Genomic DNA, 144,179 nt, shown 5'->3' with positions numbered 1-144,179 from the left:
CTACCCGCGGCGGCTGTGCGCGAGTCCGGGTGATCCACATATAAATAGAGCTCATTTACGCCGCAGAGTCAGACACAAGCCGCAGTCAGCAAGATAGACGCAGCGAGATCCACCATTCACACATTGCGAGATGAAGTCCCACACCGCTGCCCTGGTGGCTCTGTTGTTCCTGTGCGTGGCATCCATCGCAGCTGATGCGAGATGCCCCAGCAATGAGGGCGTCTTCAGTGACTGCGCCTACAGCACATGCACACCCCTCCAGTGCGCCGCCCAAGGCCTTGAGTGCTGCCCCAAGCCCTGTGGTGGTACCTGGTGTGTCCGAGGCGAGTACAACTGTTGCTTGTATTTGAGCGAGTTATGGCGGCACAGCGGATGCGTGGATCTATTTGGCGCGACGTGTGTTGCCACACTTAATCGCCCAGTCTGCAACGTCGAAAAGCTTACGCCGCATATTAAGTTACACTCCGAGATGATAAGTTTGGCGAGCTGCAACTGAAACATGATCACGAATGCGAGTACACACGCAGCTGTTCTTTGTCACCAGCTACTCCTGTTTCACTGCAACAAACTGTGGGATCTACACTACGCGAGGCTTCACTGAGATGGTTGATTGATTGATTGATTCATCCGTTTCTTGCTTCATTTATTGTTTGATCGACATTCACTCATTCATTGTGTTTAACGTGCTAAAGCACCATCGGGCTATGAGGGACGCTATAGTGAAGTGGTTCAGGTTAATTTCATCACCTGAGCTTTATTACTGTGCACTTAAATCTAAGTACAAGAGTGCTTTCGCATTTCGTCCCCGTCAAAATGTGACCGCCACAGCCGACAAAAAAAAGAAGGATCCTGAGACCTCATGCTGACCGGCGGAGAGCATATAGCCACAAAACCACCACGGCGGGTGGCGTTCAGTTAGAAAAACAATTATGAGGCTTTACGCGCTATAACGATGGTATGATTGTGAGGCCCACTGTAGTGGGGACTCCAGAATAATTTTCACTACACGACATTATTTAACGTGCGCCCAACGCTAGGTACACGGGTGTTTTTCGATTTCTCCGCCATCAACCATACGCCCTCGGGTTTGCAGCTCAATGCCAATGCCACTGCGCCACCGCAGCGGGTATTAAGTGTGATCTACAGTGCCATTGTGATGCACATGCTGAGAGGAGCGAAGAAAAAAATTTGGCAGTCTCTTTAGCATACGCCAAAGAGAGTGAAGGCGAAGTCCTTGCTTGAGAGATATCCATTAAATTACTAGTTAATCTCATTCGTGTGTCGTTATTACTTATTACTTGTTTCCTGCAAAGAAAGGTGGTGCGTTCGAGTGCCTTAACTAATTTTGTGCCTTTTTTGGCATGATTCGCCGCATCCATGTGGCAGCGTTGTGGAGGATGCGATGTAGCATCGATGTAACATCGATGTGGAAGAAGCGACGTGGAAGAGGGCCATGAACGCGCAAGCATTGGCACGAGCCCTCCGATTTTCTGTACTTCACAACGCGACCTTCGAACATAGAGATATGAAGCTTTCTCTTTAAGAATGAGGCACTGGCAGCATCAAGTAACAGTGGAGTTGTATAGATTGTCTTCCGCGCCACTCATTTCCATGTTCCTGTGTAAGAGGAAAGTCGATAAGCGAAAGAAAGCTTGAAAAGTTACGTTTTTATTCGTAGATTTCTGCTTTAAAAATTTGCTTTTTTCGGGAATCTCCCCGCTAGGAGGTTCCTGAAAGGACGGTATCTTATATCTAGGGCTTGGGTTGCATTTTGAAGCTTCCTGCGTTGTAGCTCTACTTGAAACCTAATTTGATATGCTTTACTTTGTGTTGCAGGTGTGTTTTAGGTTACATTGACGTAGCGACACTCCAGACGTGGCCTGCAGCCCTGACTTGCGCCATCTGGCTGTTTACCATTTACCCCCATCCCTAAATTGTCACAGCAGGGTGGAATAAACGGATGTCACAATATGCTGGTTTTCGCAGTTCCTTCGTTATTCTGGGTCCTTAATTTAGTTTCATTCTTTTTCCGTAAGTACCAGTTAAAAGGTAAATTATAGCACGTGAGTATGTGAGTGTGAAAAGGGAAAATGAGGCATCGAACCAAACGTACCTAAGTGCTAAGAGGGAAACCCATACGGGTTCCTCGAAAGAAAAGCTTCACAGTTGGAGAAAAATTCGTCCTGGTCCGGGGACTCGATGCCGAGACCACCGCCTTTCCGGAGCAACCGCACGACCTTCTATGCTAACCAGGCGGCTAGCATACACCAGGCGAAGTCGAATTTCTCAACAAATCAGAAGCAAAGGCAGGCGTTTTACGTAATCGTTCTGCGGAAACCTGCAAGGTAGAGAGGAGTAATTAATTCTCTCCACCTTGCGGGTTTCCGCAGAACTATACGTGAAACGTGGGTGTCTTTTTGTGTGGTGCAAATGTAAGAAGTAGCACCTCACTGCTAACTTGTTTGATTTTTTTAACGTTCACGCACACTTATGCGTCTGGCCAATGAAGCACATTGCTCAATACGTGAGATAGGTTCACAATGTGATGAAGGCTTGAAGGCGGCGCACGTGGGGTGCACGCGGCGAAAGTGAGACATACGTTCGCGACAATGTTCAAGCAAAGCTGCACGTCTCGCTGTCATGCTTGCGCGCGATGGCGAGGTGCAGCCGTGCATGAGGCACTGCTAGTGAGCGAAAGGTAGGCTCGACGGATTCGAAGCGTATTCCTGACGGTGCTCTTTAATACAGTCCCACAGTTTCGTTCGTCTTCGTCTCAGCTGGGGAACCGGAAACATGGACATCTTATTTATTGTACAACACTCGTAATAAAATAAATCAAGGTGCACCATTCTGCGTTAGATTTGAATTTCATATTTCTTGTGTCACGTTTTGACAAACGCAAAACCGTGGCAAATATGAAGCTGCACTAGCTCACTATTTGCTCCGTGGAACTGAAAAGGATAACAGACTTGCCAGACGACTTGGCGCACACTGTATTAGGCAGATACCAGAGTACATGATGCCAATTAATACATGTGCACAAGCTCCGGCCCAGCAGCTGCTGTAGCTACCCTTTCATTGTGGCAGAAACTTGTCCGGGAGAACATGCAGGAAAAGAACACAGGGACAAGGAAAAACATGGTTGAAAACTGCACAAGCTTAGCTTACTTTTGTAGTTATCTTAGGTGGCTTCTGAACATCTCTTCCTTTTGTTTATTTTGTACTTCTCAAAAAGAATTTGGTGTTTTCCCACGTTTGCAAAATACTAGAATCATGTTCTGCTGACGCTTGCGTGAAATCGAAAGGAAGACATTTCTTCTGCACACAACACTCAAGGCTACGGTTGGTGGGTCCTGCCTCGGATCACTCTCCTGGCCACCACGCGATGGGGGTAGTGAGTTCGATAACCGACCTCGTCGGCTGCCCTACACGAGCGTTAATGCACTTCGAGTGCGAATGTTGAAAAAGTAATCGAGCTCCCCCTCCTGTGAGATAACCTTCAGAGTAGGTTTGTGGCTGTTGGACCGAAAGCCTCATCGATTATTTTTAATTCATGCCATCCACATTCCATTGTTTCTTAATGTTGCCCGGAAAAAGCGCTCGTGAAACCAGATCTATTTTTCAAAGCTTATCTTAGTAAAGTAGTATTGCCTACAGCCAAGAATATATGAGGCAAACAGTAATACCATGACGTTGATAGGTGGCTGTCTTCATACGACCGCGTGGGTGCGCATAACAAATGGGATGGCGCAGCTAAACTGACTAACGTATCGTGAGTCACTAATGTCTGGTTCCGGAATCATCAATCGAACTTTTTCACCTGGACAGCATTTACGAATTGTTTCAAAGAAGTCTTCGGTCGCCCTGCTGTGCGTAAGCTTCGCGCGGAACAACGTTTGCGTGCTGGCATTTAGCCAAAAGGCTGGAAACTTCACAAGCTATATTGAAGACGTAGTGTGCCTCTGCCGGCGAATTAGTCCGGCTATGCCCGACACGGAAAAGACAAAGAATGTCATGAAGGGCATAGAGGATGACGCATTCCAAATGCTTTTGGCGAAAAATCCGCAAACGGTTTACGAGGTCATTACGCTGTGCCAGTGCTACGACGAGCTCCGCACGGAACGCCTCACTACGCACCGAGCTGCCGCGCCGGACGACACGGCTTTGGCCTTAACCGTTAGTTCCAGTGATGCTGCCGTCCACTCCCCTTTCCTCGACCGAACCAAAGAATTCGTTCGCAAGGAAATCGCGCACCAACAGTCGCTGCTGCCTGCTATCGAGTCGTCTGAGTCCCCTTTGTCCCCGGAGCTCCGATGGGTCATACATGAACAAGTCAGCGAACCTGTCGCTAATCGGCCACCTCCAGTGCCGCTTGAGCTCACGTACACTGCCGTCGTCGCCAGTCCAAGACCTCCGCTTGAAGTTGCCCACTACACTCGCACAAGCGGATTCTATGCCTCGCCTGCAGCAGCTGCGAACCGCTTGCCCTGAAGCGGCTTCACAGCCCTACGCCCGACTCAGCGTTGTGCACCCCCAACCTAGGCCCCCTGTTCACCATCCATGGCGTACTCAAGACAACAGGCCGATCTGCTTCGCGTGTGGGTTTGCTGACCACGTAGCACGGTTCTGCCGCCGGCAGGGACGGTATCCTCCCGATACTGCGAGACTACAAGGGAACGCTCCCGACTCCCAGTCCCGCTACGCCCCACCAGTTCTGCACTTCGCTCCCTTCTCTCCTGTCCCCGAAAGCTTCAATACTGATCGGTCTCCATTTCCTCGCCAACGTTCCTTGTCTCCCATTGTCTGTCGCTCTCCAGCTGTGGAGCAAAACTAAACAGCCCAGTCCCGGAGACAAGAACTGCGATGTCTTCGAAGTGCTCAAGGCCTCGCTTATTCCTTGCGAACGCCAGTGAAGTTCATACCTAAGGTATCGCCGTTCACGCGCTTGTCGACACGGGCGCCGCAGTGTCCGTGATTGCCGACCAGCTTCGCCGTACGCTGCGAAAAGGCGAGACGCCGTTTTCTGCCATTTCGCTACGTACAGCAAGCTCTGAGCCAATTGAGCATGTAGGAACATGCACCGTCCATGTCGCCATACAAGACAGTTTATGCCACATTGTGTTTGTTGTTTTTCTGCGCTGATCCCATGCCATTATTCTAGGATGGGACTTCCTCTCATCTCACCACGCAGTTATTGATTGTGCCAGTGCAGCACTTGCGCTTACCCCATTTTGCAGAAGCCTTTCTGAAGATTTGCCTCTATCTTCTGCTCGAGTGTACATCGCTGCTGATACTGATGTCCCTCCCTTCTCTTCCGACCTTGTGCCAGTTTCCTGTGCTGCTTTCTACGCTTAGGCAGTTCTTTTGACGCCGTGTAAACTTGCTGCAAGCCGTCATCCCTTCTTGCTTCCCGTCATCCCTTCCGCCTTCCTTCCCTTTCGCCAGGGCTCCAGCGCACTTTACGTTTCAAATCCGTTTTCATGTCCATCAAGCTTGCATCATGGTGAGTCCGTCGGTTTTTCAGACGAATTGTACACGAGCTCTAACTACGATGTACCTGATGACTCGAATTCTCTTCAAGTTGCCGCCATGGCTCTTCCTGTCTCTGCGTCTGAGCCTGCATGTGACAGAACGTTTGCTCGGTATATTGATCCCAACCTCATTCCGAATAAGCGCGCGCAGATTGTCGACCTCCTTAACCTATTTCGAACTTTTTTCGACTTTCAACAACAATGTTTACGACGTCCCACCACAGTCGTTCACCATATCGACACCCGAAGCCATGCGTCTCTGCGCCAACGTCCATACCATGTGCTCGGGACGGAGCGCCATGTCACCTATGAGCGCGTAGGCGACATGCTCCAACGTGGCGTGATACAGCCATCACACAATCCCTGAGTCTCTCCGGTGGTGCTGGTCAAAAATAAAGATGGGATAATTTATTTTTGTATGGACTATCGAAGACTCGACAAGATAACCCGAAAGATGTCTATCCTCTTCCCCGTATCGACGATACACTGCACTGCCTCCTAGGCTCTGAATTTTTTTTCGTTCTTATACTTACAATCTGGTTATTGGAAAGTCCCGGCAGCTGAGGCAGATCGCTCGAAAGCGGCATTCGTTACGCCGGGCAGCTTATATAAATTTACCGTGATGCCCTTTGGCCGGTGCAACGCGCTTGCTACGTTTAGAAGAACGATGGACAACATCCTTCGGGGCCTCAAATTGCAGACGTGAACTTTGTTATCACGATGACATTAGCATCTTTTCCGCGCACTTCTTTTCTCAACTCCTCCGACTCAAACGCGTGCCCACTTGGCTCGCCTATGCTTGACTCCAGCTCAACTTAAAGAAGTGTTGCTTCTCCGCCCGGGGGCTAGTCATCCTTGGCCGCGTTGTTTCGAAAGGTGGTGTGCTCCCACATCCAAGCAAACTCCAAGCTGCGGCCGAATTCCCACGACCAAAGACTGTAAAAGAACTTCGCAGCTTTATCTGATTATGCTCATACTTTCGCCGTTTCACCCGCAATTTCGCCACCATAATAATGCCTTTGAAGCAGCTACTCTTGGGTAACTACGACTTCTCGGCCTGGCCTGAAGTTTGTGATGCCGCATTCATGACGCTGGGTAGTCTTCTAAGCTCAGCCGCTATCATCTGACATTTTGATTCAAGCTCACCGACAGAAATTCACATGGATGCCAGTGGAGTCGGCATTGGCGCTGTGCTTGCACAATGAAAGACTGGTTTCGATGAGTACGTCCTTGCCTTCGCTAGCCGCGCACTCACGAAAGCGGAAGCAAACTATTCCGTTAAAGAAAAAGAATGCTTGGCTATCATTTGGGATATAAATAAATTTCGTCCTTACCTCTACGGCCTCCCATTAGACGTCATAACTGAGCACGATGCACTCTGCTGGCTGTCGTCCTTGTAAGATCATTCAGGTCGCCTCGCTCGATGGGCTCTCCGCCTCCAAACATACGATATTCGAGTGTTGTACCGCTCTGGCCGTAAACATTCAGACGCGGGTGTCTTGTCTCGCTCCCCAGTGTCAGGCCAGCCCAATTACCAGAAAGTACGAATGTGCGAGTCCTCCCTCACGGCCACGGACATGCTCTCGGAGCAGCAGAAAGATCAATGGATTGTTTCTAGGCTGGCTTTTCTGTCAGGCCCATCAACACCTTTTCCTGGCCATGCATTACGTCGCAAAGTGCACCACTTCGCCGTCTGTGACGGGCTCCTATACCGGGGTAACTACCGCTAAGACGGTCGCAAAAGGTTACTCGTGATTCCTCGGTATTTACGTTAGGACATATGTGCAGCGTTTCACGATGACTCACAATGCGCACGTGCAGAAGTACTAAAAACATACGCGCGCCTGCGACTCCGTTATTACTGGCGTGGGATGTACCGATTCGTCCACGAAAAGTCCGCTCCTGCCTCGCTTGCCAACACAACAAGAATACCCTTCGTCCCTCAGCTGCTCCACTGTAACCATATCCTTGCCCAGGAAGTGCCTTTGACCCCGTCGGATTTGATCCTTACGGGCCCCTTCCGAGTACTTCAGGCGGCAACCGCTGGATGATTGTGGCGATAGACCATCTTACGCGCTACTCGGTATGTTCGCGTCCGCCCAACGCATCTGCGCGTGATGTTGCCTCGTTACTTCTGCGTAACATCATACTTCCTCATGGAGCCCCCAGAGAACTACTGGGCGACAGAGGCCACGTCTTTCTCTCTGACGTTATAGAAGGCCTACTCAAGGAGTGACACGTAATTCCCCGTACCAATACTGCACACCACCCGCAAACTAATGGGATGACTGAGCGCTTTAACCACCTTCTTGTTGACATGTTAGCCTTGTACGTCGCATCTGACCAGACCAATTGAGACCGCGTTCTACCCTTAGTTACGTACGCTAGCTTATAATATCGCCACACAGACCACTACGGTATCTTCCGCGGTCTTTCCTCTTTACGGACTCGAGCCTTCCTACACAATGAATACCATCTTCCCGTATCGCCCCGACACAACGGAGGCTACTACATTCTCCGGAGCTGATGTACTCGCGCAAGAGTGCCGAAAGCTTTCCCGCCCATTTCCTTAGAAACATCAGCAGCCGTAGAAGCACCTTCGGGATATTTCCGCCTCTCCTGCATCCTATGCCCCTTACTCACTAGTCTGGTTTTGGGTTCGCGCTACCAGCCCTGGAGTTTCATTCAGACTCGCATCTAAGTACCAGGGCCTCTACCTTGTAGTCAGTCAAACGTCTCCTGTGAACTGTTTGGTAGAACCCCTTAAGCCGCCGTTGAATAAACACCGTCGAGGGCGCGAAATCGTGCACCTTCAGCCGCTAAAGCCGTACTTCAATCCGTCTATGCTATCCTGTGCATAGGTTGCCGGTATGGCGCCTCTTCTTCAGGGAGATCATTGTGCTGGAGAAGAACGAACAGCATGCACTGCTTTGAGAAAAAGATGACGATAACGAGATGTTCGAATCCTTGTGCCTGTGTTGCCTCAGGTGTGACTTTTCACTGCGGTGCACTGCTCTATGAGTGTTTCATCAATTTAACTAGAACACCTCTTGATAAGATATGTGTATGTGTGTGTGTTTCGCAATACACCTGCCTTGCAATAATGCAGTCAGGAGGACGTACTGCTATAAAGAAGCATAAATAATGCACCACAGTCAACACGCGTAGCCCAGTTGCCCATTGAAGGTGGCGGAAGAATAAAGACAAGAAATATTACAGCTGTTAAGAAAGAAATTATTAACTGGGAAGAAGTGGAGTCCTGTGGCTAGAGCTGGTCGAGCGAGCATCGTGTTCCTTTGTGTCCTTTGTGAGAATTCGCAGGCGCGCCAAGATAACATTTTTACTTAATGTTAGACAACCGCTTCAGTTTAAGTGAATGGTCTCGTTCAAATGGCATTGCCTGATTTTGTGGCATTCCTACTTTATAACGTTGGCAACCTTCCATGAAACCAACTGAAAGTTACAAAAACAAATTACATTTTTTCATTCGGGTGCGTTTTTTCCTTTCTGCCTTCTGTGCAGGAATTTTTTTTACACACCTTTATACTTTTACACACACACGTTTTACACACGTTGAGGCGATCTCCTCAAAGGGAGGCTTAATTCTTGTGCTGAGTTCCCATTACTCTTTCCATATCGAAAATTGCGCCGGCAAGCTCAGCGGAAAAAAAATTGTATAAATGGAAGAAAATGGGACCCTATAACGTAAAGCTCTTTCGATGTGTTTGATTGTAAGCTCTCGACGTCAAATTTACGTAACCGTCGGCGCAAGCATCGGGTGGTGGCCCGCTGCGTTGTTTGAACAGGCCTATGAAACGCTCTGCTTGTTTACAGGAGCTCACTCTTGTTTGCTTTCGAAGTGAGAAGCATTGCTTAGCTTAATGAGATTTTCATATCTAATTGGATAACAAGAGACGAGGAGCCCACTAAAGTGGAGAATGTTCCAGTGGGGCTGGGCTGGCTGAGTGAAAGAAGGTAACCGGTCTACCAGGGTAGTGCCGGCGTCGGCGATTGGCCCTCTTCTCCTTTCTTAGCTTTCAGTGGCTGCTAAAAATCGTAGCGCCGTACAATGAAATAATGAAAATGCTGCTAAAGCGAATCTTCAGCGAAGGAAAGTTAGCAGAGTGATGTAGTACACGTGCTGAAAGGGCTCGACAACACTTTGCTGGCACGTAAAAATTTTTTGTCATACCCAAATAAATCCCTCCTTCTTTCAGATCCGAGTAGCCAGTGCCAGAGCAATGGACAGAGCATGTCTCCGGCTATTCGAAAAAAAAAAATAGTTTTGATCAGCATATTAATGCAACTCCACTGCGTTTACGTCACTTTCAAGTGGTAAGTCTTCGCGGTTTTGTGACACCATGAGTCAAGAAGGCGAACAGGGCGCCGGTTATCCAGCAGGTACCACATGCATTACATGGCCCGCACAGCTCCAGTTTTTCCTCTGAATGCCAAATAGAATACCGCCTACACCCGATTTCTCTATAATTCTCAGCGCTGCACGTCTTTCTGTCTTTTAACGTTAAGGCTAACATTCTTAATTGAATTCTTGGGCTTTACGTGGCAAAAGCACGATGCGATTATGAGGGATGCCAAACTGATGGAATTCCGGCTTAAGTTTGACTACCTGGAAGTCTTTAATGTACACCCGATGCACGGTGCACGGCTGCTTTTGCGTTTCAGCGCTATCGAAATGCGGCTGCCACGGCCATAACATTTTTCGTCCCATCGGCCCACTTGGCGGTCCTTAATTTCTTCTCAAGCTTCTTTATTAAGCTCCATCTCGCTGCTGTGTGCGTTAATACCACCAGAATGCAATGACTGTAAACCTTGATTCAATTACAAATGCTCTCTGGTGTTGGATTTGTGCGATGAACAGAACCTTAGTGTAGTTAACATGGAGAATAAGTGTCATAGACAGGTTACATGGAAATGCTGAAACAGGCAGTAATGTATACGCCTTGGTCTCAGGAATGGCCTATGAACGGTTTGAGCAAATGTTCATAGACGAGCATGGTAAAGACAGCCTGGGCAGCGATCATGAACATTTTACCTTAAAGTTTCGGAGAGATAGTAATGCAAAACATGAAGCATTAGCATTAAAATTTCTAAAAATGAATGAAAAACAAATAACAGAAACTGCAAGAAACATAGAGAAAAAAATTGTGGCGTTTACAACAGTCTGGGAATATAAGGAACTGTTATACGTTATGCAGCAGGAGATAAGAGAGACCTGGTAAAACATGATTTAATGGGAAAGCAGATCAATGCTTCTTTTATTTCTAGCGTGTCTTGCTCATTTAGCCAGCTTCTTTGGCTTGACATTCTCTTGACGAGGCGTGTGAGTTGTGAAAGGGTGCACTCTAGCCTCGTTAGGCTGGTAGCTCCCGATCCGTCCTTGTGGATGTGAAGCCCAAGTATTCGTATAGTGTCGATTTGCGGGATCAGCCGCATCACATACGGCACGCGGTACCTGGCTTTACAGAACGCTGGAATAGAAAAGCTCAAAATAATGGATAAGGAAATCAATCATAGTCGCCCTACGAATACCCCCCCTCCCCATGGCCACAACTACACGTCTCCTTACGATGGGCGTCCACAACACGTGGCAAGAGCTCGCCGAAGCGCACAAATACAGCCAACTGGAACGACGCAATCTCACGCCCACCGGCAGAGCAGTACTCCGAAACCTGAACGTACGTCGCAGACACGTACAAGAAAGAGTATATCCCACAGGGCGTTCGAGAGTGAATTTGCATGGCACGTGTCCCGCGCAGCATGCATTCCATATACTCCAACGGTAGAAGACAAGCTAGAGCCTTTCTTTTACTTGTTTTACCAAGGACTACTCGTCTCCAAGGCCAACAGTGTAGCCCAAGCGAGAGGGTTTCTTGTCTAAGAAGCCTTCCCACCTTAGGGTGATACCGGGGCTCGCTCGGGACACTTTCGAATAATAAACGTTTCTTTCTCTCTCTATGATTGGAAAGCGTAAACCGCCTGAGTGGTAGAAAAGAAAAGTAAGCTATAGAAGAGCGTAAGCAGAGGTCTAGTGATCATTTAGAAGCCAAAAAGCTCGTGTTACGCGGAGAAGTGCTGCTTAGATGAAAAAAAAAATACCGTGAAAAGGTTGCCGGTGAGCTCACGCAAGCAAAAATTTGGTGCACAAGTGAACCTTGGGCGCATTACATTTGCAGAAGAGACAAAGGTGCACCGAAGAGATTCTGGAACCACGAAAGAGCACACGGAGCTCCAACTAAGAACTTGCAAACGGCTTTAAGGAATGAAGAGGGTGACACCTACGAGAGAGACGATGCGCTGTGATACATCGCAGACGTTATTAATCCTAACTCCGGCACGAAAGAAAAGGTACTTCAGACTCAAAACAGATGAGACAGACACAACAGAGAAGCCCGAGAGATCAATGTTTAGCATATAAAGCTTTTATTGGAAAAAGCAAAAGAAAATGTCCGGAATAACACGGCAGTAGGACTGGATGAAATCCCAATACAGCTAACATAAAACCTTGGTACAGAAAGCAAGGTGCGCTGCAGGGACCATAGGATGGTAAGAGCTCAAATCAGCCTAGACATTAGGAAGAAACGGAAGAAAGTGGTACTTAAGAAGCGGATGAATTAGTTAGAGGTAAGAGGGAAAATAGGAGAATTGCGGATCAAGCACTCAAGAACTCAGGAAGAGGACCTTAGTGTTGAAGATATGAACGACAATCTAATGGGCATCATTAAGGTATGTGCAATAGAAGTCGGTGGTAATCCGTTAGACAGGATTTCCGTAAGCTATCGCAGGAGACGAAATATCTGATCAAGAAACGCCAATGTATGAAAGCCTCTAACCCTACAGCTAGAATAAAACTGGCAGAATTTTCCAAGTTAATCAACAAGCGTAAGACAGCTGACATAAGGAACCATAATATGGATAGAATTGAGCGTGCTCTGAGGAACGGAGGAAGCCTAAAAGCAGTGAAGAAGAAACTAGGAATAGGTAAGAATCAGATGTATGCGTTAAGAGACAAAGCCGGCAATATCATTGCTAATACGGATGAGATAGTTGAAGTGGCTGAGGAGTTCTATAGAGATTTGTACAGTACCAGTGACACCGACGACGATAATGGAAGAGAGAATAGTCTAGAGGAATTTGAAATTCTACAAGTAACGCCGGAAGAACTAAAGAAAGCCTTGGGAGCTATGCAAAGGGGGAAGGCCGCTGGGGAGGATCAGGTAACAACAGATTTGTTGAAGGATGGTGGGCAGATTGCTCTAAAAAACTGGCCACCCTGTATACGCAATGCCTCACGACTTCGAGTGTACCGGAATCTTGGAACAACGCTAACACAATCCTAATCCATAAGAAAGGGGAATCCAAATACTTAAAAAATTATAGACAGATCAGCTTACTGTCTGTTGCCTACAAAGTATTTACTAAGGTAATCGCAAATAGAATCAGGAACACCTTAGACTTCTGTCAATCAAAGGACCAGGGAGGATTCCGTAAAGGCTACTCAACTATAGACCGCATTCACACTATGAATCAGGTGATAGAGAAATGTGCGGAATATAACCAACGCTTACATATAGCTTTCATTGATTACGAGAAAGCGTTTGATTCTGTCAAAACCTCAGCAGTCATAGAGGCATTACGGAATCAGGCTGTAGACGAGCCGTATGTAAAAATACTGAAAGAAATCTATAGCGACTCCACAGCCACCGTAGTCCTCCATAAAGAAAGCAACAAAATCCCAATAAAGAAAGGCGTCAGACAGGGAGACACGATCTCTCCAATGCTAATCACAGCGTGTTTACAGGAGGTATTGAGAGACCTGGATTGAGAAGAATAGGGGATAAAAGTTAATGGAGAATACCTTAGTAACTTGCGATTCGCTGATGATATTTCCATGCTTGGTAACTCAGGAGACCAATTGCAATGCATGCTCACTGACCTGGAGAATCAAAGCCGAAGAGTGGGTCTAAAAATTAATCTGCAGAAAACTAAAGTAATGTTTAACAGTCTCGGAAGAGAACAGCAATTTACAATAGGTAGCGAGGCACTAGAAGTGGTGAAAGAATACATCTACTTAGGACAGGTAGTGACGGCGGATCCGGATAATGAGACGGAAATAATCAGAAGAATAAGAGTGGGCTGGGGTGCGTTTGGCAGGCATTCTCAGACCATGAACAGCAGGTTGCCATTATCCCTCAAGAGAAAAGTGTGTAACAGCTATGTTTTGACAGTGCTCACTTACGGGGCAGAAACCTCGAGGCTTACGAAAAGGGTTCTACTTAAATTGAGGACGACGCAACGAGCTATGGAAAGAATGATAGGTGCAACATTAAGGGATAAGATAAGAGCAGATTGGGTGAAGGAAAAAACGCGAGTAAATGACATCTTAGTTGAAAGAAAAAAAAAGAAAAAAAAGAGAAATGGGCATGGGCCGGACATGCAATGAGGAGGGGACTGGATTCCAAGGGAACGGAAGCGTAGCAGTGGGCGGCAGAAAGTTAGGTGGGCGGATGAGATTAAGAAGTTTGCAGGGACAACATGGCCACACTTAGTACATGAACGGGGTAGTTGGAGAAGTATGGGAGATGCCTTTGCCCTGCAGTGGGCGCAACTAGGATGATGATGATGATGATGATGATGATGATGATGGCAGAAAGCAAGGCACTTGAACAATGCAGTAGAGGAAATGATTAGAACGAAGAAAATTTAGGTGGGATGGTGTGAAAGCAAGAAGAACCTCATCTGGAAAGGCAAAGGTGGTAAGGATAGGACGACCTCCTACAGGTAAGTTACAGTACCGTCGGTGATATTAATAATAGCAATGACAACCATAAAATTGGAACTGTAGGAGTAAGCGAAAAAAATGATGTACTGGGGGAACTGCAAAATGGGTTCAGGCCAGGTAGAAGCTTCGAGGTAATATCTTTGTACTAACTGAATGCATAGAGGTTTCAGTATGTCAGAATAGACTATTATCAATAGCATTTCTAGATGTTTAAGGAGCCTATGGCAACGTAGAGAGGGAACTGCTATGGGATATCTTTTAAAGCACGAAGGCATAGAGGACGATTTCTTCGAGCAGCTGACGGACATGTATAGAGACAACCAAGTACAAGTTGTACGGGAAGGTCGAAAAGTAATGAAGTGGTGGGAATTCACGAGGAACTGAAGCAAGGATGTCCTCTGTCTCCGTTGTTGTTCACGCTTCATGTTAAGGCTATAGAAAGGCTACTGGAATACAGCAACTTAGGGTTTAATTTATCCTACAGCCGTAATGGACAAGTGGTGCAAGAGAAGCTCCATGGAATGATGTATGAGGATGATCTAGTGCTACTAGCGGACAATGAGATTTACAGAAGCTTGCGTCTATTTGTAGCAACGCAACGGCAAATCTGGGTCTCAAGGTGAGCACACAAGAAATTGGGAATTATCGTCTTTATTGAAGAGACATGTAAGTATGTGGAGTCATTTCAACTGGAAATCATACCCATAGATACCTCGGCAAATACATAAACAAGAAAGACTTAAGCGCTCACCAAGAGAGTCTGAAAATAAGGGGTAAGTGGAGTGCTACAACAACGAAACACAGAGCACTGTGAGGCCACGGTGAGTACGAGGTGCTGCGTGGAATCTAGAAAGGAGTAATGGTGCCAGCGCTACCTTTCTCAAATATCGTTCTATGCTTAAATTTGGATAGCTTGTCGTGGTTGGAAGCTAACCATAGATCGGTAGGTCGATTGGGTTTGAGTGCTCATGGCACAACCACAAATGAGGCAGTGCAGAGGTGCGAGTTGGGCCTCTCTTGAAGCTAGAGAAGCACAGAGCAAGTTAGATTTAAAGAAAGTCTCAGGAACATGGATGAAAATAAATGTGCAGCTAAAGTGCGCATGTATCTGTACTTTAAAAGTATGGACACAGAATGGAGGAATAGGTTAAGAAAGTTGGCAACCAAGTACAGTGTAACTGAAGCTGTAAATAGGCAACCAGGAGTCATTAGAAAGAAAGTGAGAGAAACAGAGAGAGTGAGTTAATTGGTTGCATAGAATGAGAACAAGTAGGATCATGGAAAGTTACGGGAACGAGAAGAAAGAAATCAGAAGGGAAAAGTCGTAGGATAGCACACCGGGCAGTATCTGGCTATTTGAGACTCTAGTAGGTTTTCTAAGGACAAAAGCACACCGGAGCGAATATTCTGAAGTAAATGAGACATGTATATGTTATAGGAAAAATCCGGAGACTACTCCGCACAGCATAATGGAATACGAAGGGATTCTCCTTGGGAGAACCGTACGTGGCCTACGCTTTTCAGAAGTGCTTGAATTTAAAGTGGAGAGAAGCGTCAACAGATCAGCCGTCGAGATAAGCAAGCGACGGTTAGAGTATTGGAGAGCAAAAGCAGGGGAAAGATTGATACTCCCGGATCTCTTACAGTTATAGTGAGCCATGCAACGTACATTTTGAAGAAAAAAGAAAGAAAACATCAACTAAATATATGCAAAATACTAGATAAAATATATGTAGTATACCTGAATAAATCAAGGAGGCTAGGTGACAATTTGCCCCCGTGCCGTTACAAAGGGGATTCCATTACATTACCATCATCAAGCCTGAAAAGCGTGGACACAGAATCGAGGAACAGGTCAAGAAATTCAGCAACCAAGTACAAGGCATCTGAAAGTGCGAATGGACAACCGGGTTTCGAAAGTGAAAGAATAAGGCAGCGAATTTGATGCAAGCATTGGACAGGAAAAAATACATGGAGATCTAGGAGAATGGGAAGAAATTGGAAGAAAAAATCTGCACAATAACACAAACGGTGATGCCTACCTATTTGTGGCTTAAACTGGTTGTTTAAATACAAAACATACTGGAGCAAATATTCGCTATGAGATGAGGCATGCAGATGCTGCAGAAAAAATCTGGAAACCACTATGCACTTCCAAATGGAATTAGAATGGATTCACGCTGTGGAACCCGTATTTAAGATACACCTTCCATAAGCGCTTGCATTTGAAGTGAACGGAAGCATCAGCCAGTCAGTAGTAGAATAAGCAATAGACGTTGAGAATATTGGTGTAAAAAAAAAAAACGTGGGAGGAATTAATACGAAAGGATGCTTTACATGCATAGGTAGCCGTACAAGGCATATAGGAAAGTGCTGAGGAAGAAAAAGTATGCAGAAACTCCACTGGAATTGTCTAAGTATACGTAAGCATACTCCAAATTTCAGTTGGACCAAGCGAAATTTCAAGTTTGCCCAATTCGAAATGTCAAGTTCGCCCAACCACACATTTCAGTTGGCCGAATCTCAAATTTCAAGTCGAGGCAAAAGCAACAATCAAGTTGGCCTACCTCCAGATATAGCTTGGACAACGCCTAATGTTCAAGTTGCCCCCCTCCGAAATTTCAATTGGCCCACCCCTACTACGGGATTCCCCATGAATGTTCTATGGAGTCCTTTGTATCCCTATGGGTATCCTCTCTGATCGTTCTTTTTCGATTGTTCCTGGTCGCTTATTAAGCTACCAACCATCTACGTTGACACTACTATAACAATTAAATGTCTTCGCAAATAGGGCATTTTTGTGCAGATACTAGGCATTACACTTTTCACGTGATGAACAGATTGTGCTGAGGTAACGCTATTGAAAAAAAGGTTAAGGAGATGTATATAAAAATACTAGGATTAAAAAAAACTGCCGACGATTACGATACTCCTTAATGCGAAATTGGAGCGCAGCTGTGTGCGCGTGTTTTCATTTCGCGATATACTGGCTGGCGTGGAGAGTCTGTCTCGTGCGGGACACTGCAAACAGTGGGGAGTGCGGCGCGACTGCCTCGCTAATCGGTACATCCTGAGAGGAACCGCGTGGGTGACTGCGTGGCCACGATCCACAGCAGGCGCTGAAGACAACCTGCGCTCATGCAGCGCTTTGTTTCAATACATACGACGCACGCCACCCTGGCGCCATCCCGTAGCTATCGTCGCCGCAAAGTCCCTCGTTCACGGCACTGCGCTTTTCTTTTCGCGCTTTCGCCATGCCTTCCTCCTCCGCGTTTCTCCTCGTCCTCTCTTCGCTCTCGCCGCTTTTTTCATTCCCTGTTGCGTTCCGCGTTCGCTCTCATTCTCGCTGGGCTCGTTCACTCGGTTACGAGGCATGACGCCTGCGCTCGCCGCACTAACGGACACCTAAGATCTGCGCTCTAAAACGTGTATAGTATGCCTCATTAAACCAATCAGGCTAGGTGGCTTTCTGTCAGGCCCTGTTTCAAAGGGCCTGACAGAAGATGCCTTACGCGGTCTGCAGTAGTTAAATGCAATAACAAGAAAAATTCTAGTGATATGTATATGTGAGCTGAAGTGGTTTCAATGTTGTTTGCATAACCTACAATTCCATCACGAAAATACTAACATAGCACAATAATTAGAAGCAGTAAGTGCGTTATGTTACTCCCCGAATTAATTATTGATTGACATCGCCATGCATCTATCAGTAAGAACATTTAGGCGCAGAAACGGGAAAATCAAGAAGGGCGCAGAAACATACGCATGCTTCAGATATGCTGGTATAAAGTAAGAAACACCAGTTAAACTTTATTGCTTCAGTAGTACGATGAACCACGCGAATAAGAATGTTCTAACGAGACTTGGTAGCCTGAACAGCTAGGCTTTGCACTAGCAGCCCCAGTGCACGAAAGGAAACGCGTTTCTGCACACTACGAACATATGTGTGCACTATTTAGACACACGCACACACGAAAATGGGGCTAGCGTGGCGACGGAAAAGTCAGCTAGCGCACACACATCCAACACTGCGCACTCGATTAATCTCAAAACGAAGATGAATGATGCCAATTGCGGACGAAGCCTCTAATACGCGTCGGCCGAGCTATCGCGATATCTCGACGTAAAATTTTCGCCTCATTCGGTAGTTCCTTTTTGTTTGTTTGCACTTCTTTTCTCCCCGCTTCACCACCTCTCTCGACCTAAAGCGTGCGCCGAAAACCATGGAGGGACGAAAAAGTTAAGAGGCAGCATCGCGCTACGCGATTACCCTGGCGATCAGAAAATGGAATAGCCTGACCATCTCCATTATTAGTAGCACACCTGGGGTCCGTTTAAGTGGTTTGCTAGCCTCGCAATTTTACAACGGTGTTGAGTTGTTGCCTTTGTTGTCAATAAGTGAAGTGTCAATGTCATTTTGGCTGTGAAATTTAATTGCGTAGATCTTGTTGTATACCTTGCAGCCGTGAATTGGGCGACCTTTGGTTGTTTAATCTTTTATTATTCGTCTTGTACTGAATCCCTGTCTCTTTTTTCCCTCCTAGTGTAATCCCTACGAGGATTGACAGCATGTATAAATAAAATATAGAACATAAATAAAGTCACGCCTATCGGCGTAACACGCAATCGCACGTCAAAGTACGCGGTTGGTTTCAGTGTATCCGCTGTGCAGGCAAAGCCAGGGCCGTGCAGCCGAACAAGCGCGCACCGAGTGAAACCTACTGGCATACTTACTAGGAACGAAACCTCTCAGCAAATCTAGATTCCTGCTTTGTGATTTCGACGCAAGGGGTCACGTGTTGGGCTACCACTGAGCATATGGACTGGCTTCGCGGTGCGCTCGCTTGGGAAGGCTCGCTGCGTGACGTAATGCTCTCTCCTAACTTTTAGAGCACAGATCTTAGGCGCCCGTTCCTGCGTTGAGCGTCGACGGCGTTGTACCTCGTAACGGAGCGAACGCGGAGCCCAGCGTTACATGAACGGAAGAGCGCGCGAGGGAGAAAGTGAAGGAGGAGCAGAGAAGAGACGGCCTGCGGCAAAAAACATTACCTTGGTTTGGTGCAGCTTCGTGGAATTTGCATATTTGAAAACTTTGGCTCAAGTTACATGAAGTACTCTTTATTACAAAAGCGGAGTATGACAAGTTACGCGTATACCTGCGCTATCATCCTAAATAGAGGTCTTCATTCACATATACGGGTAAAAGTGACAGGGCAGTATTTTGACAATCAACTGCAACTGATGTATACCGGCCTGGTGCCCAGTAAATGTGACCTACTATTTTGAGCAGATTCCCTCATAGCGTGCTAACGGACGATGACACAGACACAATTTGCATAGTTCTGGTGTCGCAAGCATTTCCCTCGAGGTGCAAAGCCAACTTGTTCATGTCGACCTTAATATTTAAGCAAATATTTTCTAGATTTGCAGTTGCTGCAGTGGCAGTTCAGACAGAAAAAAAACTGCTCGGGAATTAACTCGGGGCAGATTGACAAAACCGATCGGTAAAAATCCAGAGCCGTCCCCAATGGGGTCTTTCATACGCGCTGTGCGGCGTTCGGACGCCAAATCTTGCTAGCAAGTGCACAATGCGTTCTCAGTGAAGAAATGCTGCCGCAGTGCGCTTCTGAAGATTATCCTAGCACGTTCACTTCGAAGCATCAAAAAAAAAATGGTGGCTTCTTTTCCGGAACCGTCTGAAAATCACGGATTCGCTCATTGCTGTCTTTGCGGTGTCGCGACAAGACGCTCTAAGGATTATAAGTCATTTCAGCCAACGGGCTGAAATGACTGAAATAACGGTGAAAGTGACGCGTACACGTCACTTTCACGCGGTCAGTTTTTGCGGTTTTGCGACGTCGCGTGACAGGCAGGTGAAGTGTGTGCAGCCAGAAAACTTGTGACCAATAGCCGAGGGCTAATAGCGAAAAGGGGTTGAATCACAAATACCAATTTTCTTTTGTTCGGTCAACTCATGCATAATCAGCATGTACGCGTCATATCAGATGGGGAGCTATCACGGTTTTCGTGACGTCGCGTAACAGACAGGTGAAGTGGGGGGTGGTCCAAGAACGTTTTGGACCAATCGCTTTGGGTGGATTGCAGAATTGGAATAGAAAAGTTTGGAATAGTTTTACGTCATAGCACCCAGTGTTGCAGAACCAGTAAGTGCCCGTGAACGCAGAACCAGTGAGTGCCAGCACGATGTCCGCCGTTACGCTATAAATTGAGCAATTATTGAAGAATGCTCTAAGTAAATCATGAGGTCTCTTCACCTTTATTTTATTTACTATCACTCATATATTATCATTGGGTTCGATACTGTTCATTTTATGTTTACCATGTCTGGAGATTACTCACGGCGCACTGTATAAATATTCGCGCATTATCCAATAAATCAAACGCTTACAAATAATAAAGCCACTTCGCTGCTGTGGTAATATTAAGCTCGAGGTTGTTTATATGAACCTAATGACGGAATTTAAGAACTAAATGCACCCTGCCGACTAATTGGGATGCCGAAGGGCAGCTATCATGGTTACTGTTGACCTATATTTACTGGCGTAAATCTGGGCACAATGCTGCGGCGCCTGCTTCTGCAAGATCTAATGTGGGTTAGCGATAACAATTGAATGTTAACAATAATATTGCATGTTTGCCCAGTCGATTACCTTAACCGTCCAAAATTAGTATTTTTGAAACATATGGCTTGCTACATTTTATTAACGTGCTCTCGCAGATGGGCACATGAGTTTGATATTATTCCAGCTGGCTTTCTTTTATTAACGCGCTCCCGCAGATGAGTAAACGAGCGTGATATTATGCCAAAGCCGGCCTGAACAAACGTGGCCATAACAGGCAGGCCAGCTACAAGAGATCGAGAATTGGTGAAATTTTCATCGATTCCTTAGCTTATCAACTCAGCGAGTATAAACCTCAAAGGAGGTTAGTTGCGCTGGTAGTCGGCTATATTATGCCAGATGATACATTGATAAGTAGGCTTCGTGCTTAACCCTGCTTTACACAGCACTATGCCACGTTTATTCCTCAGAATATTTGTATGGAGAGGTAGCACCTAAACAAGCTGGACCCCTTCCGGAGTAATGAGCCAAAATATCTCACCACAGAATGTTGAAAATGGTTGAAAGCTTTTTCTTTGAAGCGAGACGAAACCAAGCGTGACGTGTTTTTTTATTTAAAGAGGCTCTGAATCACCTCTTGGACTTGGTGAAAGAACAATCCGCTGATAGCATACGCTTCTGTCAACGTCGCCGCCAAATTTTGAAGTCGTGCGCGCCGCATGGAGCTCGCAAGCCGCCTTTCTCTCGGACGCTCTCTTTTCAACAGGAGCGTGCTTCTCATTCTTTTCTGAACGCTTTATTTCACGACATAGCAGATTACGATACACGGCTGCTATTGACCAATAGCTGACATCAATCAAGATGGGCGTCTGAATCAGTGCGCTTTTTCCTACTATTACGTCCTACTATTATGACGCTCTGGCCGAAGTAAGCGAAAACCTGCTTTCGAATTTATTTCGATAATAATTACGTACTTCCGGAAGAAGCTGACTACTGTCTGCTCACGCTCGGATGCGGCCGCTGGCGTAGGAGCTAAACTTTCTCCACTTTGCTTACTGGTATCGTAGACACTGGGTCTCACTAATTTCGACTAGTTTTGAACACTCAACTACCCTGGAACCACGCGAACCTTTAGGCCAGACCACTCGCACACTTGCCAGCGCACGATCACTCCTCGTCGCTTCTGGTTAGACGCCTTGGCCGACTTCGCTTCGTACTGAGCCATTGATAGCACTTCACAATGCGGAAATTAGATGTGGCCATTATCCGCCGTTCAAGCTGGTGCAGGACAAAGACGGTCCGCACCACATAGCAAAGCCAGACAGGAGCTCATGAGCTCGAGGGCCAATTCGAGCATTGGTATGCACAAAGCAAACGCTGCAGTTGCATGTAACTGCAGTCTGCTGCATAGCGAAGATACCGCGGCCACCGCGGGGTGCCGCGACGAGTCCGCTGGCCGAACGCACTGCGCCTCGCTGAGGAATACCGCGTTTGGCGTGTCGTAGGCGAACAAAATCGTAAATATTGGCGTCTACGTGAACATCCAAAATGACATTTGAACTGCGCGCTACGGTCAGTAGGCGGAGCGTTGTGAAGATCCAGCTGCGTTGTAGGCTTCGCAGTGCAACACAATAAAGAAACAGTGAACGCTCCGCGAACGGCGTTTGACTGTCATCAACTCAACAACTCGTCTTCTCCTGAACGTATTGAAGTACTTTTGCGGCAAAGAACTTCATAATTCAACCTAAATGAATTTCTCGGCCGGATAAAAAGAACTTCAGGGCCCCTTTAAAGTAACACATTATGCTTCCCAGCCATTGAAATGTCCTGGGCACCACGTTTCGCGCCTCCTTTGTGCTTTTGTAGCGTAATTGCGTGGTCGCGATGCCACGTTGATGTGCCTTCAGGTGCAGCACAAGGGAAAGGGACGGCAACCGACTATTCCGTATTCCATCTGCCAAGCGAGACGCGCCACGGAGAAAAATCTGGCTATTCATAGAATGACCCGGGCTGATTTCAACCCAGCGCAATGGTCCCGGCTCTGTGATGTAAGCGAGCGATTTTTCACTGATCTCTAAACTCATATGCTGCCAATTGTTATATGTAGCTTCGTTAGCTTTTCTCTCTCGAAGGTGCGGATGTTCGCGCTGCGTTTATTTGCAACTTTCGTGCCGGGACAGGCCAACCTCTCTGACTTTCTGTAAATAAATTTATCTCTCTCTCCCAATGAAGTCGTCTTCGCACGCACCTGCTTTTTGTCGACTAAGTCATACATTCCATGGCGCTGACTTTGTTTGGCCTGAATGTATGCGAACAGCACCCTTTGAGAATATCGCCGTACGTGACGAAGCAGTGACGGTACGTAGGCAAAGAGATGCGCTGGTGACATTCCGATCATTATAAGCTGTTATCACTCTTTAGCGCCTTATCCATCCGCATCGAACCGTTACCAACCGTGAACAAACGTACTCGGGCGCCGGCACCACCACGCGGGCCGTACCTGGAAAGCGATCTGCGATGCGGACAAAAGTGCTGACTACTGAATGGATTCGCGCTTTGTGTTCTCGCCGCTTACCTAGCGTTGAAGAGAGACGCGCGGAGAGCGCAGAGAGCGCCTTCGGAGAGCGTCTTCGGTGAACGTCTGCTAGTTCAGCACCGCGTAGGGGGAGCCACCATCGACAGAAGAGAGAGTGAACGATGGCGCAGGAAGACGAGAGAGGAGATGACGCTACTTTTATTTCATTTGTAGCCATCTACATCACCAGCGGGTTAATGAAGAAGAGAAGAAGACAACGAAGTTAGTCGGAGGAATGTAGCAATAAATGGGTTCTACCGGCAGTACCCTAGTGAAATCTTTACATTGGCGCAGTCGTAAACAGGAACCTGTGGAGAAGAAGATGAACGTCGCGTACAACGAAGGACGAGCCACCATGAGAGGCTACAAAGCAAGTGACCCGCAACATGCCGGGCCACTGGAGGATCTCACCACGCCTGATGCTCTATGGAGCGTTCCAAGTGCCTGCAGGTTTACGGCTGACGACACCGTCCAATGAACAAGACGAATCTGAAACTTGTTTTAAAGGGCCCATCTTAACTCATGAAATTCAGCAAGCTGTAACGCCGCCAGACAGTGACATAACTGCACTGAACGCACCACTTGACCTTCAGAAATTCCAGATGAAGCAACAGCAGCCGCTGCTAGACCTTGTTACGCTGTCTAGATCTCGAAACCAGAGAGAACAGCCTTTCGTAAAACCAGGCATATTTGATGCCAATTCGTCCGGTGTACATACCTGGCTTCATTTTTATGAGTATGCTTGCTCGACAAACCAATGCTTGAGTGACGCGGATCGCATACAGAACATGCGGGCGTTTCTGTGTTACAACGCACGGAAATGGTACGATCTTCGTTTAAGTTCACAGTTGGATGAACCATGATATGAGTGGAAGGAGATTTTCTCTCGAGCATTCTATAACCCCGTGGAACTTTGGAATAACGCCATATTCTACAGACAGAAAGCAATAAACATGAAAGAGTGTGTGTTGGAAAAGTGGCATTTGATTTGTACAGCCGAGCCGAAACTTTGGAAGCTACCTGGAAGGCAACCACTTCAAGCTGTTCACAGGCAACCACGCGTTGACGCAGCTGTTAGAGCTATCGCAGCCGAAGGGCAGAATAGCTCGATGGGTTAGCGAAGTACAAGAATTAAGTTTTGACGTCATACATCGCCCGGGACATAAACATCAGGGTGCCGAGGCCCTATCTCGACTCCACGCGTGGCATGAATGCCCAACTACAAATATGAAACTGTTACAGCTTTGGGAAAGCACGCAGGAAATGAAAGTAAAGAATGGCAAAATTTACTTGCCAGAGACCAAAGTGCCAACAGTCCAGAAGCTTTACCACACTCGTCCGGACTCAGGAGGACACGACGGATTCTGGAAGACATACCATAACATAGCCCCGCGTTTCACTTGGAAAAAAGTGAAAGAAGACATCACAAATTATGTGAAAACCTGTCATCAGTGTCAGCTTGGCAAAGCCAAGTACAAGCCTTGAGGCAACAGAATGGTCTTGCGTGAGTATTGCGATAGCCTCTTCGAGGGTGTGCGTCTTGATTTCGCTGAAATCAAAAAGAAGGGGGAGGGATTCGTTGTCGCCGTGGACGACTGCACGCGTTTTGTAAACGCCAAAGCTGGAAAGGAGCACGCGAACGGCGTGATATAATTGCTGGAACGAGAACTCTTTCAAGAGCAGGAATCCATTGAAATATAATGTGGTGCCTTCTGTGGGCGCGAAAAAAACCATCGAGCACGTATTGTGTACGTGCCCTCGCTACGATGTCCAACGCCTCTCTCTGCGGGCAACTTTACACCGACTGGAGTCGAGACCGTTCACCGAGTCCAAGATACTCGGACCGTGGCCACACCCATCACTGGCTCGAAAAGCGATTCGTGCACTAGTGCATTACTTGAAGTGCACCGGCGTAAGAGACCGTTTATGGTGTCCATGTGTATAGTGTCCCTCTCACAGGCACTCAGTGCTTACTCTCCCTTTTTCCTCTTTGTATTCCTCTTTTCCATACCCCCAGTGTAGGGTAGGAAACCGGATGCTCTTTTGGTTGACCTTCCTGCCTTTCCTATCCTTGTTTTCTCTCTCTTTCTCTCTTTTCAAAAGCATCAGAGTCGTCGTCGCAGACAATGACCTAGCATTTAAAAGCGAAAAACTGCGGCTTTGGCTGAGAAAAGAAATATCGCTCTTCGCTTCCAAGCAGTTTACCCATCCGGAAGCGAATTCCCTTGCAGAGCGAGTGATTAGGGACTTGAAGATATACATACGATTATACTCCGAGTTCAAAGGAGGCGGCTGGAAATGCACGTTGGAAGCCGTTGTTGCACATCACAACAGATCCTATTCAGAAGGCCTGGGATGCAGCGCATATTTTGTGGCATTTGGAACGAGTTCATGGCTGCCAGCGGACCACGAATTGGGCTTAGGGAAACAAATTGATCTAAAGGAAGATCCCAAGACTTCTCATCAGGGACAAAAATATAGAGCGACAATGAGAAAGAATATTGACCGCGGACACTGCACAAAGATGCCGGAGATTGAACCAGATCCGTGGATTCTGGCCCGAAAAGGACATGATTCGAAAACGCCGGTTACAGGAACTCACTACGTCATCAAGATTGCTAGACAACAAGGACTGCTAACGACAATATACTACCAAGGACCCACTGGAAAAGTTGAAAAGGCTTTAATAGGGAACGTGCAACCGTATTATCATCGTAGGGGCCAGGACAGCCAATTGGGAGAGTGTGGCGATCCACATCGCCAGCGGGGTAATGAAGAAGAGAAGAAGACGAAGAGGTTAGGCGGAGGTATGTAGCAATAAATGGGTTCTACCGGCAGTACCCTAGTGAAATCTTTACATCATTGAGGGGCTTTACATGAGATATGAGATGCGAGCAGCGTAGCACCTATACGCACGCCCTTCCCATTGCAGCTGCGTATTATTACACAAGGTGACAGGCCATGTAGCAGTTGCATAGGTAGCGGTACCGGGTATGACGTAGATAGAGAAGTCATGAGGAAGGCAAGGAATGTTATGGCAATGTATGAAAATTGCTTTAATAGATACAGAAGTTCCAAGGAACAAAAATAAGATTAAGAGGAGGCATACAAAAATGCTAGTATGAAAAACATGTGTAGCATACCTGAATAAATCAAGCAGGCCAGGTGACTGTTTGTCGCCCTACCGTCTCAAAGGGAATGCCAAAAAATCGCCATCATTATAATAAGTAGCATCGTATCGTGCCATTTGTCACGCAATGTGACACGCATGCCGCGTTGCGCCGATACATTGAAACTTTGAATTGCAGTTGCGTGGTATTCCACCACATGTCCAGTCCCGTAGTAATTGCACGTAGGGGCTGCAAGCTCCATGTACCTGGACCACGGTAACTCAAGCATCCTCATTGAATATTTGTCACCGTCCCCTTTAAAAGGAGAGAGCAATAAATTATCATCACCACCGCCAACAACAAAAACAGCGTCGTATCGTACCACGGTTGAAGGGATGCAACATGTGCGTCACGTTGTCTGGATACCTGTGCTTCGTTTCCCTTCGCTTCGTTTCCCTCGCTTCGTTTCCATCGAGCCCTTCGCGCCCACCTGACGCATCTGTAAGGGAGTGAACTCCTTCCACTCGTCAGACTCTTGACTGTTTCGAACGAGATTCAGCCTCTCGTGTAGTTGCGTACTGCGGATTTGGAGTCTGTAAAGACTGCGATGGTGGCGGCGAAGGCGATCGCCGCTTCTTCCGCCGTCTCGGAGTTCTGCACCCTGACGGTAGCAGACACAGATTCTTTGCCTCTCGCGTCGACCACGCTCAGGGTGAAGGCCGGTTCACTTGTGTGTTTCGCCGCGTCGACGTAGCGAGCAACGGGACCGTGCTTTCTTAGGATCTCATGGACTCGAGCGAACCAGCGTTCCCGATGATGCTCGGGATGCATGTTGCGAGGTAGTCGGCGAAGCTTAGGAATATTTTTAGGAATGGCGGTATCTTGAATTGTGATACGCGTCGGAGATGTAGCGTTCCCCGTAGCCGATGCGTGAAAGGACCGATCTGCCCTTCGGCGTGATGTTCAGCCTGCCGAGTTGGTTGATCCTCTGTACTTCCAGAAGCACTCAACAGGTGTTATGAACACCTATTTTCATGAGTCGGGCGCTTGTCGCGATAGGTGGTTGTCTCAGGGTGAGCTTCGTAGCTTTGTTGACGGGTTCAGTTCAGTTTCCTTCTATTTATGATTACAAAGGTTGCTGTAAATTTAGCTTATCGACTGCACAGTTTTTGAGAGTGAGTTACGGGGTTCCGTACGTTATTCTATTTGTCAGTAGCGCTTGGATGACACTTAGGGGTATCTTATACATTGAGGGCACTGCGTCGGTTGGCTTCCCTCCTTACGAGGTCTGTGAGTTGTGAGATCGTGCACTGGAACCGAAGGAGCGTGGCGGCCCCCAATCCATCTCGGTGCGAAGTGCAAGCTGAATACTCAAGCCAGCCGACTTTCGGTGTTTGGACCCCATTGCATTTGTATTTGATAAGCGCCCACCAAAATACAAAATAATGCGAGCTCTCGATGCATACTTTTGCGAATCTGAAACACACGCACAAAAACAAGCGTGTGGGGCCAATCGGATATCTTCAAAGTTGAACTTATCCAGCTGCGTGAGCGAGATGTCCCATTGTGGGTGTTGACGCCGCGGAGGAGCAAAAGCAAGCAGTGATGTGCAAAGGAAGGACTGCGCGGAGTAGAACCGTTCAATACGCACCCTATCAAAAGAATCCCTCAGTATACGGGACAGAATAAATAAAATATGTCCCAGAACAAACTAAAGATGCGCAAAACCTAGCCTACGATACACACTTCTAAACCTTTCATCTGGGTTTGCAGGAGATGCTCAAAGAAATGTGGCAATTTGTTAAAATTATTGGTAAAGATAGTACAACGATTCCTCACCATGCTCTCGATGATACTGTCATCCCCGAGGATTTTAGAAAAGCAAACAATTTTTACTGATACTTCAGCTCGGCTTTTTACTTATTACGAGACCTGAAAGCTAAATTGCGGGGTCTTTCCTACCAAAATCACGACATGAGTAATAGGCACACCGTCGAGGCGACTCCGGGCTCAGTCTGAGCACCGAGGATTCTTTAGTGTGCACCCACTGCACGGTGCACGTATGTTTCTGAATTTGTCAAGGCGGCCGTTGCGGCCGAGATTCTATCTCACGCCCTCGGGCTTAGCAGCGCAGCACCAGAGCCACTACCCGACCATGGCGGGGCGATCGGGACTTTTAACGATTATCATGTTACTTTTGACTGCGATTCAACGGGTCCTATCTCCATCGATCAGGGAGGCATACAGATTCTGTTAAAACAACTCCATTCGTCTGCAGCAACGTTTCCGCATGGTTTGCCATTCACGCTAATTTCATCTTGTGCACGTGCAGGGTGAAAATATTTTGCACCTATTGTCAGTAATTGTTTGGAAGAAAGCGCTTTACCAACTTACTGGAACATTGCCAACGTCACTCCAGTGCACAAATCTGCACCCCGCGATCTTGTATATATTCATCTTCCAATCACACTGACCCGTATGGCTTGCCAGGTATTCGAGGTTTTCAGCAACCATGCGTCATTTTGATAGGTTTTCATTCCGAAGTCCTACGCAACACGGTTTCCGCAGTCGTCTTCCCTGCGTAACATAAGACTGAGTTCGTGCATTGTGAGCATACTATCTTGCCTTTAGATCTTTAGATTTTAAGAAAGCGTCTAATTTCGTACCTATTATCCAGTAGTTGAAAAGCTGTTGTGGTTCAATAGAGATCACACTGTCATTCATTGGATAAAATAATATCTAAACAAGAGACGGAAACGAGTTGTGAGCTATGCAGCACAGCCAACCGATGTGCGTGTGTGGTGTGTCATGCGACAAAGCTACGCGTCTTGGGCCCATTTTTGTTTTCAGCTTACGTGAATGATGCAAGTGACGGAATCTCGTCTCACGTACTATTATTCATCGATGACTGCCTCTTATACCATGTTATCAATGCAACTGATGATTGTGCTGCACTAAAGGATGACGTCAACATGATTTCAATCTGGTGCGAGATTTGGTGCGTCAGTATGAATTTGCAGAAAAATGTGCACATGTGTATCACAGGAAGAAAGAAGCCGCATCATTGCGCTTTTGATATAGAAGAGAGACATCTCGTGAGTAGCAGAATTCAAGTATCCCGACGTGTATGTTACATTATAATTTTCGTGGCGCCGACATATCGAGCATACCAGGAGCTGGGATTCACGCTCATTGCGCTTCCTGTGCAGAAATGTGAAAACGTTACCTCTGCAGTTCAAGGAACTGGTGTGTGAGACAAACGGACGCTCTACACTGGATACTGTTGTTGCGTGTGGCATCCTCCGGTCCATAGATAAATTGGAGCACATATAAGGCTGTGCATTTTATATGACTTGGTTAGAATAAACTCACGAGTGGAATTTACCGCTACACATAACCTTGGCCTAAAATATCTGCCGCAATAAAGAAAAAAGCTATGTTTGAAATTTTACTTTACGGTCGTGAATGGACGCTATGGAAAGCTATGTTTGAAATTTTACTGACTTTTACGGTCGTGAATGGACAGTGCGCTCTAATGCTGTCATGAGCTCTGAAACGCTCAGTACTTATTTTAAATCTGTTGTTGTTGAACATAACGGCATTATCTCTATTTTTCATTGTGATAGTACTTCAGCATATTTTCCAAAACGTCCGATAACGTTCAGCAGAGTTCATGTGGAAGACCGTATAACATTCCGAGCATGTTCCTAAAGCAATACTCGGAATACTGTGCGCGGTATCTGGCTATCATCTTTCAGGAATCTGTTGATTCGCCAACTGTTCCTCGTTTCTGGAAGATTGCTAGAGCTGTACCAATGCACAAATCTGGCCATAGGCAAACAATTTCCAATTATAGATCAATTTTGGTATTATCTACCTGCTGTAGACTATTAGAACACATACTTCGTAAGCGTTTTATACAGTACCTCAATAATAACAACATATTTTTGCATCATCAGCATGGTTTCAGATTAGGTTTTCGCACGGTTACGCAACTAAATGAATTTATTCAATTTACACTTATTCTTTGTGGGCAGACTGACACAATTTTTGCTGACAACTCCAAAGCGTTGTACAAAGTATGTCATACTAAGCTACTTATGAAGCGAGACTATTTTTAAAGGTAGACACGGGAATTAATTGCTTGCCTGGATAAAAGACTACTTGCATTTGTGGTCCCAGTTTGTTTCATTTATTCAAGAGTGCTCATCATTAGTCGGTATTTCCTCCGGTGTTCCACAGGTATTAGGACTACATTTATTCATTATATACATTGATTATGTCGTGAATGTTCTAACTTTGCTGTTAAGCTCTATTTGTATGCAGAATACTGTGTCTTGTACTCTAACATTACCACTGTCAATGACTAAGAGATGCTGAATAACCCGTTCAATACCTTCTGCAACTGGAGTAAGACCTGGTGAATGGACATTAACTTCAACGGTATCTATGACCTTTCGGACTAAAAACAACCCCTGAATTTCGCCTACAATAGTGATGAAGAAATTTTGACTTACGTCAGTGCCGTTAAAGTACCTTGGTGCAACGTTTTCTTGCAATTGAAAATGGCACAGGCACGTCGGCTTAATATGTTCCAGGACACTAAAGCGACTTGGGTATTTCAAAAGAACACTAAAACAGCCAGCAAGAAATGCAAACTAGCAGCTTATAAATCCCTTGTAAGGCCCACTCTCGAAGAAGCATCTCTTGTCTGGTCACCTCACTGCGCATCTAACGTATCAAGGCTGTGCAGAAGAAAGCTGTCATATTTATTTGCAGCCAATATAATCGCAATTTCTCCCTTTCTCTGCATCCTGCCATCCTATCGTTTGAGCCGTTGGCACACAGACGCACGTGTAAAAGTATTATAATGTTGCACAAAATTGTACCTGCTTCTGTTTTCATCGATTTACCTCTAGCATTTGTTAGCTCTTCTGCGCGTATAACTCGAAGAGCCAATCCTTTGAATATTGTTCCGTTCTGATCTTACCCAGATAGCTTCAAATTTTCCTTTCCCGTTTACAATTGAATGGTGAAATAAGATGACCTACATACTTACCACCCATAATTGCTACATGAGCGTTTTGTGAACATGTTGATTGTATGTTATATTAATGTACTTATCCGCTCCTGCTATGTCCCAGATCTGAGGTAGCAGCATTTGTAAATAAAGAACAAAATGAAATCTCTGTGACTACATTTTCTACTTATGTGCTGGAGTGCATAGTATTTGGCTATGAAAGCACGCTAGTTTAATGGGTGAGAAGTTGTGAATGATTTATACTAATTTCCCGTGGGTTGTTGTACCTGCTAGCTGTGCTTTTTTATTTCAATATTTTTTTATTGTTGAACGGTGTTTGCTCACCTCCCTTACAGGAAACTGCTTGCATAAGCAATGATCTTGTGTATTGTTCACACTGTGTTTGTACACAAGGCAACGACTGTTCTGGCAGCTTTTCAAATTACTCCCCGAGCATATGTTTTTCATTTGGTAAGAAATACCGTGAAAGACAATCCCTGCAGCACAGCATACCTCCTCTTTTTTTCTCCCCTTCTTTCCAAATTTTCTTTCAGCACGCTCGTTCTTATCGAACAATTAAGCCGCAGGGATTAAGTTGTTATGGCGTTCTGCTGCGGAGAACATGGGCACGGATTCGATTCATGGACGCAGCAGCAGTGTCCAGCATTTTGCTGGAAAATGAGTTAAATAATTTTAGTGTGCCTCATTTTTCGTACAGATATATATAAAAAAAACATGTGGTCAAAGCTATTCCGGAGCGTCCCATTACAGCGTTCTTCATACATAGACTACATTAAAGCCCTTTTTATTTTCACTCTCATGGGTACTTTTGACCTGGATGCCATGATGGCGGATATACTGTTGCGAATCTTGAAGACCGATGGGAGATCTCGAAAATAATTCCGCATGTGCAGCACCACAGCACCAATACACCCAGAGACACACGGCGCTCAGACAAGTACGGCTTTCCTGGGGAAACAGGCGTGCGCAGAGGGAGGCTGCTTTATGCACCTTGAGTCGGTCCAATTAGGCTCTGTCACGTCCGCGCGCCTCGACGGCCACTGGCCGACGGTTGCAGCCTGGAGTGCAACTGACCCGGCGGCTGCAGCTGGTCTTCCGAAACAAGCACGTTGCCGCGTCGACTGCCACAGACGCTGCTCTGTGCTGTGACAGAAGCGAAGAACAGGCGCTAAACACCGCGAGGGCTACTGACTGATAGGCTACTGACTTGGCAGGTGAGTTCGACTTCTTGCTGCACGTTCCGACAGACAAAGATATTTAACGAAGATATGCGTAGCTTTCCTAGGGACAGCTTGCGCCGATACTTTTCGTAGTTTAAAACAGCGCAAGGACCTCAAGCCTAGTGATTGATGGAATTAAAACTGCAGGGAGGTGCAGCGTGATAAGTATCCGCCGTGAGCGTCTCCCACCTGGCGTTCCTATATAGGCAACGTTGTCCGAGATCGAAAGTTGTCCAAACGCGCATGCTGCGCGTGACTCAACATGCATGATCGAGATTAGGACCGCCAGCAGTCCCGACGTTAAGCGCGGCAAATCTCGATGCGCAACGTTCAGAGGAGCAATGAAGGGTTAATCATTGTGTTCTTTAACGTGCCATTTTTTTCGCTTCCTTAAGGCTCATTCACACTAGACCAACACGGCACCGACTTCGGTCTGCCGACTGTCGGCGACGCCGTGTTTCCTTCGTGTCGGAGCCTCTGTCACACTGTACCGACGCCGAACAATCTGCCGACGGTCGGCGGAGAGCTCGACGTCAATACACAGAAGTTCTGAAAAGGTTGAAACGATCTTCGCAACTACTTAATATAATCAGTGAAGGAGAATTGCCTACGAGAATCCATGCCAGGGAAGCTTTCGGAAGCTTATGGCAAATTGATGATATTGTATAACAAATAGCCCACTATGGTACTCGATCGGAGATCTATGTATCAAATTGAATAGCCATTTACCGGCCACACAAAGCTGTACTTACGCTGTTAAAGCCACGAGGCTAGTGCATTGCTTTTAAACTTATAGAACTTTCCATTTTGGAACACTTCTAAATGATACAGTGCATTTAATCTGTCAGCACTAGGTCAAACATATGGGCCCATTTAAATGCAGCAAGCATCTAGAAAGGTGCACCTATAAGAGAGTTTGTTCTACCATAAAAGAAGCTTACAATGTAAAGCACTTTTTAAGAACTGCATTCATTGTGTATGATAATGTTGGCAAATGATTTATAAACTGAAGAACCACTTGATTTACTCACATAACCTTCAACACTAGGAAGTAGGTGTTGTAGAGATGGATTGGAATGATATAGTAGGACGTCCTCTCCAGAGCTTTCTAGTGGGTCGTCCCCTTGAGCGCATTTGCTCGTGGATGCCGCTCGTACTGAGAGTCGGTAACCTGCGCTAACGGTCAGTAACAAACGCCTGTGACTTATAAATGTCTTTGCAAGTGGTGGACGTTGCTTCGGCCTACAACGTCAACCCTGGAACTTTGATCCCGTGCCCTACGCTACACCATGCCTAAAGACGCATGCCAGGAAACGCCTCCTCAGTCAGTCCAGTGCTCTGGTGTGCCTCAGCACTGGGGCCCTGACATTTTCATCGCGCAAACGACACCGACTTCGAGGACTGGCTGACGGCATATGAAAGGGTAAGCGCACACAACAAATGGGACAATCTCGCCAAACTGAGCAACGTGCTCTTCTATCTCACGAATGCCGCCAGTCTCTGGTACAACAACCATAAGACCAATTTACCGAAGTGGCCCTCGCCCATGACCTCTTTAGTGGCTGTGTTTGGTCGCCCTGTTGTGCACAAGCTGCGAGCGGAATCACGTTGGCGAGAACGGGCACAGCAGCCGGCCGAATAATTTGCCAGCTACACTGAAGACGCACTGGACTTGTGTGAGAAAGGCAATGCGACAATGTCGGAGTTCGACAACCCAATATATTCGACGACCCAATATATTCTTACGATGGAGTGCGTTTATTTAAAGATGAATTGACGAAAAGCGGTCGTTGCCCCACCGAGCCGCTGCAAAGACAAGCGCACTTCGTTCTCCTCTTCCTCCGTTCTCTCTGTAGCTTTAGCGTAACACTCATCCCTTCACAGACAAAGCGCGCTGGGCGAGTAACTGCTGCGTCCACTCGGAGTCAAGGGGATGACTGCGTTTCAGGCGGGCGATGTGAACAAGCTGCGTCTTCTTAGACCGGTAGCCATTGGAAACGAGACGAGCAATTCAATAGGTCAGATCACTTAGGCGATGGGTGATGATGAAAGGCCCGGTGTAACGAGCTAGAAACTTCTGACACCAGGCGCGCTTGCGAAGTGGTGTCCAAAGTGGTACTATGTCCCCTTTGTCGTAGGGCACATTCTTATGGCGTGAATCGTAGCTGATCTTGGAGCGGTCCTGCCATGCCAACGTACGGAGCTGAGCTATGCGGGCGAGCTTCCTCAGCGCGGAAGAGAGTCTGGGCAATAGAAGAGTCCGCATGAGGAGTAAAAGGTGGAATGGTGTGAAGGAAGCAGCGGGGTAGTCTGACATAAAGAAGATAGAAAGGACTGTAGCCGGTAGTTTCATGCTTTGCAGTGTTGTAGGCGTACGTGATAAAATGTAAGATATTGACACGTGTACTTGTCTTTATCGGGCGACAAGTATTGTCGCCTAACAAACTTTATCGCACAGCGCGGGACGCGCCTGCATGTGTCCGAAGTTTCTGGAAAGTTATCGATGCTTCTACCCGCTGTCTGTTGTCGCCGAACGTTGTGTTATCTGATTTCATCGCTTGACACGAATGGTGTAGAACATTTTAGAAGGCATGCGGGTCCCAACGTTTAATCTGGAACATTCGATGATTGCTGTATAAAAGCCGACGCGCTTGACCCGCTGATCAGATTTTCGACGATCGCCGAGCGTGTTCGCCGCTATCGTTGCGCTATAATTGTAGCCTGTTTTGTGGGCACAGGTTCGCCCAATAAAAGTTAGTTTTGTCTATCACAGTATTGCTACTGTGTTCTTAATGTCACCACCACGTGACATCTGGTGGAGGTGCATTTGGTCCATGTACCGGACGCCCCCGACAAGACGTGATCCAAGCCCAGAACGCAAAGACAACACCAACGCAGTCCCGGACCATCGAGCAAGCCGCCGTCTTCAACAACTGCCCCAGGAGCACGGACTTTTGCCTGAGACGACCAGGAAGATCGCCACCAAGTCCATCCCAATGGCAGCCCCGGCATCGCCCATCGTGCTGCAGCAGCCCAGGGAGCCTCCGACGTTCCGTGGTTCAACTTTCGAGGACCCGGAAAGCTGGCTTGAGACGTACGAGAGAGTCGCTACGTTCAACAACTGGCACAGCGACGACAAACTGCGATATGTCTTCTTCGCATTGGAAGACGCGGCCAGGACGTGGTTCGAGAACCGAGAAGCCACCTTAACGACCTGGGAACTTTTCCGAAGCGGCTTCCTGCAGACATTCGCAAGTGTCGTACGCCGAGAACGAGCCCAAGCGCTATTAGAAACCCGGGTGCAACTACCTAATGAGACGACCATGATCTACATGGACGAAATGAGCCGTCTCTTCCGCCACGCCGACCCTGAAATGCCCGAGGACAAGAAAGTCCGCCTGCTGATGCGTGGTGTGAAAGAGGAACTTTTTGCCGGAATGGTACGAAGCCCACCGAAGACCGTCGGCGAGTTTCTTCGCGAGGCCACCAGCATCGAGAAGACACTCGAGATGCGAAACCGGCAATTCGACCGCCGCACGACCTCGACAAACTACGCCAGAGTTCAGTCACTGGCCGCCGACGACCTACGCGAGACTATCCGAGCTGTCGTGCGGGAGGAGCTACAAAAGCTCTTCCCATCATCACAGCCTCAAGTGACTTCGATTGCCGACGCCGTCCGTGAGGAGCTCCAACAACAACTTGGAGTAGCCCCTGAATCGCCGCAGCCTGAGCCGCAAGCGATGACCTACGCCGCCGTCGCACGCCGTCAAGGACCCCCTCCGCGACCACGCCAGGGCCCTGTCACGCCGCAGTTTCGTCGTCCGCCGCCGCCGCCGCCAGCACGACCACCCGTCGCCCAGCGCACCTACGCGAGGAAGACGGACATTTGGCGTGCTCCTGACCACCGCCCGCTCTGCTACCACTGCGGAGAAGCGGGTCACGTCTACCGACGATGTCCGTACCGGGAGATGGGACTGCGAGGTTTCGCCGTCAACGCGCCGCGTCCACAGCTTGGCGAGCGCCCACGTGACATCGCCGATTACCTCGCCGCTACTCAGTGGAGCCCTCGACGGCCATCCCGTTCGCCGTCACCAGGACGCTACCTGTCGCCGCAGCGCCGACCATACGCCGGCCCAGCCCGGGGCCGCTCTACGAGCCCATATCCGGAAAACTAAAAGCAGCAACCGATGGAGGTGCGGTTGCTGTTCGTCGAACTGACGAAGATCCTCCGCCGCCGACGAAGACGACAAAGAAACGATCTCGACGACCTAATGATGACACGCCACCGACCCGACGAAGTCAGGAAGCCAAGACTACACCGACGAAAGACGGCTTGACGACGCGACGTTCCAGCTTCAGTTCAACACGACTCAGCCGTGATCCGACGCCAAGACCCAACTGCAACGCCAGACAAAGAACCACCGACCTCGATGTACTACTAGACGGCCACGCAGTCACTGCCTTAGTCGACACAGGGGCCGATTACTCCGTAATGAGTGGACACATCGCCGCCCAGTTGAAGAAGGTTAAGACTGCATGGGAGGGCCCCCAAATTCGGACCGCTGGAGGACACCTCATTACGCCGACTGGAATCTGCACGGCAAGAATAACCGTTCATAACCGGACTTACCCTGCCACCTTCGTTATCCTCCAGCAGTGTTCACGAGACGTCATTCTCGGTATGGACTTCCTGAACCAACACGGCGCAGTCATCGACCTGAAGTCGAAGTCAATAACGCTGTCGGAAGATAAAGCGATACCGCCGGAGAGCCCTCGTAGTCACCACGCCTTGAGTGTGCTCGAAGACCAAGTGAGCATCCCGCCCCGCTCCAGCATTGTTATTTTGGTCGGCACCGAAATACCCGCTGACGTAGAAGGTGTTATCGAAGGCGACCAACGTCTCCCGCTAGACCGTGAAATTTGCGTCGCAAGAGGGATCGCTCGACTGCATGGAGGGAAAACTGAAGTGTTGCTGAGAAACTTCAGCCAGGAGTTCAAGCACATCAACAAGGGCACGACGATCGCGTACATCGAGGAAATTGTGGAAACCGGTAATGCGTTTGTCCTCTCGGATTCCGCCGCATCTACCCCGACGACCATGGTTCCCGAACCAGACTACGACATTAATCCAAGTCTCCCAGTGATTAAGCAACAGCAGCTCAGAAGTCTGCTCCGACGATACAAAGGCTGCTTTTCGACGACATCGAGGATTCGACAAACACCAGTCGCCAAGCATCGCATAATCACCGAGGAGTACGCTCGACCACTCCGCCAAAGCCCTTACCGAGTTTCGCTGCGAGAACGCGAAGCTATAAGAGAACAAGTCGACGAAATGCTGCGCGACGACATCATCCAGCCGTCGAAAAGCCCGTGGGCATCCCCTGTTGTCCTGGTGAAGAAAAAAGACGGAACCCTACGTTTCTGCGTCGATTATCGTCGTCTGAACAAGATCACGAAGAAGGACGTATACCCCCTTCCACGGATAGACGACGCATTGGATCGGCTCTGCAACGCTAAGTACTTCTCGTCGATGGATCTCAAGTCTGGCTACTGGCAAATAGAAGTCGACGAGAGAGATCGCGAAAAGACCGCCTTCATTACGCCAGACGGCCTCTACGAGTTCAAGGTCATGCCATTCGGACTCTGCTCGGCGCCTGCAACTTTCCAGCGTGTCATGGACACGGTGTTAGCAGGATTGAAGTGGCAGACCTGCCTTGTTTACTTGGATGACGTCGTCGTCTTCGCCGAAAATTTCGACGATCACCTTAGGCGGCTTACGACAGTACTAGAGGCCATCAAGTCATCAGGGCTCACTCTGAAGCCAGAAAAATGCCGCTTCGCTTACAACGAGCTTCTGTTCCTGGGCCACATCATCAGTAAATCCGGAGTACGCCCCGACCCCCAGAAAACAGCTGCCATCGCAAAGTTCCCGCAGCCCACCGACAAGAAGGCAGTACGTAGATTCCTTGGCATGTGTGCCTACTACAGGCGCTTTGTCAAGGACTTTTCACGCATCGCCGAGCCGTTGACACGTCTAACTAAATGTGATGTTGAGTTCAAGTGGGAAACGCCGCAGGCCGACGCATTTGAAGAACTCAAACGACGCATGCAGTCGCCGCCTGTACTTGCGCACTTCGACGAGTACGCCGATACAGAAATCCATACTGACGCCAGTAGCCTAGGCCTCGGTGCCGTTCTAGTCCAGAGGAAAAACGGAGTTGAACAGGTGATATCTTACGCTAGCCGGTCGCTGTCAAAAGCGGAAGGCAACTATTCTACGACCGAAAAGGAATGCCTCGCCATCGTTTGGGCTACAGCTAAATTTCGCCCTTATCTTTATGGCAGGCCATTCAAAGTCGTCAGTGACCATCACGCGTTGTGTTGGCTAGCGAGTATAAAGGATCCTTCAGGACGACTGGCGCGGTGGAGCCTCAGACTACAAGAATACGACATCACTGTAACCTACAAGTCCGGACGAAAACACTCCGATGCCGATTGCCTATCACGCGCCCCCATTGACCCGCCGCCGCAAGATGACGAAGATGACGACGCCTTCCTTTGCATGATAAGCGCGGAAGACTTCGCTGAACAGCAACGGGCAGACCCGGAGCTAAAAGGCCTGGTGGAATATTTGGAACGGCACACCGACGTTGTCCCCAGGGCATTTAAGCGCGGATTATCTTCCTTCACGCTTCAAAACAATCTCCTCGTGAAGAAGAACTTTTCACCAGTCCGCGCCAACTACCTTCTTGTTGTCCCGTCAGGACTTCGTCCAGAAGTATTGCACGCCCTACATGACGATCCGACCGCTGGACACCTCGGTTTTTCCCGAACACTATCGAGGATACAAGAAAAGTATTATTGGCCGCGCCTGACCGCCGACGTCGCCCGTTATGTCAGAACATGCCGAGACTGTCAGCGACGCAAGACACCGCCGACAAGGCCGGCCGGATTACTACAGCCAATCGAGCCTCCTTGCCGACCATTCCAGCAGATCGGGATGGACTTGCTGGGACCCTTTCCGACGTCAACAACCGGAAATAAGTGGATCGTCGTGGCGACAGACTACCTTACCCGCTTCGCTGAAACTAAAGCACTGCCGAAAGGTAGCGCAGCCGAAGTGGCGAAATTCTTTGTCGAAAACATCCTGCTTCGACACGGCGCCCCAGAAGTCCTCATCACCGACAGAGGAACGGCCTTTACAGCAGAGCTCACCCAAGCCATTCTGAAATACAGTCAGACAAGGCACAGGAGGACCACGGCCTACCACCCGCAGACGAATGGTCTTACGGAGCGGCTGAATAAGACCCTCGCCGACATGCTAGCGATGTACGTCGACGTCGAACACAAGACCTGGGATGCCGTCCTGCCGTACGTAACATTCGCTTACAAGACGGCGGTGCAAGAAACAACACAGATCACGCCGTTTAAGCTGGTTTACGGCAGGAACCCGATGACGACGCTCGACGCCATGCTGCCCCACGTCACTGACGAAGAGAATGTTGACGTCGCTAGCTATCTCCAGCGCGCCGAAGAAGCCCGACAGCTCGCCCGCCTACGGATCAAGAACCAACAGAGGACCGACAGCCGACACTACAACCTCCGACGACGCTTTGTTGAGTACCAGCCCGGCGACCGTGTTTGGGTTTGGACACCGATACGCCGACGAGGACTCAGTGAGAAACTACTCCGACGCTATTTCGGACCCTACAAGATCATCCGACGTATTGGCGCTCTGGACTATGAGGTCGTGCCAGACGGCATTTCGCATTCACAGCGACGTCGCGCACGACCTGAAGTGGTCCACGTGGTGCGTCTTAAACCATTTTACGGACGCTAACGAACTTTCCTTATTTTGGTTTTTTTTTTCTTTGCTATGAGTGCTTACTTATTACTTTCGCTTGTTTGCAGCATCGGGTCGATGCTTTTTAAGAGGGGGGTATTGACACGTGTACTTGTCTTTATCGGGCGACAAGTATTGTCGCCTAACAAACTTTATCGCACAGCGCGGGACGCGCCTGCATGTGTCCGAAGTTTCTGGAAAGTTATCGATGCTTCTACCCGCTGTCTGTTGTCGCCGAACGTTGTGTTATCTGATTTCATCGCTTGACACGAATGGTGTAGAACATTTTAGAAGGCATGCGGGTCCCAACGTTTAATCTGGAACATTCGATGATTGCTGTATAAAAGCCGACGCGCTTGACCCGCTGATCAGATTTTCGACGATCGCCGAGCGTGTTCGCCGCTATCGTAGCGCTATAATTGTAGCCTGTTTTGTGGGCACAGGTTCGCCCAATAAAAGTTAGTTTTGTCTATCACAGTATTGCTACTGTGTTCTTAACGTCACCACCACGTGACAATATCATCCCAACATTTGTGATTGGAATCGAAGTACATCGAAATCATGTTGGTCAAAGTTCTACTGGTGCGCTCGACGAGACCATTTGTCTGCGGGTGATGCGGGGTCGCTTGGCGAAACTGGCAAGCACAGAGACGCAACAGCTCTTCGACTACAGCGGCCACGAACTGGCGACCACGATCGCTCACAATAACACGAGCGGATCCATGACGCAGTATAACGGAGGACAGGAGGAAGTTCAAAACATCAAGAGCCGTGGCCGTTGGCATCGCTGCGGTTTCATTATAACGCGTCAGATGGTCGACGCAGACTATAATCCAACGGTTGTCGTTTGTTGAGCGCGAGGATGGCCCAAGAAAGTCCACTACAACCATTTCGAAAGGAGATGACGGTGGTGCCACAGGGTGAAGGACTCCGACCTGGAACAGTATTAGGGCGCTTGAATTGCTGGCACTTGTTACAACTGGCCACATACTTTCCTATATCCCGTGGCATACTAATCCAATAGAATCGCCCTGAATCTAGTGCTATGTTCTGGTGAAACCTAGGTGCCCAGCTGTTGAGTCGTCGTGCATAGCACGGAGCACGTGGGCTCTCAAAATCGTAGGGACAACTAAAAGGAGGCGGGTGCCATCAGCCACATAGTTCTTTTTGTAGAGCAGGCCATCTTGGATGACAAAGCCATTTTTACCTGTTGTTTGAGAAGCTCAGGCGAAGAGGGCATCCAGGCTGCAGTCGTTACGCTGCTCTTCCCGGAAAGTGGCCAGGTCGGGAAAAAGAATGTCGTCGACGGCGGCCAGAAAGTCATCAAAATTGTCAGCGTCACTTGCAATTGTTGGTCGAGGGAGCCTCGAAAGACAGTCGGCGTCCGCATGATGTCGGCCACTCTTGTAACAGACTGCAGTCAAGTTCCTGCAAACGTAGCGCCCATCGAGCAAGATGGCCAGACGGGTCGCGGAGACTAACCAACCAACGTAGTGAATAGTGATCAGTAACGATCGTGAAGCGGCGCCCGTAGAGATATGGACGGAAGTTCTGGACTGCAAAGACGACAGCGACACACTTTGCTCAGTGACGGTGAAATTCTGTTCAGTCTTGCTCAAGAATCGGCTGGCATAGGCAATGACATGCTGGGCGTCACGAAAACGCTGGATGAGGATGGCGCCGAGCCGATTCCACACGCGTCGGTGTGCAATTCTGTTCTAGTAGAGGGGTCAAAATGGCGAAGTACGGGTCCGGAAGAGAGCAGGAACTTCAGTTGACGAAATGACGAATCGCAATCTGCTGTCCAGGTGAAACGGTTATCCTTGCGCAGCACTGAAGTCGGAGGGTAGGCACTATCGGCAAAGTTGGGCTCAAAACGTCGGAAGTTCGAAAAAAGACCCAAGAAGCTCCTCAGCTCGCCTTGTGAATGCGGTTTTCTAAAGCCGCTAACTGCAGCGACCTTCTATGGGTCTGGTCGCACACCGAACTTGTCTACTAGATGTCCAAATACTAGCGCCTCTCGTTGGCCAAAGTGACACTTCTTGGAGTTGAGGGTAAGGACAGCTTGTTCAAGGCACGTCAGAACAACGTCCAGTCGATGGTTGTGCTCTGCAAACGCGCGGCCAAAAATGACGTCGTTTAGATAACACAAACAAACCACCCATTTCAGGACACACAGTGCCATGTCCATAAACGTTTCAAATGTTGCAGGTGCGTTGCACGAAACAAACGGCATGACGTTGAATTCAAACAAGCCGTCTGTGGTAACAAAAGCGGTTTTCTTTTCGTCAACTGAAGAGATGGGTACCTGTCGTTAGCTCGATCGGAGGTCTACAGATGAAAAGTAGGATACGGAATGAAGGCAGTCGATAACATCATTGATCCGGGGAAGTGAATATACATCCTTTTTCGTCACAGAATTGAGATGCCGGTAGTCGACACAAAACCTAAAGGACCCGTCTTGCTTTTTCAAGAGGATGACCGGCGCAGCCCAAGGGCTAGAGGAATCTTGGATGACGCCCTTGGCTAGCATGTCGTCGAACTGTTGAGCGATGATCTTGCGATCTGACGCGGACACGCGTTAAGGCTTCTGTCTGATGGGATGCGCGGACCCCGTGTCGATCATGTGGCGAGCCCGCGTAGTTGAACGCGAGCTTTGTTAGCGTTCTGCGCGAAATCGACTAATGACGCATGCTTGCTAAGGGCGCTGACGAGGGCTTGACGCTTCTCTGAAGACGGGGATTTGTTGATCATTTTAAAAAAGTCTCAAGCACACCGTGGTCCGCCCCGTGCTCTCGGGATTTGTGTGACATGTCATCACTTAACGCGCCTGTGCTGAGAATGGTATCCACTTCAAAAGAGGCAAGTCGCATACCACTGGGTAGCACAACAGAATGGGAGAATATATTTGACACCCACATAGTTGTTCCACGGACCACAAAGAGGGCGCATCGAAGTACGAACACAATTTTCTTCGCAACCATCGAAGGCACAGACTAAACAATTGCATCAAATGTATGGGCGTTGACACGGCAAGCAGCAACTCGAACTCTGGATAAGGAACGCGCCGTTAAGACAGCATCTTCAATGACGGTGAGAGCGCATTAACTGCAGCAGGTTCGTCGGCAAGAGGAGACAGGAAAATGGAAAAGCTCGCCAGTGCCGTAGTCAACATTGGCACCGCACTGTTGTAGGAAATCGAGGCCAAGAATTACGCTGTGAGTGGATTAAGCAAGCACTGTAAATTCGGCTTGATATGCGTTCTCGGAGAAACAAAGGCTTGCGATGCACACACCAACAGGTCGAAGCAGCTCTCCACTCACAGCACGAAATGCATTAGCGTTATCCCAGCGAACCATCACTTTACGGCCTAGTCGGGTTTTGAAATCCAGGCATGTAGCAGAGACACTCGCTCCTGTGTGCACTAAGACCAACGTAACATTGTCCACTAAAACACGAATCGTATTATGAGACATGGTGACGGGCGGAGGTATAGGGGCATGTAGTTGATGACTGGCGACCTCACCTCCATTGGTCGCGCCGCCTAGCTTACCGGCGGCGGTGACGTGAGACGTCATCGTGGAGATGGAGACCTGCGTTGGCGTGAAGGCGGTGGCGTCAAGCTCCGCACAGAAGCTGGTGAGTCGCTACGATATTTCGCCTTGTGGTTTTTTCCTGCTTTCGGAGCCACAAGGACAGCATGTCCCGTTGCAGTGCCGATTGCTACGCCGATAAAAAGTGCGCGGTCGCTCATGGGACGATCATGACGTGCGACGGCGATGAGTACAAAATCTGGCGACGTGACCGCGAATGCCACATTGGAAGCAGATGGGGCGCTCACGGGACGCACCGAAATTGTTAGTAGCAGGATAACTGGCACGGCTGTCCAACTCTTCAGAAAATGCAGGTGGTGTGGGTGAGTAACCATTGTGGAACTGATAACTGGGATGCGCGTTCATAGTATGGTTTAGCGCTCTTGAATGAGGTGCGAAGTTGTAGGTGTCTACGGAGGCGGCGTTCATGGACGTCTCACGGAAGTCGCAGTGACAAAAGGGCTCTTGAGCACGCGGAGTCGAGAGCGAAGCCGCCTCACGTCGGTCAAGCTCTTCGCGCACCACTTGCCGAATAACTCCAGATGCAAGGTCGGATGGAGCTGCGACCATGTCAACACTGGCGACGTTAGTTACGTTGGCCAGGCGGCCGAACTTCGGTATGAAACGCCGAGCTTTCAAGGCTTCAAATGTATGGCAGTGCCAAATGACGTCACTTACGGAATCCAGACTGTCTTTTCCGATGAGGAACTAATACACGTCCTTGGCGATCCCTTTTAAAAGATGACCAACTTTGTCCCCTTCTGTCACCTGAGGGTCCACGGCCTTGCACAACTTCAGCACTTCCTCGATGTACGTCGTGCAAGTTTCGCCCGGAACGTCGGCTCACTGCATTAGGGTTTGCTCTGCACGCTTCTTTTTAGCTGCTGGATCTCTGAAGGACTTCCTTTTTTCGTCTACGAACTTTCTGACGAACCATGTCGTCATGCTTCCTTCGTGGTTTTCAAGCCAGACAGACGCGGTTCCCTTGAGGAAGAAGGCAACGTTGTTAAGCTGGGTGGTGGCGTTCCAGCCATTGAACCGACTTTAGTGTTAGTAAAAGCTGAGCCATCCGTCCATGTCTACCCAGTATTTTCCGGCGAAGGTTTGTGGTTAAATGTAGGGCTGCCATGGGTAGCTGGAAGAAGGTGGCGTGTTGTCGCCGTGAGAAGCCATCTGTGGTGGCAGACCGGCAATTCGGCGACATCGGCGAAGCACCACGGATGTGCTTCTGCGGGGGGTTCGTCGTCGTTCTTCGGGGGCGCCGTTATTTTACCCAGCACCGTCCACAAATACTGTTACGATGGGGCGCGTTTATTGAAAGATGAATAGATGAAAAGGGGTCGCACCGACACTGAGCCGCTGCAAAGACAAGCGCACTTCGTTCTCCTCTTTCTCCGTGCTCTCGTTAGCTTTAGCGTAACAACATCGTTCCACTCTTTCTGTACAATGTGAAGCCTGGAATGGCAAAGTATGTATTGTATTTGAGCCGTTTCGCAGCATACAGAGTTCGGAGATTCTTCTGGTTTCAGTCTGCCGTTTTACAGGAACATGATATGAAGTTATCCTTTAATAAAAGGAAGAAAAACTAAACATTTGGAATTTCAAGATTATGTCGATATTCGTTACATCACGACGAGGCAATGAAAGGCCGGTCGGTTTCGTCACCCCTGTTTCGGTTTCAGGCCTTTTGAAGAACGTAGGTAAATTTTGACGCCTTGTGATTTCTGCAGCATACTTTTTAAGGGTGTTCGAGCAGCAAAATCTTAGAATCAGATTGAATACAAGTATTACGAACATTTGTGTGAAACAACCTGCGAATAAGGAATCAAATACTGACTGTGTTCAATCACTAAATAACGTGAAATATTAACGTTCCGAAAAGCCTGGAAACAAAACGCCTTTTTCGGTTGATTTGTCAGATGAACTGACAAGCTCGCAAATGAAAAACTAGGGAAACGTTATCGTATCTGAGGGCACCATGACAACGACAACAATAAAACAAAGAAAAAGCACGTCACCAAACTCTCCCAGGACGTTGTATAGTGCAGTGCCCGTTGGATGATCTCATTCCAGTAATACAGTACCGCACCTCGTCTTAATATAATCCAAACATGGTGAGCCTGCCAATATAATAAATATATTTGCTTAAATTGAGACAACAAACTTTTCAGCTGCCTAACGTGCCTATATAATGACTGGAAAGTATTGTTTAAAAGTTAAATACGCTAAAGCGTCGTACGCTTGCTTTTAGACTATGAAATTCTAGCGCCTCTTGGCTAATGAGAAATGCTGCGCAATGTTGTCAACATCTTAGCTGACGTGCTCTTTCCCACGCCATCCAGACGGCAGCAAATTCTGGTCTTCGTGCCGACCTCATTGTTCTTGGAGGGACTATGTAGGCAAGGTGTCTGACGAGGTTTTTGAAGGAAATTCTTTCGGATCACTGAAAATGAGAACACATCTAGTGGTACACGTAGTCGTTTTTCATCCCTAAAGGATCAGATCCTGTGTCCAACGGCAGTTACACAGGAGGAGGTTCGCATTTGAGAAAAAAATAGTAATGTACATTTGCGCAGCGCACCACCTGGCAATAAAATATTGCACAAACTGGACAAAGTAATGAATGATAATACGCAGTTGAGGTGTCACGAGTAAATGAATAAAAATTTAGAATAAGATATCTGCTATTTACACGCGCTGCGTCAATCAGCTTGTTCGAAGCTGGCATTGATGGTTGTGAAGATCGCTTTTCCTCCCTCAGTTAACACTTGCAAGAAGGAACCATACGACCAAGTAGGAAAAGCTACGACTGGGAACATGCGAAAACACCCGTGTACTTAGGTTTAGGTTCACGGTAAAAAATCCCAAGTGGTCGAAATTTCCGGAATCCTCCACTACGGCGTGCCCCATAATCAGAAAGTGGTTTTGGCACGTAAAACCCCATAATTTAAAAACGACTGGGAACCACGATCGACCATGCGCATGCCGCACCAGAGAACGAAAGAACGACGATGGTGGCACGACCACAACGCCATGAAGATGACTGTATGGCAACAACGCAACGGCGATGACGGAATGGAGAGGAAGGCATGACGACGACTGCACCACGACAACGCGATGCCGGTGCTGGAATTGTGCCCAAGTGGTGATGACGACGGCATGACGAGGACGCTGTGCCGAAAGTAATTACGGAGCTGAAATAAGGACGACTACTTGACGACAACACGATTGCGATAGCAAAGTAATTTCGACGGTATGACGAAAAGGGCATGACGACGATGGTATGACGACGATATATATAACGACAGCGGCGAGACTTAATGATCTCAATGGGAATCATTCACGACAAAATCACTACAATAGAACAACCACGACGGGGTGACACCTGCCGTGGCGGCGTAGGGCCTTTGGCGTCGTGCTGATATGCCCGAGGGCGCAGGGTCAATTCACCCATGCGCCGGCGGCATTTTGATGGATGAGAAGTGCAAAAACTCCATGTATCGTGCATTCCGTGTACGTCAACGAACCCCAGACGGACAAAACACATCCGGAATCTTAATCTATGGCGTGCCTGGGAATCAGATCACGGATTTGGCACCTAAATTTCTCCTAATTTTTTATCGCCTTCACGACGGCTGCACCACAACGACAGCAAGATGGAAATGATGAAAAAAAAAGGCGGCAGAACGTATTTCTCAATGACTGTCGACGAAGCTGCGTGAGCATTGAATGAATATAGCGAAACAACGTGTTACCACCTACGAAACGAGGTATGTATGAGGCGTGTACTGCAGCCTGACTCCTGTTTCGTGCTTACCTAAGAACACCCGGCAACATCAGGCACCGCCGATGCGAAGCGTACATGTGGCTTCTGCAATGCATGGCACGCCGGTGCATGCGAAAGCTGAGAAACGCGTCATGCGCCGACCGGGCTCCCCTGTTGCACTTCATTCTTCGCACTTCGCAGCCGCTGCGCCATCTAATGGCACTGCCCAAAAGTCCGCGCGTGGCCTCCGAGACGAGAGTCACTCCACGCCGGGACCTGCGAACGCTGAGAATTGTTCCCTTACGTGAAGCTTACTCAAGGCCACAACCAAGTTGTCTAGAAGTTCATTAAAAAGTGGTGCGTGCCCAGTGGATTTATGGCGAAGATCGGTAAAGCGTTGGCAAAAAAAAGCAGGAACTACGTTACTTATTTGTACGGCTAACCTGAAGCAACACGAAGTTCTCTGCAATACAAAAAAAAAATCAGACTATTGGCGCGTACCCCAATCACGCACTAACTGCGGATCGCAACTATGACGCTCCAGGCTACCTGGCTACCTGGGAAACTCAACGGTCTTATTGTTAATAGGAGTTGTATGCTATTATCTAAGGTAAGCAAGTGCAATTAGTCGTGTTTTCTTTTCGCATATTATGCGTGTTGCTTTGTTTTTGTCATCTGAGGTGTTTATCAAGCTATGTTATATTGCTCGAATTGCAAGCAAATACAAATTGACCCGCCGTCCCGCTGCTGTGAAAGTGGATGCCCAGCGAAGCCGTTGGAAACCACCACTACAATTGCCGAGGGAGCAGGCAATGCTTTGTGGTTCAATTCCTCCTCTGGTGCATTATTCAGCCACAGGAGAATGTGAACGCGCGGACTTCTCCTGTGCTTATTAACAGGAGCGCATTACCAATGATGTGCTTCAGGTGTTTGTTCTGTGCGTGTTCCTAATATAAACTAGGGCTATGCTGTATGTTGTATGTATGATAGCAAAGAGTGCATGCACTTTTGGTTCAAACGCTAAAGGCTCTTTCTTTTTTTCCGTGACGACGCCGCTGCGAAATATGCCGACCAACAGGAGGTCTGTAAAACTGTGTTTCCGCTCCGCTGCTGCATTTGTTTTGCGGGTATTTGGGGCCGGTAAAGCTGCCACCAGCAGCTTCCCCCTGTTTCCCTCCGCAATAAAGCAATATGTTTTGTAGAAATAATACATACATACATACATACATACATACATACATACATACATACATACATACATACATACATACATACATACATACATACATACATACATACATACATACATACATACATACATACATACATACATACATACATACATACATACATACATACATACATACATACATACATACATACATACATACATACATACATACATACATACATACATACATACATACAGACGTACATTTGTGGCGCAGCCTGCGAATACATCGGGTTGTTGCCCTTGAGGAACCCTTTTGATCTGGGTTCGAAGTGCACAAATTTAAGACATCTTCCTGTCATCTAGCGCAGCAGATTCTTGGTGGCACACACATACCGACAGTACTTTCAGTACAACGCATGCATTCGGCAAGAGCTGCCTTTTTTCGTACTGCATCCGGTGTTTTCTTGTACTACGCTCGGTACCGGTCAATTGACGAAAAAATGTAGCCAGGAGCCAACAGGCACGTCAATGTTGCGATGGCGAGAAATCGTGGTAGTGACATTACTTTCAGTACAACTCATGTACTCGGCAAGAGCAGCATCGATTCACACTGCACCCGGTGTTTATTGTTTGCACTGTGGTCGGTATGTCAGTTCATCCTCCAAGACTATCCAGGAGCCAGCAGGAATGACATTCGATTGACTATGACAGCATGATTGCGACTTTACTTTCAGTATAACCGACGCATTCTTTAAGAGCCGCCCGTATCCCCACTATGCAGGGTGTTTGCTTGCACTGTGCTCCGTATCACCCAGTTGTCCAAGAATGTAGCCAGGACTGAAACAAGCAAGCTAGCGCAATAAAAACAACAGACACAAGAAAGGTGGACTAAGAAAGAAGTACTTGTTCCAGTTATGGAAAACCAACTAGCTCAACATTCAAATCTTCTAGAATGTAGCCAGGAGCCTGCAGGGATGACAATGATACGACGATGACAGCGTGTTGAATTTTTTACTGTAACCCATGCATTCCTTAGAGCCCCCTCAATTCACCGTACATTGGCGATTCGCACTATACCTGGTAGACCGGCTAATCGTCCTGTGTTGTAGCCATAAGCCAGCAGAGACGAAGTAGTACGACAACGACTGCGTGATGATGACCCTACTTTCATTCTGACCACGCATTCACCAAGCATTGTTTGGCAATACAAGAGCGAACAGCAGCAGTAGTAGCGGGAAATTAAAACGAAGAGGGAAAGAAAGCTTCGTTTTGGCAATAATATTGGACGGTTTCGAACATTCAATTCACGAATCAAAGGCGGAGTGAAGTACCAAGAACTCTTGCATTCCTAGTTCAAATCCTGAATACTTTTACGCAGATACGCCTACGAAATTTTGTGAAGAGCATGGTGCCGCAGTGAGGCATCAAGCCAAATTCGCTTTTGATTATGAAAAATAATAGTGAATACTCTTTGATACAGATCCCCCTTCTTTGAGATGCACATAGATTATACGTTAGCAAGCTTATATTCTAACAGAAAACGCTGGTTTCAAACTTCGTAGCCACTGACATTGAGGCACCCGCCGTATATAGAGTAAAACAAGCTTCTCCTAATCTTTTTTTTTTGTTCAAACCTGCTGTTAATGGCTGCCACGTATGACTGGCTAAAAACACATATGACTTTCGCTTAAAATGTAAGACTGCATATTTCGTACGTCAACTAATTTACGAAAAGTGCATACTTCATTTTTACCAGAAGAACCCGTACCATAGTGTATTTTTCGTGCTTATGGCCTTACACCTGAATTCCAGGAATGGCTGCGCGTATATATAGACGCACAACTGTTGTGCCGTGATCACGAGCGATCGTCGCTTCTTCAGAAAGCGGATAGAAAGGCGGTGTAAACTGTACAGGAAAAGGCGGCATGTATATATATATATATATATATATATATATATATATATATATATATATATATATGTGTGTGTGTGTGTGTGTGTGTGTGTGTGTGTGTGTGTGTGTGTGTGTGTGTGTGTGTGTGTGCAGTGAATCTTTTAGCTGCCCCTTTGAGGCGGACGTCACTGCCGAAACCCACATGCACGTGTTCATATGAGCGCTCTCCGTGTAAATTCAGCTGGTAAGACGCAGTAGCAGCTGCGAGTCAAACACGCATTAGCCATCTTTTCACGCAGGAGACTCGAGGTTGTCCACATAGGAGCTGGCTCAACAGTTTGCTGACAGTTGCAAGCCAAGGTTGTCATGGTTTACTGGACCATGCGGGGGCCAGTGGTTATAGCTGTCTTGCGACGTTTGCCTCGCATTGCTCTGGCCTTCCTTCTGCTTCCAACGACTCTTCTCGAGATGACGAAGGCAGAAGTGCTGTACGAGATGTATGCCGCCACACCGTACCAGACTGGTGGAGGTATGTGCGAGAAAGCGTAAGCGAATTTATAACTCTAACAGTGTTTTCATGCTCGGCAGAGGTCGCGGTTCTGTTGCAGATATATCACAGTGGTGCGAAGACAAGAGTGTGGACGCGTTACTTTGTCACTTCTATATGAGAGACGGTCCGAGAGTAAATTTCGTGATTTTTTTTAAAGAGAATATGGTACACCAGGTCAAACCAAACAATCGCCATAAGAATCCAAGCTCGTTGCTGCTTCACCGACGGAAGGCGCGTAAGCGGAGGAAGAACGGCGCATGCGCAGAGCACCGAAGAAGAGAGAGTAGCAGCAGACCGGCGTGCTCGAGGTTATTCGAGTACAAATCACGATGGCAGACATACGCGTGCTTACAAGGTGGTCGTCAATGGAAGTGCGTGCTGTTTTCCAGTATGAATGGCACCTGCTTCCTGCATTGAAAGCCGCAGTCTCGGGAGGTCACTTCCGAAACAATGCGGAGGTAGCGCAGGTGGTGTGACAATTCCTTGCATCGCAGGCCACCGAGTTCGACCAAAGTGCTTTCCTCAAACTCATTGCATGCAACGATAGATGTCTCAATTTCGGTGGTGACTATGTGGGAAAATAGTGCAAGCTGTATAGTTCATGATATTTTGGTCTCTATTTCTTTGCAATAAAGTTTCGGTGCGAAAATAATCACGAAACCTCCTTTCGGAACGTCCCTCGTTCACGTGGCCAGAAATCGCCGCCCGTATTTACAAAAAGGTTCCTACGCTAGAGCTGCTCGGACGAGCAGGTACTGGCCACTTGTTATGTACAACATATTAACTATGATAGCGGCTCAATGGAAAAGCACACACATGATCGATAAGCTTTGAAAGTTGGACCCACGAACTTCATTACTAAAGCTAAGCCAGTGCTTCAGGCCCTGATTCATTAAAATATTATTTTGTGGCGTCCCCGATTAGCTATCACCACGACGACAGTCTCGTCATCATACCGATCCCTATCACGAGCCGTAGATTCGCGTACACATACAGGAAGAGAGGGCGACGCCGAGATCGCTTTCGTCAGCCGACACGGCCTTGCCTTGTGCTGCCTTGCAGTCGTCAACGCGGACCGAGAGCGATAGTTCCCCTTCCTAAGCGGCCTTCGTCGCCACTCCTGGCGTCCGACACATACATGTACTGCACGCGAGCGCATTTCATTCGTCGGTCAACGGCATGATCAGGCGACTTAGGAAAGATCTGGGGAGAGCACGCGATTCGGAGCCATGGGAAGACTTGCCAGGTGATCACCCTCATTGAATGTTGTGCTCGCCATTTGCTAAGCGCAGAAGGCAGATAATGGCTATGCGGCTGCCGAGGCAATATGCGGTGTCACTTTGCGACTGCACTGAGCGGCATACCGCATCTGCACTCTTACACTCTAAGAAAAGTTTACACCCTTAGGAGTGTATATTTGCCACACAACGATAATCATAATCTGTCTTGCCCGCATTTCCATTCTCGAAAAATCTGCGCTCGTTACTTTCCTGTCGGGAATGCTATGTCAGGCTGATAACGCGCATGCTGTTCATTACTGGGATGTACCGGGCGCACCGCGTTAAAGAAAGGAAATGCGGACAAATCAGATGACGATTATTGTTGTGTGGCAAAAGGGTGTAATTTTGCTTAAGATTATACAGGAATCGATGCCGTATCCCTGTGTTAAGGCTTGTTGGTGGGCTACACTCTTAACCAAATTACAACCTTTTGCCACAAAACAATTATCGTCATCTGTTTTGGCCGCATTTCCTTTCTTTTACGCGGCGAGCCCGGTACTTCCCAGTAACGAACGGCATGCGCGTTACCAGCAAGAAATAGCATTTCCGACCGGAAAGTGGCGGGCGCGCCGTTTTAAAGAAAGGAAACGCAAGCAAGGCAGATGACGATTATCGTTGTGTGACAAAGATACACCCCAAAGGGTGCAACCTTACCCAAGAGTCTAGTAGGTTCTGATTCATACACTCTAAAAAGTTTACACCCTTTGGGGTGTATATCTGCCACACAAAAATAATTGTCTTCTGCTTTGCTTGCTTCTCCATTCTTGAAAACGCTGTGCCCGCTACTTTCGTGTCGGCAATGCTATGCCGTGCTGATAACGCCTATACCGTTCGTTACTGGGAAGTACCGGGCTCGCAGTGTTAAGGAAAGGAAATGCGGACAAGGCAGACGACGTTTATTGTTGTGTGGCAAAATACTCAGAGTCTAAACATTTATTAGGGTGTAGTGAGTTAATAACAGCGTGAAGTGACGAGAACGACGAGAAGGCGACACCCAGAATGCCCGTGTGCGTCGCATTCCCGTCGCGTCCTCATCAGTTCGCGTTGTTATTCTTTTTAATTTTTAAAATCTTGTCACCTCGTCCGCCCTTATGCCATCACCCTGTATAGAGTGGCCAACCGGGCACTTAATCTGGTTAACGGCTCTGCCTTTCACATCTTTCCTTCATTCCTATTCATTCACCATGCGTACTGCGTACTTGCGTACTCCCATGCTAGCCAAGTCCTATACGAATGGCTCAGCGAGCCGGCGCCTGTTGTCGCGTGCGCACAGTTTCGTTCACCAATGCACGATGCGCCGTCCACTGACTGCGAGCCTAACGCATGCTTCTGTGCGTCTTGCAGAACTCCTCCCGACTCTCGGCTAGTTGAGAATTGCCTCATACAGCACAACACGCTCTGCAACCACTACCTAGCGAAGCTCTGCTGCTCTTAGCAATAACACGTGATCAGCGTACCAATTTCGTTTATAATAACCGGGAAAGATTAAACGTCAAACATGTACCATGTGTATAACAACTGCTACAATATATAACATCATGAGACTATGGTGTTCAGTCATGAGTCCACCGCCACCAGCATTGCATTTGTGTACTAATTACGGGCGATAATTAAAGCAGACTCTATTAACCGTGTCTTTAACTTCTTACTTTTTGAATTCAAGCGTGCCATAACGTGGCAAACAATGAAACTCACTCAGACTCACACACGAAATATATTTTTTTGCTTAGGACTCACTCGTACTTTGCTTCAACAAAAGGATATTCATCGGGGCTGACTCGGACTCAGACTCGCCAAATCTCTGATCATTCATGCTCCCTTGGAGTCAGATTCGTCGAAGTTACACTCATGCAGGCTCGCTGAAACTCAGACACACGCGTCGTTCTTAGTCTGAGTCGGCTCGTGAGTGAATTGGTTGATCGATGAGGGCGTGAATAGACTAGGGAAGTCTTTGATTGCTTGCGAAAGCCTCTAATTACGCCGTTTCCAGCAAGCAATGTACAGCGTAATTATTTTTGTACGCTTTACTGGGAGTTCGCGAAACGAAAATATTGCCGCGGTGGTCGTGGCACTCGCCCGAGTGCCACGACCACCGTGGCCGTAAATGTGATCTGGAGGAACTGGCTACGTCCATTGCCTGACTCAGTAACCACCAGGAAATGACAAGCGGTCGGTGTTGGCTTCCGCTGAAGGAGAACTCCACATGACGATCGCAGCCGAAGGCGTCGTAATCAAGCGGATAGAGATCCTTCAGGACGCAGTAACAAATTTGTTAACAGTTGACTCTGGGCAGTAACAGATGCTCAGAAGTCAGAAATCCTTCACGGATCCATGGCAGCCTGACAATCACTACAATAAAGACAGTAAAGCTGCAGCATAAGCGAGTTCTCACGGCCTTCAAAAGTGCGCTAAGCGTCCGAGTATGTCTTACGGCTGGCTATTGTTAGTGACGGCGTGCAGCACCACGGGGTCTGCACTCACCGCCCTTGAAGATTACAAAGTGAAGTAGCTATGAACTGACGTGTAAAGAAAAAATAATTGATTACTGGTTAAAAGAAGCTCAAATCTAATAATTTTTTTCGAATAAGGTATAGGCCAGGTAACTGTTAGTTTATGATTATTGATCACTAGGTTTCAAAGGAAATTGGGTGCTCCAACACACGTTGCATTGCATCTACATTCGATATAGATCATACCGTCGCACGCTGGCCTCGACCGCCGCTCAAAAAACGTTGCGGAATTCTCCTTAACAGTTTAGCTGCAAAAGTAAAATGTTGTCTAAATAATATTTTTCTGATTATATCCAACTGATATGTATAGAAACGTTATCCTGATGACGGAAGAGGACTCGCGCGTCAATATTTTTGAACAGCTTCGCCAACGTTAGCTGGGGCACCCGTACACCATCAGTTGCATTCTCGCAAGTCTTAATTACCGCTCATTAGTGTCATTTTTTTTCTCGTATCATATGGCAGATGTCTACTGCTCCACCTATGCGGCGGACTCCTACGAATACCCGACGTGGGCTGAGTACTTCGGCGGTGGCTGCGAGGGACGCCAGTGCAAGTTCAGAGGGGGCGACATGCTTGTGCACCACTTCAGGTGGGCACATGCGCACAAGAAGCAAGCACACGGGGTGAAAGTTACGACATATAAGCATTACAGCAATGATTAACAGAAAACACTGTTTTCTTGTGCTCTCATTGTGATACTGTTCTTCAACCGGTGGCATTTATCACGTTCTCCACAAGTGCGGAAGGTGGTGGCTGAGAGGTATCAAGAGTCAACGTAACGTAATAGAGCGGTAATGTCCGCATTAGCAAATATACACCAGTGAAATCCTCTCCGCATTAGCGTTATTGTTCGTGTGCGTGGAAAGGGTAGTGTCGGATCAGTAGTACTTAATACGCGCATGCGTATAAATATTAAAGGTAAAGAAGCGTGCGGTAATGGTTGCGTTTACGCAGCTAATGGAGTAACGTGGAAAATTACGTTTGGACGCAGAGAAACAGTGGTTATAATATTACGCCTAAACCGTGGCAAAATAACACAACAATCACATTCTCGAAAACACCGAGGAACAACAGGAGAATGACTTGAAATTGCCACGCAGAACGATAACATAACCGCTCACCAAAACGCCGCTTGAAGAAAGAATTTTGCCGAGTGGAAGTGTATTGCAGGTATAGAGCGTGCTTGGGGGGGGGGGGAGGGGGGGGGGCATGTTACAACCTATATGCATCACGACAAAAAGTGTGCTACGAAACAAAGGAAGGTGAGACTCAGCGCTTCAGTCGTCCTTCATCCTGCCCATTTTGCTGTTCCTCAATTTCCACGTTTTCCTTAATGATATGTGTTTTCCTTAAGAGATTTCCTTTATTTGTGCGTTCTTTTTTCTGTGGCACTGATAATAGCGCTACATCATGTGATCTAACTTAATAGGAGACACATTTTGAAAAATGTAGGACTAATCCGATGCGATAACATCTTCTCCACCATTCCTGCTTCCAGCCTGGAGAGAACGTGATGTTCGAGCAGCACTTACAGCCGGTTCTCCGATTAACTAAAATGACTTCGTTAACTTTTTTAACTACTCGATCTAACGCGACCGTTGCAGTGGTGGAGGATGCCGCAGGTAGAAGAAGACAATTTAGTCGGCTTTAAAACGCCACCCGTTGTTGAGTTATTCTTCAAGAGAAATGCGATTTTTATCACTTCTAAACCACAATTGGGCACGCAAACAGCGCAGTGAGCACCGCTCGCCTTATTTTCGATGCCCTCATGACGAAAGTGAGCACGTTGTGATCGCCTACTGCTTAAAACATTCAATCTGGTGGCGTGTTTGTAGCAGAAACGACGGTAGGTCGCAGAGATATGATCTCAGCGCGATAACGTGGAATGCGCGCAACGTGGGGAGGGGATAGCTGGAAAGAGTGGCACCTGGCTTGAGGCCGCCATACACGAAAACCAGGAGCGCAGGGTCACTGCCCCTTGTCAAGTCCGAATTACGGGGTAAAGGACAAAGGGAAGCAGGGAGAGTTGGCAGAGAGTGAAATGGGGAAAATCTCAGGCGACTCAAACCTGACTAGGCACTCAGACACAATTTTGGAGAGGTTGAAAGGCGATAAAAGAGTGGCAGTATGGGTGGAAACTGGGTTCCGTTATGGAGCGAGCGAAAGAAAGCTCGCGAAAGATGGCCACGCGCGCAACCTTTTCACAGCATCAGGCGGGCTAAATGACGCCCTAAACACGAAAGAAAAAGCACTAGCCCAGCGCTTGGCTAAAGGGGTGGACGACTTGCGCGACCTGTCCCCTCAGGTGCATATCGTCATGTGCACGGTGCCAGAGGTGCCTGTACGTGACAGTCACATACAAAGAGCCGTAGTGGCGGCTAATGAGGTGATATGCAAAATGGGCCGAGACATAGGCTTGGTGGTTGTCGAAGTAAACAGGGAAGTGAGAACGTTTGGTGGTTTTGAAAGAGACGGGATCCACTTCAATTACAGGCTTGGATGAGAAGTGGGCTGGCGACTTGCTGGTCGCGCTGTTGCTTTTTTAGGGGGTCCACTGACGGGCAGGAGGCCAGAGTAGGTAGCATTGAAGAAGGTCCCTAGGGCAACATCAGAATAGCGTCACCGTCAATAACAGAAAAAGGAGGAAAACAAGAAAGATAGCTCACCATGCAATAGGCTACACCAACATGCATGGGGCCACAAGAAAGGAAAAGTGGGCAGAGAATGAGGAGGAGCTATATAGAGAACAAATAGAGATGTATGCGGTTACAGAAACGCACCTTATAGACTCTAAAAAGTCGTCGGTGATTGAGAATTATGTTTGGGATGGGTGCAGCAGAACTAAGTTGGAAAGAAAAGGATGGGGAATCGCACTGCGCATCCATCAGGGAGGCAAATGTAAATGCGTAAATGCAAATGTTCAAGAGCATCTTTGGCTATCAGGTACAATGAGTGGAAAAAAAACTTAGCTGGGCGGAACATATTTTTGGACCTGAAATGATTGCACAGAGAAAAATCAGAAGTGAGTGGAATGCATAAGTGCTGATATTAAGGGTTCCGGGAATGATGCTGAAACTATCCATAAGGTGGCATGGATGCCGGCATACAGGATTTAGAGGGCTAAACCTACAACAATGGCAAGTCAGTACTACATCTTTGTCAGCAACATAATCTCGTTATCGTGAATACAGGGCCTAAATGTGAAGGCCAAATCTCGTGGGAAGCGGGAAACCGGCAATCGACCATTGATTAGTGTCTGATTGCAGAAAGAAATGGTCATTGACGAGGAAGGGTATAGTAGCATAGGGAGTTACTATAAACGCATTATTTTGAAAATGCGATGCGTAGTTGGGAAAGAGAGCAAGGAGTGCAAAATGGCCAGTCCCAGATTGAATGCTGAACAAACAACAAATATAGTCACTAGAGTCGAGGAAGAACTTGGCAAATGGCTCAAGAGTGGGAATAAGGGAGCCTCGAAGTTTAATAAAGACAGAAATACGGAAAGAGAAAAAAACATCTTCGTTGGAAAGGAAAAAGAAACCGAAAACCTGGGGGAACAGGTAGATACGAGAAGCAATCGCCGAACGACACAAAGCATCCCGAGAGCACAGGCAGGCAAAGAAGGCCCAGTTGCCTAAGGATGAATTAACCAGTAAAAGGGAAATATACCGGGAGAAAAAGCCTGTGGTTCAAATACTGGTGCAAGCAAAGATAAAAGGTGAAAGTGAACCTTTGTTGTCCGAAATATGTGAGAAAAAGAGGGCCGCATCTAGAATATTTTGGAACCACATAAAATTATTAGGCAGGATGTCAACAACAATACAACATATCCTAGACGAAGACGGAAACATACTGGAAGGGGAAGTGACATTAAATTACATCCGAAAGATAACAGCCGAATTTTTCCAAGGCAATGACGAGGTTGTATTCGAAGAAAAACAGAGCATGAAAGAGAACCAGACGGACAAGAAGCTGTTGCTGAGAAATTTCAACTGGAACAATGCAAAAGAGAAAATTCCTAAGCGCACCGGCACAGGGCTACACGAGGTTCCCGTTAGGCTCGCTAATGAACTAGGACCAAAAAGTAAGGAAACTGTGGAGAAAACAGAGGAAAAAACTTTAAAACATAGACGAATACCACACAGTTGGCGACAAAGTAGAATTAATTTAATTTATAAAGTTAAGGGGGAGAAAGATAGGCACTCCAAGTAAGCTTAAACGTCTTGCATACATAACATTCATCAGATCAAAATTAGAGTACGCGCCGGTCTTATGGGACCCGTTCATTAAGAAGGACATTTACCAGCTTGAGACGGTGCAAAGGAAAGCGATTAGGTTTATTTATAACAAATACAGAAGGCTTGATTCACCTACGACACTAATGAAATCAAATAACATCCAACTACTTCAAATACGTAGGAAAATGTCCCGTTTGTTGTTCCTGCATAACCTTTTAGCACATAAACTAAACATTTCGCATCTCACAGAACTTAAGCAGTTATCGTCTAGACGAACACACCACACAGGAAGTCATTTACTGGAACCAATTTTTGCAAGAACTGAAACATTCAAACACAGTTTTTTCCCGAGGACCGTTTCCGAATGGAACTGTCTTCTAGGGGCCATTTTCCAGTCCCCTAATTTTGTTAAAGCTCTAGAAGAGCATTTGCTTGAGTGAATGAGTGCTGTATATGTGCGTATGCCTATATATATATGTATGAATATGTATGTACATGTGTATATATATTTTTCTGCTTGTCTATTAACGGCAATCTGTTAAACTGCCGTTCTTTCTTTTTCTTTTTCTTTTTTATGCCACAGTGTATTTACATGCCTTGTATAGCCCCTCCTGCATGGGCCATAACTGTTGGCCTGCAGTATTCTGAAATAAAATAAATAAAAATAAATTCATTCGTATAGACCATTCACCATTGCATCGGTTATATAGAGGCTAGCAATGCAGGAAATAAATTTGAGCTGCAAGTATGCGGAGAGAATGATGGCATTTTTGGGGAACTTCAGAATGGCTTCAGGATAAGTACGCATTTGAATGATAAATTATTTGTTCTTACTCAGTGTATTGTAATATCAAGAGTAGAAAGCGGACCATTATATGTGGCCTTTTTAGGCATTACAGGAGCACATGACAACGTAGACAGGAACGTTTTGCGGAATATACTGGAAGGAAAAGGCTGAGGCGACGATTGTTTACAGCTTTTGAGATAGATTTACCTAGAAAATGTGGTTTGCGTTGAATGGAAAGGGATGACGAGCGAGGAGAAAGTTCATATGAACAAGGGACTGAGGCAGGGCTGCCCTTTATCCCCATTGCTTTTTATGATGTACATGTTGATGATCGAGAGGGGCTAGAAGGAAATAATATCGGGTTTAATCTCTCACACAAACAGGCGGGTACGGTAGTAGAGCAGCAACTCCCAGGTTTATTTTATGCGGACGACATTGTGTTGCTAGCTAACAAACAAAGTGATTTTCAATGTATGGAAAATACCTGTGGACAGGCAGGCGAGAACTGGGTGTTAGAAAATCAGGTGTTATGGTATTCAATGAAAGCAGTGAAAAGACTGGCAATACTAGGCCAGAAAATACCTCGGGTAAAAGAATATAGATACCTTGGTATATGAATAAACGAAGCCAATAGATATGTGGAAACACAGGAAAAACAATAACAGCAAAGGGGAAGAGCAATGCAGCCATAATGAAGCACACACGGCTATGCTATACAATAGGTACGAGGTGTTCCGGGGTATCTGAAAAGGTGTAGTGGCTCCAGGACTTACTTTTGAAAATTCGGTTGTTCGCTTTAAATCAGGGGTACAATTAGGACTCGATGGGAACCAAAGGTCAGTGGTTCGCCTCGCATTGGGCGCTCACCGGCAGACTACGAATGAAGCTGTGCAGGGTGATATGGGCTGGACTAGTTTTGAAGTGAGGGAAGCTCGCAGTAAAATTTATTATGAAGAACGACTGAAAAATACGGAAGAAAGTAAAGGGGCTGGGAGATTGTGCAGGTATTTGTACAGGAATAACATTGATTCACAGTGGAGGAAAAGAACTAGGAAGGTTACCAGCAAGTAGTGGCCTGTAGGGTAAGCAACAGCTCAACGAAGGACGTAAAGCGGAAACTCAGGGAGGCCGAAATAATCTCATGGGTGGCGGCAATGGAAAACACACGTGCCATGAGTAACTATTTAAGTGGAAAAAACGAAATTAGGGAAGAAACAATTTTTGATAACTCAAAGGGAAGTTCATTGCTTTTCGAAGCGAGAGCAGGATGCCTTAGAACATGCACCTATAAAGCGAGATATAAGAAGGAAGAAGGAGGATGTGTTTGCTGCGGTAAAGCTAGGGAAACGATGGAGCATGTTTTATTAGAATGTGAGCATATCTGCCCAGCGTTCGATTTAGGCACTACTGGACTCCTTGAAGTCCTTGGGTTCAGCGAGAGCAGGGGAAAAGTAAACATGTCCGCAATAGAGATTAGTAAGAGGCGATTGGAAGATTCGTGGAAGAAAAGTAGGCAAACGACAAAAAAAACGGAGACGTACAAAAAAAAGAAGTTCACAAAAGGGCGTCAGGAAATTTGGTTATGCGCATTGACTGTGTTTTTTTCCTTTTTTTCTTTTTTACTTAGGCAGGACATTAGGCAGTATATTTTTATATTTCTATTTATTTTGTGACACTGTCAATCCCATCAGGGATTTTTACAGGAGTGGGTTAGAAGGGTCTGTAAACATTGTAGTACAGGCATTTACATAAGAATACAAAAGGGTACTTAGTAAGTGTAGAGTTTCATTGACTTATGTTAACAGCAATAAGTATGGCAAAAACATAACGCACAAAGAGCTTATTTCAATTACATACGATGTTTTGCAAAGAGGCAAAAAGGAAGAAAAGAAGGATAAGCATATGGTTATAAAATTGATAGCATCATCCATCATTTCACATCACACATTTCCAAACACACTTGGTAATTAATACAACGATAAAGACAATGTTGATAACATCATTTAGTTGTGATTGACAGTACTGTTGGGCCAACAAATTCAAGAAATTTGTCAACAGTGGGCTGTGCGACTACCGTCTGGGCTAAAGCATTCCAATCGCAAACAGATCGTGGGAAGAGCGAAAAGCTGAATGTATTGTTAGAGCAAGAAGGTGATGGAGTGTAAGGTGATGCTTGTGTCACGTTTCTCTGGATGTGTAACAGGAAATATAGATGTTAGAATCCACATGAACTTTATTATGCAGGATGATATACAAAAGTTTGAGTCGGTACAGCATCGCACGACTGCTTAGTGTGTGAAGGCCGATCTCAGATAGCATCTGAGTAGGCGAGTGGGTGCGCCGAAATCGGTTACAGATAAACCGCGCGACTTTTCGCTGGACAGCCTCAAGAGTAGTGATTTGATTTTGGGCAAAGGGAAACCACGCCACGTTCGCATATTCTAATACAGCACGTATGATTGTAACATAGGCCAAGAGCTTGGCTTCCATCGTAGAGTCTCGCAGGGCCCGTTTTAAGAACATAAGCTTACGCATCGCTTTGCTTGCTGCGTGCTCTACATGAGCCGATCATCCTAAGTCTGATGATATGATAACGCCCAATAACTTGTACTGAGTGACAGTGTTAAGTATAGTATTATCACAGCCGTATGAAAAAGTAAGCTTGGATTTCTTTTTTGTTAGTGACATTGAAACTGTTTTATCGAAGTTGATGGTCATTTGCCAGTTTTCACACCATTGGACTTTAAAAGGAAAATCCTTGTTAAGACTAATTTGGTATTGCCGGTTTAGTACTTCTCTATACAGGACGCAGTCGTCTGCAAATAACCTAATTTTGGATTCAATCTGATTAGTTATGCCATTTATGAACAAAAGAAACAGGATAGGGGCCAAAACGGAACCCTGGGGTACACCAGAGAGTACTGGTACAGTTTCAGAAGCGTGGGAGCCTAACTGAACAAACTGGCGGCGGTCAGATAGATGAGTAATTGCTAATCCAACGAAAAATTGGCCCATCTCCTAATATATGTTTCAGCTTTAGAAGTAGTTTAGCATGGCAGACACGATCAAAGGCCTTTCAGAAGTCTAGGTAAATTACATCCATTTGTTTCTGGTCGTTAATTGCTTTGGCGAAATCGTGTAGTATCTCAACGAGTTGGGTAACGGTAGACAGACCAGTCCTGAAGCGATGTTGGCATGGATGAAGGACATTGTTTGCCTCAACGAACTGTGTGACGGATTTTAAGATAATATGTTCCAAGATTTTACAGCGTGTACATGTGAGAGAAATAGGGCTATAGTTTGACTGACAAGAAATATTCCCCAGTTTGTAGACGGGCACTATTTTAGCAATTTTCCATTCTGCTGGGATACATTGTTCGGAGATTGATTTATTGTAAATAATTGTAAATAAGGCATAAGTATTTGCTTACAGGCTCGACATAACGTTTCAGGAAACAGTTCGGGATTCCATCAGGACCGTTGCACTTTTTATCGTCTAAATTTAATAATAGTGCGAACACGCCTGCTTCAGTTATGACTGGAGCGCTCAGTCTTTCGTTGTGCTTTACATTTTCTGGCCTGTAAGCATGCGTAATGCCATTGTCGGGGGCAAATACGGAATGGAAGAATGTGTTACACGCTTCCGCTTGTTTCTTTTCTTCTGTCGGCGATAACGGTTTTGTACGGTTATCGTTGTGCCTGACATAACGCCAGAATTTCTGGGGTGAGTCTTTGATAAAATTGCTAAGCGTTGTACTGCAGAAGCGCTGTTGTTGAGCTTTGTTGCTTCCTTTAGTAGTCTGTTTAACGAATTTATTTTTTGGCAGAAGTCTGGAACTGGGCCTAATTTGTTACATTTCCGTAACCTTCTTATTCTACGTTTTAAATTAATTACGTCACGTGTTATCCATGCGTTGTGCTTGTTGGTGTTCTTTTGTATTTGTGGGACATACTGCCTCAAGCAGTGCATAACATGTGCTTTGAACAGGAACCGAATTTCGTCGATGTTGGCCGAGCCCTTTGAGATTAGCTCGTTAAAGTCGTAGTACTCGTGGGCGAGGTAGGTCATAATGGCGTCATCGTCTGTTTTGTTAAAAGCGTACACGCGCTTTCTAGTGTTACATTGGCGGATTTGGTTTGGAATGGTGAACGCGCAAAAAACCTTGTGATGATTCGATAGTCCTTGAAGAATATCGACTTTGTTATCTTCTTTGGAAAAGAAATAGTATATGAAAATAAGGTCTAAAATGGAGCTTGAAGTGCCCTGGACACGGGTAGGCTTGGATATTATTTGTGTGAGGTTGAAGGTAAACAGAAAGCTCAGCAAGGTATTGTTTGTTACATTGGATGGGCTCAGAGAGTCCCAGTTATTCTCTGGAAGATTAAAGTCTCCTACCATTATTATGGCGTTCCCCAGCATGTGTTGACACATGTACTCTAGAAGCTGCTCGAGATACGAGACTTCGGCGATCTTGGTGGCACAACCTACCGCCCCGTTCCAAAGGGATGCTCTTAACATCCATTCATTCATCCATCCATCCATTCATCCATCCACCCATCCGTCCGTCCGTCCGTCCGTCCGTCCATCCATCCATCCATGCAAGCCGCCATTGCAAGACGTATGAGCTTCTATGGCGTCTTCACTATCATGTGTACGTATAGCTTGCTTATCGCAACGCTTCACGTCCATTTCTTTCAGATGCCGACCAGGGATTGCGTCGCAGTCTCGCCGGTGCCGAAGCCCGGAGGAGGACAGCTCGTTCCCGAATTGCTGCCTTCCTGCCTGCAGCGACGCACTCTACTGAAACGATAGTGAGAAAGATCCGCTTCTTCGCGGAAGCACGAATGCCAAAGATGTTTTCGTATGTCAAACAGCTTCCCCGTGCCTTTTGATCTTCATTATATTTTTCGCAGAGATAAAAATGTTTTCTCTGAATTTCGATGCGCTCAAAAGGCCGATGGTAGAGTTCATGGACTCGTCACTGTTTTCTCTGAACATTGACATTGTATGCCTATAGCGACTGCTGCCAGTTCGAGTGGTAGCAAAAGCTGCCTATGTTTTTGCAGAGGTTACGTTTGCGCTATCATTTGTTATTGCGGGGAAAGAACTACACCGACGGTTTATTTCCCAAGGGATATGTGATAAACATAAAAAATTGCAGAAAGAAAACCCACTGTTTATGTACCATATAAGCGACAAGAAAATAATTGAATGCCTGAACGTCCTAACGTAGGCACGGCGTTCTTCGTAGCGCCTGTAGAATATTGTCACGGTAAAACAAAGGCTGGAAACGAGGACACGTATTAAGAAAAAGGGATTGTTTTAGTAGTTTTAGTAGTCGGGCGTAGAGACGTCTTCGTGTTCTAATCTTCGCTAAGCCGACGCACGAGACGAAGCCTGCTAAAGCTGACATCTTTGCCTTTGTCGTCGACAAAGAAGAAACGAGGCATTTGCATCCCTCTAAAAAGAAGCATCGCCCCGATGCTACAGGAGACCACTTGTGGAGGTACCTCGCACAGTTACTCGCTGACATATTGTTTCATGCGTATTACGTGCACAACTTCAAGCTTGTGCTGACGGCGCCTCCTGCAATAGGGGCTACTGGGAAGACCTCGTATATATAGGATAGGTCACTGAAGTGTTGTAGTACTTGATACGGTCCGAAGTGTCGCCTTTAGAGCTTCTCAGATTCAGATTCATGTGAGCTTACGAACCCACACTCGATCTGTCGCCGGTTTCGTACGCTACTCGTCTATGGCGAGCAGTGTTGTGGCCTGTGTCGTAGTCTTGCTTTTGGCAGATCCGCACGCGTGCGAGCTGTCTAGCTTCTCCAGCGCATTGCGCAAACGCATCTACATCGGTGTCATCATCCTCGCATTAGTGTGGGAGTATTGCATCCAACCTCGTTTACACTTATCGTCCGTGACTGAGGCTGAACCGACTCATCAGTGTTGTTTCTTACTTATCGCTGTTCTAAGGAAAAGTTATGTAAGGCAGGATCTCGTCCCAACTTTAGAGCGTCCCTCTTGGGCGCCCGTTGCTGGAATGAGTATCGGCGTCGGCGTAACTACGCAAACGAGCGCGTGTCATTCATTGCTGACGCGTTCGTCGTCGTCTTCTTCCACAGACGGCTCTGATGCCACTGATCATGCTATATATAGCGTTGCCATCCTGCCCCTCCCTCTTCGAAGACGCTGATGGCACTGGACCACTGCCAGTCGGTGCGGTAATTTCCGTCTGAAATTCTTTGTCTCAATATATCGCGAAATGTATACGCAATGCCTCATGACCTCGAGCGTACCGGAATCTTGGGAGAATGCTAACGTTATCACAATCCATTAGAAAAGGGACACCAAAGACTTGAAAAATTGTAGACCAATCAGCTTACTGTCCATTGCCTGGAAACTATTTACTAAGGTAATCACAAATAGAATCAGGAACACCTTAGACTTCTGTCAACCAAAGGACCAGGCAGGATTCCGTAAAGGCTACTCAACAATAGACCACATTCACAGTATCAATCAGGTGATACAGAAATGTGGGCAATATACCAATCCTTATATATAGCTTTCATTGATTGCGAGAAAGCGTTTGGTTCTGTCGAAACCACAGCAGTCATGCAGGCATTATGGGATCAGGGTGTAGATGAGGCGTATGTAAAAATACTGAAAGATATCTACAGCAGCTTCACAGCCACCGTTGCCCTCAATAAAGAAAGGCGTCAGGCAGGGAGATACGATCTCTCCAATGCTATTCACAGCATGTTTACAGGCGGTATTCTGAAACCTGGATTGGGAAGAGTTTCGGATAGGAGTTAATGGAGAATACCTTAGTAAGTTGCGATTCGCTCAAGATATTGCCTTGCTTAGTAACTCAGGGGACCAATTGCAATGCATACTCACTGACCTGGAGAGGCAAAGCAGAAGAGTGGGTCTAAAAATTTATCTGCAGAAAACTAAAGTAATAATTAGCAGTCTCGGAAGAGAACAGCAGTTTACGATAGGTGGCGAGGCACTAGAATTGGTTAGGGAATACATCTACTTAGGGCAGGTAGTGACTGCGGATCTGGATCATGAGACTGAAATAATCAGAAGAATAAGAATAGGTTGGGGTGCGTTTCGCAGACATTCTCAGTTCATGAACAGCAGGTTGCCGTTATCCCTCAAGAGAAAAGTGTATAATAGCTGCGTCTAACCAGTACTCACCTACGGGGCAGAAACCTGGAGGCTTAGGAAAAGGGTTCTACTTAAATTGAGGACGACGCAACGAGCTATGGAAGGAAGAATGATGGGTGTAACGTTAAGGGATAGGAAAAGAGCAGATTAGGTGAGGGAACGAACGCGAGTTAATGACATCTTAGTTGAAATCAAGAAAAAGAAATAGGCATGGGCAGGACATGTCATGAGGAGAGAAGATAACCGATGGTCATTAAGGGTTACGGACTGGATTCCAAGGGAAGGGAAGCGTAGCAGGGGGCGGCAGAAAGTTAGGTGGGCGCATGAGATTAAGAAGTTGGCAGGGACGAGATGGCCACAATTAGACCGGGGTAGTTGGAGAAGTATGGGAGAGGCCTTTGCCCTGCAGTGGGCTCAACCAGGCTGATGATGATCGCGAAGTGAAAGCACGTATGAAGCGGCGGTGAAATTGCGCATTAGGGAGTATCGTAATCGTGGGACACCTTAAAGCGAAAGCTTTACTGGCCGTGAAGTGACTGGTCGTGAAGGCACACGACGTCACACCACGTTCCTCGTCATATCGCGTTCCTCGTCGTTGCGATCGCCTCTGCTAGCTTCGCTAGCTGTGTCGCATGCCTGATAACATGTCGGAAGATCGAAAAGGAGAGCTCGCGTGCACCGCCACCACAGTTGAGGCGGCAGTATGGACGGCGAAAATTCGGATAAGCAGAAGGAGGCCTGGAATCGACATCGGAACGAGATGAAGAGGAAACGAGTCGCCCAGAAACCAGACAGACGGCGCGCCGAATGACTGGCTAAGCACCGCAACATAGCTAGACAACCAGACTAATCTGGAGTTGCAATCAAGATTAACCAAGGCTAACCGTACTATGGCTTAGCTTTCGCTATGTATATCCTGGCATAGCCGAGCTAAGCCACTGCCATCTTTTTTTGTATTGGACGTACACATAGATATAACGCGTGTATTCAAGGGCTTTGTTTAGAAGCCGTATGAGTCAGTTGGTTTGTAGATGGTAGGCTATCATATTGCGGTGAGTTCTTGCCGTGAGTACCAGGAAGTTATCTAAAAGCGCTGCCATGAATGCGGTTTTTCTGTATGTGATTATGATGGTTGGTGCACCATGTGAAAGCACAACATTCGCTATGAAGAATCGCCACATATGCTGCTGTGCCTCGCTGGCGAGCCTTTGTTTCGGCGTAGCTAGTCAGATAATTAATCGCAATAATAACCTAGCCGTTTCCTGCAATATACATAAGAAGTGGGATTGAAAGGTTCATTCGGACCTGCTGAAATGGTGTCAGGGGGACCTGAACGAGTTCTAGCAGGCTGGCTGCTTTTGCTGGGGACGAGATGCGCCTCTGGCAATCGAGGCAAGTCCGTGCGTGATGTTTACCGGCCGTGGCGAGTCTCGGCCCGTAGTTCTTTTGTCCTACTCTGTTCAATGTCCGCATGTAGCCTAAGTGGCAAGGCGGGGCCTCGTTGTGACACGCTTGGAGTACTTCACTCCGACAGGATGTAGAAAAGACCAGTAAATAGCTGCATCCGATGGCTGACAATACCTTTCTTTAGAGAACATCGTTGCGTAAACAAAACAACGGCAGTAGATAGTTTAATAAACATGCATCAGACCTTCCACTCCGAAGAAGCTCGAGCAGCGAAGTTGTGGTGTGTTTTGCCTCTATCGGCGAACATCTATCTATCTATCTATCTATCTATCTATCTATCTATCTATCTATCTATCTATCTATCTATCTATCTATCTATCTATCTATCTATCTATCTATCTATCTATCTATCTATCTATCTATCTATCTATCTATCTATCTATCTATCTATCTATCTATCTATCTATCTATCTATCTATCTATCTATCTATCTATCTATCTATCTTTCTATCTATCTATCTATCTATCTATCTATCTATCTATCTATCTATCTATCTATCTATCTATCTATCTATCTATCTATCTATCTATACACACACACACACACACACACACACACACACACACACACACACATATATATATATATATATATATATATATATATATATATATATATATATATATATATTGTTACGTAGGGAGACACCGACGAAAAGCTATTTACAAGTATATTTACAAGGCAATACGCCGCAGTTGCCCAAGAGGCAACAGCCCGCGCTAGCTTCCAATCGTCGTCTTCGTCTTCTTCCTGCGCGGCTGTTCGTCAGTGGGAGTACGACCCCGTAGCATTACCCCCGGCGGCAAAAGCGCCGTCCCGGAGCGACTAAAGGCTGGACTCTTTAGCAGTGTAGTAGCTCTTGAGCCTACTGACGTGCACGACATCACTGGACGCCAGAGTAGATGACGAGGTTGAGCTCACAGGAGCAATTTCATAAGTCACAGGCGTCACCTGGCGAAGCACGCGGTAGGGCCCTGTGTATCGCGAAAAGAGCTTTTCGGAAAGTCCAACGTGACGACAGCGCGACAACAGGAGCACGAGTGCACCAGGCGAAAACTGTACGTCACGGTGGCGGGCGTTGTACTGACGCTGCTGCGTGGTTTGCGAGGCCGTCAGTCGAGCACGGGCAAGCTGGCGTGCATGATCGGCGAGGGCGACGGCGTCGCGCGCATACTCGGTTGTTGAGGTCGCAGCAGGAGGAAGTACCGTGTCAAGGGGCAAGGTCGGTTCGCGACCGTAGAGTAGATAAAATGGAGAAAATCCGGCGGTGTCGTGCCGGGAAGAATTGTAAGCAAAGGTGACGTAAGGAAGGGCAACATCCCAGTCGTGGTGGTCCTTCGAAACGTACTTGGACAGCATGTCGGTAAGGGTACGGTTTAGGCGCTCTGTCAGGCCATTGGTTTGAGGATGGTATGAGGTAGTCAGCTTGTGTTCAATAGAGCAGGAACGCACAATGTCGGCGATAACTTTCGAGAGGAAGTTACGACCGCGGTCACTAAACAGCTGTTGCGGGGCGCCATGCACTAAGATAATGTCACGCAAGAGAAAGTCCGCGACGTCAGTGGCGCAACTGGTAGGCAGAGCCCGCGTGATAGCGTATCGGGTGGCGTAATCAGTTGCGACGGCTACCCATTTGTTCTGAGAGGATGACGTGGGAAAGGGACCGAGGAGGTCTAATCCAACACGAAAAAACGGTTCCACAGGGACGGCGATCGGCTGGAGATGACCGGAAGGTAGCACCTGAGGCGTTTTCCGACGCTGGCAGGGATCACAGGCAGCAACATAGCGTCGGACGGAGCGAGCAAGACCAGGCCAATAGAAGCGGCGGCGGACGCGGTCGTACGTGCGGGTTACGCCAAGATGTCCTGCAGTGGGTGCGTCATGCATCTGAAAGAGCACAGTCTGTCGTAGATGTTGTGGCACGACAAGAAGAAGATCAGGGCCGTCAGGGAGGAAGCTCCTTCGGTACAGAATGCCGCCCTGGAGGACATATCGGCGAACGGATGCGTCGGTAGGTGCAGAGCGCAGACGCTCGATGAGTACTCGCAGCGATAGGTCTCGGTACTGCTCATCGGCGATGTTAGCGAAGGCAGACACAGAGAAAATGCCGTCGGCGGTACTACTGTCGGCGCCGTCAGGCTCGTCTACCGGGTAGCGAGACAGGCAGTCAGCGTCCTTGTGTAGTCGGCCAGATTTGTAGGTGACACAGAACGAATATTCTTGGAGGCGTAAGGCCCAGCGACCAAGTCTTCCTGAAGGGTCTTTCAATGAGCATAACCAACAAAGCGCGTGATGGTCTGTGATAACGGAAAAGGGTCGGCCATATGGGTATGGGCGGAACTTCGCAACCGCCCAAACTAGGGCCAGACACTCACGCTCAGTGATGGAATAGTTGCGCTCCGCGGGCGAGAGGAGCCTGCTGGCGTAAGCGATAACACGGTCGTGGCCACGCTGGCGTTGTGCCAGTACTCCCTTATGAAAATGGATTTAGAGTTCCTTTAGAACTCCTAATGAGTTCCTATGGAGTCAAAAGGGACTCTATAGGAACTCGCGATCTATAGAGTCGTCTGCATAGAATCTCTATAAGAAGTCTATAGAAACCTTTCTATAGAAACAAGTCATTTCACACACAATAGATGTTCTATAGAGAGTGTATTGACGTCCTATGTGCTGAATTCTATAAAGTAATTTTTATAGAATGTCTTTAAAACTTCTAACGCGACCTGTCTATAGAATGGCTCTCCATTCGTTCTCTATAAATGTTCTATAGAGATTGTATTGATATCATATGTACTAAATTCTATAAAATAATGTCTATAGAAAGTGTTTAACACTTCTAATGTGGCTTGTCTATAGACTGACTCTCCATTCACGCTCTATAAGCAGTCTATAGAGGGTTTATTGTCATCATATGTACAATATTCTATAAAATAATGTCTATAGAAAGTTTTTAACACTTCTAATGCGACTTGTCTATAGACTGACTCTCCATTCACCCTCCATAAATGTTCTATAGAGGTCGTATTGACATTTTATGTACCAAATTCTATAGACAAAATTTTATAGAACGTTTTCGGAAACGTTCTGTAGAGGTCGTATTAACATCTTATGTGCCAAATCCTACAGAAAAATGTTAATAGAACCTTTTCAGAACTTCTAATGCGGCCTGTCTATAGAATGGCTCTACATCCTCCATAAAAGTTCTATAGAGGTCGTGTTGACATCTTATGTAGCAAATTCTATAGAAAAATTTATAGAACGTTTTCAGAACTTCTAATGCGGCCTGTCTCTAGACTGGCTCTCCATTCCCGTTCTAAAAGTGTGCCATCATATGGCATACCTACTGAGTTCTGTAAAGGAACGTTTATAGGAAATTAAACAAGCTAAAGTGCGGCCTGTCTAAGGACGGCTCTATATTTTCACTCTATAAACAGTACCCAGTGCATCGCCGGATTATGGGTCCAGTGCCGCGCGCTGGATGCATGGGGCGCTGGGCAAGCGCGGCGTACTGGGAGGCGCTGGTTACTGGTGCGAAAAACAGCTCTAGCGCGTTAAATACGTGGTGCCTGGACACCGTATGTATTTTTTTTGAATACAGAAAGCAACAGATAGCGTTTTAGTACGATATAAATCGAAAAAATGAACATGTAAAAACAGAAGTGCTCTGACCAGGATTCGATCGTCGTACCGGCAGATCCCCAGCCCGGGTCATTACCGCTACGCCACGCCAGCATAGCGACATGGGCGGATAATTTAGCTTATCAAAATCGAGAAGCAGTTTTAGTTTCACAGAGAGAAGTCTTGCACAGACGTGGTAGATGCCCTATCGGCCAGCAACTAAAACTCACGCCTGTACCACAAAGAAAAATTTGCTCTCCATATTCAATAGTGTGCTCGGAAGTGCCATAACATCGACTGCGATTGGTATTTTAGCTTCGAAAAAAAGTCCTAAATGAACCACCGACCCGGGACGCTGCATGAATGGGCTGTTACTGCCGATTTCGATAGCCGTTTCTTGTTCTTCACGCGAGGGGTATGCAATGTTTTCTTAGTTCAGTGATGCCTTTCAGTCTACACGTCTGTCTAGCCATATATATTCGTCAGAGAAACGCAGGCTAGTGCATGGGAGCCTTCGGCGACAGCACATATACCTGCGTTTATGATGCGTCACATCGGCGCTCCTCACTTCTTGTGCTGGCACTGTAGACATGAAAAAATTGTTTATTTAAAAGCACCGATGCGAAATCTGAAATATAAAGTAATTTATCCTTTTTAGACTTCTTGATTCTTGAGGTTAGACGTGCCGATAGCGTGCAGACGGACTCGGCGGATACGCTATGCCTAAGCTTCGATGGGGACTGATCTCGGCGCGGGTAGCTGGCGAAAGCTAAAATGTGTATATTTGAGCCTCAGAACTCTTTTTAATACAATAGGGAAAGTGGAAGCGCACGAATCGCCTCAGCCTTGTTATCGGTGCGATAATATCAAGCAGCGGTAGGCTTCGAACTCGGGGTCCGTTCGAGCGCGTCTGAACGACTTCTGGATTTCATGTCCACTCCACAACACTGCGACAATGGCGATAACTCCCAGTCATACGTTACGTGCGAACTACTAAAAAAGCGGCGTCCTCCGTCTTTGCGTGGTTTCGTTAAAGAATTTAGCTGTCCGCCCTGTCACAAGGCAAAATGCAAAAAACGAAAGTGATTTTCAGTGTCACATGTGCAGGAATAAACAAGGCAGCTCACGCACCTTTATTCCATGCTGCGACGCGAAATAGTTCTATGACCATAAGATATAGCGTTATTTAGGACAAGAGACTAGTATCAAGCCATGAAATTGTATAAAGCATTTAATATTCAGCAGCGCTCGTCCTTGCGTGCTGGAGCCAGCGCGGCACAAACACAACCAGCGCCGTTTCCAATGCGAGCGTCTCTTCCAGTGTGACCCAGCTCTTATCCAGCGTTCTCACTGGTCTCGAGTGAGTCCCAGCGAGCGCCAGCGTACCCAGTGCGATCCAGTGCTTAAAAAAAAAAGAAAGAAAAAGAAAAAAGAAAAACGCGCTGGTTTCACACTGGAAGGCACTTGAAGACGCTGGTTCTTGCAATCGGCATTTCAGAGGTTTTTTACTATCAAGTAAGAGCATCGTTAAAAAGACACTCATTGACCAAGGCAAACATCACACTAATCGAAATTAGGAAAACCAAAGAAATATAACGGAAGCGCGCATTGTGGTTTATATCGCATATGCAGGTAAATCACAAAGATGTATACCAAGAAACACTAAGCAAAACTGCGCCTTAGCAATCGCGTCATATCTATTTGCTGGCATGCAGTGACTGCAGCACTTGGGGCGGAAACAGATCGAACGCCGCCGCACATTTCTGGCACATACCACTCAAATGCGACAAATGCACGCTGCAGAAACGATTTTTTTTTTCAAGGAATCTTGAACAGTCACAGACCACATGAGCGCGATCCGCGCATGATAAGCGCATCGCCACGAAAGCAAGATAGGGAACACATAAGCGTAACCTGTACCTCACGGGTAAAATTAAACATCATCGTATATACGTTGCTGTGCGACGGACACAAGCGCACGGAAACATCACACACTGCACACGTGTACCTACGAGGTTGTGTCGACAATTTCTGGGCTACATTTAAACGACAGCAGGAAGTTACTTCAATGAGAAACGAAGTGAGGGCGCAGGTAGTGCAGGTAACGGCTGCGCATAAAGTCAGTTAGGGCTTTAAGGCCAGTGACCGAGGTTGAAATCGTTAAAATCACACCGCAGCGATAGCTTACGCAGGGTAAATTGTCGAGATCTTGAAGGCCATGCTTTTTGCTGACTACATGTGGCATAAGCGATTCAAAAGCAAGAATACTGCATGTAATTTATTTCTGCCCTAAACTATAGCACACAATATGAGCATGTCAATGTTTCTTCTTATCTAGCAACATATGTATGTAGTTCGGCTCAAAGGCCGGCTCAAAACGGCACAAAACCTGCTGAAGTGCGTATTGTTGTAGGAATCACGGAGGCCACAGCAGCCGCACTATTATACAGACGGCGCTGGCGGCGCCGGTATTTTCGTATTCAACGCGACAGGTAGAATACGAAACTACGGCGTGTTGTTGTCGCTCCGTCTTCAACGGTTGTCGTGCGAGCTGCGTCGATGTGTTTGTTTGATCGTGTGTTATTAGGTTTGCTGTAATGAAATGAGACGTAGTTCGCGAGCACGAAAGTGCCAGAAGATGGCTTGAGTCTCGCTGTAAGCACGCCGTATGCGTGGCGCGCCAGCTAAATGTGGACCAACGATTTTCAAGCCGTGGAATGCGTTCCCTTTGTCTCCGCTTGTGTTCGTGGAAAGTTTGGTGGACGGCGCAGAGAAGTAATGCGTATTATTAGCGCGCCTCAGCTCGCCCACTACCCAGTGGCTTGTTTGCTGCAAGTAACATCGCAGACGCATCACTGGAAACTTGGAGAGTGCCTTTCGACCTCGTCGTACTGTTGAAACGGTAAGCAATCGTGCTCGCCAACTACACGTGCGTTCATCCGTGTTGTGTGTGCTTCCCGTGTGTGTATAGAGTGCCTTGCGAACGCAGTAAGTGGAACACCCACGACAACAGTGAACCCTGTGCTGATACTTGCTACGCGCTGGTTGTAAGAATTGTGTACGCAACTCTATTGCCACAGTGTGGAATTGATAATCCTGATAAGCGTTTGCTTCCCCTGAGAAAAGTTTCGGAAATCGTGTTCGCCTTGTGCAGTTGTGCGTGAGCTCCCGCTTGTTTGCTAAAGTTGCATAGTAACGACCCGTCTACCTCTTCATCGATTCTTTCTTCAATGACGTTTCCTCACTTATAAATGCTTCGACGTTGTGCACAATCTCTGCTTACGAGGTTTTTGGCTAACGAACAGTTCCAAGAAAAAAATGTAAGCCAATCACAGCTTGCTACTAGTACAGCTTTATTTCCAAGGCAAGATGTGTTGACATAACTGACTTAACTAAGCATGGCAGGGGAACGTTGCCTATACTAAGTAATGGAAAAAAAAAACATTAAGTTTAGATTGTAATCTACTGCTGCGGTGCGTCCAAAACTTTATTTGATGTAGAGGTCCGCATTGTCATGACATTCGATGATTTCGAGCATTTGCTCTCTTTCCACATTAGTGCAGACATTGTTTTCGTGACTCTTTTAGGTGCTGATTGCATGTTTTCACGATATCACAGCTTTATTGTGCCACTGCTATAAGCTAACATAGAATTGATTTTGTAGTGGCGAGGCCGTGACCCACAACATAAACTACAAGATCGAGGAGACCCAAGAAATGCAGACCCTGTGGATATATGGCTGCAGCAGCATGGCGTGTGATCTGGATCGTCATGACAGGTGTGTATGAAATGTACGTGTTCCAAATAGGGGGCTTGGTGTCATTCATGGTGAAGTTTGTCGACGCATTACTTAATGCAGCATACTAAAGAGACTAAATATTTATGCAACCTTATTGAACTTGCTACCTATTAGTGTGCATAGCCATTATGCCCACATGATTGTGTTCTGTATAAAACTATACCCAACCATTCCTGATGTTTAGTATTTCTTTTGCGTAAGTTGCTTACCTGCAAGTTACATATATTTTTTGCTTTGTACATAGTGTATTTATGACTTTTTATTGGGGTTTTATTCTTTGAAAACTATTTCCTATGCTGTACCCCTATTTGCATATTTTTTTTCTGTTTGTGCTAGAATCTCGTGCAGTTTTCTGTGCATGTAGGAATTCGAAGGGTAGTGGACTCACAGGTCTAAGCACGTAGTGTACACATCTTTGTTTATCATTGATATCTTTACAGTTACTTCTCTGTTCCCATAGTAACAGCCACTGCAAAATACACATTTGGTGAGCTTTAATTTCTTGAAAATTAATTTGAAGGTCAGTATTTACTAAGCTGCATTTACTTCTGTAGTACATAGGCACAGACTGATATGGATACCTTGTGACCTACACAGGATGCCTTTTTTGTTTGTTGCATTAAATATGGGGGCTCACCCACATCTCTTACTATGTATGTGGTATGCCTCATCGATTTCACTTGTCAGTTTTTACGGTGGATGAAAACAGATGAACGATTGTAATCCAACATGAAGCCCCGTTGTGGAAATGTACGGCCAAGTTGAATGACCATACTGGTCTTTTAAATGAAATATGGTGATCTCTTATACACATGAGAAGATACCGGCCAGTTTGCCGTATGTACGCTTGGCCACATGTGAAAGGGATACAGTGCACTCACTGCCTGTGACACACGACAAATTTGGTGGTATCTTTCACCGAGCAAGCCTCCCTTGCCTGCTTGCCTTTCTCAATTCTCTTGCACACTGCTGTGCATATGGCACCCTGACAAGAAAGGCTTGCTTAGATACCACTAAATTTGTCTTGTCTGTCAGGGGTAGTGTAGTCTATTCTTGTGATAATGTGTATATTTGGTCAAATGTACATGCAACAGATTGGCCGGTGCCTCAACACGTACCTAAGACAGCACCATAATTCACTCCCCGGATCAGTATGTTCGTCCCACTTGACCATGCACCGACGGAACTGGGGCTGCGCACCAGATTTAGACTGTTCATCTGTTTTGTTCAGCTGCGGCAACCAATTGACCAACAACATCGCTGAGGAATGCCACATAAAAAGACTGGGTCACAATCTGTTTACTGAATTGTCCGCAACCTTCGTAGTAACAAATTTGTTTGTTGCAACTAGTTTTAGGCACGTTATTTCTTGTTAAATTTTCTGCTTGACCTATAGAGTAGTTATGCAATCAGTTTTCAAAGTTACTTGATTAGTATAATTTTTGTTTTCTGTTTTTCACATGCCAGGTTGCAAGGACCCTTTTTAATTAAAACTGAATTAACATTTCAATTGCAATTGGGCAGTCTTATCATTGCGTTTAGGATACATATCAGTGTACATACCCGTACTAGATTAGAAACTAATTGTTTCAATAACTCAAAAAGCACGAATATACTGTGTCCATTGTATCTGACAGTGACACCGCGACTGTGTTCCAAATACCACAAATTGGCAGTTATCCATCATAGTTTGCGAAAACAACTTAAAACATTATTGTTCCCCATACAATGCATACTTAGATGCCCAAGCTCCATGTGAGAAATTTATTATTCGCATATTAAGCATAGTACATACCAACTATGGCTAATAGCGGATGGAATATTAATTTTGTCTACCGCTCAGCAATAGAAGCCAGTAGGTCATTCCCTTCTCAAAAAAAAATTTTTCTATGCATAGTGTGACATCTGTATAGGACTCTTAGCTCATGGGTGTTCCTGCTTGCTTATGTTATAAATGGGAATGTGTTGTCATTGCAAGATGAGATTAATGTGTGACAAGGCTGTTGTCGTTCGGAGATGCTTTTTGTCATCAGCAATGATATTCTACTGCCAGGCACATTGGCCCAGTGCCCAGTCACCGAATCTTGGGAAAGTAAAAATATTCTCAAAAGTGATTCTCAAAAGAACTGCCACTGTTTGGCAGAGTGGTGGGGAGGTGGGGCGTTCTGCACACCTTTCTGTTATAATTTTTTTCTGAAATACTGAAATGAAACGTAGCATAATGCTACAACTATATAGATATTTGTGGCATGTTTGTGCCTGCTAATACATTATGACTGAATGTTCATTACACCTTTTGAAAATTAATTTCAATTTTATTTTCCAGGCTCCACCGTCGCCGTTACTAGACGGACCAAATGAGGCCAAAAACTAGCCTTTCCTCGCTCCATTCCTGGGAAGTGAAATAGCAGGTGGTCATGTAAGAATGAACTTGCAACCATGTGGGCAGTAGCCAAAGCTCCCTACAGTTCATGCTGGTGGTGGAATGATAAGACAAACCGCAATATTTATTTGTTTACTTATTCACCTAATATTTATTTATTCATATCTCATGAATACTGTGCAGTTTTTTTAGCAAGGAGTCAGGTAAAATAAAGAAATATTGTTGCATCAAAGTAAACGTTATTTGAAAAAGAATAATTCACGTAGCACTAATTCATGGAAACTGTAAATTTTGAAGAAACAGAGCAGTAAGGTTAACAAATCTTATATAACAAAAAATGAGATCACATTTCTGTTGGACCTAATACCATAATTTAATCTGTCAAATTAGAGATACCATATGCTGCTCTAATATACAATCACTAATTTATGAGTAGATGCGCGAAACTCTCAAACGTTGCAACAATTTCATGCAAGCTGTAAATTCATATATACAGTTTGTTGACTTTAGACATAGCAGATGGAGTCTGCAGAACTATGATATCTCTTTCTGGCACAGAGACGGAGATTAGTAAGCTTCGTGGTGTTATTTTTCTTAAACCTGCCAAATAGTTCTTCCTGCAACAGGTAGAATTCTCAAATGCCGCAAACTTAATTCAAATTAGTGCTGTGGTTGTCTCAAAAGTATTTCTGTATTTTGGATGTATTTGAGTAGGAAAATTTACAGAATTAACGAACTTGTGCTAGCTCTTTTTTTTATTTACAGTTGCAAACTAAGTCCTTTTCCTTCAAGTTTTGCTATTTTCAGCAAATTTTAATAAAAATTTATGGTGTTAATGTAAAAACTATAATTTAAACATTTTTAAATGTATCAAACCTCATCAAATTTGGTTGCATAGTTGCCGAGAAAAACGATTTTGCTGTTCATGTGCATTACATAGGAGCTCCTGAGCTAGATCTCTTTTTTAGTCATTGCGTGTGTCGGTCTGGTTTGTATTTCTCACCCTAATTAGAATATTGGCTCTGATCTCAAAATTGTTTCCCTTACAACGAAATACAAGCTTTTAAACTTTTTACGATATATGCTGTACTGCTCTATGATAACCCCTGTTTGCCACATTTTTGCAGGGCCTACCAGTGCTAATTTTACACTTAAACATAGACTAAAATGCTGTGTGGTTTCGGTATATGGTGTACTTATCTGTGAAAGCCATTATTTGCCACATTTTTGCTGCGACTGCCAGTGTTATTTTTGCTCAGACTAAAATGCTGTGTCGTTTCGTCAGGCTGACACAACATTGCAGTGCACATTCATATCAGTCTATTTTCAGGCTTTAGTATCCAAATATTTAATGTGCACTGCTGGAGCAGGCACTCCTTTTGCAGTTTTAATGGTATGGTTTCTTGTCCTAGTCAAGCCTGTTATTGCGAGGTGTCAACTGTAATCAAGTCTGCCACTGATTCTTTTACCTCATGTTTCGTGTGTTTGCACCACCAGCTTGACCTGAGAAGCATGTTGGCAGCTACAGTTTTTGTGTTGCAAGTTCTAGTCTGAAGTGTGTATGTCACATATATGAAGCATGTATCTAGTCTGAAGTGCAATAAACATTTCAAACTGAATACTTTGTGGTTGTAGCACCAATTATTTTGCCACTGCATTTACTGTAGTCCTTATTGCCTACAGTAGAACTTTGGTAAATTGCAAGTACTTTACACACATCGGCCTAGCTTTTATAGGCATTTGCTTGCAGGGACTCGAAAGCAACTGCATAGGTCTTTAGCATCTCTAAAGCAATGCGATAGAAATATTCTATAGAAATTTGCCTTTAGCATCTCTAAAGCAACTCGATAGAAATATTCTATATAAATTTGCCTTTAGCATCTCTAAAGAAACTCGATAGAAATATTCTATAGAAATTTGTCTTTAGCATCTCTAAAGAAACTCGATAGAAATATTCTATAGAAATTTGTCTTTAGCATCTCTAAAGGAACTCGATAGAAATATTCTATAGAAATGTGTCTTTAGAGTTCCTATAAGAATGCGGTGGCCAAATAACTTTTGAAACTCTATAGGAAAATTCTATAGGCAATCAAAATAAACACAATAGAGTTCTATAGAGAAAGTTCAAAAGACTTTCTAAAAAAACACATTAAAAATTTTTGTAAGGGCTGCGCCAATTCCGTGACCGCTGGCATCAGTACGGACTTCGCTAGGCGCAGAAGGATCGAAGTGGGCCAGAACGGGGGGCGTTGTGAGAAGATCGATGAGAAGCGAGAATGCAGAGGCCTCGTTATTGCCCCACTGGAAAGGGGCGTCTTTTTTCAAAAGCTCAGTTAGTAGTCGTGCTATGGCCGCGAAATTTTGGACGAAACGGCGGAAGTACGAGCAAAGGCCGATGAAGCTGCGCACATCCTTGACACACTTCGGAACAGGGAAGTGCGTAACAGCATGGATCTTGCCTGGGTCCGGTTGCACTCCGTTCGCGTCAACGAGATGTCCAAGGACGGTAATCTGGCGACGGCCGAATTGGCACTTCGATGCGTTGAGTTGCAGACCGGCTCGCCGAAAGACGTCCAGGACTGCTGAGAGGCGCTCGAGGTGCGTAGCGAATGTTGGGGAGAATACTATAACGTCGTCTAAGTAGCACAGGCACGTGGACCATTTGAAACCGTGAAGAAGGGAGTCAATCATGCGTTCAAAAGTGGCAGGAGCGTTACATAGGCCGAACGGCATCACCTTGAATTGATAAAGACCGTCGGGTGTTACAAAGGCAGTCTTCTCGCGGTCGAGATCGTCCACGGCAATCTGCCAATAGCCGGAGCGAAGGTCAATAGAGGAGAAATAGCGAGCACCGTGGAGGCAGTCAAGGGCGTCATCAATCCGAGGTAGGGGATACACGTCCTTTTTGGTAACCCTGTTAAGGTGCCGATAATCCACGCAAAAGCGCCATGAGCCATCCTTCTTTTTTACCAGCACAACCGGTGACGCCCATGGACTACATGACGGTTCAATAATGTTCTTGGCAAGCATTTTGCGAACTTCGGTGTGAATCACTTGACGCTCAGCCGGTGATACTCGATACGGGCGGCGATGAATAGGAGGGGCATCTCCGGTATTATTGCGATGTTTAACAGCTGTTGTTTGGGCCAAAGGACGATCGTTAAAGTCAAAAATATCTGGGTAGGAAATGAGAACGCGGTAGAGCGCACGAGCGTGCTCGGACGGCATGTCGGGTGCAATCATTTTCTGTAAGTTGGCGATGGTACAAGTCGCCGACTGCGATGGTAGAGGAGGATCGGTTGAATTGTCGTCTATTGAAATCGATGCTACAGAGTGATCCTCGAATGAGCAAAGTTGGGCCAGAGACATCCCGCGTGGCAGCACTTGTGTCGTCAAGGCAAAGTTGACCACTGGCAGGCAGACGCAATTCGCCGTAATAGATAAAATAGTATGAGGTAGTGTGATCCCGTGTGTAAGGAGGACGTCTTGCATAGGAGCCGCGATGTAGTGACCGTCGGGCACTGGCGGGGATGACACGAAGTCAACGTAAGTCAGTGCCGAAGGTGGCAAGCGAACGAAGTCGACGGAACTGAGGCGAGGAAGGTGTTCTTCAGCGGGATCCAGAACAGGCAGGTCGAGGTGGAGAGTACTGGCGGAGCAATCGATGAGAGCAGAATGTGCGGAGAGGAAGTCGAGGCCGAGGATGATGTCGTGGGGACAGTGAGCGATGACTGTGAATAGCACGGTAGTGGAGCGATCGGCGAAGGAGACGCGGGCGGCACACATACCAATTACGGGGCTGTTCCGCCATCGGCGACACGGACAACAGGCGTCGTGGCGGGCGTGATTATTTTCCTCAGCCGGTTACGAAGATCCGCGCTCATTACCGACAAATGCGGCCCAGTGTCTATGAGAGCTGATATAGGAACACCGTCGACTTGCACGTCAAGAAGGTTCAGATGGGTGGGCAACGTCAGGAGACGATTTGGCGGCGTAGGGAGCAACGCAGCGTCACCTCGAGGCGCTGCATCGTCTAGTTTTCCGGCTGGGAGCGGCGTCCGAAGGGAGTCGGCGAATAGGAACGACGGGGCTGGGGAGAGCGAGATTGTCGTCGTTGGGGCGAAGGCGAACGAGAATAGGGGCGGCTCGGCGCAGGAGAATCGGTGGCGGCATTATCTGAGCGGGCAGCATAGGGACGAGAAAGGCCACCTGGGGGGCGAGAGTAGGCAGTATATGTAGACTGGTTCAGGGAACTCCAGCGACTGCTGCAGTGCCGAGAAATGTGCCCAATTCGATGGCAGTGAAAACAAATTGGCTTGTCGTCTGCAGTGCGCCATTCAGAGGGGTTGCGGAAACGTGGAGGGTAAGAAGGTGCGGGTCGGGGTGGAATCGAAGATGCCGGGTGGGGATCAGGGCGATGGGCCGAGCAGATGGTGTGAATACCCATGTTGGCGAACTCCTGGCGGACAACTGCCTGGATCAGGGAAACAGTGACTGCAGGTGCATTGGAGGGGCTGGAGTCGAACGCAGCCGGATAGGCGGCCTCGATCTCACGCCGGACAATCCTGGTAACATCGCCAGTGTTGTTGGGACGAGGAGCGTCGGCACAGGAAGATGTCGCTGGGGTGTTGGGCAGAAGGCAAACTGTTGGTCGATACGTCGGCTTTTAGCGAATTCCAGGCGGCGGCACTCTTTTATAACTGCATCCACCGTCGCGACGTTGTTAAACACGAGCAAGTTGAAGGCGTCATCGGCAATGCCTTTGAGGATGTGGGAGACCTTGTCGGACTCAGTCATGTGTGCGTCAACTTTGCGGCATAGAGCCAAGACGTCCTGAATGTATGTGACGTAGGGCTCCGTTGACGTCTGCACACGACCGGAAAGCGCCTTCTGCGCGGCAAGTTGGTGACCGTAGGGGTTGCCGAACAAGTCTCGAAGCTTTTGCTTAAGCGAATCCCAACTGGTCAGCTCATCTTCGTGCGTCCGATACCAAACTTGAGGTGTGCCACCGAGGTAAAAGACGACGTTGGCGAGCATGATAGTTGGGTCCCACCGGTTATTGCGGCTGACGTGTTCGTAAAGGCTGATCCAGTCCTCGACGTCTTCCCCATCTTTTGCCGAGAATACGCCAGGATCACGGGGAGCGGAGAGGGTGATGTAGGTCGTCGAAGTGGCAGCAGGTGTCGGAGCCGGTGGAGTCGGGTTGGCGTCGCCGGGAGCCATGAAGGTAGGCTCGACGGACCGTCCACTGCGAAGCTCCGTGACGAGGTACGGGGAACGTCCACCTCCACCAAATATGTTACGTAGGAAGACACCGACGAAAAGCTATTTACAAGTATATTTACAAGGCAATACGCCGCAGTTGCCCAAGAGGCAACAGCCCGCGCTAGCTTCCAATCGTCGTCTTCGTCTTCTTCCTGCGCGGCTCTTCGTCAGTGGGAATACGACCCCGTAGCAATATATATATATATATATATATATATATATATATATATATATATATATATATATATATATATATATATATATATATATATATATTGATGGTGCCTGGGTGCTCATCACCTCATTTTAGGGTGGGACTGTCTTTTTTCTGCTTCGGCAGCCATTTGCTGTGGCCAACGCATGGTGCAGCTTACCGAACCTGACTACTTGCTTGGGAAAGAAACTTACACGCCGCTGCGCCTTATCGCTGCGGAAGACACCGAACTACCTTCCGGCCGACAGTGAATTATTACCATTCTGTCCAACAATACTGACCATAGTGACACACTCGTCTTGCCCTCTTCCCGTTGCCTTCATAGAGGCATCACTTTTGGACCAGGTGTGCTTCGATTTCACAATGGCTTGCGACGCTCACCGCCACGAATGCAACATGGGAGAAAATTTTCCTTCCGCAACGCACTACAATGGCTAGCGCGTCCGACTTAGGGCCTGTGTGCGTCGTGCCCCTTATACCTATGTCCTCCAAAACCCTTCTACTTGTACTACTGCTTCTCCCTCCACCCTTACTGCAGCCATTAGCAGTGACTTGCCGCCTTCACAGATGCAGCAGCTGTTTTCTTTGTTGAACAAAGGCAAATTTTTTTTATGTCCATTCATCGACTCCGGACCAAACTACAGTTGGAGCGCATCACACTCACACAGGCAGTCACACGTTCTATAGCGCGCCTACAGCCGTACCACGTGTCTCTAGCCGAGCAGAAAATCATTGAAGGAAATGTTGCGGAAATGCTACAATAGAACGTCTTCCGACCCTCAGATAATCCTTGGTCATCTTCTGTTGTTTTCGTCCGAAAAAACACAAGATGGTTCCGTGCGCTTTTCTGTCGATTACCAGTACCTCCACTACGTATGACTTCTCTGTTAGGGTATGACTTCTCTGTTAGGGTAGTAAATGGGATATAATAGGGCTCAGTGAGGTTAGGAGGACAAAAGAAGCATATACAGTGCTAAAAAGCGGGCACGTACTGTGCTACCGGGGCTTAGCTGAGAGACGAGAACTAGGAGTCGGATTCCTGATTAATAAGGAAATAGCTGGTAACATACAGGAATTCTATAGCAATAACGAGAGGGTGGCAGGTCTTGTTGTGAAACTTAATAAGAGGTACAAATTGAAGGTGGTACAAGTCTATGCCCGTACATGCAGTCATGATGACCAGGAAGTCGAAAGCTTTTATGAAGACGTGGAATTGGCGATGGGTAAAGTCAAAACAAAATACACTATACTGATGGGCGACTTCAACGCCAGGGTAGGCAAGAAGCAGGCTGGAGACAAGTCAGTGGGGAATATGGCATAGGCTCTAGGAATAGCAGAGGAGAGTCATTAGTAGAGTTTGCAGAACAGAATAATATGCGGATAATGAATACCTTTTTCCGCAAGCGGGTTAGTCGAAAGTGGACGTGGAGGAGGCCGAATGGTGAGACTAGAAATGAAATCGACTTCATACTCTGCGCGAACCCTGGCATCATAAAAGATGTAGACGTGCTCGGCAAGGTACGCTGCAGTGACCATAGGATGGTAAGAACTCGAATTAGCCTAGACTTGAGGAGGCAACGAAAGAAACTGGTACACAAGAAGCCAATCAATGAGTTAGCGGTAAGAGGGCAACTAGAGGAATTCCGCATCAAGCTACAGAACAGGTATTCGGCGTTAACTCAGGATGAGGACCTTAGTGTTGAAGCAATTAACGACAATCTCATGGGCATCATTAAGGAGTGCGCAATAGAAGTCGGTGGTAACGCCGTTAGACAGGAAACCAGTAAGCTATCGCAGGAGACAAAAGATCTGATCAAGAAACGCGAATGTATGAAAGCCTCTAACCCTACAGCTAGAATAGAACTGGCAGAACTTTCTAAGTTAATCAACAAGCGTAAGACAGCGGACATCAGGAACTATAATATGGATAGAATTGAACAAGCTCTCAGGAACGGAGGAAGCCTAAAAACAGTGAAGAAGAAACTAGGAATAGGCAAGAATCAGATGTGTGCGTTGAGACAAAGCCGGCAATATCGTTACTAATATGGATGAGATAGGTAAAGTGGCTGAGGAGTTCTACAGAGATTTATGTAGTACCAGTGGCACCCACGACGATCGTGGAAGAGAAAATAGCCTAGAGGAATTCGAAATCCCGCAGGTAACGCCAGAAGTAAAGAAAGCCTTAGGAGCTATGCAAAGGGGGAAGGCAGCTGGGGAGGTTCAGGTAACAGCAGATTTGTTGAAGGATGGTGGTCAGATTGTTCTAGAGAAACTGGCCACCCTGTATACGCAATGCCTCATAACCTCGAGCGTACCGGAATCTTGGAAGAACGCTAACATAATCCTAATCCATAAGAAAGGGGACGCCAAAGACTTGAAAAATTATAGACCGATCAGCTTACTGTCCGTCGCCTACAAAGTATTTACTAAGGTAGTCGCAAATAGAATCAGGAACACCTTAGACTTCTGTCAACCAAAGGACCAGGCAGGATTCCGTAAAGGCTACTCAACAATAGACCATATTCACACTATCAATCATGTGATAAAAAAAATGTGCAGAATATAACCAACCCTTATATATAGCTTTCATTGATTACGAGAATTGAATTTGAATTGAATTGAAGTTTATTCAAAATAGGTAAGTACACAGGAAATGTTGTACAGGACATCTGGATCCCTAGCTCAAGGCTAGTTGGGATCCATGCTAGTTATTAATTCACAATCTTAACATCAATACGAAGAAGTATAAGTAAGTCATACATACATAAACTTTCAATTAGAACACAAGGCAGGGTACGTGTATTAACTACGAGAAACCGACAGAAAGGAATTTGTATTTAGTAAAATTATACACTGCAAGTGAAAAGGGTAAACATGTGTACACAATCCAGATGAAAACTATGCAGATAATAGTAATGAGTGATAATGGGATTTCACTGATAGTGAAAAACATTTTGCTTGTTTTACTTCTGTTGGTAAGCTGTTCCATAGGAGGGCTCCAGTGTTGCTTAACCTTCGCCTTCCATATACATTATGCATTTTTGGCAATAGAAAATTTCCCTTAAGTGCGCTCCGTGTATTGCTTCTGGAATGTAAAAAATGTGATACACTCAAAGGACAGTTAGTGGTTATGCTTTTATGAGCATGCAATATAGTTTTAAGATTCAGTAATAAATTAAAAGGCAGTATATTTAAACATTGAAACAGCGGCATTGATTTAGCATTGTAGTCCGAAATAGTCATTAATCGCAAGGCCCTTTTTTGAAGAAGTATGACAGGTTCAACGTATGAAACGTACGTATTTCCCCAAGATGCAATACAGTAGGATAGATGGCTATGGAATATGCTAAAGTAAATTGTTCTCAGAGTGGTAGGGTCGAAGTAATAACGGCATTTATACAGCATAAAACAAGCCTTGCTCAACTTTTTACACAGCAATGCAATGTGAGGCTTCCAATGAAGATGCTCGTCTAGTGTGACACCCAAGTATAGAATTGAACTCACCCGCTCAAGGATATTATGGTTTAGAGAAAGCGAATGAGAGTCTTTTAGCGGTGCTTTCCACGAAGAAGTAAAGAGAATATATTTAGCTTTCTTGATATTCAGAGTTTGCTTATTTGACGCGAACCACTGGTTAACACTCCGAAGTTCATTATTAGCCACTTGAAATGTTTTGTTCAAGGAGTCTAGCGCACAAAGTAGAACAGTGTCGTCTGTATACATCACAGCAGGGAAGTTTTCTAAGGTATCAGGAAGATCGTTTACAAATAAAGAAAACAATATTGGCCCTAGTACTGACCCTTGTGGGACCCCTGTAACAATGTCAGAAACGTCGGATTTGGTTTCTGCAATGGAAACTAGTTGTTTTCTGTTAGTGAGATAGCTGCGGAAAAATTGAAGAGTTAGACCTCGGAAACCATAGCATTGTAACTTATTTAGCAGTATGTCATGATCCACAATGTCAAACGCTTTCCTCACATCTAGAAATATGCCTAGGACACTTTTGTTGTTGTTCAAGTTAGAATTTATGTAGTCAGACAGAGCTAACACCGCTGTGCTTGTCGATCTTTTAGCTCGAAAACCGTGCTGGCAATAAGATAAGATGGATTCACGTTCAAGAAATGAAGTGATTCGTTGGGCGATAAGTTTTTCAAAGACGGTGTTTAAGCAACTTAAGACGGATATAGGACGGTAGTTTTCTAATAAGTTATGGTCCCCATTTTTGTAAATTGGAATAACCTTAGCGATCTTTAGTAAATCTGGATATGTAGCAGTATAGAAAGAGAGATTGAATATTTTTTCTAATGGCATGCACAGTATATTAATACAATGCTTTAAGGCCACTATGGATATGCCATCGTGACCAGTAGAATGTTTGAATGGCATGCCATTAACTACAGACACTATCTCCTCCGCTGTAATGTCCACAAAACCAAATGAGTTTGTCGTCCTTTCTGGGTAAGTAATGGCTGAAAGAAGAGGTACGTTATTAGATATTGCTTGGCCAATCGTACAGAAGTACGAGTTAAACGACGAGACTAAGGATTCCATAGATATTCCTAAGATTTTCAAGTCTGGCATTGTATACTCTGTAACCGATGGCTTAATTACCGAGTTGATAATGCGCCATGTAGCCTTTCAATTACCAGAGTTACGGACTAATAAATGTGTGTAATACTCTTTTTTACGAATACGTATAGCGCTAGTTACTAAATTTCGAGCTATACGAAATTTTTGTTCATAATATCTGTTACCCCTATGTGACTTTACTTTAGTGTGCCAAAAGTCTTTATCTTTAATTAATTTTAGCAGTCCTTTCGTCATCCAGGGACAGATAGGAGAGCTATAATATCTTTTTTCGAAGGTGCTTGTCGATTGCGCTAATGCATCACACAACGCTTTGCTGAAACTGTCAAATCGCTGATTTGAATTTTTCTGCGCATCTATAGTTAAAGAGCAAAGGCATTCACGCAATACTGGATAGTTGACTCGATGAGAAATATGAGAATGGCCCTGAGAATGAGTGGATCGATGAAAAAAGATGGCAGCAGCAGAGTGATCTGTTACAGCCGAGTCATAAACATTACAGCAGCTTGATTCGGTGTTAAAGTTGCACAGTATATGATCGATCAGTGTGGATGTCAGTGAAGTTATACGTGTTGGGGTTTTAATGACGTTATGGAACCCATATGATCTAAGAAGATTAAAATAATCGCTGTCATGTTCCTTTATAGCATCAATATTAAAGTCTCCACATATTATTATTCGTTTATTTAAATTGGTTAAATACACTAATAAATGTTCAAAATGTTGCATGAAAGCTGATTTGTTCTTGTTAGGAGCACGATAAATTACCGCTGCAACGAAGCACTGAGAATTCACAACAAGCATATCAAATTCATTCGCGTATGAGTAAGAGTACTCTTTAACGACTGAGCACGATAAAGAAGACCTTACAAATAGTGCAACGCCGCCACCCCTAGTTCCCGTACTTCGAGGAGTGGAGAAGAATGCATATCCGGGTACATGGTACAGTTCGTCTGAACGCAGCCATGTTTCGGAGGTAGCAATAACATCAAACGGGAAATTATGTAATGACTGAAGAGAGCAAAGATTGTCAATATTTTTGAGCAAGCTACGCACATTACAATGAATTAAAGTGAATTGAATCAAAGATTGAATCACAGAATTGAATGAAAGAATTAAAGTAAAGCACATTACAATGAATTGTGTTAAAGAACTGTTCAGGAAGTCATTAGCAGACTGAACTATGGTAGCCATGTTAATGCAAAAAACTAACAAATAAATGATAGGTCGTTATCATTACGAATATTGACAACACGTGCATTCTCAGCCTTTCGGGCGAGAATTTTTCCGTTTGCTACCCAGACAAATTTCCAGTTGTTTGTCTTTTTCCTTGCGATAGCTTTCCCTAATAGTGTTTTCATTTCGGGGCAGAGGTGATCGTTAATGTACACATTCGCTGAGCCATCGTATCCAAAATCCTGAGGGCTTATCTTTTTCTTTTTGAAACCTTTAATTATGCGTTCACGAATAGAACGAGACATGCACTTAACTACAACATTTGGCCGATCCTTATCTTTACTGGGAACACGATGAATCACATCAAAGTCTGTTTCACTAACAGAAATGGCATGCTTTTGACAAACAGATGTCAATACTTCGACGAGGTTTTCGTTTCGTTTTAAGGGAAGTCCCTTGATTTCCAAATTTTGTTGTCGTGTATATTGCTTCAGCTCAATTATTTCATAGCGGGTGCTTTCAAGCTTACTTCGTAGTACATTATTTTCTTTTTTTAGCAACGCTTGTTCTTTCTTCATAGTATCAACTGTTGCCTTGTTGCCTTGAAGTGAGAGTTCAAGAAATGAATGGATTCCCTTATCTGTTGCATCTCATCTCTCAGAGTAGATCCATGCGAGTCAACGTTGCATGATAGATCAGTAAGCAACTTTGCCAATTCCTTAATTGTAGTCGGTGGCTTGTCCGTCATTATCAAAGGCAATTCGCACTGGACAGACAGTCAATGAAACGCGCTAAAAGAGCAGTGTGCACGGAGCGATCCAGGCACTTCTGGTGGGTTATGAAACGATCCAAGTTGATTTACCTGCACGATTTGAAGAAAACGATTAACGTTTGCCGATGCTTCCAGTTGCCTGGACCGCTCCGTAATGACGATTTTCGCACTTGTTACAGCTCCTTTTATAGCTGATGCGAGGGGGCGTTTGATTCAGTCGAAACCTCAGCAGTCATGGAGGCATTACAGAATCAGGGTGGAGATGAGCCATATGTAAAAATAGTGGAAGATTTCTATAGCGGCTCGACAGCCACCGTAGTCCTCCACAAAGAAAGCAACAAAATCCCAATAAAGAATAGCGTCAGACAGGGAGATACGATCTCTCCAATGTTATTCACCGCATGTTTACAGGAGGTATTCAGAGACCTGGAGTGGGAAGAACGGGGGATAAAAGTTGATGGAGAATACCTTAACAACTTGCGATTCGCTGATGATATTGCCTTGCTTAGTAACTCAGGAGGCCAATTGCAATGCATGCTCACTCACCTGGAGAGGCAAAGCAGAAGGGTGGGTCTGAAAATTAATCTGCAGAAAACTAAAGTAATGTTTAACAGTCTCGGAAGAGAACAGCAGTTTACGATAGGTAGCGAGGCACTGGAAGTGGTAAGAGAATACATCTACTTAGGGCGGGTAGTGACCACGGATCCGGATCATGAGATTGAAATAACCAGAAGAATAAGAATGGGCTGGGGTGCGTTTGGCAGGCATTCTCAAATCATGAACAGCAGGTTGCCACTATCCCTCAAAAGGAAAGTGTATAACAGCTGTGTGTTACCAGTACTCACATATGGTGCAGAAACCTGGATTCTTACGAAAAGGGTTCTGCTGAAATTGAGGACGACGCAACGAGCTATGGAAAGAAGAATGATCGGTGTAACGTTAAGGGATAAGAAAAGAGCAGATTGGGTGAGGCAACAAACGCGGGTAAATGACATCTTAGTTGAAATAAAGAAAAAGAAATGGACATGGGCTGGACATGTAATGAGGAGGGGAGATAACCGATGGTCATTAAGGGTTACGGATGGATTTCAAGGGAAGGGAAGGATAGCAGGGGGCGGCAGAAAGTTAGGTGGGCGGATGACATTAAGACGTTTGCAGGGACAACATGGCCACAATTAGTACATGACCGGGGTAGTTGGAGAAGTATGGGAGAGGCCTTTGCCCTGCAGTGGGCGTAACTAGGCTGATGATGATGATGATGATGACTCGGCATCAAACGAAGAAAGGCACACACCTGATAATGATCAATGGAACTGAAGGTGAGTATCGACCAACGTAGGATGATGATGATGATGATATACAGATGAAGAAGACGAACGTAATAAACACCCATACTAAAGGTAATATTATAATTATTAACATTTATTCCGATTATTAGGTCACCTAGACGACTATGACGTAACTACAACACACAACGGCCACTGGTAGTAACAATGTGTATACGACGCAGGTGGTTGTTAAACCGCGCCTCAACAAGCGCGACGGTATGCCTTGACCTGGGCGCAGTAAGAGGAGTGCACGAAACAAAATATGTTTGTTTGTAATTTGCGATTAAGCATACTTTCTAGTTAATTAGCTGAATGAAACTTGGAATCATTAAAGTTTCATTCGTGCAGACAAACATGGGGCTGTTTATTTCGCTCCCATAGAAGCCCATGTTGAAGTAAGTAGCCATGAAATGCTGATGAAACTTGGCGTAATGTTAGAGTCCTTTTAGCGGCTGATTGTAATATTAGTTGTTTTGAGATAGTTTTGATAAAACAAGAGTTACAGCCCTTTGCTGTAACCATACACCCTCCGCTGATTTACAAGTTCGCTATGAACTGACGAATCATCACAATTTCCAATAATTAAACTATGATAAATAAATGAAACTCGGCGTAATGACAGACTCGTCTTGGGGGCCAATTAAAGTATAATAGTTTCCGAAATACCTAGATTAGATTGAGAGCTACAGAGCATTCGCGACGCGTCGAGTTTCGCGTCGACGAGACGCGTAGGCGGACTGACATCGACCACCGCCACACGGTAGCTATATGCAGCTTCAGTTTTAGATCGTAGACGCCTTGGGTGTTCGTCCGTCCGAAATATTGATAAGGGCGAGCGACTCAGGGTCATCGCGTTGTTGGTGGGCAGTGGCGGCCGTAAGAACAACACTGAGATATGGCGTTTAGTCTTCATCGGATGTAGCAGTCGACTCTATTAGTGACCGCGATAGGCAATCAGCGTCGGTATACCCGTCTTGTACGCGTCTAGCACCCGTCTTGTCATATACCCCGACCTGAAGATGAGGATCATATCGAACTTGTGGAGCCTGAGGCTCCAGCGCCAATCACCCGGAATTATCTTTCAGGTTTTTCACTCAGCACAGTGAATGATGATCACTGATAACTTTTAAAGGGCGGTGGTACAAATGTGGGCGACCTTTGATAACTGCATGACAAGGCATTCCTTCTCAGCTGTCGAGTAATTGGCTTCTATGGGCGAGAGCGTTCTGCTTGCATAGGCAACCATCCTTTCAGCATCATCCAGCAACTGCACGAGCACAGCTCCCAGACCAACATTGCTGGCATGAGAGGGGATGCTTCGTCGCAGTGGGATAGTATTGTAGGCGTTTGTAGGCATTGGCCTCAGCTTACTAAATGGAGTTTTGTGTGCGTCGCCCCGCCCAAATGCCATATCGTCTCTTGTGAGGCGGCGGGTTAATGGGGCCGCAATACGTGGAAAATCTGCGGTATACCAACCATGATATGCTCAGAGCCCCAAAAAGCGCACGACAGCTTGGATGGTATGGAGAACTGTGCGACGGCAGCAATTTTTTCAGGACCTAGATGAACTCCAGTGTAACTGACGACGTGACCAAGAAACTGTGGTTCCTAAAAGCAAAAGTGACATTTCTCTGGCTTCAGCATGAGGCCAGCCGATCGGATGGCTTGCAAAACTGATTTGAGTCGTTGCAGGTGCTAGGTAAATGTTGTGGAAGACACACTGACGTCATTGAGATGGACCAAGCAGGTTTTCCACTTCAGCACCGAAAGCAGAGTATCCATGAGCCTTTGAATGTAGCAGGCGCAGAGCGCAAACTGAAGGGCAACACTAAGTTCGTATGGTTCATCTGGCGTATCAAAAGCGGTTTTCTCACACTCTCTCGGATCAACCTCGATTTGCCAATGCCCACTTTCCAGGTCCATTGAGAAGTAACGAGAATGTCGAAGTCAGTTGAGGGAATCATCTTTACGTGGGATTTGGTACACACTTTTCTTTGCAACTTGATTTAACTTGCGGTAGTCGACACAAAATTTCAGGCTACCATACTTCTTGACTAAATCTGCAATGTAGTGCCCATGGGCTCTCACGGTTGAATTACGTCGTCTTCGAGCATTCCAGTTCATTGCTCCTGCATCGCTTCACGTTCATTTAGTGCCACACGATAACGCTTCAGGTTGCACGGTCTGGCCATGATTATTCCGTGCTTGTTCAACGGCGTGTGACCGACTCCTGCTATCGACGCAAAGCAGTCCTGGAGCTCAGCTAATAACGCGAGTAGTTTTTCTCGCTTTTCCTGTGGCAAGGTAGCGCTGACTTTAACAGGAGCTGGATCTTGTGCAGATGCTTCTCCGAGCATTGAAAACCAGCATCGAACGTCTGCTAAACCGTCGTCGAAATAGGCCACAGCCGTGCCTCTTTGAAGGCGCCGACGCTCCATGCTGAAACTTGTGAATAATAAATACGGGCGCCCATTAGCGATGGTGAAATTACCCCGTGCGACTGAAATACCCTGAATATGTAACAGATGGGTTATTTGGTGTCAAACTGCTACCCAGTTGAACGGCACGACGGGGTAGCAGGGAAACAAGGAGATGCCAGGGAGACAAGGGTGCATGACCAAGGCGGGACATGAGTTGCGTGGTCGTTCTAAACAATTAACTGGATCCCGTTTATGGTAAAATGTTACCAAACGGTCGGCGCTGTTGATGATGGCACCTAATTCCCTAAGAAAGTCCATTACAATAATCAATTCTTTCGAACACCCTGGGAGAATGACGAAACCGGCGAGGAAAGATGCATCTCCAATGTTGACCCTCACCTTACATCCTCCTACAGGCGTCAGTAACTGGCTGCCTGCTTTCTTATATGGGTCACTGTCCACGGCGTCTTTCTTGAGACAAAGGGCGAGATCTTGACCTAATATGGAAGAGACAGTACCAGTGTTGGCCAAAGCTGTCGCTTGCTGCCCGTCCACGAAAAACATAAGGTCTGCGCTTACAGCTTTGTCGGTGTTACGATTCGTCGGCTTCATGGCGTCCTGCGGCGCAAGTAACGGGGGTTTTTATCGTCGCTACCTCTTCAACCTTACCCCCGGAGGTCGCTGCCTTTAGTTTCCACTACGTGCGCTACGTGACCTCCTGTCCCTGATGTTGGCGTATTGTTCAGCGTATTGGTGCAGGCGAACCTGCAGAACAGGGAAACGCCGAGCGATGGCTCTGATGGCCTGGTGATTCTGCAGGGACTCCTCGTCATTGGCTCGGCGATCGTGAAAATGAGAGTGGCTTGCGGGAAGCACTTGAAAAAGACCTTCGTGGCGTAGTGAGTAGTCGTCATTGGAACGTCGACCGTCGAACCATGGGTGAAGAGGTCGAAACGATGCATCGTCGGCGGGAAATGTGTCTGACACCACCACAGTTGAGACAGAGTGGGCGCCGACCTACAGTCCGCCATAGGTCCCTTTTTTGAAGCTGTGGACGTCACGGAGGCTTTTCCAGAGGTGACCAAGATGCGGCAGTCGACGGCTGGTGGTCCAGCGGCATTGCCATAACAGGTGGTGCACGTCGGATGGCGGCAGCCTAGTTCATGGCAAGCGGCTGAATAATAAGGTTCGGAGATGAGAACGCTTGCTTGGGGCCGTATTCTGACACGATCCACTACGGCGATACTATCGCGCTCTGATTTGTTGTTTTAACAAAATAAGGTGAACCACGTCATCTGCTGTTGCTCAGCGAGCGAAACAGCGCGCGCCTGACGGCGAACTATCGCCCAAGTGGATCGTTTCAGAATCCAACCCCTGATTTTGTCACGTGTGACTTTGGCGACAGGCGCCACTGGCGGTTCCACTGACGGAGTCGCGAGCTCGCTCAATAGCCGTAGCTTCCCTGATAAAATCAGCAATGGTACTTGGTGGATTGCACACCAGTCCGGCTCCTTTACGCCACGCATGAGGTAGCGCAACTTTTTATCGTCTGTTATGTTTGGGTCGGCTCTACGACAAAGACGAGCCATGCCCTCGGTGAACATTGCGATTATTTTGTTGGGTAACCACCCGTAACTCAGCTTCTGGGCATGGTCTCTTCGATCGACACTCGCAAAGGTGTCAAAGAGCTGCTTGCAGAAGTGAGTCCACATCAATAGATTTGCTTCTCGGTTTTCATACCATGTGCGAGCGCCAAGAGCAAGACAGACGTTGGTGAGCTTTTGCTTATAACTCCGCTATATTAACTTGGCAACGCACTAAACTGGTCAAGCCAGTTTTCGACGTTTTCAAAGGCGCGATTGTTAAAGCGATCTGGAATCCCTGGATGAAGAGGTTACCTGTGGCGGGCTGAATGAACGCATACTTTCGGGATCCTGCAGCGGGCTGGAGCCGGCTGTGGGTGGCGGTGATTAGCGTCTTGACGAAGGTTGGTTCCGACAGGGGGTGAGCTCGAGTCCTTCCAACCGACGACTGAAGCGATGCACAGGCGTTGCAACGGGCGACAATGTGTCCGGGCTGAATGAACGGCTCCCAGATGTAATCAGAAGCATCGGGTAGTTTTATCCCGCACTTGCACCAGTCACGGTGCAACGAAGATAAGAAGCGAGGAAACGCATTACAAGGACAACTCGTTTAATACACTCTTAAGCGAAATGGCACCCTTTTGTCACACAATAATCGCCATCAGTTTTGTCCGCATTTCCTTGCTTTAACGCGGCGAGTCCGGTACTTCCCAGTAACGAATGGCATGCGCGTTATCAGCGTGACATAGCATTCCCGACAGGAAAGTAGCGGGCGCGGCGTTTTCAAGAAAGGAAACGCAAGCAAGGGAGATGACGATTGTTGTTGTGTGGCAGAGCTACTACACCCCAAAGGATGTAACTTTGCCTAAGAGTGTAGTCGAACGCAGAGGCGTCTTGTTCGTCTTCTTATCTACGATAGGCCAACGCTACGCCAACGCCTACTAGAGCTATTAGAACATCGTTGTCTTTGTCATCGACATAGAAGAAACGCGGCAATATATAGTCGGGTACCATGGTTTAATTTTGACCTTAGCACTCGTGTTTTCGATGTCATGCGTTCAATGAACGGACGGGAAGTGAACGTTTTTCGCACTTCGTGTACGTAGGAATGCCACTCTCGTGCAGGTAGTTGCATCCGCGACCTCGAGTTGACCAGCAGACATATCAGCAAAAACGCATCTTGTACAAGATAGAACAAAAAAGGCAAATATACGCGCCAAAGGAAGTCACCATTGCAGAAATCAAGTATGATATAGTGTTCTGCCTCCACAATACGTTTATTGTAGGCAACGAAAATTCAGCAAAACATGGTAGTTCTTGAAGGAGATGTGTGAGGGCATAATTATCAGCTCGCAGGATCAAGTTAAAACCAGCTAGCGCAAGAGAGGAATAATTAGAGATCACTGGGAGAGGCCTCCGCCCTGCAGTGGACATAAAAATCTGCTGCTGCTCATGAGTATGAAATAGAAGCAATGGGAGGTTTATGGAAGTGAAAAGATTCAAAAAGAATATTTGCTAGCAAGAACTCGAAAAGTAATGGCGCATATATTTATTGGTGCCGCGTTCTGCAAGGCCCTGACGTTATTTTTGTGTAAGCCGAAGCCACGCAGGAGGAAGGTTTGCCTCAGGGAGAACTCAGATTTCCTACTTAGCATGCATGCGCAACGAAGATCAGCTTTTGTTAGACAGCCATTGCACCCATTCAAATGAATTGTATTGCATTTCAGAACGAAAACATCTTTGTGGCATCCAAAGAAACCAGAATCTTTAATACGCGCTTGATATGCTTCAGAAAAAAAAATCTGAAATCGCGAAGTTATAAAATATAAACCTGCGGCACGCAATTTAGAAATCCATGACTCTGCAACAAACACAGGCAGCGCAGATCTGCATCTACTAGAGCATCTGCAGCGGGCAAACATATGGGTTTGCATGTAGTGTTAATTAATTAATTTAATTATATGGTTTTAGGTGCCAAAACCACCTTCTGATTATGAAGCACGCCGTAGTGGAGGACTCCGGAAATTTCGACCACCTGGGGTTCTTTAACGTGCACCTAAATCTAAGTACACTGACGTTTTCGCATTTTGCCTCCATCGAAATGCGACCGCCGTCGCCGGGATTCGATCCCGCGACCTCGTGCTCAGCAGCCCAACACCATAGCCACTGAGCAACCACGGCAGGTGCATGTAGTGTTGCTCTGTTTACAAGGGCTGTGCAAACGTCGAACTCACTAATTAGGGTCTTTTAGTTGACCTACTAAGTTGAAAGCCAGGTATAACGTTCTGTTTTTATTTTAATTTAGATAGATTGAAAACGCTGCTAGCACCCTTTGCGTGCATTCAAATATGAACCCTAAAAATTTTGTATTGTATAACTACTTATGGTGATTAATTCACTTTGCATATAAAGTGTGTATCTCACTTGTTAAATATGTTTATATAATTTACATTGATAATTCCCGAATTTTTAAAATTTTACATTTAAGTCTCGTCGTGTAAGAATCAAATGTATTCCTTTTCACTACTTCGTTCACTTTTTATTTACTTGTAGATTGCATAATCTTACACCGCTGTTTGAATTAATCACTTCGTACCAATCTTCTTGTTAACCGGGGGTGTCGCTGCAGTCGTTTGACATTCGGACCCTCGCCTGTATACTACTGACAACGAACTATGTACCTTGAATGAATAAGCAACAATAAACTGAAACTGAAATGAGCAGGCATAGGGACAGTTTCCCAGGATGGAATAGAATGGCCAATAGAATGTGTCGTCTTGCCTAATCAATTCCAAGCAAAAGTAGCAAACATGATGCAGAAATGTCAGCCGTGAAAACAGAGGTTAATATTCGCTTAAGGGGTTGAGAAGTGCCGTGAAGCGGGGTGACGTAGTAAGTGACCGAGTCGACGACATCTGCAGCGGAGCTGATCGTGAGCGCGCGGGAATTGGGTGACGATGATGGTGATTTATCGGCATCCCCTTCGAAACTGGGCAGTGACAAGTAGTCACCTAGCCTGCTTGAGTTACTCTGGCATACTATACATGGTTTTGATTGTAGCATACTTGTGTACATACCCTTAGTCTTCTTTCTGTTCCTCGAAAATTATCTGTTTAGCTCGTCTATACCTATAAAGGATCCTATCGTATCAATCTCATCCCTGTTTTCCCCCCGCTAACACTCTAAACATGTATCGCTTATCTCTATTGTTGGCCGGCTGATGCACTTAACTCCGACACCAACTGTTATACAAGTACAACACAGTAATGCTTTTCTAAAACAACCACTGGACTTATTTTATAGAAGTTTGCGACAATTAGAGAAAAAGTTGAATATTGACTGTTGCCAGTGGAATCTCAATTCATGATCTGAAGCTTCTTACACAAATTGCCGGAAATCGGTACATTAAAAAATAGATGCACGAAGTTTTCAAGTCCGTAACTCTGAACCAAGAACATATACCACAGGCCTGTCAATTGCATCCATTAGAACATCCAAAAGAGACAACAATTACCATCCAAAGCGGATATATGTTAAATCATATCTTGCGTAATGTGTTACGATGTTTACAAATGTTTTGCAAAAGAATCCCTCACATATTAGTGGTATATTTGAGTGTCATGTCTAATAGATGCGATTTGTCCGCTCTAGGTGTACTATTACATATGCAGTTTACAGAATTGCTATATAATATTTAATTGCTCAGTTAGAGTTGTAAACGTGATAGTGTTCTTGGAAAAAAATACAAATTTCAGCAGTTCTGGTAAAGAACTGACAACGTGAAACAAACATTCGTTACCTGCAATCACTAGATTTGAACTTTTTCGTTAATTGCAGGAAGCTTCATCAAACTTGGTGCTGCGGTTGCTGAGAAAAGCGTTTTCTCCTTCCCCATGTGTTCAGATAGGAGCCCCCAAGCTATAGCTCCCTCTTAAATCCATTCTTGTCTGGAAGATGTATGGGTCTCATTGCGTGAAGCCCTTCACATTCGATTAAGATGTGATGAGTGGATTGCGAATTTTTCGCTGAAGCATACACGTGGATCGTCCTATGGCGAATAATTTCTCCGCTATGTATTTCTATTTAGGCAACCAGGCACTGCTTTTCGTGTTATTCTGCAGGATTTACTTTCTAATTTCTTTCTTCCCCTTATTGTAAATCTGCATGGTCATTTTGTTTCAATTATTTACATACTATTCACTGCCGCTGTGTCTCTCACTTTCTTTCTGATGACTCCTGCTTTTAAATTTACACTTTCAATTGCCATGCACTCGGTTGCCAACTTTCTTGACCTTGTAGCGACCGTCCGTCACCTCGCCGTGGCAGTCCCCTTGCTCCGGTTTCTACCTCGCCCTGCCTCGCCGTAGGGTTCATTGCCCCCTGCGCTTTTTTGGAAGGATGGCGACTACCTGACTGGGGTGCCACCACAGCGACTCGGTAAACCTGCGTTTAATTTGAATAAAGCCCGTCGACTCTCCGTTCTCAAGTAGTCAAAACGTGTACTCCTTGGCTCCGCTAAACCGAGCACCCAACAAGGGGTGACGTAGGTCATTTATGTATTTTTTCGAACACTGGCCATGGACGACACTGCTCTTACGCCTGCTAACACAGACTACGCCACGATTACGTTTTCTGTCATCGCCTCGGAGCTTCAGCTGCCCTCCTTTTGGCCCAAGAATCCCCGAGTTTGGTTGATGCAAGCATAGGCCCGCCTTCAACTCCGGCGCATCACTTCAGAGACAGCAAAGACCTGCCCATTGTCGCCGCGCTACCCTTCGACATCGCCGATGCCATAGGCGACTTGCTACCATGTGCGCATTCGGGCACCGCATACGACGACCTGAAAAGCATGGTCCTGCACCACCTCGAGTCACCGGAACAGAGTACACTCCAACAGCTCTTCTCCGAGGAACTCGATGAGCAACGACCGCCACACCTGCTGCACTGATTGCGTTAGTGGGTAGGCACTCCGCAAACGAGCGCCTGCTTCCAAGTTTGCGCGAGCTGTTCTTGCAACGCCTGCCATATTCTGCGCGCATGGTACTCGCGGGTTCCGACGAGACGAGTCTCGATCGGCTAACTGGATTCGCTGACTGCATATGCGACTGCTCGTCTGCGGCACAGCTACCTATCGCCATTGCGAGAAGCTCAGAGCCACCCAGGTAGCCCCAAACATCCAATACACGTACTGGATTGCTCCAAACATCCACCAAGAAATGGTATGACCCATGGACACCCTTCACATACTTACACATGTAAGGGACGTGCAAAGTCATCGATGTTTTGGATTTATATGGAACATCAGTTTAGTTATTCATCAGATGTACAGCAGACAAAATTTTGGATATTGACAGAACGTCTCTAAAAACAGTGCTTCAGACGTACATTGCACAAAGTATTAGATGTCGGTGGAACTAAAGTTTATGATTTACACGTGCATTGTAGGTCCTCCAAAACTGGCGCATTATATACGCCCTATTATTAATTTGACGTGGACGATGCTACGCGGTTCATGCCTGTAGTAGGTGCGTCTATATCGCTCTGTATCATCAGTTCACATGTAATGGATTTATATACGACGTCCAGTTCTTTTGCTGGATATCGATCGATTGTTGGTACTTCATAAAATTAATGTTTGCGAATGAAACGTACAATTTCTCCGGGCAAATAAAAAAGAAAGAAAACAATGCAGAAGCAGTGGGCGAAGCGAAAGAAGAATGTACGTCCGCCCAAAACTTCCATGTTGCAGATTTTGAGTTTTCTGGACTTCTTTGTTGCCAACTTTGGAAAAATAATCGGAAAACAAGGTACTGTATAGTCAGTAATTCGCTGATATAACAAAAGAAAGCGCATGGAAATTATATGAAGGGACTCTACTTTCGTCAAGCCCCACCAAGTTTTTTTTAAACGGCGACAAATCTCACTTGTGCAAGGTATTGCGTGACCTCCGATGCCACGTGCGTCAAACGCAAGCGGCCGGAAGCACGCCATGAATCTCGCACTATGTGAAAAATGAAGCTTAAGGACGTGAGAAAAGTTAACGTATTTAAACTAGAAGCCAAAATCATGTTACCGTACCAGCTCGCCCAACTGTCTATCCTTTTGTATTTAAACAGATGTTACATTGCAACATTGTGCAATTGTGGATTGGTCTCACAGTCGCGTGCCTGTCATATATATATATATATATATATATATATATATATATATATATATATATATATATATATATATACGTCACGATATGCGCAACCACTTCAATGGTGCAGTAAGCTGGCGCTGAGCCATGCTCCTCTATGCCATGCTCCCTCAAGGCAACGCCTCCGTTGCTCAAGGACTACAGAAGAGAGCAAGATAGCGCCACCCTTTCTTTTCTCACAATGAACCACTTATATGTTGCGGGGCTGACGCTGTGACATTTCATTTTTTCTTACCATGTCTGCAGTGGTGTCCAATCGTCCGCAAGCACATGCTATTCAAGGTGCGTCGGCGGTTTGTTTTTGTACGTTCTAGTCTTGAATGCCGCTAATGAAGGCTTAGCATGGGCCGGAAGACCTGATGCACAACGCAAACGCACAACATGTGAGCGTTGGGCGTACCAGCTTGTTTGTGAGGGCACGTACACTGCGGTGGGCACGTGATGGGTGGTGTCCTGCTCTTCCTTAACCCGAGAGCACCGAGGAGCCTGGGGAGCTACGGTTGAACCTAGTACACTTCATCTGACGCGGAGCCTTGGTCGGAGTGCCTGCTGCTGCTCGACAGCGTAACTGTGGTCGCCTGGGGAGAGACGGAACAGAGAATGTCAGTGGGAGGGCAAAGAGCTGTCCCCAAGAAAACTTCCACGCGGTGCACTAAATCAGGAAAATAAAAATAAATTATGCAGTCTTAATGGACCAATACTTCTGCACCTCAAAACTACATTTGGGTCAACTCAAATAAAAGGTGAAAGGCAGCTGTTTACTAAAGGCAAAAGGGCCTCATGCAATTATTAGACCCACCCTGTCTGAAGCACCAAGATGTGACATTCCACGAATAATCGCCATGAACATATTATGCTCGACCGTAACGTCCGGACAACCTTCTCAGATCGAAGGGAAGCATACAGCTCGTCTAGTAATGCAGCTGTTTAATTCCACGACACTGTCGTTCGTGCAGTGCTTGGCCAGGTACAAAGCATTGCGAGGCTGCAATTTCACGAGAGGATTGGCTGAAGATCAGAAACCATATCTGGCAATCGGTAAGGCATAAAATGGAAGCTGCGCAAAGGGCTTCAGGACAGTTCGTCTGCAAACGCTAGGTAAACTGAGAGGCCAATAATGGCTGGTTAACCGCATAGGCCAAGCCACAAACCCCAACGCTCCATGTTTTGGCAATAACACATACTGCATATTCGCAGTTGCCCAAAAGGGGGCGTGAATTGACTTACCATGAAAGCACACAGTGCTAGTGAACGTGCACGTCCCTCGTGGTACTACGCAGCTTTGGCTGTATCACACAAACATGTATTCCAGCGGCGAGGTCACAGAAGACAGCAGCCAGATTCTGGGAAGGGTGAAGTGCGAAAGCGCTCGCGTACCTATAGATTCAGGTGCACATTATAAAGAAACCCAGGTGGTGAAAGTTTATGAGGCGGGCCTCATAATCATACCATGTTTTTAAATGCAGGAAAGGCAGAAATCATTTTTTTTAATTTAAGATTAGGCCTCCATTGTAATTAATATGACAGTTATGCATAGAAAAGAAAAGGCCACGTCTCCTATGCTTTCACTTGCTTTAATGTATGTGTGATTCGTAAGTGTTTGTGCTGCGTGCTGTCTCTATCACCGTACCTGCCGATCTTGATTTAGAGAGTGCGTGTTTTTGACTGTGATGTGGTGATGGTTGCTGAATTACTAAGGTTGTCTTCTTCGTGGCGGCGTGATTTGAAGTGAAAATACTTTCTAGGAGTACGAATTGACGAGAAGGAGTCAAAGGCTTGCCAGGAGGCTTTTCCCTACATTCTTGATTGACTTGGTTGGCAGACAATCATGAAGGATATTTCAAGCTCGAAAAATAACTATAGAACTCGAGCAACAGGCAAAGACCACACGAGAGGCCTAGAAACGACAGCTTGAATTAGAGAGTAAACAGCATCAACTGGCATTGTTTACATTAAGAGGAAGAAGTGAAGATAGGCAGGTCATGTAATGCATAGGCATACCTGCCAACCTGCAAACCGTACAGTTCGTAAAAAATCTCTCGAACATGACCGAGGAGAGAAAGCGGGAAGGCAACCCACAGTGACCATGGCAAGAACTTTGTTAGACTGTCCCGAGGAACTTGATTAGGGGGAACCGAAGGCTCCCCAATCAAGTTGGTGGCTGTGCCCACGACGGGACAGGGAGGTGGTGACTCTCTGCGACGCCATGGGCCCTGTGGGCGGCCTGTAGTTGGTTCGTGAAATCCGAGCTCTTCAGCTAGGCGTCCAATACAAGTCCCACTTGGACTTGTATTGAAGGTCGCAGCCCGCGTCGTTCGGGCACAGCCAGAGCCTGTGGTCGCAGGAGCAGCATGCGTGACCGCATTTGGAGCGCGACTGCGGGATGCTGGGGTCTATTCAACTAAGCGCTCTGGGGGTGAGGTAGGATCTGTTCTGTAAGAACCTTAAGGTAATCGCCTGAGCCCTGTTCAGTTGCGGGCTAGGGGGGAGGGAATTTCCTCCCGCTGTGTCTGTAATGTGGCGTAATTTCATGACAGGTGATAAGAGGATTTTTGAAGGGGTGATCCTGTGGGAGAGCCGGACCGTTAGCTCATGGCGCGGTTCGTGAATTCACGCGCCAAGCAGTTGGCCCACTCATTAGGGTTGCAACCCGCTTGGTTAGTTACATCGTTCACGTGGGCCGGGAACCACGCTATGGTGTGACCTCCAGTTTCTTCGCCCGTAGTAGTACGAAAGGAACTGTTGACGATGCCAGCTGCGTGTTTAGAAGCTAGAGCAGACGAGAAAGCCCTGACCACCGTGCGCGTGTCGGAGAATATGGTTGTCGGGCCTTTTCGGGCTTGATGAACCAAGGCTATCATTTCCTCCGCCTCGTTCGCGTGTGGCGCGGCGCTGATAAGTGTTCCGCGCGCGTCAATGACTGAGGTTGCAAACATCTCTTCGCTACCATATTTGGCGGCGTTGACGAAGCAGCCCCAACTTTTTTTTCAGCTGTGCCTAAAGCACGTCTTTTGTGGGGCATATGTGCATTTTAATAGCGATGCTTTGCCTTTAGACTGAGCACACAAGCAGCGGCAAACTTGTAATAGAAGAGACAAGCAAGCAACAAATTCCCCGCTCACGCGGCTGTGCCGGGCAACGCATCGGCTCACAGTTTGGCTCGAGATCTCGACGGCGTGAATGAGGAGGAGAGACACGAGGAACCCTGCGAGACTTATGAAATAGCCCATCGGTATCGCTTGAGGCGTCGCGCGCTCCCACCACCGGCCAAGCAACTCGACATAACGCAAGCGGTCGCGTTTCGGCGACTTCAGACAAACACATACCCACACCCAAAATACATTAACAAAATCACAGGGGGCAAGGAAAGCGACAAATGTAGGCTCTGTTCAGAAACAGGAACACTCACACATATAATGTGGGAATGCACCTCACTCCCGTTCTCTCATCCCCCCGTCAGCAGCGAGACTGACTGGACAGCCTGGCTCAGTTCCGGGGACGTCGACCGACAACTTGAACTGGTGGACTGGGCGGAAAAGGCCAAGAAGGTTCAGGGCCTTAGTTGAGCCCAAACCCTCAGCCACGTCCCTCTTTACCCTTCCCCCTTTCAATAATGCCTATCACCACCACCAAAAATTGTCTTGAGGTCGGTGACTGTTTAAGCGACTTTGCTGCTGTCGATTTTCCGTGCATAGAAAACTCGTATCAATTTACTTGAAGCCAGTTCTACTCCCACGGCTTTGTTTCCCGATCAGAATTCCAACCGTAAGGTCGAGATCAATGAGCAAAACTTTTGCGCAAACAAAAATAATGTTTTTGTGAAACTTACCATTCGTAAAATCAAAGAACAAGCCGAAATTTGCAAACCTGTGGAAAAACTTGAAGAGTTGGAAGTTGCGGGTAGGAAACATAACTGGTAATCTCTCAAAAGTAACAGAATGCATGCCAAGCGAGACGAAACACAGTTCAGAACTGCACAGGATTTAGTAATACAGTAAGATTGGAATAATTGCAGGCATATGATGTAATCGGTTGATGCAAGGCAGGTATAAGTGTGAGACGCCTATGTTCTACACTGGGCCTGGACAGAGAGGGCTGGCGGGTAATTAGTGAGCGTCCGCTACCTAGAATATAAAATGAAAGTCTCCAAAAAAAAATTAGGAAGCTAAGGATGCATTTTACAGGAACACCCAAATCCCTAATGCTCGCTTACCAATATGCTTGAAATGAAAGGCATAAATTTGCAGTACCTGAAAAATCCGGCAGAACTCAAATCACAATGGTTGTCCACGCTAATGCATTGAGCATTAGCATTGAATCAATATAGCAACACGCTGTATTGCCACCGTCGAAATGAGCTGTGTGGGAGGCATGTACTGCAGCGGGACTCCTGTCGTACTTATTTTTGGAGGCGCTGCACCATTTATTGGTGCTTCACCCACCCTCATAATGTGCAACGAGTAACGTACATCTAAAACCGTTTGAAGCATGTATGCTGTTCTTTTGAGTCGTCCATCGTGTGGGAGAATTTTATCCGCAAGACCGTGTGATATACATATATTGCATACCAGTGAGGCTTATGTGGTACCGCGTAAGCTATTTGGTATCTCGAAACGTGTGCGTTTATAGTTCTGCCTCCTCCTTCTTTAAGGTACTGGCATTTTTAGGGTACTTCACACTTTCCGAGGTGGGTCGGTCTGTCTGTGTCTCTATACATATATATCTACCTACAGGTATGTTTGTATTTAACCATTTTCGCCCCTTCCTGGGACACTGAGTAGTCAGTGGTTGAATGAGTAGTGCATCGGGCTGTTGTACTGTGTTAACATGGTTCAAAACCAACCACCAGACCAACTCGGGTAACGGAGTATGCGACAATGTTTGCCTAGGTGTCACTCCTGGAGGAACCTCTTCCACGCAGACATGGGTCTCTAGATGCGGGACTGGGTGGGTACCACTACTTGAAGAAACTATGATGCCAACTTGGGTCACTCGGTACCTACCCGTAGGTGTGTGCCGCACAATAATGAACGTCTTTGACGCCAAGTTGATCAACTAGGTATGTGCAACTGGGGATGTGCTGCTCTACAATGACGAAATAGACTCCTTAACTTTCTCCGATGCTGAGCGGAATCAAAGCCACGTCACAGGGATTCTTCAAGGACAGCAACCCGATGCATTAGCAGGCTGTGCCACAACCTTACTTGGCATGAGTCACTTTCAGTGGACACCTTTCTCGCCAAAACTTTACTGAGCTGTGCCATGTAGGTATGTGTCGCTCTTGAATGAACCTCTCGCCGACATGGGTCACTGTCTATGTGACAATGAATGTGCGCAGACGAAGGAACAATTCTCAGCCTTAGCAGGCACCAGTCCACCACACTTCCCGTCTCAGAGGCCCCACGCACGGACTTCTCCACCAGATGACGCAGCGTGTCTAGAAAGAAGTGCAGGAGAGGAGCCTGGTTATTGTGTTTAACGACTTTCTCAGCCTTCGCACGGACCAGTGCGCTACGCATTTCGGAGGCCATACGCAGGCTTCGCGGCGGCTCTACTAGATGGCACTAAGTGTTTTTAGAGAAGCGCAAAAGAGGAGTCCCACTGCAGTCCACTCCTGATACAGAATTTGTTCCGACGGTGACAATATGTTGTGTCGCTATATTGGTGAGATATTTACCATCGACAATGATCGCGAGATGAATTCGACCGATTTTTGCCCTTTGCTCCCATCAAAATGCAGCTACCTCAGCTCAGGTCGGACCAGCTACCTAGAGCTCAGCAGTACGATTCCATAGCCACTGGGCTACCATGGTGGGCAAAAACAGTGTGGATTAAAAAGTGGGCACAGCTGTACGATACCATTACAGACAATTGCAAGTGGAGCTGGAAAGGCAATGCAGTTCCCATAACTGAACTAATCATATGTTAAAGTAAGGAAATGGATACCAAGAAACGGAGAGCGCAATTTGGTGCAGTACAAAAATGGGTGACGTTAAAATTAGGAAATCTGTGGGCCGATGAATGAATAATCCGATGCTGGACGAAAGCAACTGGAGATATCTGAGGGAGACTTATTTTTTGACGAAGTTAAACGGCCAGTGATGATGCGTCCAGCGATATTGAGATACTTAAGCGAAACACTAACGCTGAATCAGATTAGCCTGATTAGTTATTGTTTCAAACCTCGCTGTAATAAGTCTATGTTTACAAGAGAAACTGAAGTTTAAAGCTCCATCATCAAATTTCACGCCAGGACTCCAGTGATGTTATGCCAGTGTGGCATCACGGATCACAAATTATTCTTCGTATTTGGCCTGATATCCACCAGTAAGCGTTCTCAAGACTTTCCAAGTCATTGACTCTTGTAATCTGGTCGAGAGCTTCATTAATAAAAAAATTAACCACATCAAAATCAATGACGTCCCGATGAGCCAGTGCAACAACTTGTTGCCCCACTGGCTTTTGTTTGCATCTTTACTGGCTTGCCAAGTCTCTTCTCAGAGCAACCTTTTCTTTATGGTTATCCCTTTTAACTAATAAGTAAACTGCAGTCCACCACACTTACCTTTTGCTGGGCACGAAAATAAGCTCAATTATCAAAGGTGACTTACACATCATCCAATAATGTGATAGAGTAAGCTATTAGTGTGCCAACGACCAGAGATACCACAGGACCAGTAGTTTCAAGCTCAATTTTTCCGCATGCGGCAAAGAACCTACACTCAATGCCAGAAGGAAACGCGCGTCATCGTGTTCACGTTGGGTATATGCTGCGACGCCCCGTTCATGGCTGTTCTTCCCAGGAGCCGGGATATTAATTTTGCACCTATAGGATCTCGTTCACTCGAGCTTTCCTTGCAACTGCTCGAAAACAATGCAGTAGAGATCAAAAGCTTCTCGCGTTTCATTTTGAGTCTTCCACTGGAACGTTGCCTCACGGGGGATGTGTCGCAGTTCTGCAAATAAGACGATGTACCTTGGTTTTCTTTTTCCAGACCAGCTTTAGTATCGGTATCCCAGTTTTCCTCAACTCCTCCACCAGTAGCGCCCCATGGCTTGAGCAACTGTTCATCGTAGCTGCTGCTGTTTTCGACGATAATTGATCGAGACTCTGAAGTGGCACTCGGCGAAGCGTCACATGGGTCTTGAGCTTCGTGGGAATGTTTCTTGGCGAGGAGTTTATCCGCGTCAGGTTGACTCATACAGGTGCTCCCACAGGACCATTTTCATTAGGCAGCGCTTCTTCAGAGACTGCCACGTGTGAGCGCCAGACACCACACAGACCGCAGCTATTTTCTTATATACCTCGTTACCACGGACACAGAAGCTGCGCTTATATGCTATGCACTTCATTGCGGCAATTTCTTTGCCAAGTGTGAGCAAACTTGAGCAAACGGAGCGCAGTTTTCCCTCCTTGCAGTCTCAGTCGTCAACTGTTACGGCAGCTCACGCTCTCGGAAATTGAAATTCTTTGAGAGGAAAGAGCTCGTTTGTGAAACAGTAAGAACATATGTAAATGTTAGAGAACGCATCATCGGGGCCTTCCGAGTTGCAATGCAACTGAGAACCAAACGAATGGCGTCAGGATAGTTATCTGGCTGCAAAAGAACGCCGCGTCCATTTTCTATGAGCTCGCGCAACTCCTTCCGCTCCGAGCAGGGCACCATTGAAAAGCACGTGGGACCGCCATTCTCTTCCACAAAGAACGTTCGGGTTTGTTGCTTACCATGGTAGGTTCCGAAGGCTTTCGGGCGGTCGCGCCTTAGCCGGTTAACGTCAGGGCTTGCGCGATTAGTTCTGCTCGCGCCCTTGCGCTAGAGTGCAGTCAATTGAGGGAGTGGGTCCAGTGGAGGCCACGGCTACCAGCCAGAGTAAAGAAAAAAAAAACGTGAAATTTGTGGAAAACTCCGGCCTATCTGATACTTCGGTGGCCCGGCGGAACAGCGTGTATTGTTGGCGGTTACGATGGTGCCAAGCAGTTGTCTGCTCGACACACCTTCGTGCTTGCGTTTTTTCATCATTTTCTCTCTGACTGAATTTTTGGATGTAGAACGTGCGATAAAAAATACAAATACTGGTTTTCCATGAATGCAGGTTCGTCACTTTCGTCAAACGATACCATCTGCACGATGTATACGCTGGCAGACAGCCCACACATATGTCTAATTTATCTGGTAAGTCGTCAACTTGGCAGAGTGTTCGAAGGACGAGAGGCTTACAGCTAGTGCACTTTGGCGAAAGAACTACTGTTGTGTAGTGGGTTACAAAATCGCATACAATAGATTGAAAGGTCAGGCAAAGCACTCATTATTCGGAGTCTTGAAAGATGAAGAAAGTGCCGGTTGTGGGAGTGCAATCTTCACCACACCGATTGCCCCTCAGAAGCTACCGATGCCATTTGCGAGCTGTACTTTGAGGAACAATACATACTGAGGCATTATGCACATATCATTGAAGGCCAGGAAGTATCTACATAGCGTGGAAAGCCTGCGCTTCTGTCTAATGCAGCACCCAGAATCCTGCCGGATGTTTCGAAGTACCTCTACGAGTAGCCCACGCGAAAGAGAATGGCCCCACAAGCAACAGATGAAGCCCACTCATCTAGGAGAATGTCCCTGCTATCAGTTGAACTGTCGCTGACATTGGCGACATGTGAAAATGAAAACTTGCGCAAGCTCGAAGACAAAGAATTTGAGCTCGGGGATGTCCTCCTGCCAACCAAGCACTGGGCTATCCGCAAGTTTTGTATCTACAATGGGATTGCTTATGTTTCGCCCTCCGTATGTCATGATACTGAAGTGGTCAGCACTAAAAAGACCATGCTCGTGAATTATGGGCCCGATCCAAGTGAGGTTATTCATCGGACATATATTCGGAAGAAACTAGTCTCCGAAACAGCCTGCGATAATCTGGATGAGGCCATCCTTGTAGAAGTGGAGGTAAACCCAACAATTTAACAAAGGCAGCTCATATCAAGACACTCAAGAAACAAATCTCGCTTTCAGCTGTTCTTGTCTTCAGGGTGTAGTGCACAAGTGCTCTCAGTCAAGAAGGTGAGTGTATACAAAAACGTTTTTGAGCTGTTGCTTGTACATATATTTTGAAATTAGCTAGTCGTCGACAAGGTGTGTCCAAAGACAAGTTCATATGAGCCTCAAGGCAATTTCTAGAGGCAATGGATCCCCTCTAGAAAGTAAAAGTGCACGAGTACCTATACGCGCTCATGCACCCATGTTAAGTCATCCTAAATGCTTTTTTTCTTTAACCTCTAGGGTCCGCACGCATCTCACGCAAATGCCTGAGGAAGGTCATACTGACGAAAATCTACCCGAGATGCAGGGATTTCTAGTTGCAGGTCCTGTTCTCTGACGGTATGAAGCGGTTTCTTTCGCTGCGCGTGCTGTGGCTGCAACGTACGGGTTGAAGCCTTCGGAGTATATCAAAATGAGACGCGTCGCACATGACTTTGGGCGCTTTATTTCGCTGCGCGCAATGGCTGCAACAAGACGAAGTGGTCAGTTTTGCCTTGTTTCGCATAGGCAATCTCTCGGTGAGCGCATTACAAGCTTTTCTACAACGCGTCATAGAACTCTCGGATAGCTTACGCGATGCGCACGCTATGGCTGCAACGAACGCGCTCGAGCCTTCGTTGAATCAACAAGTTTTCAGGATCCTTTGGAGTTCATCTTAAAGGGAGTCTCCTGTATTTGAATGGGCACCAGTGGAGATGGGTCCGAATTAAAGGTTCCTCTTAAGAAGGAATTGGTGTTGCTTGAGCGAGTACAACATACAAGAAAAAATTTAGCCACAGGCAACGCAATCAGTTGAGACACATGCAGTATGCGCCTACTGTTAAAAGAACATAATGTCGCTATCGCCGCAGCGCCCTCAGTTCAGCTTAACCCAACCTCGCTGCTCGGTCTCCCTTCAACCACCTCTCGGGACACAGCCGAACCTTATTCCTCGTGCTCAACTTTGACTTCTCGAACTCTGTACCCTAAGGCATCACCGCCGTTTCCATACACACAGCACTTATTTACTTTCATTATGGATACACAAATTATTCAATGGAACGTCAGAGGTCTTCTTTGGAACCTTGATGACGTGCAAGAGCTTATCCAAAAACACAATCCAAAAGTACTGTGTCTACAGGAAACACACTTAAAACCACAAGACACAAACTTTCTCGGACCATATGTCAAGTTCTGCAGAGATCGTGTTGATGCTGTCGCATCATCAGGCGGTGTTGCCATTTTATTCATAAAAGTATTTCCTGTCAGCGTTTACAGCTACAAACGCCCCTTGAAGCACTGGCGGTTCGAGCTGTTCTTCTAAATAAACTCGTCACCATTTGCTCGCTTTACGTACCCCCATACTACAAATTAACGAAACATGAATACCAATCCTTTATAGATCGATCGCCAGAACCTTATGTTGTTCTTGGCGATTTCAATGCGCACAGCACCCTGTGGGGCATCGACCCGGAACACAGCAGCAGGCGCGGACAAGATTAGAAACGCCCTAATCGGAAACCTAAGTGATGAGGCGGTCACACAGCTGACGAACTTCCTCAATACACATTGGGAAGCGGGGACACTGCCAGAGGAATGGAAACATGCAGAAGTAGTTATGATCACCAAGCCAGGGAAAAAGCTACTAGTAGAAAACCTACGGCCGATATCACTCACTTCGTGCCTTGGCAAGTTGTACGAGCGAATCGTGACAAGGAGGCTACAACAATACATGGAAGATGAAGATCTGTATCCCCACACTATGTTCGGCTTTCGCACCAAATTATCAACCCAAGACGTCCTACTACAAATTAAAGAGGGGGTTCTAAGCAACATCCCCTACAACGGAGAAAACATAATAATGGCACTCGATGTCAAAGGGGCGTTCGACAACGTCAGCCACGCGTCCATCCTCAAGGGACTGGATGATCTCAACAGCGGAAGAAGAATCCACGGCTACGTGACAGCATTCCTATCAAACAGAACAGCCACGGTGGGGTTAGGAGACCTGCGGACAGACAAGTTCCACACGCCTAACAAAGGAACCCCGCAGGGATCCGTGATCTCACCGATCCTTTTCAACATTGCCATGATAGGGATAGCCCGGAAGCTGGAAGAAATCGACGGCATACATCACGCCATTTATACCGACGATATCACCGTCTGGACTAACCAAGGCTCGCTCAGCCAAAAAGAAGAACGACTACAAGCCGCAGCAACATGCGTGGAAGAATGTGTTAGGGAAAGAGGCCTCGCCTGCTCCACGGAGAAATCAGAGCTCCTGAGAGTCAGAAGAGGAAAACGCTCGGAAGAACAAATCAGCGTCACCCTACAAGGACAACAGATACCAGAAAAAGAAACCGTCAGGATTCTGGGAATATGGGTGCAGAGCAATCAACGCTGCACACACACCATAAACCTACTCAAGCAAGCGACGGCACAGGTGGCACGTATGATCACCCGCGTCTCGCAAAAAAGAAGCGGCATGAAGGAGGAAGATACAGTCAAGCTGGTTAAGAGCCTCATAATCAGCCGGATTACGTACGCCCTCCCATGTTACAACACAAACAAAGGCGAACGGGACCAGGCCGACGCCATCATAAGGAAAGCGTTCAAAACAGCGCTTCACCTGCCGGCCAACACCTCGACAGAGAAGCTCCTGGCCCTCGGACTCCACAACACCTTCGAGGAGCTCAGAGAAGCACAATTAGGGTCGCAGCTACTCAGACTCCAGCAGACTACAACGGGCAGAAAGCTCCTAAAAAAACTGGGGCACAAAGAAATTGAAAGGCAAGAACAAAGAACGGCAAACCTACCCGATGTGTATCGCAGCACCATCAAGGTAGGGTCCCTACCAAGAAACATGGACCCAAATTTACACACAGCCAGGCGGAACGCTAGGGCAGAATATGTAGAAAAATACCTAGCAACAAAAGCGAACACGGTATACACGGACGCCGCGGTGTATCCTCGAGAACGACGGGAAACACAACAAAGAGTTGTCGCGGCAGTAATAGACTCGGACTATAGGGAAATCGCTTGCGCGTCGGCACGGGATTGTACGATAACCGAGGGAGAGGAAATGGCTGTTGCTCTAGCAGCTGTGGAGGGCTACCGCACAAATAGATCCCTTATAATTCTAACCGACTCCAAGGAAGCATGCCGAAACTAATGGCAGAATCGGTCAAAAAGCGCTCCAAATCTTCCTCCGCGCTGGCTAACAGAATAAACGCATCAGACACACCATCTTTTGGGTACCTGGGCACACTGAGATTGAGGGCAACCAAAGGGTTGATAGGATCGCTCGCGAGCATGCAAACCGAGCGGACCTAAATAGAGATCCTGAGGATTTCATGACAGTGATCCCAACGTACTCTGACATACTAAATTACCATAGAGGGACGAGAATCAGATATCCCCCGCCCCACAATACACTCACTCAACAACAGGCAGTTTACTGGCGAAAGCTGCAGACAGGAACTTTCCCAAATTTACATATACTATGCAAAATGTTCCCAAGTCAATACAGGGACACATGCCCGTGGTGTGGTGCAATACCCACACTTTATCACATCACATGGGAGTGCAATACAAATAAGGAATTCCACAAAATAGAAAATCCGAGTGCGGAGCAGTGGGAGAGCGTGCTCTCCAGCGGCGACCCTAGCATCCAACGGAAGCTGGTGGATCATGCCCGACAAGCAGCCACGCTCAGTGGTGCCCTGGAATAGGGGCGCCAACCATGCAGGCCGGAGATCTTCATCAACCAATAGAAGATCAAGACATCCGGCACGACCGCTGAATTACTCTTTCTAGAGTAATAAAGTTTACTTCCTCCTCCTCCTCGTATAGATGCGCGAGGTCGTCTTGTTGAACAGTTCCTTTTTTCTTCTGGTGCGTGCCTTCTGAATAAGAAGAAACCCACTCATTACTGTCTTGCAAACAATAACTTTTCTTCAATTGATCTGAGCATAGTTTCCCCGTCCATACTGCCTGAACTCGAATGGGAAGTTACGAACAATCCTTACGGAAGCGACCGCTTCCCCATACTATTAAGAACAACACTTAAAGAAAACGAATATCTACCACAAGCTCCTAGGTGGAAGATTGACACAGCAGACTGGGAGAAATTCCGAAACTTAACTAGTATATCATGGGATGACATGTCTTCTTTAGAAATCGATGCTGCCGATACAGCCTTCATAATAGATGCCGGATCTAAATGCATACGTGAAATAAATGGCTCGGCATGCAAACGGCATGTCCCGTGGTGGAACGATGAATGCAGAATCGCGCGTAGGAATCAGAACAAAGCGTGGGGGTTGCTACGCGCTTCGCCCACTGCAGAAAATCTTGTCCACTTTAAGAAAGTAAAGTCCCAAGGCAGGAGAACCAGCCGACAGGCTAGAAGAGAAAGATGGGAGAAGTTTTTATCGGGTATAAACTCTTATACAGATGAGGCCAAAGTATGGAACAAGGTAAATAGAATTAGAGGGCGACAAACATATTCACTCCCTCTGGTAAATACACAGGGCGATACACTGCAAGATCAGGTAGACTCACTTGGGGAGCACTTTGAGCAAGTGTCGAGCTCAACGCACTATTCCCAATCCTTTCTTAAACATAAAGAAATAGTAGAGCGTAAGCCAATCATACGAAAGTCCAGGCAGACTGAACCGTATAACCGGCCTTTCGGTATTGCCGAGTTGAGAGCTGCCTTGAACACATGTAAAAGCACTGCACCGGGACCTGACAGAGTCATGTATGACATGATCAGAAACCTACATACTGACGCACAAGTTACGCTTCTTACACTATTCAATACTATTTGGGCTTCGGGATACCACCCATCCACACGGAAAGAAGCGATTATAGTTCCTGTTCTAAAGCAGGGAAAATACCCTTTCTTGGCATCAAGTTATCGTCCGATAGCACTAACAAATTTTATGTGTAAGATTTTGAAAAAATGATAAATCGCAGACTTATACATTTCCTTGAGCTCAACAATATGCTCGATCCTTATCAGTGTGGATTCAGAGCTGGGCGGTCGGCAACCGATCGTCTGGTGCGCATTGAAGGAAATATCCGCGATGCATTTATACATGGACAGTATTTCCTATCGATATTCCTTGACATGGAAAAAGCGTATGACACGGCATGGCGTTACAGGATCTTGCGAGACCTGTCGGAGATGGGCATCCGTGGAAATAGGCTGAACATAATTGAAAGCTATTTGTCGGATCGTAGCTTCCGCGTGAAAATCGGCAACCTTCGTGACCTTTCATACAGGAAACAGGTGTACCCCAGGGAGGAGTGCTCAGTTGCACTCTCTTTGACGTTAAAATGAACACACTTCGTCCTTCACTGCCAGCGGCCATTTTTTATTCCGTCTACGTAGATGATATACAGATAGGTTTCAAATCATGCAACCTTACAGTGTCTGAAAGACAGGTACAGCAGGGCTTAAACAAGGTGTCCAAGTGGGCAGACCAAAATGGATTTAAAATCAACCCGCACAAAAGGTCTTGTGTTCTCTTCACAAGAAAGAGAGACCTGATACCTGATCCCTGTGTAGAACTGGGTGGACAACAAATTCCCATCAAGAAAGAGCACAAATTTCTAGGTGTTATTCTCGACTCCAGGCTCACTTTCCTTTCACACATACAATATCTTAAAGAAAGATGGCTAAAAACCATGAACCTGCTTAAAGTTGTATCCCACACTACATGGGGCAGCGACAGGAGGTGCCTCCTAAATCTTTACAGGAGCCTAGTTAGATCACGATTAGATTATGGTGCCGTAGTATATCACTCTGCTGCACCGAGTGCGCTAAAGATGTTAGACCCCCCTCATCATCTGGGTATCCGCCTGGCCACTGGCGCATTTAGAAGAAGCCCGGTGGAAAGTCTATATGCAGAGTCAGACGAGTGGTCACTGCATTTTCAGAGAACGTACATCAGCTTTACCTATTTTCTCAATGTGCGCTCCAATAAAGAAGATCCGTGTTTCAAAACTGTTAACGACTTGACGTGTGAAACACTTTTCCATAATAAACCCTCTATGAGACTTCCTTTCTCACTGCGTGCAAGAGCACTTAGCCCGGAAATGGATGTCCCTGTTCTCGAACATCGCCTAATGCCCTCAGCTAAGCTATTACCGCCCTGGGAGTGGCAGGTGGTAGACTGTGACGTATCCTTTGTAGAGGTCACAAAGCACGCACCAGACCTCGAAATCGCTATGCATTTCCGTGAACTTCAATCGAAGTACAGCTGTTCCGAATACTACACAGACGCGTAAAAATCACATGCTGGTGTATCTTATGCTGCTGTTGGTCCCTCTCTTTCTAAATCTGACTTATTGAACCCGCAAGCAAGTATCTTTACTGCAGAAACCTATGCAGTACGGACATATCAAGAAATTAAAGCTCGACAGAGCAAGTGTATACACAGACTCGCTAAGTCTCATAAAAGTATTAACTGCATTACAAAAGCTTAAAAATCCTGCTTTCATTGAACTTTACTCCCTCTTATGCAGTATTTATCTATCATATATGCATGTAGTGATATGCTGGGTACCTGGCCATAGAGGTATCGAGGGTAATGTACATCCTGATAAAATGCCCACATCACTCACATCACTAAACACTTTTCCTACAGCTGCTGTTCCTGTCACAGATCTGAAGCCTTTCTTGCGCACGAAACTGCGACAACACTGGCAACGCATGTGGAACGCAGAAATTAACAATAAAATACACGTTATAAAGCCACAGTTAAGTGCTTGGCCCTCCCCAACAAAATCACGGTGAACAGATGTCCTTTTCTGCCGCCTCAGAATAGAGCACACATTTGGCACTCACCATTTTCTGCTTACTGGAGATGAACCGCCAACCTGTGGTCGATGTGGTGAGAGGCTGACCGTCCTCCATGTGCTCTTGGAGTGTCGCAAAGCCGAAGCTGAAAGAAAGAAACATTTTCCTCTTGCTTATCATTATTGCACACCTCTTCAGCCTGCTATGTTTCTTGGTAAGGAACCATTTTTCAACACCAATGTAGTCCTCAATTATTTAAATGAGGTTTTCCTACATGTTATGAGCCCAATAAATTCGTAGCGCATCCTCTTTCCAGAGGATGCCGCTGTGATAGTTGTTTTATATAACACATACCCGCCGTGCTTGCTCAGTGGCTATGGTGTTGGGCTGCTGAGCACGAGGTCGCGGGATCGAATCCCGGCCACGGCGGCCGCATTTCGATGGGGGCGAAATGCGAAAACACCCGTGTGCTTAGATTTAGGTGCACGTTAAAGAACCCCAGGTGGTCGAAATTTCCGGAGTCCTCCACTACGGCGTGCCTCATAATCAGAAAGTGGTTTTGGCACGTAAAACTCCAAATATTATTATTATATAACACATGCTTCCAGGCCCTTGTGTCGCAACGGCTCTAACGAGGCCATGACGCTCTAGTGAATTTTAGAAACTGATGCAATTTTTAATATCGTATTGTCATGTGGTAGTGACGGTGAAGAATGAACACAGTAGCAGTACTGTGAAAGACAAAACTAGCGTTTATTGGGCGAACCTGTGCCCACAAAACAGGCTACACTTAAAGCACAACGATAGCGTCGAACACAGTCGGCGATCGTCGAAAATCTGATCGGCGGGTCAAGCGCATCGGCTTTTATACAACAGTCGTCGAATGTCCCAGACTAATCGTTCGGACCCGCGTGCCTTCCACAAAGTTCTACACCATTCGCGTCACGCGATGGAATCAGATAAGACAGGGTTCGGCGACAACAGACAGCCGGATAGAAACATCGATAACTTTCCAGAAACTTCGGATACATGCAGGCGCATCCCGCGCTGTGCGATTACATTTGTTAGGCGGTGAAACGTGGTCGCCCGATAAAGATAAGTACACGCGTCCATACCCCCCTCTTAAAAAGCATCCACCCGATGCTACATACAAGCGAAATAATAACACCCGTAGCAAAGAAAACAACAACAAAAAATAAGGAATTTCGTCAGCGTCCGTAAAAGGGTTTAAGGCGCACCACGTGGACCACTTCAGATCGTGCGCGGCGCCGCTGTGAATGCGAAATGCCGTCTGGCACGACCTCATAGTCCAGAGCGCCAATACGTCGGATGACCTTGTAGGGTCCGAAATAGCGTGGGAGTAGTTTCTCACTGAGTCCTCGTCAGCGTATCGGTGTCCAAACTCAAACACGGTCGCCGGGCTGGTACTCAACAAAGCGTCGTCGGAGGTTGTAGTGTCGGCTGTCGGTCCTCTGTTGGTTCTTGATTCGCAGGCGGGCGAGCTGTCGGGCTTCTTCGGCGCGCTGGAGATAGCTAGCGACGTCAACATTCTCTTCGTTAGTGACGTGGGGCAGCATGGCGTCGAGCGTCGTCGTCGGGTTCCTGCCGTAAACCAGCTTAAACGGCGTGATCTGTGTTGTTTCTTCCACCGCCGTGTTGTAAGCAAATGTTACGTACGGCAGGACGGCATCCCAGGTCTTGTGTTCGACGTCGACGTACATCGCTAGCATGTCGGCGAGGGTCTTATTCAGCCGCTCCGTAAGACCATTCGTCTGCGGATGGTAGGCCGTGGTCCTCCTGTGCCTTGTCTGACTGTATTTCAGAATGGCTTGGGTGAGCTCCGCTGTAAAGGCCGTTCCTCTGTCGGTGATGAGGACTTCTGGGGCGCCATGTCGAAGCAGGATGTTTTCGACAAAAAATTTCGCCACTTCGGCTGCGCTACCTTTCGGCAGTGCTTTAGTTTCAGCGAAGCGGGTGAGGTAGTCTGTCGCCACGACGATCCACTTATCTCCGGTTGTTGACGTTGGAAAGGGTCCCAGCAAGTCCATCCCGATCTGCTGGAATGGTCGGCAAAAAGGCTCGATTGGCTGTAGTAATCCGGCTGGCCTTGTCGGCGGTGTCTTACGTCGATGACAGTCTCGGCATGTTCTGACATAATGGGCGACGTCGGCGGTCAGGCGCGGCCAATAATACTTTTGTTGTATCCTCGAGAGCGTCCGGGAAAAACCGAGGTGTCCAGCAGTCGGATCGTCATGTAGGGCGTGCGATACTTCTGGACGAAGTCCTGAAGGGACAACAAGAAGGTAGTTGGCGCGGACTGGTGAAAAGTTCTTCTTCACGAGGAGATTGTTTTGAAGCTTGAAGGAAGATAGTCCGCGCTTAAATGCCTTGGGGACAACGTCGGTGTGCCCTTCCAAATATTCCACCAGGCTTTTTAGCTCAGGGTCTGCCCGTTGCTGTTCAGCGAAGTCTTCCGCGCTTATTATGCAAAGGAAGGCGTCGTCATCTTTGTCATCTTGCGGCGGTGGGTCAATGGGGGCGCGTGATAGGCAATCGGCATCGAAGTGTTTTCGTCCGGACTTGTAGGTTACAGTGATGTCGTATTCTTGTAGTCTGAGGCTCCACCGCGCCAGTCGTCCTGAAGGATCCTTTATACTCGCTAGCCAACACAATGCGTGATGGTCACTGACGACTTTGAATGGCCTGCCATAAAGATAAGGGCGAAATTTGGCTGTAGCCCAAACGATGGCGAGGCATTCCTTTTCGGTCGTAGAATAGTTGCCTTCCGCTTTTGACAGCGACCGGCTAGCGTAAGATATCACCTGTTCGACTCCGTTTTTCCTGTGGACTAGAACGACACTGAGGCCTAGGCTACTGGCGTCAGTATGGATTTCTGTATCGGCGTACTCGTCGAAGTGCGCAAGTACCGGCGGCGACTGCATGCGTCGTTTGAGTTCTTCAAATGCGTCGGCCTGCGGCGTTTCCCACTTGAACTCAACATCACATTTAGTTAGACGTGTCAACGGCTCGGCGATGCGTGAAAAGTCCTTGACAAAGCGCCTGTAGTAGGCACACATGCCAAGGAATCTACGCGCTGCCTTCTTGTCGGTGGGCTGCGGGAACTTTGCTATGGCAGCTGTTTTCTGCGGGTCGGGGCGTACTCCGGATTTACTGATGACGTGGCCTAGGAACAGAAGCTCGTCGTAAGCGAAGCGGCATTTTTCTGGCTTCAGAGTGAGCCCTGATGACTTGATGGCCTCTAGTACTGTCTCAAGCCGCCTAAGGTGATCGTCGAAATTTCCGGCGAGAACAACGACGTCATCCAAGTAAACGAGACAGGTCTGCCATTTCAATCCCGCTAAAACCGTGTCCATCACACGCTGGAACGTTGCAGCCGCCGAGCACAGTCCAAATGGCATAACCTTGAACTCGTAGAGGCCGTCTGGGGTGATGAAGGCGGTCTTTTCGCGATCTCTTTCGTCGACTTCTATTTGCCAATAGCCAGACTTGAGGTCCATCGAGGAGAAGTACTTAGCGTTGCAGAGCCGATCCAATGCATCGTCTATGCGTGGAAGGGGGTATACGTCCTTCTTCGTGATCTTGTGCAGACGACGATTATCGACGCAGAAATGTAGGGTTCCATCCTTTTTCTTCACCAGGACAACAAGGGATGCCCACGGGCTATTCGACGGCTGGATGATGTCGTCGCGCAGCATTTCGTCGACTTGTTCTCTTATAGCTTCGCGTTCTCGCGGCGAAACTCGGTAAGGGCTTTGGCGGAGCGGTCGAGCGTACTCCTCGGTGATTATGCGATGCTTGGCGACTGGTGTTTGTTGAATCCTCGATGTCGTCGAAAAGCAGCCTTTGTATCGTCGGAGCAGACTTCTGAGCTGCTGTTGCTTAATCACTGTGAGACTTGGATTAATGTCGTAGTCTGGTTCGGGAACCATGGTCGTCGGGGTAGATGTGGCGGAATCCGAGAGGACAAACGGATTACTGGTTTCCACAATTTCCTCGATGTACGCGATCGTCGTGCCCTTGTTGATGTGCTTGAACTCCTGGCTGAAGTTTGTCAGCAACACTTCAGTTTTCCCTCCGTGCAGTCGAGCGATCCCTCTTGCGACGCAAATTTCACGGTCTAGCAGGAGACGTTGGTCGCCTTCGATGACTCCTTCTACGTCAGCGGGTATTTCGGTGCCGACCGAAATAACAATGCTGGAGCGAGGCGGGATGCTCACTTGGTCTTCGAGCACACTCAAGGCGTGGTGACTACGAGGGCTCTCCGGCGGTATCGCTTTATCTTCCGACAGCGTTATTGACTTCGACTTCAGGTCGATGACTGCGCCGTGTTGGTTCAGGAAGTCCATACCGAGAATGACGTCACGAGAACACTGTTGGAGGATAACGAAGGTGGCAGGGTAAGTCCGGTCATGAATGGTTATCCTTGCCGTGCAGATTCCAGTCGGCGTAATCAGGTGTCCTCCAGCGGTGCGAATTTGAGGGCCTTCCCATGCAGTCTTAACCTTCTTCAACTGGGCGGCGATGTGTCCACTCATGACGGAGTAATCAGCCCCTGTGTCCACTAAGGCGGTAACCGCGTGGTCGTCGAGAAGCACATCGAGGTCGGTGGTTCTTTGTCTGGCGTTGCAGTTGGGTCTTGGCGTCGGATCACGGCTGCGTCGTGTTGAACTGAAGCTAGAACGTTGCGTCGTCAAGTCGTCTTTCGTCGGTGTAGTCTTGGCTTCTCGACTTCTTCGGGACGGCGGCGTGTCGTCATTAGGTCGTCGAGATGGTTTCTTCGTCGTCTTCGTCGGCGGCGGAGGATCTTCGTCAGTTCGACGAACAGCAACCACACCTCCATCGGTTGCTGCTTTTAGTTTTCCGGATATGGGCTCGCTGACCGGCCCCGGGCTGGGCCAGTGTATGGTCGGCGCTGCGGCGACAGGTAGCGGCCTGGTGATGGCGAACGCGACGGTCGTCGAGAGCTCCGTTGAGTAGCAGCGAGGTAGTCGGCGATGTCACGTGGGCGCTCTCCAAGCTGTGGATGCGGCGCGTTGACGGCGAAACCTCGCAGTCCCATCTCTCGGTATGGGCATCGTCGGTAGATGTGACCTGCTTCTCCGCAGTGGTAGCAGAGCGGGCGGTGGTCAGGAGCGCGCCAAACGTCTGTCTTCCTCGGGTAGCTGCGCTCGGCGACGGGTGGGCGTGCTGGCGGCGGCGGTGGTGGTCGACGGAATTGCGGCGTTATGGAGCCCTGGCGCGGTCGTGGAAGGGGACCTTGACGGCGGGCGACGGCGGCGTAGCTCATCGCTTGCGGCTGAGGCTGCGGTGGTTCTGGTTGCATCTCACGTACTCCAAGCGATCGGTGCACCTCTTCTTTTACGATGTCGGCGATCGAGGCCACTTGAGGCTGCGACGAAGGCAAGACCTTGCGCAGTTCTTCGCGCACAATGGCCCTGATGGTCTCGCGCAGATCGTCCGTGGCCAGTGATTGAATTCCTGCGTAGTGGGTAGAGCTTCTACGGCGGTTGAATTGCCGGTTCCGCATTTCGAGTGTCTTCTCGATGTTCGTCGCCTCACGAAGAAACTCATCGACGGTCTTCGGTGGGCTTCTTACCATCCCGGCGAAAAGTTCCTCCTTTACACCACGCATCAGTAGGCGGACTTTCTTCTCCTCGGCCATATCCGGGTCGGCGTGGCGGAACAAAGGGCTCATTTCTTCCGTAAAAATGGCAACGTTCTCGTTTGGTAGCTGCACTCGGGTATCCAGCATAGCTTCGGCCCTTTCCTTGCGCACGACGCTTGTAAAGGTGCGTAGGAAGCCGCTACGGAACAGGTCCCACGTTGTCAAGGTCGATTCCCTGTTCTCAAACCAAGTTCTGGCGGTGTCTTCTAAGGCGAAGTAGACATGCCGCAGCTTCTCGTCGGAGTCCCAGTTGTTGAATGTTGCGATTCGTTCGTAGGTCTCTAGCCATGATTCCGGGTCTTCAGTCGCTGCTCCATGGAAGGTTGGTGGGTCCCGAGGTTGTTGTAGGATAACATGGGACGCTGGGGCAGCCATTGGGGTTGTCTTGACCACGATCTTCTTTGTCGTCTCAGGTAGAAGTCCGTGCTCCGGGGGCAGTCCTTGCAGTCTGCGGCTAGCACATTGGTCTTGGGCGATGTTGGTTCTGTCCTCGGGATTCGGGCTTGGATCGCGGCTTTGCGGGGGCGTTCGGTACATGAACGCACTAGCACCTCCACCAGATGTCACGTGGTAGTGACGGTGAAGAAAGAACACAGTAGCAGTACTGTGAGAGACAAAACTAGCTTTTATTGGGCGAACCTGTGCCCACAAAACAGGCTACACTTAAAGCACAACGATAGCGGCGAACACAGTCGGCGATCGTCGAAAATCTGATCGTCGGGTCAAGCGCATCGGCTTTTATACAACAGTCGTCGAATGTTCCACACTAATCGTTTGGACCCGCATGCCTTCCACAAAGTTCTACACCATTCGCGTCACGCGATGAAATCAGATAAGACAGGGTTCAGCGACAACAGACAGCCGGATAGAAGCATCGATAACTTTCCAGAAACTTCGGATACATGCAGGCGCATCCCGCGCTGTGCGATTACATTTGTTAGGCGGCGAAACGTGGTCGCCCGATAAAGATAAGTACACGCGTCAGTATCATTGTTTTGAAATGCACCTCAATGCTCATAGTACGCCTCATTTGTCATCGCCATAATTTTATTACACGTACATTTTACGCACTTTATAGCGACTATATCTTAGGCCCCATTACAGCCACGTCACATCAACTGCATAGAACCCATCACTCCACTGCGAAATCAGTACCACTTGCATGGCGCTCTTTGGTCATACCTGGCCCTTGCGCCCATAAAAACCACACATTCATTCAAAATAATGACAATGAGTATTGGTGTATGCCATGATCATAAAAGCTCCATCACTAAAAATGATCTACACATGTGGGTAGCTTGACAGCTATCAGTAAAAAAATAAAAAGAAATGAAAAATGTTTAGTCGGTACTTTAACAAAGTTGTCCACTGCAGGGCCGCTTTGAGCTCTGGTCCATTAAGCCAATGGAAAGTACTAGTGGAGACCTACCTTCACGTTCTTTCCTTAGCCCTTCTTGGCACCCTTACCTGTGGAGGTGGTAGTGGCCACCGCAGCCGGGGCAAAGGCCTCAGGTGGCTGGGCGGCAGCCGCTGGGTCCGCGGGGCCCAGGGTGAGCTCTGCGAGGCCATCCTTCAGCAAAGCAACCGCTGTCGATGCCTGATCGAAGTCAAGAGCCACCTCCCGACATCCCTGCCCAGTCTACATGAAACTCTCGGGCGCTTTGCATAGATCAATCGTGCACATGCGCAAGTGAGAGAGGGTGCATACAGTGATCACACCCAGAGGACGTGCACAAGAGGACTACTGGCAACTAGACTTAGAAGATAGCCTTATTCATGGATAGCTTCATGTGGCACTGAGGAAAAAGCTTCAGGAGCAGAGTAGCTACTGCTAATGTGTTACGGCACCGAGCAATCCCGCGGTATTTGACAGCACCCTGTGTCCCAGTTTCTTGCAGCAGATATTGAATGAACTTAACTTGCTAGTATTTTGAGGCACTTTCGCAATGCGAAACTGTGGGAGAGCCAAGCAAAAAAATTTAAATAATGCGCTGAGTGGTTTACATTGTCTAGATTTAAAAGAAGTGGCGTAGTAAGCAAGATGTTAATCTTTTGTCACTCCCACCTCAAAGGCTAGCGAGGCTAGGAATGTTCTCATGTTTGTGCAATTCACCAACAACGTTTAGTAGTGTGGTTTGCTGGGCCAGTTGGTGCTTCAACGGGGTTCCAGCAAGTACAGACGCGAGCACAAGTCACAGGAACGGACAGAACAACGCTGCACGTACAACTTAAGTTTATTGCGAATACATTCCACAAATATCCGCCACGCATGCGTAGAAAACCAAAAACAATAACAAAGTTTATAGTCAAAGAACAAAGATACCACATACACAGAAAAGCCTATAGTCACACCCCTTTCCGACAAGAGCAACAACACTTGGATTAAGATAACAGATTTAAAAATTGAAGTTCGTCATTGATCATTTATTGTTCGTTAACTCACACATAAATGTGCACCCAACACTATGATGCGGAACGCTTCGCCTATTCCGCTTTCTTGTTTACTGCACTCTCCGCACAATGGATGCACTATCAAAAAATGGTCGGCCTTCGTGCTTTTTGCAATGCAACAGCAAATTTCTCCTGTATCTGTAGGGAGCAAATAGTGATGCTCACGCATGCATCATTCATGCAACGACATGCCTGGCCAACATACGACAGTCCACAGGAAATAGGTACGTGATACACGACCGAAGATGCACAGCTCTTGTTAAAAAACTGGATTGCTTTTTTCCACAGCCAATACTCGCATCTTTCTTCTCAACTGTGATGCTTTTGCACAACCTATCCAGTTTGCTCGACGTCGAAAACACTACCGTGATGCTATTCTTAGTGGCCACTCTCTTAAGACTGTCTGACATGTCTACACTAACCTCGTCTACTGGCCTTCAAAACTATCCTGCAAAGAGTGGGTACACTTCTTGTTAAGAGCAGTCGTGAAACATAAGCTTTGCTCGTTTTATTAATTTGGAGTGGGATGATTCGTACGGGAGGAGGGATTTTTTCGATCTAGGGCAATAAGGGCAACACTATGACACTCAGTTTGAAATTTAATTTCCAAGTAAAAAACCTGATCAAGTTTTCTTTGCACAGTTCAAACGTCAACTTAAGATCCCGGGAAGATTGTCGAAACACATTAAAATCCTCGCATTTCTTGCAAGGCTATCATCGGGATTTAGCTTTAAAAACACTAAAATATCATCCACATACCTAAAGATTCACACAGTACGTTTGTCCTACTGCCTGTGAATTACATTACTGTGCAACTCCGATAGAAATGGGACACAGTACAGGAGCAACCCTAGATCTAATGCAAGTACCGTTTGTCAGAATGAAGACATCCCTGTTGAAGGGCAGTACACTGGTTGACAGGTAAGACGTGGAGAAGTTCCATAAAAGGTCAAGTTAAAACGTGCATGAATTCATAAAGGCTACTTCCCCTCTTTCTTCAATGAGATCCCGTAAAGTTGTAAACAGGTCCTCGTGTGGGATAGAATTCAACAGTTCCTCAATATCAACAGACACAGCAGCATTGCCACAAATCTCGCTTGACTTTAGCCAGCCCACCACTTCCAAGGAGCTCAGGACGCCCAAACGATTTTAAGGATTCAGAGTTTCTAACGTACTCTACAGGCACCCCCTAATCACTACCTGCCATGAGCCTCCTCCTGTGACGATAGTTGAAACGGGATCTCTGGCTTGTGAGTTTTAGCCACCAAAAGACACGTAGCACGTCTTCCTTATTGCGTTTTACGGCTTTGTCTAATGCCTCAAGCTTCAGTTTCTTGAACAGTTTCATTGTTAGAGCCTTCGACTTTTTGGGCGACACATCCACCGGCCGAAAATTTTTGTCAGTGGCAAGGACTGCTTTTTCTTGAGAAAGAACCCTTGGAAGCCTGACAAAACTACCTTCTTTGTCGGACTGTACAAGGTTCGACTTCCCATTGTTGAAGTGCTGAATGAGTTGTCTGAGAATTTTTTCGTCATGTCCACGTTTTTTACGTGCCACCACAGCAGGCAGTATACTCCTTCAGAAAGCTCCCTGTCCTTTTACACCATCGGGGCCTTTCCAGTATTTTTTTTATCTGGGGCATTATTGCCCTAGATCGAAAAAATCGCTCTTCCCGTAAGAATCGTCCCACTCCAAATTAATAAAACGAAGAATACCTTCCTTATCTTTTACGAATGCTCTTAACAGGAGCTGTACCCACTCTTTGCAGGAGAGCTTCGAAGACCAGAAGCAGAGGTTAATGTCGGCAGGGTACCCGCCCTCACTTTTGATGGCTGTGGCTGAAAACTTGTTTAGAAAGATGACCTAAAAGAAACCTGAGGAAGCCACGGATGCAATGAATCTTCCAAAGGAAAAACTCGGTGCCCCTCCCCTTTTTGAAGAAGGATGACCAGCGAAGCTGTGTATGTGGGCCCCTTAATGGTAAACTGCACCTCCGCCGCGGGTCCACCCGGCATTGCACTATCTTCGGCACTGGCACACGCATGGGGAGTGCTTAATGCTTGCTTCACCTCCGCCGTGGGTCGGGCCGGGATTTCACAATCTTCGGGATCGGCCCTAGCATGGGGAGTTTTTTGCTTACCACGCCAACAACGGCACAAAAGCTTTCTTGGATGGTAGAGGCGTACAGCTTCGCTGTAAAAGACAGTCGCAGTGATGCTGTATCGGCATGACCTGTCTCACAATCTCAACAGGGTGCCCACTAAGAATAGCATCACGCTAGTGTTTTCGGCAACGAGAAAACTGGATAGGTTGAACAAAAGCATCACAGGAGAGAAGAAAGATGCGAGTATTCGCTGCGGATAAAAGCTCACCACATTTTTACACAAAACGGGCGCATCGACGGTCGTGTATCATATACGTCTCTTGTAGAATGTCCTATGTTGGCCAGACAGGTCGTTGCATGAATAGCCGCATGCGTGAGCATCGTTATTTGCTATCTAAAGGTACAAGCGGGAACTTGAATTTGCATTACAAGAAGCACAAATCCCGACCAGCTTTTGATAGTGCATCGAATGTGGGAAGAGAGCGCAGTAAACTGGAAAGAGAAATAAGCGAAGCGTTCTACATCAAAAAGCTGGGTGCGCGTACATGGGCGAGTGAACCTTCGGTCCATATATATGACAAAGAACTTCAATTTTTTAATAAAGGATGTTAATCCAAGTGTTGTTGCGCTTGTCGGGAAGATGTGTGACAAGGCTTTTTTTGTATCTGTTTGTGTTTTCGTTTATCATCGATTATAAACCTTGTTATTGTTCTTGGTTTTCGGTGCATGCCTGGCGGAGACTTGTGGTCTGTATTTCCAATAAACTTCAGTTGTAAGTCCAGCGTTGTCCTGTCCGTTGCTTTTACTTGTGCTCGCGTCCGTACTTGGTGGAACCCACTATACATTCGCCCACAAAGCGTTCCCTTCATTGCTACAGAAAGCCATCTGCAAGTACAGAGTTCTTTTGGCCAGCAGTTAAGTGCGTTATGTACTTGAATGTACTTGTACTTGTAGGAACCAAAATATTCTTCTGTAATGCTAAAGAGTTTGCCAGAGGTTATCACCACTGGGCAGTTCTTTCTTATTATTTTTTTTCTTTGCTCAACTTTGTCAGACGAGTCACATTCATGCGATCCAGCATTGTGCCCTATTGAACGGTTAAAAAAGTTAACTACACTTAGCTTAACTATTAACTGATATTTTGCAGAGACGGTGTAAAATTGCATGCTTAGCAAATATTCAGCTATAAAGAAATATAACAAGACAAAATCAAACAAGCCCGTCATACCCACACAGTAGAAAGTTGTTGCTCGAAGTCAAGCAGAGCATATTAGGGCAATATCTGCCAAAATCAAACATGATTCCTCCTCTTTATGCCAGTATCCCATTTTAACTCTCGTTCGAATTCGGCTTTGAAGTTTGCAGTCACAATTTTATATGTTCTTGAGCACGTATTGATGGGCGAGTTGGTTATACATGATTACAACGAACGCGCCAAATAACACAACCAGAGTGCTTCCATATTTTTCTGGTCACGAAACTCCGCCGTCACGCTATGGGAGAGGTTCATATGCTGCCCAAAGGTGCCGCGACGCGGCGCCACTGTGCCACAGAGGGCACCATTCGCGTACCGAAACGCGTGCGCAGTGCGAGGCGAGCTGAGTGATCGGGTGCGTTGTGTGCATGTGCTGCGCTATTTTTCGAGTGCAGGGCTGTTTAGTTGAAGTGGCGGGACGGGACAACGAAGCCGAACACGTGTGGCAAGTAACAGTAGAATGGTGGTATCTCTAACAAGCCACTAAAAGAAAATTGCTGTATTTGTGATGGGGCTACTTGTGTTGGTTTGAGAGTTGTTTTGCCATGTTTTATGAAATGCTTATGCTTTGTACTTTCTTGTTTATAGTAACAATCGATTATGCATTCTGTATTTATTGCCATTCGTTTGCTGGTGTTTGTTTCCTGCCCCCCAATGCATATATCTCACGTTGTACGTTATTTCTTTGTGCTTATTATGTCAGTGTCATGCTTTTAACAAACTTGCATCGTGAATGGTGGACCATTCGTGACCGGACGCCTTTGTGCTGTCTGTATTTCGCTCCGCTAATTTTACATGATAAATAAATGATCGTGTTAGCATGTTGTTTTTGCACCAACACGTTCTATTTCTTTTCTTAATCGAATTATAAAGTTTTTAACATATTGTAAATAATTGCGAATTAAGAACCAAAATACCTAGTCTCGTCGTTTGTGCGTCGAAACCACGAGGAGCGTGAATAAGTGCTGGGCTTACTGACGGTTCTAAACGACTGCTTGCTAAGGCAATCGCCTAATAACAGTACAGCTAGTTTCAACTGCGCAGGTCCTAGCACTTCACGTTCGCCTTAATCCGTTGCTAAAAGCCGCACCGAAGACATTTAGTATAGCGAAGTTTGTCTTGCATTAATCGCACCTAAATCTCATTCAGAAATGGCATCGCTTTGCAGAGAAATCTTAAGCGCATGGAGCAGCTCAGTTTCCTTTTCTTTGTCATTAAGTATTCTCCGGTAGCAGCCCTTTGCAATAACAATTTGATTCTTTTGATCTCCTTGTAAGATACTGCCCACAGTGAGAGTCCTCCGTGACAGTTTAACAAAAAGTTAACGGCGTGCTCGGCGAACAATCTGGCGCTATGCGCAACGGCGAGTTGGCGCTTACTTACTGGTAAGCGGTGGTGACAGCCCATATGTTGGCATCTGGTGATAAGTGGGACCACTGGCGCTTTGTTGCGAATGCGCGGTGTTTAATTTCAGGCAAATATTAAAAAACGGAGCCCACTGAAGTGTTGAGGCGAACGGCGATGATGTAGAGATCTGGACCGAGACCACCCGGCCGTGTACAGCGGACGCAGCTCGACGGGGGCGAAATGCAACAGTTTTTTTTTCAATTTAGGTGCATTTTAAAGATATTTATCAGCGAAGTTTGTCTTGCAATAATCCTACCTAACTGTCATACCGAAATGGCATCGCTTTGCAGACCTTTAGGTGCATTTGAAAACATTTAGTAGCGAAGTTTGTCTTGCATTATTCCTACCTAATTCTCATTCAGATATTTATTTACGTTTATTTAAATTTAGGTGCATCTTAAAGGATCCCAGGTAGTCAAAATTAATCCTGAGTCCCCCACTATGGCGTGCCTCATGATCGTATCGCGGTTCTGGCTCTTAAAATCCCAGATTATTATTCTATTTTTTTGTCTGAGACCGCCGCAAGCTGTATGCTATGTGCGGCTTTTTTTTTTCGTCCCGGGCGCTCATATCATGGCAGAAGACGCGCTCAGGCAGTAAAATTTGAGCCTATTCAATGTTAAAAATAGTTGCGTGTAACTAAAGCGACGGTTCAGGAAGTTGAGAAAGCTAGAATACCGAGGCTGCCCCGCACACAACCACAGCTGTAGCGGCGTTCGCATGCCCTCTCATGCACAGTTGCGCCTCTAGCGGCGGGCGCTGGCTCTATATGAAACTGAGGCGGCAGTTTCGTGACCCCCAAAAAATGGAAGGACTCTGACACAACGGACGATGGAAGGCGACATGGGACATCCGGTGCTTTCTTTGTAATCCTTTATAACCAACTCGCCCATCAAAACGTGCTCAGTGACTTCATTTCTAGTTTAATGGTCTCTATTCCTTGCTTCACTCGCGAATAAAAAAAGCACCTACGTGGTTGTGCCGTGTCGCCTTCCTTTGTCCGTTGTGTTATTTGGTGCCTTCGTTGTAGTTATGTTCTTTACAAATAAATGCGGGAAAGTTCTCAAATCAGTTTTTCAACATATGTGAGAGTCGTCTGCCATACTCAGCATGCTACAAGGAGCTTGCAAACTTGCATATTTTAACTGTAATTCTGCGAGGAATGGGCACAAGTTATTCAAATGTGATTTCCATGCCATGATTCAGAGCTTTCGCTGGCAAGCATTGCGTGAAAAAGCGCCTGACGCAATAGGGAACCATCCATGTTGTCCATCGACACCGGCGTCAACTGAAGAAAAAAAATTCGTAGTACGCTTTAACTTCGCCTTTAAGAGTGGAACGCTACAGCATTCAAAGATCCTTGACTGCCTCTCACGCTTCCCAGCAACTGCAGCGTAGAGAGAGAGAGAGAGAAAGCAAGGGTAGGAAAGGCGGGGAGGTCAACCAGAACAGCATCCGGTTTGCTACCCTACACTAGGGTGGGGGAAAGGGGAATAGAAAGAGGAAGAAAGGGAGAGAGTAAGCACTGAGTACGTGTGGGAGGGACACCGTACACAATGACACTATAAGCGGCCTCTTAAGCCCGTGCACTTCAAGTACCGCACTAGTGCACGAATCGCTTTTCGAGCCAGTGACGGTTGTGGCCACGGTCGACTGCAGCGTATGTAACCGTAATGTCTACGGGAAACCTTGACGTTGAACGCTATGCACGAAGGTGGGCTTTCTGGCGGAAACACGCGCCTCTTGCGTGGGCAGCGATGCGGTGGAGGCGAGCGCCATCTGGAGATCTTACAAGAAACCGCGCGCGCCGCTTCGTGGCCTGTGAGCTATTCGTGCGCCGGCCGGCGCAAATGGTGGATGTCGTGACCAGTCTATGAAAGATGTAAACGCTGGAAAAAGTGTTTGTTTGAGCTTTTGCATAACATAATTATGTTTTCTCGTATACGCAAATTACAGTCTGCACAGCCAATGCTGCCTATGGACCTATCGCATTTGAATATAAAATTGCCATACGTTCAGACAAGTATTACTTTTTTTCTGAAACACTGTCTCATCTGCTCACAACTGATGCTAGAAAGTTTTGGAACGTTATTAGCGTACACAATTCTAAAGAAATGGTTCTGAAAACTAACGCTGGATTTCCTGCTCCGGATTTCCTGCAACGGCTTTTAAAAATACATTTTCGCTATCTTTTTCTGACCCTGAGAGAGATAACTCATCGTCCGCACGTGCCTTCACGTACCTTGAGGTTGAGCCGATTTCGATCGACATTGATTGCATATGCAATTTGATTAAAAAAGGTAAACTCTACTCATCGGCGGGTGTTCATAACATAATTTACAAATTCCCTAAGAGTACTGTAGCACATTCATCTGCTTTCTTGTCACATATTTTTACTCAGTCTTTGTTGAGTTCAACAATGCCGGACGACTGTAAGATGGCGAAGGTGATTCCAGTGCACAAGTCTGGGGATATTCATAACCCTTTAGGTTATCACCCGATCTCCTTAATTTCCATTCCGTGCAAGTTATTAGAGCACATAATGTACTGTGACCTTGTTAGATTTCTTCAGTCTAATAACTTTCTTACGTAAGAGGAGCATGGTTTTGGTAAGCATTATTCGTGGGAGACTCAATTATCAACCTCTACTAATGATTTGTCTTCTCCTTTAGTTCGAGCTTCAGTGATTGACGGCATCTTCCATGACTTCGGGATGGCTTGATTACTATTACTGAAACTTATAGACCTCTATCTTAATTGCAGCTTACTTTAATGGATTGAATGTTTCTTGCAGAATAGAAGACAGTATGCTTCCGCTAATTATCATGACTCCAAATCATGCTGTGTAACATCTGGTATTTCTAATTGGTCAGTTCTTGGCCCTCTTTGTTTTATAATTATTATTACTGACCTGCCTGATTCTCTTATTCTATAAGGCTCTTTGCAGATGACTGTGTTCTGTACAACGTAATTTCTAATGAGTCTGACTTCGCTGTTCTTCAATCTGGACATAATAAAGCTTCCTTTTGGTGTGACACATGGCTTATGAAACTAAACATTACCTAATGTAAAGCAATGAGATTATCTAAAAAAATTGACCAGTCCTCTTCTTAAGTCTATAACCTTAACGGTTGCCCTCTACAGTTCATCGACAGCTACAAGTATCTAGGCGTCCAGATAAATAAAACGCTGTCTTGGCAGAAACATGTCAACCACGTTATTCACAAAGATAAAAGTACCCTTGGTTTTCTTCGCCGGAATTTCCGCCTCGAACCTGCTCCATTGAATCTATTACTACAAAAAACGCTCGTGCGTTTTTTGTATACCGCTCAGCTAGGTTTATCCTGTCCGACTACTATAGCTTAGCCAGCGTTTCTAGCACGAAGCAACCAGCTTCACCTACCTCTCTTTTCTACTAGACGTTAAATTTCCCGCTTAGTTCTCTTTCATAAAATATACTATACTAATAATCACCTAAAAATTACACTTTTGTCAACTCCAAGCACTTGTAATCCCGTATTGAGCATCAAATGAAGGTTCGGATGCCTCATTGTAAGAGCAATGCATACCTCGCAGCTTTCATTTTGCAAACAAGTCAAGACTGGAATCGCCTTACTGCCTCCATCATCGCTATCACAGTTCATGATGTTTTGAAATCGGCTATCTGTGATGATGTAGCTGCCTCTTTAACCATTTTTTCTTTTTCTTTTACTGTTGCCACTCCTGTCTATAATGCCTTCAGAGTGAATAAATGAAATGATGCTACTATGTTTGTACGTTGTATGTAAGTCCTACTTTAGGAGTTTTGTACGTAGTTGAGCTTGAAAAATTCAGTTATTTCGGTAACTTCCTTGCACCACATGGAGGGCCTTGGTATGTGTAGCTCGAGTTTATGTTTGCCGAAACGACGTCCGACGCTGGGCGCCACAAGCCGACACTGGATTTTCTGCGACACGGGGCTCTTAACGCTATCGCCTTAATGCATCAGCCGAAAGTTCTAGTCCGCTCCGCTGATTTAGTCAGAGAAGCCTCAAATGATTTGGCAGCTCAAAATAAACAAAATAGGATAAAAACAAATTTTCACCGGTGCACTCCCCGCAAACATTTCCATTATGCATTGCATAATGAAGATAAGCGGCATTAGATTCATAGTGCCCCCAAGAGTTGATAGCAATTCAATAGTACCTTACAATGAAAATAAAAAGAAAAGTTTAGTTTGATGCATTTGCGAAAGAAAATCATGGGAGTGAGTGCGTGTCTGAATCGAATTATTCAATCATTTTTGAAAGATGGCAGAGTGAATATTCAAGATATGGTAGCCCTCACCAATCGGCATCTCAGAAAACACTAGCTATAAAATAGCTAGCAAATAGCTATAACTTCTAGGTAGTAACCTTTAGAGACACACACAGATAAGTGGGCTATTCAAGGTAAGCTCGCTGAGCTATTATTACACAAAGGCATTGTTAAAAGCAGTAATTTACAGTAAATTGCTGCAAAAAACCCAACAAAGCCGGCAACACACACACACACACACACACACACACACACACACACACACACACACACATATATATATATATATATACATATATATATATATATATATATATATATATATATATATATATATATATATATATATATATATATATATATATATATATATATATATATATATATATATATATATATATATACTTGCACTCGTAATGTTGGTGATGTCCACCTTTTGAGTCTGCTGTTGTTCCTGTGGTAAAGCGATTAAGCTGGAGAAGAACTGGTGGGGTCGGCCTATGTATATGTATATATATATATATATATATAGGCCGACCCCACATAGGCCGACCCCACCAGTTCTTCTCCAGCTTAGTCGCTTTACCACAGGAACAACAGCAGACTCAAAAGGTGGACATCACCAACATTACGAGTGCAAGTAAGTAAACCTACTTATTAACAAAAACTAAATATTGAAGCTTTTAATGACACATATCACCACTTACGAATATTAGGTGCACTCGCAACGCATATTCCAATGGAACTAATTTTTTGGGGTGATTCCGATTTCAAGAAGTTCATTCTCAAAATGAACGACGAAATACATGAACATTGTAGCTATTTTTGTGCTTTGATACATAAAGCCACGTTTTCCTAAATAAATAAGTGGAACCGTGCATTTTTTACTGCGTGTTTGCTGGCACATATCTCAATACCGGTGGCATCTACACAATTTATTCTAAGTTAATATGCCTTGCAAAGCCACTGGCTACAATTTGTAAACCGCAATATGTCATGCGAAATAATTAATTAAAATCTCAATTAGCTAATTTTCTTTATGTGCCGATTACGTATCTGGATTTATTGTGCAAGTAATATCCGCCTCGCTGATTAATCCATCTCAAGGACTAGGATTAGGCCATCGGCCTTAAGTTACCTTCAAAAAATCTTTATAGTCTAACAGAAATGCCCAGTATCTGCCACGCAAAAACTCCACACACATTTACAAGCAGAAACATGTATCTCAGTGGGGGGTATATGTGGTACCGAACGGCATATAGCCGTGAGTACGATGCCAACTGGTGGTGGTAATGGGCAAAGTTTTGCGTTCCTTTGACGGTGGGTGAAGGGGAAGCCGAGGAAGTAGTCGAATACAAAGCAACATCACTATGAGATGTCATCTTTGATGGTTCCATATTCAATTTGCCTGTCCAGGGTTTGTTTATGTGCACTTAAACCTATGTACACGGAGACCCACCAATTGAGAGTTGCATGTATGCCAACAAGAGTTGGCATACATGCGTGGTGGAAAAACAGCGCAACTTTACACAAACTAACAAAGGGTCTGTTCTTTCCTTTCCGTCTAAGGTTGCCCTGTTTTTTCTACCATGGATTCTAATGCGAGAGCATTATTTTCTTACCACTAGTCACTTTCGCCTGGCTGGCTGCGTGTCTGTCTGGCTTTAAAATAGCGGCCACATAAAAATTTACTCTTAAGATTTAGTCCCCTATGAGGGACCACACCCGGGCCATGGATCATGGTAAACGAGTAGCTTTGTTGAGTGCTGTGCTAACTGCTGACAAGAGGCACGCGACACTTGTTACAGGACTACGCTCGCACAGCGTGATCACCAACGTCACTCGGCTGGACGTGACACTACATGTTTTGGTATTTCAATTCACCGCGACATCCATCGCAAGTGGCTATGTGTAAATCGTCTCAAGAGCTACAATCTGTAAAATGAAGAGAGAATTGGAAGATTAGCAAAAAAAAAAAGACTATGCAGACAGAGGAACGGAGCAATAATGTAGTGCAAGTATACTAAATTGTGTTTATGCCGTGCGTATGCTCTCGCAGAATTTAGACAGGCGTTGTAGATGGGCTCTATCGGAAGTTCCCTTTTTCGTTAGTTTCGCCCAAAGCAATATGCGGCTGCAGAGAATGGGAACCTAACCTGCGGCCTCGCATTCAGCGGCAAAATGCCAAAGCCACAGAGCCACAATAGCAGACAGAATTGCCTGGGGATACAAGATGCACTGTGCTCACGCAATGAAATAGTACACTTGTAGCGCAGGTGGCTGCCGGTACATGCAGCGCCACCCGTGGGTGCTCATGGAACCAAGAGAGAGAGAGACAAAGAGGAGGAAAGACAGGGAGGCTAGCCAGTGTAAGTACCGGCTGGCTATCCTGTGTTGGGGAAAGGGGTAAAGGGAATAAAAGAAGAAGAAGAGGAGAAAAAAATTAAGGAAATTCACGCAGTAACGCGATGCTACGCGATAAAACACTCAAAGGCGATCGCACAATTCGCATGTCCTTAAAAACTTCAGCAAAGCCCTTAAGGCCCTGAGTGCCGAAGCCTGTCTGGACCAGTGTCCTAGAGCTTTCTCCCCTGTAAAGGGGCGATTGTCCAGTTTTTCGAGCACGGTTACGAGCACTGTTCTTGGCAATTTGTAGCTGGGACAGTCACAAAGGAGGTGCTCAATTGTCTCCTCGCAGCCACAGGTGCCGCAAGTAGGGCTGTCGGCCATTCCAATGCGGAATGAATTGGAGTTCGTGAATGCCGCGCCGAGCCACAGGAGGCACACAAGTGTTGCTTCCGCTCGTGGTAACCCTGGTGGTAGGCGGAGTTGCAGACATGGATCCAATCTGTGGAGACGTGCGTTCGTGAACTCATTGGTGTACCACAGATTCTGCGTAAGTTTGCGGGCGAGGGAGCGAAGATTTGTGGCTGCGTCTGTTCGTGACAGTGGTAGTGGTACAACGTGGGCACCGTCGTGGGCCGATCGGGCGGCATCATCCGCATGATGATTGCCCGAAATTCCGCAGTGACCCGGTATCCACTGGTAGATGATGTTGTGCCCCTTGTTGATTGCGTGATTGTGGACTAGTCGGATGTCTGCCACTAGTTGCATATTTGGTCCGTGGTTGAAAGGGCACATCAGACGCTGGAGAGCTGCCTTCGAGTCACATAAGAGGGACCATGACTGTGACGATTTGTGACAAATAAACTCCAGAGTTTACAAAGTATTTTGCCTACAAAGTATTTACTAAGGTAATTGCCAATGGAATCAGGAACACCTTAGACTTCTGTCAACCAAAGGACCAGGCAGGATTCCGTAAAGGCTACTCAACAATAGACCATATTCAGACTATCAATCAGGTTATAGAGAAATGTGCGGAATATAACCAACACTTATATATAGCTTTCATTGATTACGAGAAAGCATCTGATTCTGTCGAAACCTCAGCAGTCATGGAGGCATTACGGAATCAGGGTGTAGACGAGCCATATGTAAAAATACTGAAAGATATCTATAGCGGCTCCACAGCTACCGTAGTCCTCCATAAAGAAAGCAACAAAATACCAATAAAGAAAGGCGTCAGGCAGGGAGATACAATCTCTCCAATGCTATTCAAAGCGTGCTTACAGGAGGTATTCAGAGACCTGGATTGGGAAGAAATGGGGATAAAAGTTAATGGAGAATACCTTAGTAACTTGCGATTCGCTGATGATATTGCCTTGCTTAGTAACTCAGGGGACCAACTGCAATGCATGCTCACTGACCTCGAGAGGCAAAGCAGAAGAGTGGATCTAAAAATTAATCTGCAGAAAACTAAAGTAATGTTTAAAAGTCTCGGAAGAGAACAGCAGTTTACGATAGGTAGCGAGGCACTGGAAGTGGTAAGGGAATACATCTACTTAGGGCAGGTAGTGACCGCGGATCCGGATCATGAGACTCAAATAATCAGAAGAATAAGAATGGGCTGGAGTGCGTTTGGCAGGCATTCTCAGATCATGAACAGCAGGTTGCCATTATCCCTCAATAGAAAAGTGTATAATAGCTGTGTCTTACCAGTACTCACCTAGGGGCAGAAACCTGGAGGCTTACGAAAAGGGTTCTACTCACATTGAGGATGACGCAACGAGCTATGGAAAGAAGAATGATAGGTGTAACGTTTAAGGGATAAGAAAAGAGCAGATTGGGTGAGGGAACAAACGTGAGTTAAGGACATCTTAGTTGAAATCAAGAAAAAGAAATGGGCATGGGCATCTGTGTATCGCACATTGGCTTAAGCTCGTGATATACACATACTTCTCTCAAATATACAATATAAAGTTCTATGTAGTCCTCAGTGTTACAACAAAAAATGAAGGTAAACAATCCGATCGTGGAATTGTGTTTATTACAGTGATTTCTATGACAGTTACTGACAAGTTGACAACTTTAACTGGCCAATGCGTCGATAGCCTCCTCTATTTTTCAAAAATCAAGGAGGCTATGATCCGTCATGGCAAGGAATTGTATGTATATATAAAAAAGGGGATATGTGTGTATGTTTGTAGTGGGGGGTATAGGAATAGGGCGGTACGAAAAAATGTACCAACACCGTCCTCTAGACCCATTCCGTTAAGGTACCGTAACAAAGCATATTATGCATAAAGTTCATACAGCCAACTCTGATATTACTACACACGCCAGGCCACGCGAGCTACATTTGCCATAACGCATTAGCGACTGCACCGGATGCCCTCCATATTATTCTCGTTAATCGTGCTCACAGCGCCGAGGCAAAAGAAAAATCATAGGCGCAGGTGCCTTTAAAGTATCTTGACGTTGCGAGGCACTGCTGCGGGTGCCAGGGGAGCTGTCCGTGCGAACACTCCCTGGGACACACCTGCCTCGGCGGCCCCAACCTACGTACCGTTCTGCTTCGAGCTTTGATCCCCCCACTGTCCCTCGGGTGCCCTGGAGTTCCTGCGCCGCCTGCTCTACTATCATCTCAGGTGCTCTCCTGAGACTTCCGTTTGTCGGTTACATGTGCCCTACAGCTGGATCATTACTTATAATAATAAAAAAAACGATCTATCTTCGCGACGATAGATCGCGAAAGCAGCTTTTGCAACATACCGCGCCCGTGCGAAGAGAATTACGGAACGCCAACGAGAAATCTGACCCCAACTTCGAGCTCGTAACCTCGTCGAGTGACACTCCTGCAACAGGCGTGACCGCCGAAAACCGCATACCACCGGAAACTTCAACAGGATCATCCCTCGGTTGCATAACTGCCACCTGTACGGCCAACATGAACCACACCCACACCATCCCGCAACATAGAATAAAGAACCAACTTATAAAGCCCAAACACACGGCTGCACGCACACATCACGACACTACAAGCGAGACGCCATGCTGCTACGCTGCTACGGTTGCCGGATTAAAACTGACTGCTGTCACCAAGCCTAGCAAGTGTCTCAGGAGCTGGAAACCTCGGCACGTAGCAACATGGCAGCGCTCTTGCGGTTCCCGATTTCAATGCATGGGCCCTATGGGTAGCTAGTCCTCTAGAGTCAGTATAGTAACTCTATGCGTTGCCCCGTCTCGCACCGAGAAAATCGGCGGTGTGCCGCGGTGCAATCGCAGCAAGCACTGCGGGACGCGCGACGCGTGCGCGCACAGCCGACTGCAGAACTGCGGACGCTCTGGCCCGATAGCTGCGGTTGCAACGGAGTTAGCTGGCTGAGATGTCGGCAGTAAAAAAGGAAGCGCTGATAGTTGCCGCAATTGATGATGAGGTTTTGTCAAGTTCATCTGACAGCGAAGACGACATGCTAATCGTCCTCGTCCAAAAACAATGTGGTGAAGAGCAGCCGAAAGTGGACAGATTCGTTGAACGGGTCGTCGGGAACGGGTCGTCAGGATTAATTATAAAATATATTGGTGTTTGCTTGCAACCAGGTATGTCGGAGCACGCAGGTTGACAAGGTTCGAGCGCTTGCCGCGGATGCTCAGCATATGCAAACAATAAAATGAGCGCGCGCGGGTGTTCGCGCATGTTTTGCGCTCCAGGGGCAAGGTAGCGCTGCATGCAAGCACCCTGCATGGGGAGCAGTTTTGTCCTCGATGTTGGCCCTCCGCAGTGCGCCACCACCGCGGCGCAAAGCGCACCATTCTGGTTTCGGGGCGACCCCAGGGCAAGGTGATCGAGGACGCTATAAGATTCAGTAAATTCCAAACTGTCACCACGGCCGAGCTGCTTTTTTGCTTGCTGTGCCAGAACGCCCGGCGCGGCGAGCGTGCCTCGAAACCATCCGATAAAGTAACAAAATTACTTGCAATAATGTTGTGGGTCAGAGAATGCGTCATGAATTTGTCCCAGTAAGATTCAGTATGCGTGAAACTGACTGCGTCACAACGCCGGCCGCGGCCACTGTGCTCCACAGTAGCCCGAAAAGCAACAAAATTAGTTACAATATTATTCATCGTGAGAGAAAGCGTGAAAAGTTGTCCTAGTAAGATTCGCTACACGCGAAGCAAACTGCCTGACGTGGCCGAGCTGCTTTTCTCTAACTGCGTCACAATGCCGGGCGTGGCCACTGTGCTTCACAATAGCCTAAAACCTAACGAAATTAGTTACAGTGATGGAGGTCAAAGAAAGCGCTTAAACGTGCCCCAGTAAGAATCGGTACACGTGAAACTGCGTCACACGGCAGAGCTGCTTTTCGCAAACTGTGTCACAAGCCTGGTGCGGCGATCATGCCCAAAACCTACCGAAATAAGTTATAATAATTTTGGGGCTCGTAGAAAGCGTCGAAAACATGTTCCAGTAAGAGTCGTTATCTCAAATTAACAGCGCCAGGACGACCGAATTGTTTTCCGCTAACTGCGTCACAGGTCTCGGTTGCTTGAATTGCTTACAATATTGCTCATTTTGCCGTAATCGAATAGTGCAGTGGTGCCGTGTCGAAATTCAGAAGGAACGCGAGAAGATTCCGGGAGCCCAACAAACAGCTTACATCCAAAAGAGACGGGCAGCCGAAGAGTTGAACTTCACATGCGCAGCTCGCTTCGGTGGCGGGTAAGGCGCATGGCGCTTGCGTCTGGTGCGCCTAGCGTGCGGTGTTGATGCCGTTATCTTGTTGCTGGGTAACGAAAGGAAAATGAATTGTAAAGTCTAAGTTCATTTATACGCAGAACGTTTTTTAGTTTGAGCGGGAGAGAATAAAACAAATAAAACACCTGTAAATTCATTTCACATTCTCTTTTTCCGATGCTCGCATGAGCTTATGAATGGGGTGACCACTAGAGCTGACGTGTTTCCTGTTGCCAGATGTCACCGAGCGTCCCCTCTTGTGGAATTTGTTTCTCTATGCTTGAACGAGAAAAAGGGGTAAGGCGAGGGGTCTGATTTTTATCATTCATATCATGAGAAGGCAAGACACCAAGGACAACAGGGGGGAAATTACACCTGCTTAATAATTCAATTAAAGAAATGATAAATTAATGGCAATGAAAGTGGATGAAAAAACAATCTCCTGCAGGTAGGGATCAATCCCACGTCTTCGTATTACGCATCGCACGCGTAATTCGAAAACGTGGGCTCGATCCCCTCCTGTGGGAAGTTGCTTCTTCATGCACTTTCATTGCCATTTATTTATCATTTCCTTAATTTAATGATTTAATATGCGTTATTTCCCCTATATTGTCCTTCATGTCTTTTCTTGAACGCACAAGGATTACCTCACACAAAAAAAGATTATGATCAAAAGTTGGATGTCATGCCTCTTTTAGGTTCGCCTTTAAGAATGGCACGCGATAGCATTCCCAGGAACTGCAGCCTCTGCCACCCAAATGTTTACCGGGGAATGTCAGCGGGTGACGAAGGCTACGCTCGAAGGCTAGATTTCTAGTAGGAATTCAGCTTCTTGGTGGGCCAATCCGGGAGGTCGTTCGCAGCCGTGCTAAAAGAATTGCATACTCTTTAGGTTCCTGGTATTGTTTCGCACTTCTAATATCTAAGTTTAGGATGATTTAACATAAAGTGCCTGCTTTGTGAGTGAGTGTTTGGTTTCATGACATTTCATTGTGGTCCGGCATTCTCAAAATTCCGAGGAATAACTTTGACACGAATGTAATGTAATGGTGATTATGAGCAATTTCTGTGATACAATGGTGCGGCATTATAACCCGCATATACCGCATGTAATATAGCAAGGCGTGGCATATACATATACCCAAATATATACAGGAAGTTTCGATTGCGGGATTTTCGGCGACACGGGGCCTCTAACGCTGTCGCGTTAAATTTATGCACGTTTAAGTCGCATTAGGCACCTGCACAAGGAAACATCAGCGAATCAGCAGAGCTGAAAAGCAAACCACTTGCTGCAACCGCAGCTTTCCTGTGGGAAGTTTTACTTGGCAATACCGCATGCGATGCGCGGTGTCTGTGAGGTGGCTTGCCTGTGAGATGTAGAAGCACGGATTAGTGCAAGTGAACACGAGTTGGGCGGCACACGGTAGGCATGACTTTGATGACGAAAGGGAAACGAGCACACGTTCATTTTCTTCGTCGATACGTAGCCTGTTATCAGAATACATCGCCGGCTGAATTGCATCACAGCTTTCGTTCCTAGCACCGGCCTGAACAGGTTAACTTTATTCCCCGTGCACGAAGAAATAGATTACTGGGTT

The 144,179-nt window shown here is 46.6% G+C and overlaps 1 protein-coding gene and 2 long non-coding RNA genes across 6 annotated transcripts; 2 read left to right on the top strand and 1 right to left on the bottom strand.

Moving 5' to 3' along the window:
- The first annotated feature begins 32,720 nt into the window (after positions 1 to 32,720).
- Positions 32,721 to 100,765, top strand: LOC135919225 (uncharacterized). Of its 4 annotated transcripts, none has more exons than XM_065452926.2 (4): positions 32,721 to 32,852; positions 51,428 to 51,657; positions 55,934 to 56,060; positions 65,196 to 65,436. In XM_065452926.2, exons 2-4 carry the CDS (start codon positions 51,495 to 51,497, stop codon positions 65,299 to 65,301), a joined length of 396 nt encoding a protein of 131 aa, XP_065308998.1. In that variant the 5' UTR covers positions 32,721 to 32,852; positions 51,428 to 51,494; the 3' UTR covers positions 65,302 to 65,436. The 4 variants fall into 4 exon arrangements, with proteins under 4 accessions (XP_065308998.1, XP_065308999.1, XP_065309000.1 ...); XM_065452927.2 differs by lacking the exon at positions 32,721 to 32,852 and adding an exon at positions 34,020 to 34,281; XM_065452928.1 differs by lacking the exon at positions 32,721 to 32,852 and adding an exon at positions 100,585 to 100,765 and having other exon boundaries at positions 51,383 to 51,657; positions 65,196 to 65,308.
- Positions 73,972 to 74,906, bottom strand: LOC139059610 (uncharacterized). Its single transcript, XR_011514238.1, has 2 exons — positions 74,771 to 74,906; positions 73,972 to 74,160 (listed from the first exon to the last, which is right to left on the bottom strand). It is a non-coding gene; the product is annotated as an uncharacterized lncRNA (long non-coding RNA).
- LOC135919221 (uncharacterized) lies at positions 75,296 to 80,535 on the top strand. Its single transcript, XR_010569922.2, has 3 exons — positions 75,296 to 75,660; positions 76,423 to 76,536; positions 78,884 to 80,535. It is a non-coding gene; the product is annotated as an uncharacterized lncRNA (long non-coding RNA).
- Positions 100,766 to 144,179: the final 43,414 nt, after the last annotated feature.

This window comes from Dermacentor albipictus, chromosome 4 (assembly GCF_038994185.2).
Source record: "Dermacentor albipictus isolate Rhodes 1998 colony chromosome 4, USDA_Dalb.pri_finalv2, whole genome shotgun sequence".
NCBI lineage: Eukaryota > Metazoa > Arthropoda > Arachnida > Ixodida > Ixodidae > Dermacentor > Dermacentor albipictus.
The sequence above is the reverse complement of the archived record's forward strand: the minus strand, read 5'-3'. Positions and strand labels throughout refer to the sequence as shown.

Excerpts from the sequence above, each read along its gene's own strand:
- LOC135919225 (XM_065452928.1), top strand. The coding sequence starts at position 51,495 with ATGGTTTACTGGACCATGCGGGGGCCAGTGGTTATAGCTGTCTTGCGA. Across the intron at positions 51,658-55,933 it reads ACCGTACCAGACTGGTGGAG|ATGTCTACTGCTCCACCTAT; the intron begins GTATGTGCGAGA and ends ATCATATGGCAG. Across the intron at positions 56,061-65,195 it reads ATGCTTGTGCACCACTTCAG|ATGCCGACCAGGGATTGCGT; the intron begins GTGGGCACATGC and ends CATTTCTTTCAG.